The sequence below is a fragment of the Onychostoma macrolepis genome, chromosome 19, assembly GCF_012432095.1.
Source record: "Onychostoma macrolepis isolate SWU-2019 chromosome 19, ASM1243209v1, whole genome shotgun sequence".
NCBI classification, from domain to species: Eukaryota; Metazoa; Chordata; class Actinopteri; order Cypriniformes; family Cyprinidae; genus Onychostoma; species Onychostoma macrolepis.
The window spans coordinates 10,305,739-10,425,658 of NC_081173.1; the positions used below are offsets into that span (position 1 = coordinate 10,305,739).

At 37.9% G+C, this 119,920-nt stretch overlaps 3 protein-coding genes across 11 annotated transcripts; 1 reads left to right on the forward strand and 2 right to left on the reverse strand.

Annotated features, from left to right (window-relative positions):
- The first annotated feature begins 361 nt into the window (after positions 1-361).
- fam49al (family with sequence similarity 49 member A, like) lies at positions 362-26,432 on the forward strand. 6 transcript variants are annotated; one of them, XM_058753984.1, is made up of 13 exons: positions 362-703; positions 802-10,677; positions 11,230-11,322; positions 14,721-14,801; positions 19,002-19,123; positions 20,620-20,725; positions 22,412-22,548; positions 22,863-22,940; positions 23,439-23,555; positions 24,001-24,080; positions 24,181-24,307; positions 26,031-26,101; positions 26,195-26,432. In XM_058753984.1, the coding sequence occupies exons 4-13, from the start codon at positions 14,732-14,734 to the stop codon at positions 26,256-26,258; spliced, it is 972 nt and encodes a 323-aa protein (XP_058609967.1). In that variant the 5' UTR covers positions 362-703; positions 802-10,677; positions 11,230-11,322; positions 14,721-14,731; the 3' UTR covers positions 26,259-26,432. The 6 variants fall into 6 exon arrangements, with proteins under 6 accessions (XP_058609967.1, XP_058609966.1, XP_058609968.1 ...); XM_058753983.1 differs by having other exon boundaries at positions 802-11,322; XM_058753985.1 differs by lacking the exon at positions 802-10,677.
- Positions 26,433-49,036: 22,604 nt separating this feature from the next.
- On the reverse strand, positions 49,037-102,232 carry trit1 (tRNA isopentenyltransferase 1). 4 transcript variants are annotated; one of them, XM_058753317.1, is made up of 13 exons: positions 102,014-102,151; positions 99,388-99,529; positions 78,233-78,376; positions 75,442-75,537; positions 74,222-74,382; positions 72,917-73,059; positions 72,718-72,829; positions 65,438-65,550; positions 62,619-62,696; positions 53,147-53,256; positions 52,028-52,145; positions 51,831-51,939; positions 50,567-51,748 (listed from the first exon to the last, which is right to left on the reverse strand). In XM_058753317.1, exons 3-13 carry the CDS (start codon positions 78,305-78,307, stop codon positions 51,685-51,687), a joined length of 1,179 nt encoding a protein of 392 aa, XP_058609300.1. In that variant the 5' UTR covers positions 78,308-78,376; positions 99,388-99,529; positions 102,014-102,151; the 3' UTR covers positions 50,567-51,684. The 4 variants fall into 4 exon arrangements, with proteins under 4 accessions (XP_058609299.1, XP_058609298.1, XP_058609301.1 ...); XM_058753315.1 differs by lacking the exon at positions 99,388-99,529 and having other exon boundaries at positions 50,500-51,748; positions 74,222-74,379; positions 102,014-102,232; XM_058753318.1 differs by lacking the exon at positions 99,388-99,529 and having other exon boundaries at positions 50,566-51,748; positions 102,014-102,169.
- A 2,417-nt stretch (positions 102,233-104,649) lies between these two features.
- Positions 104,650-109,234, reverse strand: myclb (MYCL proto-oncogene, bHLH transcription factor b). The gene is made up of 3 exons (XM_058753319.1): positions 108,900-109,234; positions 107,763-108,346; positions 104,650-106,848 (listed from the first exon to the last, which is right to left on the reverse strand). The coding sequence occupies exons 2-3, from the start codon at positions 108,319-108,321 to the stop codon at positions 106,202-106,204; spliced, it is 1,206 nt and encodes a 401-aa protein (XP_058609302.1). The 5' UTR covers positions 108,322-108,346; positions 108,900-109,234; the 3' UTR covers positions 104,650-106,201.
- Between the last annotated feature and the right edge of the window lie 10,686 nt (positions 109,235-119,920).

The following is a 119,920-nucleotide window of genomic DNA, read 5'->3' on the forward strand; positions in this document are numbered from 1 at the left end:
ATGAATCGTGTGACAACCACAAACAATAGCTATCCTGACCACTTAGACATGCCTCATTTCACCTTCCCCATCGCCACCGCGACTCATCGCCTTTTCAGAGGGGCCACGTCCATGTCACCCACCAACACAAACACACACACACCTGCTGTTGCAGCCTGAAGGAGAAGGGTTAAATCCCCCCACCCTAATTCGCACAAACAAACACAACGCTCGTGCAAACGGTCCGCTCGCATACTCGCACACTCCCGCCCCCCCAACCCCAGTCCTACACCAACAGTCAGTTGTTAGTTAGGGGGAGGGGGTGTGAAGGGGAGAGGCTAGCGGAGGTCTTTGTGAGAGCGAGAAAGAGAGAGAGGAACAGAGCGTTCTATTTCTCATAGATGAGCAGCTGCTAGGCAGGACTGTCTTGAAAGCAGAGAGACAGTGAGAGAGACCATTTGGTGACTGAATGTGAGCGAGTGAGCGAGGGAGAGAGAGAGAGAGACGCACACACTCAGCGTGAGCTTGTGGTTTAAGCAGACACTAGCCGTGCGTTTAGGGAAACCCACAGTCTCAGCTCCCTGGGATAAAGGAGTGTTGTTTCTGGCCCTGCTCTTTTCCCCCTTTTATTCTGTTTTGTTTTATTCCCTCCATCCTTTCTCTTCTTCCTTTTGCCTGCGGAAAGAGCTGGACCGCTGTTACATCCCTGAAACACGCCGAGCCGGTAAGCGGGCACGCTAACTATTTCTGTTTCCTGCTTTTTTTGTGTGTCAGCCTTGTTGTATCTCATTTCTGCTTCATTCATTCTAATTGCTTGGGTAGAGAGAGAGGCTAGCGCGATACCTAGGTGATGCTGTACCGGCATCCGTTGCAGCCGGCTGGGTGCGGAAGAAGAAAAAGCGAGGGATTGGAGGAGAGAGGGAAAGGGGTGTTCTACTTTCTCAACCCCACGATCGGTCAACTGGGGCTCGTCCTCTTTCACTGCAGCACATGGCAGCCTATACACACACACACTGACACGCAAACACACAATACTCCAGTAGCATTACACGTCCTGTAAAACTAACCGTCTGCTTTAGTGAAGCTAATTAACGCACCTATTAGCCTAATCAATACACATCCTCTCACATTAACTGAGGCCAGTGGTGCATAAGGAGGCGTTATGGGCAAATAGTCAGGGGCGCTTTTATAGGCGCACTGTATGAGTGTTTTCTTTCCCTTTAAGCGAAGTGACAGCTTGATCTTCATAGAAATTATATTTTATTCCCCGGTGACATTTGCACAGGCATTCAGTGCAAACCAGAAACCACACAGGGCTAATTAGGTTGCATGCGGTTGTATGTGTGCATGCTTGTGCATTGTTGTAGCTAAAAACATGTAGCATGTGAAGGGCTGAGAGAAATGAATGAAACCATGAATGGAGAGACGAACCACTCCTTTTTTCGATCCTCGCTCGCTCTCGTGTACTTGGGAGAGGAAATTCACACCTGAGGGGGAGAGATGTGGATGTATGAATGAAGCCCTAAAATATGGAGTCTGGTCATACATGTCAGGATATGAATGCTTTTGGTTGCCAGACCCCTGACACGTCGGGAAAAAATCTGCCTAGGTGGCTACAAAATCGGACATTTACTACTAATGAATTTGCGAGGGTGGTGAGCTTTCGTTTTTAGTCATTATATAAAATCACTGTTCCTGGCACAAGTACACAAGACTCTAAGCGTATATTAAAAAGAACTTGAATCACACCAAATCTGATGTGTAACCTACTCAAAATTAATGCAAATAAATGCAGCTGACAGTAAATATATGAATATATATATATTTTATTACTACTAGAAATTTTTAAACAAAAAAGTTTTGAATTTGACCATCAAATTATTATATACCTCATTAGTTGGTGTCAGTACCAAATACTCATCAGTTTATCACAAATATATGCTTTACCTTTATATATAATCAATCTGAGGCTGAAAATGTATTTACTTGTCTGTTGCTAGGACACTCCCTTTGAACATTTTATACGAGGCCTCTGATTGGCTGCAGCCAATGATGCAAGTTTCTCACCCCAAATCTTTCCCCTTCGCCCATGGAAACATGCCTGTCTGCATTTCTTCCTTTCCATCTCTCTACCTCCATGTCACAGACTGTCTGAACCTCGTCTCCATCATGCATCTCTCTATCTCTTCTTTGTTACAATCAGATTAGATGGATAGCGCCGACCGGTTTCTCTTTGTCATCTTCCTATTTCAGATGAATTGTATAAAAAAATCTACTGGCAGTAAGAAAGAAAAACCAATAAAGCTTAATACAGTAGCTGTTCATTCTCAGCGTTCTGCTCTCTGCTGATTTGTGATTTCTGGTTCTGTGCTGGTGGCAGTGACTCTGACCCCCACCTTCCACATGAGCATTATATATGTGCTGTACTGTAAGTGGGTCAGGGTAGAGAGGGTGGCATGTCATGTGTGTCTCAGGGAAGTGGCCTGAAGCTGGACAGTCATAGAGCGTGGGAATCAGGAGAGGAGAGGGCTGAAATGTCTTTGCTAACCTTGGGACAAGCTTTCACCATCACTGCTGCAGCTTGACCCATACGTGCATTATAATACATATGCATCAAGCTCGAGGGCTGAATAATGTGCAGAACACCAAGAACTTTCTTTTGTGGTACTTAAAGGGGCAGTTCACCCAAAAATTAAAATTCTGATGTCATTTATATAGTTTACCCTCATGTCACTCCCAGGGGCGTTTCTAGCGTTTCATCAGTACTGTGGCATAGGCCCCCATATTTTTGGATACAAATGGATATAAATTGTCTATACCTGCAGTACAGAGTCATTCACAAACTGCACGCGCAATAAAGAGCTGCTTCGTCAAACAATACATTTGCGAGTTTTGCTTTCTACAATGGAAAACAAAAAAAATATTTGAGTAAATGAATGAATTAAAATGAATCACAAACAATTTCAGACCTTTTTGCAAACTTGCTTGACCAATTTGATCAACAGAGTGAATCATTTGCGAATCTGGCATTACTAGTTCTGATTCTAAATCGCTAAACACTATTATAATATCATAAGAAAAATTATTCTCAGGTCAGTATACAATAATCTTCATTGACATGTAAAGATTTATTAATATTTTACAGCAGTACTTTAAAAGGGTGTAGTGATGCCCCAAGTTGCTTCAAATTTTCATAACATTTTATCTTCTGCAAAACACAAGAGAAGATATTTTCAAAAACGTTGGAGCTCAGACAACCATTGACATTCATTTTATGGACGAAAACACATTTTTCTAAATATTTTCTTTGTGTATATGAAATAAATGGCTTAAAAGGAACACCTTGCTGTGCGATCTTCAGCTTGGTGCCGTTTATCTCCACGAGACTGCTGACATCTTTTATAAGAGGCGTAATGGATTAAATTTGAAACCTCAGTAAAACGCAAGGCTAATTTTAAACGACCTGATAATACAAATTAATCAAATCTAACCAAATCCAGTCAACTGATAACCTGTGTGCTATGAAATTGCTGGATTAATGTCTACACCACTAACTTAAGTTCAAAAGACATTGCAAATCAAAAGATGAGGGATTACAGAGCCATTGTAAAGTGTAAAGACACACATACTACTTTTAATAGCATGTCTGATCCCCTCTTAAAATCCCACTATGCTTTCACTTTAATGACTTACAGGAATAATATCACAAATTTTGCCAATGGATCTTATGGCATATTAATGAAGTTTCAAAAGGAAGCTTAAAAATTTGTCTCGCTAAACGAGGTCAGGCTTTTTATCAAACTTTTTTTTAACGTGTATAATTAATTGAACGAATTTGCAACTTCATTTACCCTCAATGTGTTTAACTGTAAGGAACGTAATTGTGATTGATTTTGCCATTTTCACGATCAGTGTCTCGCTTCAAGTGCGTTTTAGCACTGATCCTTCAAATAAATTAAACTCCATTTTCTTACGTACATACAAGAAGTAGCTACACAATATGTACATCGCTCAAAACGGCTGTCACAGGAAATGGTTACAGATACTTAGGTCACGGTGACCTGTGTCCACATTTTGATTTCCTACAGGCCTGAGGCGAGAGCAACGGCTGAGACAGCGCTATGTGAGACGGTATGCCTATCTGCATCCATAGCATGTAGAGGCCAGACACTTTACACTGCTGCAGACTCACAGATCTCTTTCAGAAGGGCATGATGTGTCTAGATGACAGTGGATAGTCTCTGAGACCATTTTATGCTTTTGCATGCATTTTATGATCAGTGTATCACCACATTCGGAAATATGAGAGAATTGCAGAGGTACTGTATGTCCAAAACCGTCAAAATGTCCTTTGCCCGAAGAATTGAAAGTGGAACAATCTGAAATAATTCATCTTCAACTATGTAGCTTCAGAATGGCAAAAATGACTGTTTTCAGACAGGTTTTCCCAAAAGGTTCTATTGGGACATTGAGAACCAGACCAGTAGGATAAAAACAAGACTGAGACTTTTTATTTGGCAGACAGGCTCTGTGGAGCAGAGGGAAAGTGAGTGATGGTGGAGCTGATACCCAGGTTCTCATCTCCTCTTATCTGTCTATTTGCCCTGCAAAATCAGACCAGCGAGAGCAGGAAAGTTGCTGCCAAACTTCCAATCAGAAGCTTGAGGAGCAAGTTAACACAAATACAAATATCCTCGCTCCAAAGACACAAGTTTTTAAACTGGGTCATGTTGAAATTTCCATTAGTTATGGGTATCAAAAGCCTCCTCGTGATTGAGCTGTGCATCCAACCACACTCTTTTTTGGTGTCAATTTTTCTGTCACTTAGTAAAAGGCAAATAAAACATGCACAGAGTACATCGCATGCCCTCACTTTTGAAAAAACATGAACAAAACTACCCAAGATCAAAAGTATATGACCTAGATGGCATTAAGGTTCACTTGGAATCAGGAAAAATATTTCTTTTGTGCAATAAATTTGGCTTAATAAAAATCACTTAATTAATACAAGGAATAGGCAACATATTAACAATAAATATCAATGCTTGACTTTAAGTACATTTTTGTATAGTGTTACATTATTAAAAAAAATTTTGGCAAGGCAATTTTATTTACATAGCAAATTTCGGTAATACTTTTGTTAATTACACTATAGTTTACATGAACTAACAATGAAAAATACTTATAACGCATTTATTAATCTTACCTGTAGTTAATATTTATTTCAACATTTACGAATACATGATTAAAATCAAAAGTTATGTCTGCAGATATAAACATAGTTATATTGTTATATTATTTAATCGGCCTGAGCTATATTTTTAACTTACATTAATAAAGATTAGTAAACACTGCAACAAATGTATTGCTCGTGGTTATTGTTAATTACCGCATTAACCATTAATGTTAATTAATGGGGTCTTATTGTAAAAAAAAAAACATTACCCAAATTTTGTACACAGTGGTGTATGAAAATTATGAATAAATAAAATAACTCACTAATTAATATAATAATAATAATTATGATCATAATGTGAAGAGTGCATCTGCAAGCAAAGTCATCTGAGAATCACTACTTTAGGATTCGTATTTATTCTGTTTTGAATATTGCAAAAACCTTTTGATGAGATGATATAATCCTGATATAAGGACCCACATAGCTGGTAACTATCATATGTTTTTTGGATGCTGGTCCTCAGGACGAGATGCTAGTGTGCTGATATCCCAGCAAGACTTCTTCAGTCCACCAGTTAGACCGACCAGCATAACAGCTTGGAGCACTGGAAATTCATGTTGGTCTTTCCAGAACAAGACATCAGACAAACATGTGTGATTTGAGCATTATTCCAAGGAGATTGCAAGTGTTCTTGCTATATTTAGCACCTGGTTTTGCTCCCTGACCTTGAGCAGGTGTGTTCCACACGGGGAGTGAGAAAGCCAGAGAAATGGGTGAAACAGACACAAACTGGCAGGTAGACCTTAGTGCAATATGGTTTGCTTGATGACCTTTCAGAATGGCTCATTCACACCAATGGCTGTAGCGTCTTTTGTTTTCCCATCAGAAAGGGGGGAAGACGGCAATACCACAATACATGGGGCACATGCCTTTATGCAAATGGTCACTCTCTTAATGATGCTTTTTGTGTTTTGCTGACAAAACTGCTACTAAACACATCATATACTCTCAGGGGATGCTTTGGTTTTTAAAAACAAGAGATAAAAATGAGCCTGAGGGTAGAATTTGGCTATTATGGATCTGGATATTGCTGTTGTATTTCTATTAAGGAGATAATGAAGCAAAACAGTGGAATCAAAAATCCATTTATCCATTCCTGACAGTTCGTTTGATGTTTGCTCATTGTTTTGCATTGTGTTTTGCTAATAAGGTCCTTAAAATATAATTCATTGGAAAAATCCAAAATCTAAAGCTTCATTTTGTGCTACAATTAATTCCACTCATGAGCAAAACAATAAGAGATTCTCTGCGATCAAGACTTTTGTCTCCTGTCAGCCCTTGAGCAAAGGCACACAATGCTAATTTGCAATTGCCCTGCGCGCTATTCTCTGGTCTCAGCCTTTTTTCTTCCAGCGCCGTGGATGGAGAGAGCATGGGGGAGGGGTGGCGGTGGAGAATTGTTCCCTTCTTTCTCTCTCCTCTTCCTGCGCTAGCATGTTTTGCTATTCTCTGGTATTGGTGTAGGTGACAAGGGGCCAATGATGGCTGAGCGTCTCAACCCTGTCAGCTGTAGCATTGGATTTCCATTCATTCGCTTCATCCGCCGCTGACGCTGCCATCTCCCATCAAGCCCAGAGGCGAGCCCACTGTCAATACCCATTTCTCTTTGAGGACCTGCCATGCTAGGCTAATGCTATCTCCACACACTGTAGAAGCTATAATGATGCTCATTAAAAAAGTTGGACATGTCACAGACAGGAAGCGAGAGGGATAGGGGGAGTGAAAAAGAAAGGAGAAATCATCACAATTATTGTTCCATGACTTCCCTTGCGAAATAGAGGTACACTTAAGCATGCAACGCATTTAATAGGATGCTTTTGGACACTTACTTGTATGTTTACTGTAATTAAATGAACATTTCAGTAACACTTTAGTATAGGGACCAATTCTCACTATTAATTGCTTAGCATGCCTGTTATTAACATATTGGCTGTATATTAGTAAAGCACATATTCTGCATAACCATATTCTACATCCCTAATCCTACCTTACTAACTATTAATAAGCAGCAAATTAGTAGTTTACTGAGGCTGAAGTCATAGTTAATGGTTTCTTAATGGTGAGAACTGGACCTTAAAATAAAGTGTGTCCAAAATTTCTTACCGTTTAAATGCAAATTATATTAAATGCAATTAGCCTTAGAATGTTTTTCTCACCCACTCTAGGAGGACTGAAGTACATGTTTATATGTAATTTCATAATTGTACCGTATTTAAAATATGTTAATGTTTACTGTTGAATGTACTGACAAGGATTTATGGTAAACTAAAATATACTTAATTGCCATTTCTATTGAAACTTGTATATTGTTTATTTAAATATATTTTTAATTACACATTTGAAATGATTAAGTTGCAATTAAGTACATTTTAATATATTAACTTTAAATTGTAATATTGACTAGCAGCGATATAATCAAATAGTTAACATGGGCTTTAGTATGTTAGTCAACAAATCAAATTAAATGTAGTAATGTACTTCACAATGTACATCAAAGTAACACTTTTAAATTGACTTTATTACAAAAGTCTACCCCTTTTTCACAAGGGTTTCTCTGCCTGAGAATAAAGAGTTTAAGAAAACTTGACAATAAAACTGAAAAAGCTTTTTGCTCTTTGTTCATTTCTTTCCACTATCCATATACACTTTCATTATTCTTATAAATATAAAAGTGCTTTCAAAACATGTTTGTATGTTTTAAGTATATTAAGGAGCCATTTTTTTTGATAAACACCATACCCATATAATACCTTTATGAATTAAAATCATAAATAAAAGACGCCTCCTTCTAAAGGCACATTCCGATCAAACGGGTGCCTCATTCAATGTTAATAATGTGTTGGCTTGGAGGCTTTTACTGTAGTTTGACTCTAATTTGCAAACAGTATTTTCACATACTTAAAACCTATTCACATTAAGCCTGAATGTTCCTTGTGATAATATTTTGAATAGAAAAATTGGACCTATTCATCAATTTACATTTATTCATTTGGTAGATGCTTTTATTCAAAGAGACTTAAAAATGTGGAACATCAGAAGCAATTTATAGAGCCTACAATATTTGCAGAACACAATGCTCGACCAATGTGCTTTTTATGTACAATTTATGTGCATAAATTGCATCTTTTTGTATACAACAGCTTGTCACTGCAGCAGTACCCTTAAAGGGGCAATGTTGTGTCTTATTTAATCCTCATAGTAGTTCCTCAAGATTACATCTTACCCTTAAGTACTAAAATGCACATTTAAAGTGTAGATAAGGTACAAAGTTGTACTACCCCAGTGGCTCAGTTTGTTTAAAACTCAACAATAAATGAGATTTCAGTTTTTCTGGTCATGTTTCATGAGCTGCTCTGTTGGTGACTCTAAAACAGAGGTGTATTTTCTTTAAAAAAGTGCTCTTTTAAACAGCATAGAATCTATTCTCACTAATTTCGGCGTTAGTGCAAATTGAACTATAAACGGGCTTTAAACGGGCCTTCTTTAAAGGGTGAATGCGGAAGAGAACATCTGTTCTAGTTTCTCGGAGAGCTCTTTATTGTAATGCAAGTCCTTTAGATAAAGTCCTTTTGAAGTGACTGTGTCCTGCCTCAGCATTGTTAGGATGTTGCTGCCAAAGGTCAAAGTTCATTAAGAAATGCTCGACTTTGTGTTTTGTTCACTGTGACATGAACATCAGTCAGAACTATATTGTACAAATCATTACATCTTTATCCTTTGACATTTAAACACTCTTTTTCTTCTGGGGGTGGACGGGCTTGATCTATGCACTAGGTATGCTCTCAAAGACATTTCTTGGTCCCTGGTGACCCTGTCCTCTGCACAGTCAATAAGTCTGAAGTCTCTTAACGCTGCAGTGAACTCAATTGCAGGTCATATTCTGCTGGACTATACTGAAACTCCACAGCATGCATCAACACTTTAAATATTGCTAGTGACCTTTGAAGAAAAACATATTGTTATATTCTACCATTCAGGGGTGTAGTTTCGTGTTACATGTCCCCAATGTATTCGACGCTCATGCGTACCATTTACAGACTAATAATAACTACTGGTTATAGACTAATGGTTATACTGTATCAGCATTAAATTAATTCAAATTGACAGTAAAGACAATTTTAAGGTTACAAAAAAATATATTTCAAATAAATGTCGTTCTTCTGATTCACTCTTTTTAATCCTGGTTTACACAAAAACATGAAGCAGCACAACTGTTTTCAACACTGATAATAATAAGAAATGTCAGTAAATCAGTATATTTGAATGATATCTGAAGGATCATGTGACACTGAAGACTGCAGTAATGATGCTGAAAATTCAGCTTTGCCATTCACAGGAATAAATTACAATGTAAAATATATACTGAAAAAACAAACAAAACAGTTATGGTATGATTGAGAAACTATAACTGTTTTTATTAATATTGTGAATCAGTTTTTAATTTTAGATTTTAGTCAATTTTTTAAATAATTTTTGTTGTGTGTTTTTGTCATTTTTAGTTTAGAGACTATAGAGAGTTTTTATTATTATTATTCATTATTAATTTCAGTTTTAGTGCATCAAGTTAAGCTAAATTAAAATGTTAAAATATAAAGTTTTTAATATTCTATTTTAAGTAACATTTTTATTTTTATTGTTTTAATTTTAGTTACTACCTTAGCATATTACAGAATATTACTGTTTTTACTATATTTTTGATCAAATAAATGCAGCCTTGGTGAGCATAAGAGACTTCTTTCAGAAAGTATTACCGACCCAAACATTTGAACGGTAGTGTAAACATTTTCATAATCAGTGTATCTAATTATTTTATTTTAAGTAAGTTTTAAGTAATTTCATTGGTAAATGCAATTACATATACATTGTGTTTACATTTTTTATGTGAAATGAACCTAAATTGTATCCTTATTTGTCTCTGCACAGGCTGTGCATTTTAACATCTAAAATGGACACACTTCAGTGGAACTACAGTAAAACTGATCCTGAGCCAGTTTACATCATGTTAGTGTGGTAAAAGATAACCAGATGTTATTCTAGGTCTTCTTCTTCTTAGCGTTTGCATTGTGTGCTCAGCCACAGAACAACATTTTGTTCAGCCAGGTGTAGAGGCTCGAGTCCGCCGTTGAAATGAGTCAGCGGACACTCGCTGACAATGGTTTCTGGTTCCCCACAGCTGCAGTTCGGATTGGTGGCTTGATATTCTAGATGAAGAAGGATCATATCAGTCATAAAGTCACTGCAGTGAGCAGATCGCTTTGTGTGCTGCATGATGCTGCACACTGCCTCAGATTTATGAGGGACATTGCCGCATAATGCATTGAGCTAACTGTTAACATGCCTCCTTATTTTGAGGGTGATACTGGGTGTGTGTGTGTGATGATAGATTGGTGGCTGGCCGTGCCACTCAAGAAATGAATCAGATTGTGACCTGCCGAATGTATCCCATGAATCCCTCCCCAGAGGTTTGTCACTATATTGTCTGCCTGACTGACTGCTTTAAAACAAGCCACTGTATGTAAGCACATCCATAACCCAATATTAAGATTTGTGATCAAATGAACAAAGACTCATGTTTTGCTTAAAGAAAATAAGTACTGCTAGCTTATAGAACCATTCTATATATTTTATTCATTCTGACAAATTTTTTTCAAATTACTTTAGTCCTATTATTCTCAGTTTTTAATGAGAATTTTAAAATAGGTGCTTCAGAGTTTGTATGATATGTATTTTTGCATTAATGAGTTGCACTAATCTTGTTCTCAGAAATAATAATAAAATTTGTTTGTGCTTTTTTTTAATTACAGTTATGAGGATTTGATGAGGTTTGCATAGTGGTCATGAAAATAATGTCATTAATAGAAAGAAAAAAAAATCCTAAAAGGCTTATTTATCTCTTTTTCAAAACATGGAGAGATTTTGGCAGGAAAAATGCGATGCCATGTTTTTCGTATTCTGAGCTTTTTTCTGAAATATGTTAATCTGACCATCTCTTTATTTCTCGTTCTTTCTTTCAGGTAGTGGAGGCTGATGCTGTGATACTGCAGGGGAAACATACAGGCTCTCATTTGATGCAGTGAAGTGCTCCGTGAGGAAAATCGCAAGCAAAGGTATGGACCAAAAACAATGCGTCCCTATTCATCAAGCCATATGGCGCCATGTGTGAGAAAAAGATGTGAAAATACAAGGCAAAAAAAGTGTCTGAAAGCAACTGCATTCTGTCTGCCCACTTTGTGATAGCGCAGATTTTCTCATCGGTTTCAGCACAAACAGCAGAGTCACAACTCCAATCAAAAATAGCCTATGAACAGATGCCATGCAGAAACATTTATAGATATTAGTTTCCATCTTTGAAGCCGTGCTTATTAAGTGCAGTCTGCCATTCATCTCTTTATGCAGTAATGAAACCAACAGATATTTGAGACAAAAGCTTTAGTGTTAAAGTTATGCAACATCCTGGATGCGGCATTACAATAAATATGCATTTCCTTGGTCAGGTCTGGACTAGTCTGTGCGAATCAGAAAGGGACAGTGTGATATTGCTGTGTAAGCACAAATTTTTGCTCTAGTTTCTGTCTCAGGCAGTTGCGATCCGTTTTTGGTCGGCCCAACAAGCTGTCACCAGGGTCACTTCCTTATAACTAAGTACACTGGGACTCTGTTCTCAGTATTTAGTTCTACAAAGTCTGCTTTAATGAATTTCCTTTTTTTTCACTTTATCCCAAACAAAAAAAAATATATCACAGATCATTTTAAACTAGAAAATAGCAAAAACTACAAAAGATTAGGTACTTTCTTTTACTACAGAGCACAAATCGATGACTCTGTTCATCTAAATTCAGCAGAGGATATGTTTTGTACACAGGAAACTGCAGCTAGAGAGCTCAAGCTATCGGTAAACCCCTGCACTAGTATAAGCCAGCAGTTCTCTAACCTCTTACCCTATCTAAACCAAGCATACATATATAGTGGTACCACGGAGAAATGGTTTCACCAAGCTCTTTTAAATTAAGCCCTGCCTTTAAATAGCTGTCAGAAAAAGAGAAGTGTGAAAAGAGCAGAGCGATGTTGAACGCAGAGCTGCAGAGGGGACCGTTGGTAAGGCTGAGAGGGTTCCTGTGGGGCTGTACGGCACCAGCCGCATTAAGACGGACTCTTCACAGCTGGGTTCAGGAGTGGAAAAAGGACTAGCACAGTGAGGCTTTATTAAAGGAAGTTGGAAGAAGGAAGGCAAACATTTGTTGGCTGGTAAGTAAAGTACAGTCATATGTGTCAAGCTGTATGCTTTTTATTGATGTGACAGATATGGAAGATTAATTATTGGATGACAGTTTCAGTTTTTCAGTGAGATCTTTGGGGGAGACAAAAGATTGATGGATCTGCGGTTTACGTGAGAGCTTCTGTTGGAATGAGGCACAAGGGATAATGTTTGTTAGATAGATAGATAGATAGATAGATAGATAGATAGATAGATAGATAGATAGATAGATAGATAGATAGATAGATAGACAGACAGACAGACAGACAGATAGACAGATAGATAGATAGATAGATAGATAGATAGATAGATAGATAGATAGCAATAGAGATGGCAATATTGTATTTTTTTTTAGTCATGCCAATAAAGCAATTTTGAATCGAATTGAATAGATAGAGACAGACAGACAGACAGACAGACAGACAGACAGACAGAGATAGATAGATAGATAGATAGATAGATAGATAGATAGACAGACAGACAGACAGACAGACAGACAGACAAATCAGACAGACAGACAGAGTCAGACAGACAGACAGATAGATAGACAGACAAATCAGACAGACAGACAGACAGATTCAGTCAGACAGACAAATAGAGACAGACAAACAGACAGACATATAGACACACAGAAAGACTATTATACTTTAGACTAGGATTTGGCTGGTAGATGATGAAAGCCTCAGATAGAGAGAGAGTACAGGCGGGAGAGGCAATGTGGTCCAGCCATGGAAACAGGGCTCTACTGGTGGTTGCCAGGAGACAGGCAGAGGAGGATATATTGCCTCTTAAGTGATAAACAGGCTGAGAGGAGCCATCTTTGCGTTGTTTGCCATAAGCGAAGGATATGGCTTGATATGAAAGATTTAAAAGCCTAGATATGAAACAGCCAGATTCTTATTTCGCACACTGCCAATATGCGCATTTGTGTCTCTTGGGAAATGCCATGATGGGTTTTGTGTTATCATCAGTGCCACGATAATCCAGCTATTTTATTTCATGAATGTTTCTATATACTAGTCTGTCCATAATTATTCCTCTAATGCAAGCTTTTACTTGCACCATTTGGTGTCCATTGCCAACTGCAGTTGATATTTGAAGAGTTCAGATGCCTCTAAGTGCCATCTGAAATTTTCATCTAAAATGAGCATTTTTATCAGGCTGCTATGTTTAGGTTCAGTTATTTTACTCTAATGGCAATGTATAGGTCCTTTTCTATGCAATTAAAGTGAAATAACTGAACATAAATATAGGAGCCTGATAAAAATGCTCATTTTAGAAGAAAATTTCAGATGGCATTTAGAGGCTTTTGCATCTGAACTCTTCATTTAGTGCATGCAAACTGATTTAACAAACAAAACGGTTATGTTGACGGTATAACATTATATTCTGACCAAATGCAATGCCAAAAAGCAACAAGCAGCAAAGACATTTATTCGAAGCAAATCAGAGTTTTTGTCAATCATTTAGTTCTATTTATGTTATGTTGAGCTGGTTAGCCCTGCCCATGATGAAATCTCATTGGTCCAAAATCCCACTTTGCATAAGTGATTATCTATAAATGTGTCACGTCACATAGCATTTTCGCTTTCAGTATGGACAGTCAGATTTGCTATAAACGTTGAGTCACAGCTGGTTAGGACAGGCAGACCTCAGCTATGTGCTACTACACAGTGTTAATGTGAGTTCATTTAATATTACCATGCCATTATATTACCATTATATGTTACTGTATATCTCAAGTCACACAATGCTAGATCACCACAAAAAGGTGATTGTTCCTGCTTGTGCGGTTATTTCTGCTGTTTTCCTGTATTATATTCAAATACTGCATTGCAACAAACAGCATAGTGGAGGAAAAAGACTAACATAATATTCACATCTTTAAAGGCATGCATTAATTTTAGCACACTGCCGTAATGAAGAAAAGGAAAATTGATTTTAAAAAATAACTTTTTTTCTGTCCCCACAACAAACACTGTATCACAGCAGTGTTACAGCACTTTGTCAGAAGGATTATTTCGTTGAATCATTTCAGACACAAACAGCCTTTTTAGTACAGTCTACCCTATGAAAAACTAGCAGCTTTTTCCAGCTTTATGCAATGCACAGTCCGTCTCTTACCACAGCATATGACAACATCCAGTGTTTTCGCAGTAAAAATACACACTGACAGTCTAGGAGTCTTGCTAATGAGTGTCATCTACGTTGTATTTCTTTGTACTGTATGTATTTGTCTTCCTTGCCCAGGTTTGCCGGCCATGGGGAACCTCATTAAGGTCCTTGGCAAGGATTTAGAGAACTGTCCTCATTTTTTCCTGGATTTTGAAAGTAAGTTTTTCGCTGGTGTACGGTGTGTGTACGTGTGCTCGGAAGTTTGTATGTGTGTGTGATTGGAGATGGAGGTATCAGGGTTGGAGCAGGTGTAGACACATCCTCTAGGTGGATTATTTTTTTGTTTTTGGAAACTGTTGCTTTTTGCTCTATTCACGATTGTGTTCACTCATTTCCATTCATGTATAGAAAGAGAGCAGAAAGAGGGAGTTTCAGTGTGACCATATCAACATCACCCGAGAATCTCGACACCTAAAGTCCATCCCACACCCTATGCGCCCCGACCCCCATCCCAGACTCCACGCACATTCACACGAACACACACCCAACACCAGACACACGTCTGCCACATCTCCCATGACCCACACGCTTCTCCCTTCTCTCTGTTCCAGGGGGATCATGGGAAATCTCCTGAAACTGCTGGCTTGCACCGAACTTGAGCATGGCCCAATAGTTTTCCTTGACTTTGAACGTGAGACCATCAGCTTCTTATGTTTTGAGTTTGCTTTTATTTCCCATTTGATCATGGTTCCTCCTCATTCGCTGTCCTCTACATTTTCACTTCCTTTTCTCCGCCATCCCTCTGTTTGTGCATCAATGCCTGGCATTCAAGGGTTTTTCGGTGGCCTCGATTTGTGACGTGACTTTTTTTGCACTCCTCTCCAGGTCAGCTGTGATCCGCTGAATTAAAGTTCGTCGTACGAATGCCATGCTTTTTTTTAGCAGTTAGAGTGGGATGGAAAGCATAATCACATAACATTTAACTTATCTCCTCTTTTTCGCCCAAACCTTTGCAGACTTGTAAAGTGTGTTGGCTCCATAATCTGTTCCTGTGTGTCCCATGCATCTGGATGTGTGTGAGTGTGTGTGCGTGTGAGAATGCATTATTAACCAGTCTGAGGATTTAAGGAAGTGGGAATGGAAGCTGCCTATTGAAAGGGGAGCCTCAATTTCCTTTTTCTCTGATGTCGTGTTCCCTTTTAACCCTTACCTAAGCACTTCTCTCCCTCCTGAGTTATCCTTCCTTTTATGACACCTCTAACAGCTACATGCCTAACATCTCCTTTTTTATGGAGGAAATAAAACTCCTGTCCCTCAAGTGTGAGAACCCGGAAGACTTAGAGTGGTTGTTGTCCAGTCTGTAACATAGGTTGTCCTTCCTCTAATAATATTTCAATTGTTTGGAGACGTTCTTGAAGTGACGCAAGACATACAGTGTAATGCATTTGTCTGTAATACATTATAGGGTCAATGACTCAATTTCTAAATGTTTTTTTATATAAACAATGTCTCTAAAAAGTATAATAATAATAATCTTTAATTATTTCTTAAAAAGCAATAAGCAATAATTATTAATAAAATATATTATAATTGGTGTAAACAACATATTGCCATACAACAAGAACAAAAACAAGAAATATCATCACAGCGAAGACCCCATGTAGACTTGCATAACATTTAAGTTTCTTAAAAATATCAGATAATTTGACATTTTAAAGGCAGAAAGTTTGGTTGTCAAGTCAAACTGCTAAAACTTAATTGTATTCAAGAAACACTTAAAAAATAAATGTTATATAAAAATATCTTTTACTTTCAAAAAAAGGTTGAAAATGATAATTATTACTCACATGCATTTAAGGTGTAAGGTGTAATTATGTAAAAGTACTTTTCTTGTTGGTTATACCACATATATGATGGTAATACCACACATTTTCTTATGGTAATATTTTTAAGAAAACGGTATAACTGCTATATATATATATATATATATATATATATATATATATATATATAGATAGATAGATAGATAGATAGATAGATAACCTGGCATGTGTGTGTTTTTAAAATGTCGTTTTGACAATTCTTGTCTTTGACCCTATAGCTATAGCAGAATTTGCATAATATAAAGAATGTTGAATACAACAAGCAAAAACAAAAATTGGACAACAGCCGCTCTCCCGATCTTTACTTTGTGATTTTGTGACAGCGAAACAATGATCACCTGCATTACACCACACTGGTTTACATTTCCTCAGTTCTGAAATGGGGTTAGTGTGCCACTAATGGCATTCATAAAAATAAAAAAAATAAAAAATAAAACACAATGGCATAGAAACAGGCTTTGAGGCTCTGATAAATGTGATTAACCAAAAGGTTTGTGTGGTGCACAATAAAAGTGTGCAAAAGGGAAAGCAAACATTACATTGCTACTGTAGCATTGACGCCTGTCTTCAGACTCTGTTCTTTGAAGATCACAGGCAGGATGAGCAAACGGACCCGGAGGTGACATAACTGGGAGGAGCCATTGGCAATTACACTGAAGTGTAGAGTGTGTGTGTTTGTTTGTACTGAAGTATGTTTGCTCAGCTGATAGCACAAACAGCTATGTGTGTATTCAGTCAAACACTGACAGAGAAAATGCATCAAGGACCTCTGATAGGGTTAACTGCTTCTATATACATTACAGCCCGTCTGTTTGGATGCAGGATACAGAAGTGTGCTTGTAAATCAGGCTGAGATGCCCTGCTTCACATATCACTTACCGTACAGAGGCTTGAGAAATCTGATCTAGCAATTAACAGCATTTCACAAAATTCCTCCTGCTGCAATTTTTACACTGTGTACACCACACACAGTGTAAAAACAGAGGTTATTTATTGGCATCTATGGCTCCATGAAGAACCTTTGACACACATGGAACCCTTCCATTCCACAAAAGGTTCTTTAAAGTGGGAAAAGATTTTTTAAAACATTCTTCACACAAAATGAGTGGTCAAATTAGCGAAAATTCAGTGAAACTGTGTGTGAAAAAAACATTCCTTTGTCCAATTTGTGTGTCCAACTTGATTATGAACAATATCTGTTTAGGAAGCCTTTTCGCCTTTAGATGAAATTCACAATCAAATAGATTCCAATTGAAATGGCTAGATTTCACCCACAAAATTGTGTAAGCACACCTTAAAGGAACAGCTCACCTAAAAAGTTCAAATTTGCTGAAAATTTACTCAGAACATCCTAGATAGATGAGTTTGTTTCTTCATAAGAACAGATTTGGAGAAATGTAGCATTCCATCAAATGCTCATCAATAAGTAAATGGGTGCCGTCAGAATGAGAGTCCAAACAGCTGATAAAAACATTACAATAATCCACAAGTAAGCCACACCGCTCCAGTCCATCAATTAACATTTTGCAGCATTTGTAAGACACAAATCCATCATTAAGATGTTTAATAATCCACATAACCTTCCTTCAGTGAAAAAGCCTACATCAAAATCCACTGACATATTTGTTTAGTACTCTTATGGACTGCTAACATTTGTAAACAGTGTCTGATATTTCTCTCCTGATTCTGATGAGATGACTTTTTTTTTTTTTTTTTTTACAGGAGACAGCAATATTATAAATAAAATCCATCTTAATGATGGATTTATTCTTACAAACACACAGCTTTTCACTTCATAAGAAGTTCATTGATGGACTGGAGTTTACTTGTGGATTATTTTTATATTTTTAGCTGTTTGGACTCAAGTTTTGGATGTATTGCATATCATGTGGTTAAAAACTAAAAGCTAAATAAAGATGTCCACCAGAAGATGATATTCTGTTTGCTTTCCTGCCTGCTATCATCAGCTTATTAATCAAATGCCTGATGCTTGCTGTGTTGGAAGCTGACACAACTCTTTAAACCCATCTCAGCCTTGCCAGCAACTCCATATGGAGCTGCTTCATTGGCCATGGCCTTTCATCGACATTTCCCACCAGAGCTGTTAATATCAGCGCTAACAAATCCTGACACACCGACACAACCCAAATCCTCCTCATGTACTTCCGACTCTCAATAACACCATCATCATTACCAGATTAATCCATATGGGTTTATGGTTCCTATCTTTCAAAGCTCGTTGGAAAGCGCTTTCCCCCTCTGGGTGCCAAAAGATGATGATAATCCAATGTTAGCACCAAATTAACTCACACCATGAAGCTTTCTTGTAATTATTGGTCCACTGGTTGAACGCAATCCAATTTATCCGAAACAAAACCCATCAGGACAAGAAGAAATGATATCAGTGTGATAGTGTGACAAAGGTGATCTATTACTAAGGTTGGCCGAGGAATTGAAAGAGGACTGTGTATATTTTGAGCATTTATGTATATCTGTCACATTCTGACCGACTCGATCTGACTTCTGCCCACAGATGCTCAGCCCACAGAGGCCGAAACAGCCGTGTGGAACCAGGTTAGTGCCGTGCTGGAAGAGGCCCATGGGATACTGGCGGAGTTACAATCTTACAATGGAGCAGGACAAGAAATAAGAGAGGTGGGGCTATTTTTGCATTTATTAGTTGTGCTTACCTTTGCAAAACCTGCTGCTACAATGCTAGATTGCTCTGGAGATTTAGAAGAAACAGAATACGTCTTATCTAAAAAGTGCATGTTTGAGATATGCATGTACAGTACAATTGTTGTGGGCAATGCCAATCACTAATGAAAAATTTTATAAATAGACAAAAACTTATAATTTGTGTGTCTTTTGTTCACAAAGGCTGAATTTCAAAAATCAAAAACACAGTAAAAACAGTAATATCAATATCAATATGAAATAACTGTTTTCTATTTTAATATACACTATCATTCAAGAGGGTTTAAAATGTGTGATCCAAGTATGATCCAAAATACAGCAAAAACATTAATATTGTGAAATATTTTTACAGTTTAAAACACCTATTTTCTGTTTGAATATATTTTAAAATGTAATTTATTGCTGTGATGCAAAGCTACATTTTCAGCATCATTACTCCAGTCTTCAGTCTCACATGATCCTTCAGAAGTCATTCTAATATGATGATTTGTTGCTAAAACATTTATTATCACTTTTGAAAACAGTTGTGCTCCTTTATATTTCTGTGGAAACTGTGATATATTTTTTCAAGACTTTTTCAATCAATATGAAGATAAAAAATAAGTACAGCATTTATTTGAGATAGAAATCATTTGTAACGTTATAGACTAAATTTCTTTTTTTTCACCTTTGACCAACTTATAATGCATCCTCACTGAATAAAAGTATTAATTTCTTTAATTAAAAGAAATTCATTTCTTTAAAACTGCATTAACACTGAATATAAAATGTCTCTCTGTAATACTTAATACGTGATCATATATTTTTGTATAATGACAGTTAAATTGGATATTTCACCATTATACATGACGATACACTGATGCTATGCATGGTGAGCATAAAATCTTTGATAGATGACTAGAAGCTCAAAAATATCCAGTTAAAGCAAGAAAACGGAACACTGCAGCTAATCTAATCGACAATATTATAATATATATATATACACACATACATATACACACATATATGTCTTTACTTTCACCTTTGACCAATTTAATGCATTCTTGCTGAATAAAAGTATTAATTTCTTTCAAATATGTATGTAACAGTAGTGTTTTTCACCCCTTTTTTTCAATTTAGTGAAACAACAGTTTTTTGGGTTATTAGTACAAACCCCTAACTTCAGTAATAGTGTTGCTTACCATAGAAAGATCCACTGATATTTATTCATCCTGAGCCAGGAGTCAATTCACCTGTTATAAAGCACCTAGGCATTATAAAGCAAAAGGTTTGAGCAGTTTTCAATCATTCTGGTCCATAAACAGCAAATGTGCAGTAGTTATTCAGGTGTTAATGTTTCGCATTGCTGAATAAATTGCACAATGTAACTTCATTTAAAGTCTACAGATGACCTTGAGTTTATAGTCAGTGTAAATGAAGGTTGTGGTTTCAGTTGTTCTCGTCCTTCCCTCCAGGCGATCCAGAACCCCAATGACCTCCAGCTGCAGGAGAAAGCCTGGAATGCAGTCTGCCCCCTAGTGGCCAAGCTCAAGAGATTCTACGAATTTTCTCTCAGGCTAGGTAAGTGGGTGGCCATTGTTTTCCAGTTGTCTTTTTTTATAGTCATGTAATGAGCCTTGCGTGCACGAGTCGTCCAATGCGCTGACCGTGCGTACAACGAGTGCTGCAAGCATCCGTTTCTGTCCTCCTCTGCAACTGACCTCGTAAAGAGTTGGCATGGCAACCGCGGCAGCAGAGCGTAGAGGAGGCTGTGTTTCTGCCTCCCATGCACGCTGAGAATTCAGTATACCGTTTGCAATAGTCGATCAGCTGCCTCTTTTTTCACAGCAGTGCTGACTAGTGAGAAACGCAGATCTCTGGCCAGACAGATAACATGCAGATAAGCCTTTCACTGCCAAGGTATGGCATCGCAGTGACTCATGAGAAAAAGAGGCCCCACCCTCCTCAACACATCCTGCTATCTGCAATATCTGGTCCCTGGCTGATAGAGTCAGGTTTCTCGGTAGGCCTCCAGATAAAACATATCAGCTTCTTATTTATAGTAGGGCTGCTGCATATTTGATGAGAGGAAAGGATAGCTCCTCTGGAGACATGCTTAGGCATACTAATGACATTCAGACATGGCTGAGCTCTGGCGGTGAAGCTGTACATCTATAGTCGCCAAACAGGAAACAGCTTTAAACAGTTACAGCACAGACCTGCAGCATAAATTCACAGTGCACAATGCAGTGATAATATTGATGAAACTGCATTAGCACTGCTTATGAAATGTCTCTCTGGAATACCTGATTCAATAATGCCATCGAATGGTCATATATATTTTGTATAATGATGATTACACTGGATATTTCACTGTCATACATGACAATATCCTGATGCTGCTTTCATAGCTGGCATGTATTGTAATATGGCCTAGGAGAATTTCAATATGTATTCCAATCTTTGATAGATGACTAGAATCTCAGAAACATCCAGTTAAAGCAAGAAAACTAAACCATAGAAAAAGTAACTTGGCTGTATTTACAATACAATAGATATATAAGAATAATAAAAAGAAAGAATACATTGTTTAATTATTTATTATTGCAAAATTGAATTTTCTATAACAACAACAATAATCACAATATAGTGGGTTTTAAAGAGATAATTTCAACTTAAATCAATATTTCACAATCATATTTCTAAATTTGGTAAGCCACCATATAATAACTGGGATAACGTACAGCCAGCAGGTCATTTTATTCCCTATTAATACATTGGTTTGGAGTTTGGTTATTAAATGAGTTTTAAAAGCAGCCAGAAACATGCATTAATGATCACGGTCATATACTGCAGTTGGAAGTCAGTAATGCTTGCATCAGCTGCGGCTTCCAACGTTCTCCAGTATCCAGGCAACACTGATGGGATCACAGGTTCTTACGATAAATTGCAGCAATTACAAAAATACAAAACAGAGGCGTTAGAGGTAAATACAATGGTAACTGTTGTGCTGGTAACCATGGAAATCAAATACACATATTGCAGTGCTGCGCTTTTGATACATTATGCAGGTATGCCGTGTGGATTACAAATCAGATTAAAGGCCAGAAGTGTGGGGGGAAAAAACTGATGATAAAAGGCTTCGGAAATCTTGATGGACGACAACAGCATTCATTGCGAATGAATTTAAAAAGACAAATTGCTACAGAGAAATGACTGTATCATCTGTAAAGGACAATTAAATCTGTAATCAATCTGTGTTTGCAGAGAACGCCCTGCGCAGTCTTTTGGAGGCCCTCACTAGCCCACCTTACGCTCCCATGCAGCATCTGGAGAGAGAGCAGGCCCTCGCCAAACAGTTCGCAGAGATCCTGCACTTCACTCTCAGCTTTGATGAGCTCAAGGTGAGCGTTTCTCACACGTTACTCACTTTGATTTCATGTGGCATGAGCTCAGCTAAAATATTTAGATCTGCACTCAGTCAAGCCTCTCACACCTAAGTTCTTTGAGAGTCACGTCGAGTAAAATGTCTAAATGGCAACACTGTTAGCTGGTCTGTCTCTAAAGTGCACCCTTGAGAATGGACATCTAGGAAATAAATCTTCACAGTGAGAGGTGTGATTTGCCTCGACATTTCTCTCATCACTTGAAGTCGGTAGTCTCCATAATAATCTATACTGAAGGGGCTTTTGACATTTCTAAATCCTGTCTTTACTAGATGACAAATCCAGCCATACAGAACGACTTTAGTTATTATAGGAGGACCATCAGCAGGAATCGGCTGAACAACCAGCAGGTAAGTTCACAATCTGCTGAAATTTTAATAATACTACACTGAAAATAATTTGGTGTAGAAACCATTTTTTACTCAGAAAATGCCAGCAAATTTCACACAGTACAAAGAAATGATGGCGAGTTAACATACTGAATTAAACATGAAGTAGAAAAACTGAAATAGTAGGCTATTTCTTGTTTAGGAGCATTCACTGATAAAAAAAAAAAATAGAAGTCATTCATTTTTAATTAAAGTTGGTGACTTCGTTTGAATGAAAAGCTTGTTAAGAATGTGACAAAGTTCAAATGCAGACAGTGAAGCTCATGTGATCTGCCTCATGACAAAGTTTTATAGTGTAATGCACGTATTAGCAACCAACAGTTTGAGCTAATCATTGTTAGTGTGCATGCCCCTAAAAGTAAACGTGTAAAAGTAATTGACTGAGCAGAGAGTGCATTTGTATGGGAAGGTTAATGTGTTACTAATCATCTGACGCAACATTTTACATTTACATTACAGTTAGAAGCTGAGAATGAAGTGAATAATGAAATGGCCAATCGGATGTCGCTCTTCTACGCTGAAGCCACACCCATGCTCAAAACTCTGAGCAATGCCACGACTAAGTTTGTGTCCGAGGTAATTCATGATTTCACTGAATCTTCTGCAAATGTGGGATAGTTCAAAAATACTTATGTTGTTCCAAACCTGTTGAGTTTATTTCTTCTGTTGAACACAAAAGAAGATATTTTAAAGAAAATTGGTAACCAAACAGTTGATGGTAGCCATCGACTTCCATAGTATTTTTTTTTTCCATACTAAGAGAAATGACGACAGAATTTTCATTTTTGGGTGAACTATCCCTTTAATGAAGAGTAGCCTACATATAACCAAACATGTCAATGTCAGGGGAATACAGAAAGAAAAAGGGGAAAAAAATAGTTTGTATTGGTTTCAAGTTTTTACTTTTAGATATTATATCCAAATACATATTTCCAACCAATTGACTTCCTACCAAATGGAGAAAACAGAAATTTCGCCCTCTAGAGGCTCTCACCAGTGTTAATTTCTATGCATGTTGCAGAACAAGACTTTGCCAATTGAAGACACCACAGATTGCCTGAGTACTATGGCCTGCGTGTGCCGTGTCATGTTGGAGACTCCGTAAGTTCATCCGATTCAACGTCTTTTCAATAAAACAATGTGATTATTATCCAGAATACATTACATTTTGCTTAAAGTGATCACTATTTTCTGTCCAAAGGGAGTACCGGTGCCGTTTTACTAACACAGACACCATGCTGTTCTGCATGCGTGTGATGGTGGGCGTCATCATCCTTTATGACCATGTTCATCCAGTGGGTGCCTTTGCCAAGACCTCCAAGATTGATGTAAGAACACTTTATTAGTTTCAGGTACACTGGACCCCAAAAATTATTTGGACACTTCAGCCACACCTAAAATTTATGAATGTCATTGGATTATAACAAAATATCAAATTCAGTGTTATTTATTTTTAGCAAAATATTTCACATTATATAGTCACACTGTACTGTTTAAAAAAGATATCTAGACACTTTCTGGATGTCAGATGTTAGTGGATCACATTTGTAGTTAATGTGATGAACTGGGAGAATTTGGAAGAAATTATGTCATATATTCACTTCACCATGAGACTAATTGGTTTACAGTCAAACTGCAAAACTGGTTTGTAAAAGTGATGCCTAGTATAATTAGTTTGCACATGCTTTTTAATTGATACTGTCTAATGCAGTGAAATTAATACATCTAAATGTGGCTAAATTGTCTACAGGCAAATGTTTTTGTGAATATTGTGAATATAACTGAACTGCTTTCTTAAATGCACAGTTCAGCCTGAAATAATTTAATCACCCTTATGTTGCTCCAAACCTGTATGACTATTTATTGCAGAAATAAATGTTAGACAGATTATCCACTCTTTTCCATATAATGAAAGTGAATTGGGACTGCTTAAAATATGTTCACCTTTACCAAAAATGATTCTGAAGAATGGCCATAGTTGTATTATAGCTTTTGTGTAATATAGGCTAGTAAAAAAAGTTTAGAATAAATAAGATTTAAAAAAAAAAAAAATGTTTTTGAAATAAGTCTCTTATGCTCACCAAGACTGCATATATTTGCTCATTTGCTGATTACTGTAATATTATGTAATAACAGTAAAAAACAACAACAAAAAAAAAAACAGTAATTGTGAAAATATTAGATTTTTATTCATGTAATGGTAAAGCTGAATTTTCAGTATCATTATTCCAATCTTCAGTGTTACATGATCCTTCAGAAATCATTCTAATATGCTGATTTGCTGCTCTATTATCGGGGCTCAATTATTAATAATGGTTCTTATTTTCAATGTTGAACAGTATTATTTGCAATGTAAGTCTTTTGTAACATTATCAATGTCTTTACATAAAAGTAGTGTCTTGTGGTTTCCACAACAATATTAATCAGCATAACTGTTTTCAACATTGAAAATAAGAACCATTATTATTAGAGCATAAAAGACATGTATCTTGAGCAGCAAATCAACACATTATGATGATTTCTGAAGGAATATGTAACACTGAAGAAATTATGCTGAAAATTCAGCTTTACCATCACAGGAATAAATTACAATTGAACATATATTAAAATAGAAAACAGTTGCTTTATATTGTATTAATATTTCACAATAGTACTAGTAAATAAATGCAGCATTGGTGAGTAGAAGAGACTTTAAACATTTTTAAAAACTTCATTTTAAATGACTTGGATTTCACACAGTTCCTCACACAAAAGCTGTTGTGTGACTTATAGCACACAGGTCATGTGGCCTACTTTTATGGTGTTTATTTGTCATATGGGGCCTATTTTTTCTTTTATAGAATAGAGAATCCTGTGTGATTCTACCACATTCTCCACACATTGTAGTACATCTAAATCTAGAGCAGCGCTAGAGGGGTTTGTGGTTGTTCACGTATGCTTTTTTGGGTGTGTGAGTGGGCGTCCATGATCACAGTCAGGGGTGAGGGACAGAAAGGGGTGACCTTTCTTTTAAAGCTGTGTTTTTGCATGCGTGTGTGTGTGCGTTTGCAGATGAAGGGCTGCATCAAGGTGTTGAAAGAACAGCCTTCAAACAGCGTAGAGGGACTGTTGAATGCACTGAGGTGAGTGTGCAGTACAATACCTCCCAACTGTACATGGATAAAACAAAATTTTAAAAAATGTGCAGAACCTAAAAGCTTCTTTCTTTCATCCAGGTATACAACAAGACATTTAAATGATGACAGCACCTCTAAACAAATCAGGGCCCTGCTTCAATGAGAGCAAGAAAGAGTGACCGCAGAGAAAGAGACTGACTGTCAGAGAACAAACGACGGTGGCTGGCAAACCTCTGAAACCTGTTTGTTTACAAGAGCAAAATGCAACTTGATCTCAAATTAAATAAGATATTCTAGAAAAGAGAAAGGAATATGAAAATAAATATATATATATATAGATTGTTGATGGTTCATCATCGTGTGTCATTTTATAAAAGTGGGAAAAATAGAGATATATATATGTATATTAAAATTCAAAAAGCAAACAAAACTACCCGACACAAATATAAAGGTCTTACAAAAACATATTAAACTTTTAGGAACTGAATTAATACACGATAGTTAAAACCACCAACAAAATGGTTCATCTTCCAAGTTACGTCTGAGAGTATTTTTGCACACTTGAAAAGGAATCCCACTTCACAGGAAAGACTTTAACGTGGCTTGAAACCGTGTATAGTTCAGATCCATTCTCATGCGTTTAGACTCGATTTGATTTGTAATGCCTTTGCCTCATTATCCTCGATATGCTCCATCCAATGCATTCTGGGAGTCGTGGGTTTCCTGATAAAACTGCAGTCCATGGCATTTCCTCTTTGGCACAAAGTCTGTTACAGAACAAATGTAAAGATCACATACTTGAGACGCATCTCAAATGCATACTATAACCATCTAGCTGTATATATTCGGAAAGCACAGGATAGTTTTGTAAAGAAATGAAGCGTTTTGTTAGACTTCTTCACTAGTGTTGTACAGCAATACTCTACCAAGGTGACAACTGCGAACACGATCATTTGAAATGCCTCCATACCAATGTAAGAGACGTCGGATAATGCTAACAGCTCGTCTGTGGAGGTTAAAGGCCAGTTGTATATATCATGAGATGAACAATCCTTTAAATAGCTTGATTTTTTTTGCTCTTGTAAAGTTTGGATGCTAAACGGAGCGAGTAAGCCATGAAACTGTAATTCAGACGCAAACACACATTCTGCCCTGTGCCATAGCTGCTTCCCGTACCACATATTACAAACACCATCTGTAGAAAGCGAGGAACAAATAAACCAAACCACACCATTGTGAACGACAACACAGCGATGTGGATTTGCTTTCCTCTGTATCCAAAAGCAAATCATTGCCAAATGAGACTGCGACATTGCCTTTTAGATAAATAGAAGTGATGCGCTGTGTGACGTCCGAGTGATTCGTTTTGTCATGAACACAATCTAAACCTTGAGAAACATTATATAAACTCAGAAAACGACAGACTTGAAGCTGCAAAACACTTGGTGTAAATAAGAGGAGTTTTCTTGTGGAATCTTACGAGGCCTAAACAAATGTTCAGTAGAGATTCTTTCTGTTAGAATTACAGAATTAAAAAAAAAAAAAGAAAAAAAGATGTGGGTTGAAAAACAAAAGAATGAATCAAAAAGATTACCGCGACAAACGCAGTGCTGTATTTTGAGTGTCTCTCGCCATTAGTCGAACTTGATTTGATCTTCTAATACGTTTTCTATATGGAGTTCTGTTGCAAAACAAAAGCTCTGTATGAATATATAGATGGCATGCTGTAAAAGTTCAGACAAGACTGTAAATACGGTGTTTTTATTCATTTTTAATTGTTCGGTGAATCTGAATTGGGTATGTGTTGTCTCTAAGAAAACCATGCGTTTTGGTTTGGACCATCGGACTTGCCGTAGACATTTGTTCCAGATCTTCAACTTCATATCAGCGGGGAGTTCAAACAGGGCAGGGAGGAGGGTGGGTGGGTGGGGGTCCATTTGCTTGTTATTTTGTACATTTTGTGCAAGAAATAAACTTGTCATTTACTACATTCAACATGGCGTTTTGTCTTTGACTTGAGCTGCTCTCTCAGACTGTTCTTCTCATAAAAGGTTATTCTTCTGGATAATGAAGCTTTGAATGAGTTGCTGTCCATGGTGCTGCTTTCTGAGCGCACTACCCTAAAGCGAATCACTGCAAAGACAGTCTATTTCATTACCAGTTCAGAGAATTAATGCAAGCCAAAATTATCAATACAATCATGTCATGCATGTCTAACAAAACACTTATACAAGCATTATATATTCATGCAGGGTCAGATACATATTATTAAATCATTACCCATTACATTTTGTGAAAATACATGACCATTCAAATGTTTGGCGTCAGAAAGATTTTTTTTTTTTTAAATGAAATTAATACTTTTATTTAGCAAGGATGCTTTAAACTTTAAACAGTAAAGACATTTTGTTATATAATGTTACATAACATTACAAATGATTTCTCTCTCTGAAATCAATGCTGTTTTTTTTTTTTGAAGAATACTGAGAACAGTATCATAGTTTTCACAAAATTATTAAGCAGCACAACTGTTTTCAACCTTCATAATATGAAAAAAAATAATTAAGCATAAATGCACTCCTAAGAGACTTATTTCAAAAACATGAAAAACATTACTGTTCCCAGTAGTAGCGTATACTGAAAAGTTTCAAAATACAGCCATTATATATTTTCACTCACAAACAAAAAAATATTACAAGAAAATGAATAAGAATTATTTTAGGACCTAGATGATCACACAGATTTGTGGAATTCACACTATTTTTGGTGTAAGCAAAAAGGACAAACCAAACACTGATGCAATCTGAAATTTATACTATTTTTTTATGCTAACAATAATGTATGCAGGTAACACTTTAGACTAGGGAACACTAACCAGTTGGCTGTTTATTAGCCTACTTATAAAGCACATATTACACATATATATGGGGCAGTTGTGGCCTAACAGCTAGAGAGTCGGACTTGTAACCTGAAGGTTTCAGGTTTGAGTCTCGAATACTCGAATACCCTCAATACCACGACTGATGTGAGACCCTTGCGCAAGGCACCGAACCCCCATCTGCTCCCCGGGTGCCGCAGCAATATGGCTGCCCACTGCTCTGGGTGTGTGTGCTTTTGGATGGGTTAAATGCAGAGCACAAATTCTGAGTATGGGTCACCATGCTTGGCCACACGTCACTTCACTGATCACTGATCTTAATGCCTTATTCTGCATGACCATATTTTAGATGCCATAACATTACCCCATACCTAAACACAACCACTACAACAACTACCTTACTATAGTATAAGCAGCAAATTAGGAGATTACTGAGGGAAAACTGCAATGTGCAAGCTTTTCTCTACACGAAAAAAGCTTCATGTATTGTTCTCCTCTTGGACTAACACTAGTATGTTGGTATTTTGGCAGTAGCAAGTATTTAATCTGTTATGCTATTTCCAAAAACATGGCTTTTTAATGCAGCACTAAATCTCAGCAGTATTTTCACAAACAGTGTTTTTAAGTTTTACATCCAACCGCAAGGGGGCAGCAACGTACTAAAATTGAGCCGTATTGTCTATATTCACAGCGTATATCCTACAAGGGGCCCTAAAATTTTTATAGCTTCATTTCAGCTCTTATTAAAACATTTACACCCACATATTTCAGGTGTACATAAATGTTACCAAATCTTTAGAGAAGCCCCAGTGAGCCTGAGGAAAGTCTGGCTGATATTAGTGCAGAGAAAGCTTTAGTAATCTGGGACAAAAGAACAGGAGATGAGAGACAATGTGCGCGCAGTTATTATTGGAAAGCTGTGAAAAGAGCTAAGACAAAATGGACACGATTCATACACAGGCCTTTGTAAAAATTCAGAAGAAAAAAAATGTTTTTCATACTGAAAATGCACCAAGTAACAGGCTGTGCTCATATTTGTGTTGTTGTGACACGTTAACCTAGTAAAGTAATGACACACACAGCTGTCTAATGATTTAACCACTTGGTTCTTGAACGTACCCTTAATGTAATTACAATTGAACAAACTAAAGCTCACTAGTCATCGGCACTGCATTATTTATAGGTTGATTAAATGTTTATTGCAGCCCTCGGTACCTTTGTACATACAAGACTCTCATCCATCTGAAAATAAATATTTGATCAGTGACTGATTATCCTGTCATAAACCGAGCTGACATGTCTAGACGTCCAGTGCTGACCCAGTACAGATGCAGGCAGTCCATCATCTCACATCTGTCCATTGAGACTCTGAGAAAGCTATATCACCCTTCCTGCAGATGATGCATGTTGGACTGGGATCTGCCTTTGGCTGTAATTTTGAGACATTTCCAGGTAAATTCAGGATTAACTAGTCCGTTGACAGGTGAACAAACAGGCCCAACATGAACCAGGCCATTCCACTCCCGACATCAAGGGAAAAACAAGGAAGAGAGGGAAGTAAAGTGCGAGATTTTCTATCTGGAGGGCATGAACAGTGTGACAGTTACCGGCTGTGTTTTATGACGGGTCCTTAAGGGTTGATGGAAGCGTGCGTCTGTGTCATTTAACTGCGTTTGATTAGCCTGCTTTATCAGTACACTCCCATAACTCCCAGTCTAGGTAGCTAACAATGTAGTTGTTGTGCATATCCTTTTTCTATTGTTCGAGGAAAATCTTGGCACAGGACTATAATGAAGTGCGGTTATATTCCCCAACTGTCATCACCTCCACCTGCCCTGTCCACACCCACACCAACTGAAACAACAGAGCGGTTACACAGCGTATCAGAGCCAAAACATTAACATGTACGCTTGCTCGAGTCTATAAGGAAAGAAAGTATAAGTAATTTTAAATATTTAAAAAATATTAAGTATTTAACCCTTGTGCATCAATTTTAAAAAGTTACACATAGGTCCATAGTGGACAAAAACGTCCATGTCACAAAACGGTCATAAAAATGTACGTTTGAGTTACGTTTGGTCTCATTTTAAAGAAGACCCATGGCAGATTATTGTTGAAGTAAAAAAAGTTTAAAAAGTGAAGCCAAAAAAATGTTATAGACGTTTAAGTTTATGAAAATGCTTTATGAACAATATTTTAGATAAAATATATATTTTTTGAAACGTGTTGAACTCTAAAACATGCTAGAAAATCAAAGCCATAAATCCAAACAAGTTGTGTTCCAAATTTGAGGTTGATATCTCAAAAAATGAGCTTTCAGTAAAATTTTGTTTGGGCGCAGTACCAAATTTTCCCCATTAGATGCCAGCAAAACTCAGTGTGCACAGTGGTTGGATTTGTGATTTGCAATAGAGTTTTTCCTCGCTCAAATATTACAAGCACACACAAACCACACTCAAACATCCATACCAACACACCCACATAATTATAGCTGCATTATTTATCCAATTGGCTCTATTATATGCAGAAGCAGAAAACAGGAATAAAGCAGATATTTGCTTTATAGGCCAAACCTGAAATAATGCCACCATCTGGTAAAAAAATAGTAAAAAATTTAATTTTGAAGCCTTGCCAACAGAATGAAAGCCTATTAACAAAAATTGCATCATTTTGCAGTTAAACGGCACTGCGATGAAAAATAGCAGTTTTAATGGGTTTCAATGTGGATATTTTTGTCCAAAAGGCGCTGAGAGGAAGTATTTTTTGTACCTAGTGTAAAATAGATTTATTAAAAGAAATGAGGGTGGAATATTAAAGTTCCAATAAAAATACACACCTGAGCCAAAATTTATGCAGTCAGCATTAACAGGCAAAAAACAAAACTAAAATGGACAAAAATGTCCATAAAGTTGCACAAGGGTTAAAAATGACTGAGTAAAAACACACAGTAGACTAATATATATTATTATATATATATATATATACACACATACACACACACACATATACACATACATACATACACACATCATATTTGTATACATACTGTAATTTAATATTTATATATAATACTTAATTACAATGGAAACATTTACAGTTATACAAAATGTAATGTATAAGGCATACATTTTAAACAATTAAAACTTACACATTCATACCAAATTTATTATAATTATTTTTGTATAAACGTAAATGTTTCAATTCTAATTAAAATTAAATTTGTTTTTACGTTTCATTTTTTTACAATTTAAAATGAATATTTAAACCTTTACATAATTTCTACAAAATATTTGTAATTTTTATTCTAATATTTTTTTAAGTAAATATACAGTAAAATACTTATAATATATACCGTAATAGAAGTTATTATAATATATAAACTTTGATGAAATCATTAATTTGATGTACGCATAATTTTTAGCATTAAAACAATTACAAAGATTTTTTAAACTGCATTGCTGATAAGCCTTGTTTCATACACTTCAGACAAAAAAAAAATCATGTATGTGTATATACATACATTAGTGCTGTCAATTGTGCTGATTAATCGCATCCTAAATAAAAGTTTTTGTTTACATAATATATGTATGTGTTCTGTGTGTGTATATGTATATATAAATATATTTAATATATAAACAACATTTTACATTTAACTATTTACATGCATGTGTTTGTATTTCTATATACATAAATATACACAGTATAGCCTACACACACATATGTAAACAAAAACTTATTTTGGATGCGATTAATCGTTTGACACTTATATAATATATATATATATATATATATATATATATACACACACACACACACACACGATTTATTTATTGTTGTACTGTTGCATTCCCAACTTGCATTCATTATTTATGGAAAAAAGCAGTCTGTACATTCTTCAGCAAATTATTTTGCATTCTATGAAAAGCAAGTTACATGAAAACGTTCCTCTAATTCCTGTGCATTTGTGACTGTTCAGATCTCATTCTAGTGTTAAAGCACAGGAACTCATACTGCAAACAGAAAAGACGAGGCTCTCCCTGAGGTAACGCTGCAAAACTTTGAGAAGTCTACAACAAAGACGATCTCTCTCAGGGCCAACACAAAACATTCACACAACCTTAACTTCAGAAATCTATTTAAGAGTAACGGAAAGATCATTGAGATCAAAACCCAGCGGACAAACTTACAACTACTTAAAACCTTAAGAACTCTGCATGCAATTTTCCTGCACTAATGTGCAATAAAGACCATAACACCCTTTCACATGTAAGCCCAGAATTAAGAATACATTTCCAGACATGGTAAAGTCAGTAGCCTCATACCTAAGTTCTTTGTTACTTATATTAGAAGTTCACAGACACATGCTGTGAGAGCTAGTGTTTCATAAGTTACATAACATGGACCATAAGGCGAGACAGTGTGCTTATATAAGTCATCTTTATGAGCTGAGGGGTTACGTAGGCTTCGTTCCAGCACTGAAAGAGTTAACGTGCCGCAAACAGCCAAATGCCCCTCCCACCCGGCCTTATTTACATATGAGGCATTTGGCGGGAAATCCTCCTCTCTGCGCTCTGTCTTTGTGCCAAAGCCCCTCCCTCATGGCGGGATCTGATGGCGGGAAAGCGAGCGCGCTAAACTGCAGCTAGAGTGCAGCAGACCGGCTCTGGCCACGCCCATCCGTCTCCCGCGGCAACCGGTGGCAAACGGCCCCGCTGTACCCAGGCAACCACAGAAAACATTCAGCCTTGATCTAGAAACACACAGGCACTAACATACACGGCTTGAGGAAGGAGATAGTGTTGAACAAACACACCCATATAAAGACTCGTACAGTAGACAGCGATTGCACACATATCGGAAACACACACACACAGCGTTGTAGGGGTTAAAGGGAAATGTTTAACGTACACATTGTTCTGTCCCTGATTTTGGCGCGAAATAGGGTGCAAAATAAAAGGTTATTTTAAAAGAGAGGAGAATACGGGACACAAAAGAGACTGCAGAGTTGTTATTTAAGACGGACGCTACACACACACACACACACACACAAAGTGCCTTTTACTGCATATCGACCCATATATATTGACAAAACTAAACATAGACTGTGAGGGAAAAACTGTTCAGGTAAACAAAGACACAGAACAAACTGTGATATTTTCAATCTCAAGGCTGTGAAAAACTGCTTTTCTCTCAACTATTTCTGCAATACACCGTGTATCTGCACAGCTGAGACCTTTTTGGCGGGATTTTTGCCGGCTCAAGGCTGTGCGCGCGCATAGTCTTTCATAAACTAGTCATTCCAGTTATGCAGTGCCGTTTGAGCTGTGTAACTTATTAAAAATGTGGATGTGTTGTAATTTAAGGAAGTCCTTCTATAAAATGGCACTTTCAGAAATACGATCTTGAGTTTTTAATTACATCCTATTTACACAACAGCATGGAACGGAGTTGATTGGTGGAGATTCTCTGCAGAATAACTGCTGTTAAACATGATTGTTTAAAAAATGGGTTAATAATGCGGGCTGATAGGTTTCAACGATTGAATATATCAATGGTTAAAACCTTATAGTCAGTCTGTGTTTAAAGGTTTTTAAATCATTGTTAAAATCAATTCACCTACCTAAAAATAAAGGGATTTTAACTTGCATTAAAAATTACATAAAGTTAAAAAATATAGAAGTATTTTAAATAATGAGAAAACCGGACATATAAAATATTTAAATATAATAATAATAGAAATTATTTATAACTACATTAGTTATGCAAAATATGTCATGTAGTCTAGTAATGTATTTTATTAGGCCACTTAACTTTTACACATACTAAAATAATTACAATTATTTTTATAAATGTGTAAAATGTTTCAATTGTAATTAACTTTTTTTATATGTTTTTACATATAATTTATTTTAATGAATGAATATTTAAACCCTTTAATGATATTTAATACATCATTGGTTACTACCTTGTAGCTCACAGTAAGCCTGTGTTTAAAGGTTTATAAATTATCATTCAAATTAATTCACCTATTGATAAAAGATTAGAATTTTTACTTCCAGAACCTGACTGTTGAACTGATGTTTGTGCTGTGATGTAACTTCCTGGTGGATGATGACATGATGTAGTCCTTGGCTTTTGTTAACAGGATGCAAAATGATATTAAGAACACAGGAATTACATTAAAAGAAAGAAAGACACCCTGGTGTTATCAAAGGGATTATTCACCCTAAATGAAATTTCTGTCATTATTTTATGTCCATTCACACCAAGCATGATAAATAAAATGCATAAGATCTGCCTTTAGTGTTGCATACCACTATAACACGAAGAGAAAAGATTTCATTGTAATCACTTTCTATACGAAACCATGATCCGCACTTGCAAAAACTCATCTTTTTACTCACTTATAATCACTTTCAAAATGATTTTTATTTATTTTATTTTTTTTCAGGCTAATGAACAATAAAAACATTGATAGCAGATCAGAATTCATCCTGCTTCAAAGAAGCATTAGACATACAGTTTGTGCATATTATAAGTGTTGGTGTGGAAACTAATACAGTTATAGTTATCTTCATAGCCATCATTCTTGATGTGAACCAGGCTTTATTCTAATGTTATTACAAACCTTTTCAGCAGAACACAAATGACGCTTTGACGAATAAAAGTGGATGGTGACTAAAAACAAAAACACTACAAACGTATTATAAAAGTCATCCATATAAAATCATGACATTCTTGATTTGATTCTTGATCACGAGTCTCCTGGTGACGATATTCAGAACAGAGAAATTTAAACCGTTGTTGACAAAATCCTCTTTGATAGGCACTCTCACCATTTATTTATGCTATATGGAAAATAAAACCTTGGAAATTTCTCTTTGTGTTTAACAGAAAAAAAAAAGACAACGTAAAACTGGTGTGGACCAGCTTTTTTATTAACTGCATAACACCTGCGGTACATGGAAACATTCAAACCAAAGTGCTACAATTAAACCAATGAGATGAAAGAAAACTAATATACTTTTCATTTAGTAGACTATAAAAATACATATACGATTGGGAACTGCAAACAAACTGCATAGCAGGAATGACTTGCCTTAGTGTTGTGGTATGAAGTGAATATGACTGGGCATAGAGGATACCTGCCATTCCTTCAGCTCTCTTTCCCACACTTTCTAGCCTCAGGGCCAACAATCACAACCTTACCTCACCTAGTCCACATTCAACACACACACACACACACACACTTCAGCTCTGTCCTATTAAATGTTTATACACTCTATAAAGTTCCAAAAGGGGTTTTTGCAGTGATGCCAAAGAAGCACCATTTTTGTCTCCTGAAAGAGCCACTCAAGTCAACAGTTCTTAAAAGAACCATTTTTTTTCTTAGTATGAAGAAGATTTCAATCTATAAAGAGCCTTTTGCAGAATGGAAAGGTTCCACTGATGTTAAAGGTTCTTCATGGAACCATAAATTCCAATAAAGAACCTTTATTTTTAAAGGTGATGCTATCGACCAAATGTGACCATGGACCACAAAACCAGTCATAAGGGTCAATTTTTTGAAATTGATGATGTATAAATATAAATTTCCATTGATGTATGGTTTGTTAGGACAGGACAATATTTGGCCGAGATGCAACTACTTGAAAATCTGGAATCTGAGTGTGCAAAAATTCAAAATATTGAGAAAAATCGCCTTTAAAGTTATCCAAAAGAAGTTCTTAGCAATGCATATTACTGATCAAAAATTAAGTTTTGATATATTTACAGTAAGAAATTTACAAAATATCTTCATGGAACATGATCTTTACTTAATATCCTAATGACTTTTGGCATAAAAGAAAAATTTATCATTTTGACCCATTCGATGTATTTTTGGCTATTGCTACAAATATACCTGTGGCTACTTAAGACTGGTTTTGTGGTCCAGCGTCACAAAAATCTTACACTGATAATAAAATGCATGCTTAATTTAAAAGCCTGGATAGGAGGACACTGTGTAACCCTAAATATGAGGAATAACAATAGTGATGCTCGCCTTCACACTACATCACAAAAAAGACAAGAACAGAATACAAAGCACAAGGCATATTCCGGTTATGATATCCTAAGTGTTTATGATGCAAATGATTTTTAATATGTGCAGCAAGGCCGAGTAATACTACGGGGAATTGGGGGAAAACCAGCTCTCTGTGAGTCACAGTGGGCGTATCTTCCAGCTGAGCGCCTCTCATCCTGTCTCTGGGAAAGGGTTCAGTGGGCCACTGAGAAAACAGGAAGTTCTGGAAGAGAGGAGTTGCACTGCTTAAGGAAGGGAAAAAAAGTGCAGGAAAAACCCACTGCCCTCGGATTACATAACATAGCAGGAAATCTGCAGAGCTGTAACAGTCTACGCCAAAGTCACACGAAACCCAGCATCTGGATGCACACGCACGCTCTTACACGACATTAATATGCAAATCGGCTTCCAAAAACAGTTTGGGTTCATACTGTTCCCCACCGAGGCATTTTTTAAAGTGTGCAAACACAAGGTAATTAAGCTCACTCAGAAAGGCGTACACTTAGTAAATGCATCTAAACTGCACTCTTTGCCCTCAGTTTCCTCCTAATAGCAGCAGCAGCATTCACACAAGGACAGACACGCACACATAAAACAGACAGCAGAACCTCAGATGTCTCCCTGCAGGCCTCTCACATCAGATCAGCGGCATGCGTCCTCTCTGACCTAGCTGGAGAATGAAGTATTCCACTTCGCATTGCCAACACGTGTCTGCTTCACCCAATCAGAGAGCGGAATGCTCTGACACCTCCAGAAAGCACTTGCATTCATTTACACGTGACTTATTAAAGCAGGTCTCTGCACACCTCTGAGCTACTAAAAGCCATTACACCACCACAATGATCAAAATTGCAACAACATGCACCAAAGTTTTAAAAGAGCTGCATAAATGTCTCTGGGATGCTTGATTCTGATTGGTCAATCATAGCACTCTCTCAAACTGCTTTATGTAATGACTACATGCAAAAATCACTACATGCTTGATTATTAAATTACTTAAGTATATATTTACATTTAGTCATTTAGCAAATGCTTTTATCCTTTTATATAGTGTAGTACTACACTAAAATGACGGTATCCTTTGATTGTAAATTTAAAAAAATGCATAAACATCCATGCACAACTTAAACTTGTTTTATATAGCTAAAATCAGAATGAAGGTATTCATTAAAAAAAATTAAAAAATAAAATAAAATATTTATACACTACTGTTAATGCTTATTCTCATGAAATGAGAAATATCTTAAAATCATCCTTTAGCCAGTGCAACTTCCTTCCTGCATAATTAACAGCAAAAACACAACAGAAAATGTGAAGCACATTGACGTAAGAGAGTTATGTGAGAATGCAACTTGCTTGCGAGGGCGAAAATGATGAAAATCTGTGATGGAGGAGTGTTTTTTTTTCTTCTTTTATTGTGAGAAAGAGAGACAGTAAGTGTGCGAGTGGGAGCTTGGGAAGAACAGAAGTGAAGACGCAGATTCAGTCTAGCAAAGAAAAGAGCTAAGACGTTATTGAAACATCCAAGGCCGAGTTCAGTCTAACATGGGCTTATATACTCCCACCGCTGCTGAACAGACTCGTCCTCCAGTTCTCTGAAGGAAGGAAGGAAGGAAGTGAGGTTTATCCTCCTCAGTAACAGAGGCAGCAAGAGAGCGATATGTTGGGGAAAAAAGAGAGATAAAAAGGACATAGTCAAGTGCATCTTCAGTGTGAGAGTTGAGAATCTCTAATGTAGCCAGCTGGCAGTAAGTATGGATGAGAACATATGCGTGTGGTGCATTCTGTCAAACAAAACCTGAGTGAGTCAGCAGCGTGTTTAACAGGTGGCTGCTTCCCGTAAACCTGAGAGGGCTTCTGACAACAAACACAAGCCCAGAGATATCCTGCATTAGACCAGCAGGCTTCCTCAACCACATTAGCTGACCAAAGGACACAAACAGTGGCCAGAAAAAGGAACAAGTATGGAAGTTGTGGGAGAGTGGCTGCGCTCGTAAAAAAGATTTTAACAGAGTACAGTTACATAAACCAGCTTCTTGTTATTCTACTCCTGCCAAGGACTCAAAAAAAAAAGAAATGTGTTCAGACAAAGCTACTGTTCATCATTACTTAGTCACAGCTGCATGTAACCTAGTCCAGGGGTTTTCAAACATTTCATGACACAGACACCAAACATGATCCTTCTGAGAAGGAATCCGTTCTTAAAACATGAAGGCAGCTACATATTTTCATGTATAAAGACGCTAAAATTAGTGGAAAATTAATGAATACATACATAAATAATAATAGAAAAAACAAGATGCAGAAATGTTATATAAAATTCATAATAGAATAATATATCTGAAGTATTTATTTATTATGAAGCAGTCTTTATGAAGCAGAACGAAATGGAATAGAACAGATGAATAAATGAATGAATAATTAAATAAATAAAAAGACACTGTAAATTTGTATCGAAATAACATGATGTTCGTATGTTTTTTTCAAGATTGTGTGCGTGCATACACACATATACATATATATATACACACACACACACACACACACACACGTGGTCAGAATTGTTGGTACCCTTGGTAAATATGATCAAAGGCGGCTGTGAAAATTAATCTGCATTGTTAATCCGTTTGATCTTTCATTTTAAAAGTTGACAAAAATCTAACCTTTCATTTGGAGAATAAAAATTTAAAATGGGGGGAAATATCATTATGAAATAAATGTTTTTCTCTAATTCACATTGGCCACAATTAACAACACCCTTTTATTCAATACTTTTGAAACCTCCATTTGCCAGTTTAACAGCTCTATATTTTCTCCTATAATGCCCGATGAGGTTAGAGAACACCTGACAAGAGATCAGAGACCATTCCTTCATCCAGAATCACTCCAGACCCTTTAGATTCCCAGCTCCATGTTGGAGCTTCTTCTCTTCAGTTCACCCACTCGTTTTCTATAGGGTTCAGGTCAGAGGACTGGAATGGCCAGCAGAAGCTTGGTTTTGTGTTCAGTGACCCATTTTTGTGTTGTTTTTGAGGTTTGTGTTTGGATTATTGCACGGTTGGAAGATCCAAACATGGGTCATTATAAACAGAGTCAGTCACTTATTGATTTTTTATCTGTTGGTATTTGATAGAATCCATGATGCCATATGTCTAAACAAGATGTCCAGGACCTCCAGCAGAAATATAGGCGCACAACATCAAAAATACAGCAGTATATTTCATAGTACACATGGGGTACTTTTTAATCCCTGTGTTCGCCAAACCCATCTTGAGTGTTTGCTGCTAAAAAGCAATTTTTTAAGTTTCATCTGACCATAGAAGGCAGTCCCATTTGAAGATCCAGTCGTGTCTGATAACTGAATATGCTAGAGACTGTTTTTGGATGAGCTTGGAGAATTTTATTTGAAACCCTCCCAAACAACGTGGTGATGTTTGACAATTTTTTTTAAAGGTTTTCTGACCTCGAAACTCAACTATTTTCTGCAATTCTCCAGCTGTGGTCCTTGGAGAGTCTTTAGCCACTCAAACTCTCCTTCTCACCGTGCATTAGGACGATATAGACACACGTCTTCCAGGCAGATTCATAACATTTTATGTTGATTGGAAATTCTTAATTATTGCCCTGATGGTGGAAATGGGAATTTTCACTGCTCTAGCTCTCATCTTAAAGCCACTTCACTAATTTGTGAAGCTCAATTATCTTTTGCTGTACATCAGAAATATATTCTTTGGTTTTTCTCATTGTGATGGATGATTAAGGGAATTTGGGCTTCATTTTCCCTCCCATTTATATTTCTGTGAAACAGGAAGCCGTGGCTGGATAATTTCATGTTCATAATCACCCTGGAGTGCTCAAAATTGTGAATATGAATGGGAATATACTTCAGAGATATTTTACTCATAAGAATTTCTAGGGGTGCCAATAATTGTGTACAACGTGTATTTGAGAAAAACATTTCATAATGAGATTCTCCTATTTTCAATTGTTTTAGTTCAATGAAAGGTTAGATTTTTGTGAATTTTTTTAAATAAAAGATCAAAAGGATTAATAATGCAGGTTTATTTTCAGAGACTACTTTGATCATGTTTACCAAGGGTACCAACAATACGTGTGTATACACACATATATACACACACGTATATATATATATATATATATATATATATATATATATATATATATATATATATATATATATATATATATATATATATATATATATATATAAATAAATAAATAAAAGGGGTGTCAACATTAACGCATGCGATTAATCTAAAAATTAACGTGTTAATATTTTAACGCAAATGAATTGATTGATAAGGTTTGACCCCAACTTCTTCCCGTCATCGCAGCGCAGAAGGTTATCTATTGGCGTTTTTCCACTGCATGGTACGGCACGGTACGGTTCAGTACGGCTCACTTTTGGGGGGTTTTCCACTGGGTACAGTCAGGGCCGTACCCACCATTGAGGTCCCCGAGGTCCGGACCTCTGTATTTTTCCAATAACAGAAGTTGTAAAACAATTACCTTATATTAATAATGCTTTGGTGCAGCAAGGATAAAAAGCCAAGGTAACAGATCATCTGAGAAGCCTCAGCGGTAGGGGTGTGCGATATATATAGTCTGCGATATCGTAATTGTTGTTGTCGATGTGCAATTGGACATGATCGAGTATTTTGCAAAAACCATTTAAAACACCCCTACAGAGTGCACGCACGAAGTCTAAACAGTGAATGTGCGCATTTAGAGTGCGTTCATTCACTGCATGATTCAGTCTATTAAAATGCATTTAGAATGATCACAAATTCACGACATGGGGGCAGAAAATGTATACATTTATACCACGTCCTATAGTTAATCAATTTCACACGAAGAGTGCCATTTTTCTCCAAAAATTACCATGATTACAAATGTGATATTGATTTTTTTTTTACAACAGCTCAATAAACAAAGTTAATTAAGAGACCTACGTTTTAGACACTATATTGCCTGTTTTTGCTCTATTTCACCAACAAAAATAATTCCAAACACAGCCACAGCGCTGTTTTGCGTCTCTGAGTAATGACAGCGTTTCGTTCCTGAATGAATCAACCGTTTAATGATTCGGTTCAATCTCCATGACTCACTTATTAACAGTGATTTCCTGCCACCTATCGGCAGTTTTAATTTCACAATTCATGTTTCATTTCATGATTTTTTTCATGTTTTAAATCATTTCAAATATCAGTATTTAACGTTTTATTTTTAATATCTCAAAACTTTATTTATGCATTTGTAATTTCAGTTAAATGCATTCATGTCTTGCATTAAACATGCAAGTCAGAAAAATCTAAATTTCCTCGGGGGAGCATGCCCCCGAACCCCCCTACCTATCTCCATTTTGGGACCTCGGTACTTATATAATCCTGCCCTGGGTACAGTACCTGGTACTTTTTTTAAGACCACCTTGGCCGAGGTTCCAAGCGAACCGTACCATTACCAAAACGTGACGTGTAAACTCTGCTGATCACTGATTGGCCGGAGAAAATAGTCACTGCCTGCGTCATTGAACTTGCGGCACGAGACACAACAGACCCGCTAGATTTAAATCAGCACAGCCAGCGAAGGATCGAACGCAACTGTTTTGAATGAGTGCACCTTTCTTTTAACAACCAAAAAATGGTTTCGTTGTCAGTTGAGTAAGTACAGACTCTCGTTGATAGCCGAGGAGCGGATGGAGCGGAATTAAAATGTTTTTCAGGAGTCACGGCAGTAGAGGCGGCGCGACTATAACGACATGCGAATAATCCCTCCCACTCTAAAGCGGTACTAAACTGCAGTGGAAACGCAAACCGAGCCGAATTGAGCCGTGCCGTTCTGAACCATGCCGAGCCGAGTCGTGCCACGCAGTGGAAAAGCGCCATAACATTGTGTGATGAGGGTACAACAAACCAGTGTTGCCAGGGCAGCGGCACAAGTGGGCTATTTTGAAAATACAGTCGCGGGAAAAATTACAGAGCCGTGGGTTGCGTTTTTTTGAGCTACTTTTATAAATGTACCACGGCCGCCCAAGGTGTATATAGACTAATAAAAATTAAAGGAAGTTAATTACAAACACTCGATGGTGGTTTGAAGTGAGTTCTGAGTAAAAGTGTAGTATTAATCTCATAAATTGTCTTATGAAGCATGATGCTAATATTAGCTCTAATGCAGCTGCAGAACAGGTCCAATTCTTCTTCATAATGCATTTTGTCATAATACTTCATGTAAGGTCGCAAGAATGTTTTGTTGTATTTATTTAGAAATACTTTTGATAATAGTTGGGTAAATGTATACTGGGATTGAAGCGATGTGGCTTGGTAAACATTTTATTGCCAGGTAAAGGCTGATAATGGCTGAAAAACAAAAGAATAATGATAAAAGAATAAGGATTATGTCTCATACCTGGCGGAAGTGTGCAAGGTTCTGTTTCTTTAAACTAGTTTGTCATGCATTTCTTTATTTCAACACATTTACAGGTAAATCCTAGTATTTTAAATTTGTGATTAATCATGATCCAATCACAGTCCATGACCGTAATCACAGTCAACACGATTACATTTTTTAAATCGATTGACAGCACTAATATATATATATACACACACACATATACATTTATATATTTATTTATATATCTCATAATTGATACGAAATACATTTATAATTTATTATTTTACAAAAGATTAAACTAGTTTGCTGTCCTTTTGAACTTGCTCCTATCCAATCTTGGAGGAAAAAAAACTAACAAAAAAAACAATTGCCATTGCTTACACAAAAATATTAGGCAGCACAACATTTTATATCATTCATAAGAATTATAACCTAAAACTCAACTTAAAACTTAAGTTGTTTTTAAATTGTAATAATTTCACAATATTAGTTTTTACTGTTTTTTTGATCAACTAAATACTCAGTGAACGTAAAAGACTTCACAAACAAAACAATACAAACAAAAAATAATAAAATATAATAAACCGATGGTTATTTTATGTTTTAACCTGTGGAAGGGTCACTGCATAACACTTTTCTTGTCTTGGTGGGCACTTCTGGGCCAAAATAAGCTCCAATGTAGATCAAGCCATCTCAAAAGTCTAGCTGCATGCACTTTTACCATTTATCTCTTCTCATCTCATCTCAGCAGATTATCTCAAACGTTTACAGGGTGTGTTCATTCCTGGGAAGTCAGTTAACTGTTGTTACTTTATGGTTGTAATGATGTACATGCAAATCTGAGGCCTCCTGACGTCTAGGGGAGTTTCACCAGGTTCAACGAACCACACACTGCAGCCATAGAAACAAGACTGTAACGGTTTATGCTGAGGAAGTGCTGATGGAGGGAAAAACCACCCCAGACAAGAGACCGAGAGGAGACAGAGAAAAACCACTAGGTGTTTAGAAGGGAACATGCTGCTCCAAAACGATGGTCAAGACTGTTCCCTGCGGTGCTGCTGGTAAAGGCTGTTATTGCGAACTGATGGTCTCTTATCGAACAGACCACGTTAGGCCACACCAGTGTGTCCAATCCAGTGTTATTGAGACATTACCAGGCAAGGTCCTTCCCTCACCACAGGAATGAGCTGCGAGATTCATAAATATGAGTCTTTCTGCTTATTTTGCATGACATTCACGCTGAGAGATGTGTGGAATTCAAGTTCAGATAACAATACCCTGAGGCTTTCTGATAAAGATACTACGGGTTGGAAAACAGGATCCATAGAGCGTTTAGGGAATTGTAGAGCAAGAGCGTTGCAGACGTAAATGTATTGTTAAGTGGCAGGACACCTATGGATCGAGGTCAAATGGGGGCACAAAGTAGCAGACAGGCCGGCAGCCAACTCAAACAAGGAAACGGGTCATCCCAACCACCCTGCCAGCATCTGACCACCACATATGCACAAAGAGGAAGTGAACAATGGTTTAAATGTACGCTTAACTGAGTTAAGTTACACAGTCCAGACAATACTGTTGGGTTTCCCTCATTTCCGTCCAAACTGAACTCCAGACTCATTCGGCTGAGGAGCAACAACGTGATAAACATTCAAACCAGACTAAATAGCCATCAGGAATCCAGCTGAGAAAAATGTGAAGAAATGCCACAAATTACAACCTTGAGAGCATGAATGTGAAAAGATAGCAAACCCAGCCTTCACTAAAGTGTGGCATTAGTCCCGTGTGTTTGGGTTAGGGCTAAATCTGAGAGATATCTCCTAGTTCTCTAATGAAGATAAACAATGTCTTCTGCCAGGAAATAATGTGTTTTGCAGTTGACAGCACTGTTACAGTGTTAAAAACAAGTGCTAGTCATGCTGAAGTCATGGATATTTTGAATGTCAACACGGTCCCGTATTACGGGCTCTCAAATGAGTTTATGGTGAAAACGAGCGATTACAAACCGCAATGTTTGTGTCAAAACCTTGCCACAACTTTACTGCTACCCTTACTCTAATTTCTGGTAAATATTATTCACACTTTCACGCTATTGTGGGCAAAAACAAGGACTGATCCACTCTTCAGGATTCATTATGAGGGTTTATAGTCTGCGCTCACTATTAAACATTGCAGTCACATCAAGTCAGTGAACAGGAATTAAGTAGATGAAAAACTTTTCACAAATGCTCACACGTCTGTCTGTAGTAGTTGTGTTGGTTGCGTGTTAAGTTACTATCAGCGTCTGTGCCTGACTGGCTTTGGCGTGTATATTAGGTGCATTTGTCAGGCTAGCTCCAGATGGTCTGGTGTTTTGTCTAAGGGGATTAGGATTATCTTGTAGACTCGCAAGACGAGTTTAAGAGCGATCATACTGCCTCTGACTACGCAGATCTAATCCAAACTACTCAGACAAAGAGGGAGATTTAAAGAAGACTAGACCACAATTCAGGCAAAACTACAAAACTGCTCTGCTCCCTACATAGACAGCAGCCTTCAAAAGCCCAAAGTATACTTGGGTTTTTACTAGGGGTATAAAAGGTATTCATATCAAAATTTTCGGTTCGGTATGCATGTGTACAGAATAAATACAGCAATGTTTTAAATACTGCACGAGTTGAACTCAATTGGAAATTTCAGGATTTATATATTGTTACTTTTGATAAAAAAACTAAAGTCTCATCTTTCAAATTATGGTAATTTTTTCAGGAAATTCAAAACAAATGCTGTTTTGCCGCTCTTTGATGTGGTGCGACAGATCGCTGTATAAACACTTCAGTTCAAACTGCAGCGCAGAGCGTGATCCTACCTTCCTCTTCACTTCTAGTTTTAATGCAAAATAAACATGAATGAACATCTCATGTCTCGTGTAATCACTCAATCAGTGTTTTCGACTGTGGAAAGACGTCAAAACAAAATGTCACATAGCATTTCATTTACCTCAGGTAAGTCTAGAGAAGAGCATTTCACAAAATATAAGACTATATACTCTATTATTATACTATATTACATTTTACTTTACCTGTTAGTGATGTGCTATTTAATGTATGTTTAAATAAATCTGTTATGAAACAAGTTATGACAGCCACTGTGTAAATGAATATAATTCAACAACAAATAGCAATTTTATTATTTTGGAAGTTAATTTAAAATCTGTATTACGTGCAATTTACATATCTTCATACATGTTGAATGTTGATTATTATATTTAAAAATAAATTGTAATTATATTTAAGTTTGGGCTCTGTTGTTAATTGTTTAGAACATTAGGTCGATTTTTATCCCCAAGAAAATGTTAATTATAATTGAATTTATTTATTTTTTAAGAAAGAGGAATTTGTTCAGTAAACCACTGTTTAATTAAAAAAAAAAAGAAGCAATTTTATGTTTATTTTTTCCCCCCTGCTGTACCGAAACTATATTGAAGCCGTGATGTCAAAACCGAGACAAGTACCGAACCATCATGCTTGTGTTCCGTTACACCACTATTTTTTTTATTTTAAGATATTTTTTAGGGGCTTTTATGGATTTTTTTTATAGATAGAACAGTAGAGAGAGATGACAGGAAAGCACTGGGAGGAGAGAGGGAGCGGGATCAGCAAACTAGTTTTAGAATAGGATTAGGACACACCACTAGTTTTTACACACATGCTAGGGTATGCAAACAGTGGTTGTGATGGAAATTTTGGTAACACTTTATTTTAGGGTCTCTTAACTAGTTGCTTATTAGCATGCATATTACTAGAATATTAGCCATTTACTAGTAGTAATTAAGCACATATTAACGCCTTATTCTACATGACCTTATTCTATATCCCTAATCCAATACCTAAACTTAACAACTACCTTACAAACTATTAATGAGCAGCAAATTAGGAGTTTATTGAGGGAATAGTAGTAGTTAATAGTGAATAATTGTTACCGAAATTTCATCATTAGCATAATACACACAGCCAAGTTTTTCTAAAGGCAAGTTATACTACATTTTCCACATTGCGCTTGGAACAGATATTGACCAAATCATATCAGAAAACAGCACATGTTCACAGACTAATTAAAATGAATTTTGGATTGAACAAATCATTCAGATGTCATACCATGGTATTCTTGCATAAATAAAGCAATAAATCCAATAAAAGCTATACACACACCTGTCATTAATAACTTCTTAGTTATAGTAGAGATTGACAAACACAAACACTCTTGACAATGCCCACGCCTCTGAATGCAGACAGGCATGGTTCACTGTCAGGCCACAGTACAGCAGGTTAAAAGGCATGTTATCAGCGTTCCTTTTTATGCAATGCAATATATACACCTTAACTGACACTAATTCTTCACAGTGAGGGCAGCCAGCGAGATTGAAGTGCAGTCTGCCGCATGGCTATTACTAACTCCATCACAAAGCTGACCTCTGGTAAGGACTTGGTGTACAGACTGTTCCACTGCACTACAGGACAACATGATTCATTCTCTATGCTATCATTACTGCAAGAGAGAAAATGAGAGACAGAGACAGATAGTGGAGGGAGAACGAGAAAAGCTGAGAGAGAAGAGAGAACATGAAGACGTGACCTCCCCATTTAAGCTGATATTCAGGTAATGGAGGAGAAAGGTAAGAGGAGAGGAGACAGGAGAGGGGGACTATCAGAGAAAGTGAAGGAGAGAGGGAGATAAGACAATGAAAGGAAACCGAATCATGCATGTCGGTTGGGTTTCGGAGGTTACCGGACCTTGATGGGGGCCAGTGGAGGCAATGGACTGTGTCTAACCATGACCCTCATTCACTCCACACAGATACAGGTCCTGATAAGTCCCCCAACAATGCACAAACACACAGGCTGAATCCCAATTCTCACACTTACACCAAGTACAAACACATACTATCATTCAAAAGTTCGAGATCGGTAAGGTTTGTTTTCTTTTTTTAAATAAATTTATATTTTTATTCAGCAAGGATGCATTAAATTGACCTAAAGCAAAAGTAAATACATTTATAATGTTACAAATTATTTTTATTTTAAATTAATGCTTCTGAACTTTAAATTCAAAGAATCCTGGGTAAAAATGTTTTTTAAACATGGAAAATAATGAGTGTTTCTTGAGCAGCAAGTCAGCATATTAGAATGATTTCTGAAGCATCATGTGACACTGAATACTGGAGTAATGACGCTGAAAATTCATTAAAAAAAAAAGTTATTTTAAACTGTAGTTATATTTTACTGTATTTTTAACCAAATAAATCCAGCCTCTGTGAGCATAAGAGATTTCTTTCAAAAAAATCTTACCGACCAAAATCTTTGAAAAAGGGTTGGCGAAACCAAACTAACATGGGGGGGTTCGATTCTTGCGCCGGCAGGAATTGAAGGTGGGGATTGTGAATGAACAGCACTCTCTCCACCTTCGATACCATGACTAAGGTGCCCTTGAGCAAGGCACCGAACCCCTAATTGCTCCCCGGGTGCTCCATCTGTGTGTGTGTGTGTGTGTGTGTGTGTGTGTGTGTGTGTGTGTGTGTGTGTGTGTGCACTTGGATGGGTTAAATTTCGAGTATGGGTCACCATACTTGACAATACGTCACGACTTAAAGTATGCACTCAAATATGAAGCACTGAAACATAGTTCACGGTCATGCACATTGTGTACCAATATAGCACCAAAAAAAAAAAAAAAAAAAAAAATAATAATAATGTTGCACACTGTAAGGGGTTGTGAAATAAAATTCCAAATCGATACACCATTGTGCCACATGCAATGTGTTATCATTTGGGTCAAACTAAACCCTAATCTAACAGATACGGCTTTGCTGATATGGGCTTTTCATTGGTCTATATAGATACAGATATACTGAGATCAAAAGTAGCTGTAAATATTCCTACAATGTAATAACCAACATTAAACGAAAATTAAATCTATTACATAATATTTGCCATCAGGCATATAGATGCAGTAATCCAAAAATGGGCAGATATTATATATTGTAATAATATGAATACGCAATTTGGGATTGAGCCTTATGATTAAGCACACTTTCACAGTTCTTTTATAATAATGACTTTCTACGGGCTCTAGACACGACTGAACATAACAGGATAATTAAGCAAACAAACTTGACCCAATTCTCCGGTTCTCAGCGTGGCTTAACTTGTGCTATTTAAGTATTACATCAGCTGGTTTTCTTTTATTCAAGGAATGAATCAGCAGTTGGAAGGGAGGAAAGGGGGAAGAAACAGAATCAATCAATCTAACTGCGGTACTAAACTGGTTAATCATCCCAGTGTGAGGTAAATAAATGTTCTTGCATAACAAACAAACTGCATATTAAATAAAACAAAAGCAAGCTGAGCGTTCAACAAAGGGTGAAAGCATTGTAGGGAAGTTGTACTCAACTGTATCTTTAAAACAGTTCACTCAAAATCTACTGTTTCATGTTGTTTTTTTAACCCATATGTCTTGAGATAAATTCTGACTTTGGTAGTCACTTTACAGGCAATTACACGAGTTTTGGACACAAAGCGATTGTAGCACAATCTTTTTTGGAGTTTTTGTATCCTTGATTGAAGATTAGTTCAAATTTATCATCACTGCATGGAAATGAGCGACCAGTGCATTCTTCAAAATTTCTCCTGTTGCATTGCACAGAAGAAAATCAAATGGGTTTGGAACAAAAAAAGGATGAGTAAATAATGCAAAATGTTCTTAAAAGCAGTGGTCAAACTACTAAAACAGTGTTAAAACCTACCATAAACACAGGTCTTCAAAAACACAGTCAGACAACACGCTAGGTCAACAAATGCCAGCTGACTGCTGTTTGCTTTTGTTTTTTTCCATTCACTTTCATCCTTGAGAACTCCCTGATCTAAATGAGCCGCTACCCGTCAAGAGGAAGCTCAGCTGACCCACTAAGACTTTCCCGCCAAGCCTTGGACTCTCGCGGAGCTAAAATAAAACTCACAATCTCACACACACACACACACACACACACGAATGAGAAGCTGCCTGTCACTCCCTTATCACCGGAATCACCAGCACCCGCACAGCTCAAATCAGTGACCCACATCAGTGCAAACGTGGGACAGCCACTTTCAGGCACTATGTACACACTCTCCCTTCCAGCTATTGTATGTGTGATGTATATTTAGCCTGGACAGGGAGGCTAATGAGTTATGCTGTGAACTTGCTGAATTTCCACGCTGGAGCACATACATCGACGTGGAGCAGGGATCAAAAGAGAGGGAGAAAGAAAAATGAGGTAGCTTGTGGCTCTCAGCCAAGGATTACGAAGTTGTGAGCCGGTATGAGAAGGTATTGGTGGCTCATCGCCCAAGCAACCCTGATGACTTCATGCTAAAAGATTTTCTGACTCATTTGATTAGATAATAAACACAGATCTATTCAGATAAGTCATTATAAAAATGATAAAAAATTCTTTAATTACATTTACATAATGTATGCAGTGATAGACAGATCATTCTGTAGAAGTCAAGCAAATGCATCTGAGTCTTAAAATGTGAAGGATTAAGTCAAATTGATTCAGGCTTATGCGGTTACAAAAGAAGGTATTTTGAGGAATGTTCATGCTGCTCTTTTCCATGCAAGCTCCAATGGGACAAAAACCCCGTAAAGTAGCCTATAAGATTTGTGTGTCAAGTCTTCTAATGCCATATTGAGCAGCGTGGACATTCTTCAAAATGTTCCGCGAAAGAATGAATGGTTTTGGAATGGCATGAGAGAGAATAAGTTTTTGGTTGGACGTCATCACAGAAAAAGGCACTGGGAATCCTGAGGAAAGAATGTCCACATCTGCTTGAAGTCATCGTTATATTCTGACCCAAACTGATCAGACGATTACATCTTCCAAATAAAGTCCGGCATCAGATTTAATAAATAAAAAAAATAACCTTCCGTTCTTGATCAGCAGAGAAAAATGTAATCCAACATCAGCATTGATGTATTTTGAGCTCAGTCAGAGCAGCCAAAGAGGTTAGCACAGCTCACCGCAGTGTGGTTTAAAAGAGCAGTAGATGCGGTTAGATGTGGTTAAAAAGTGCACCGCTTAGACAAAACAGCAGCGGGGAAGACATCTGTCCAGCGCAAGAATCCAAATCCAGACATTAGCCATACCCCTTGGTCTGTGGCAGATGGGAAAAACCATCAAATTCGGGTGTCCAGGCATCACAGACCCTGAAGTGCATTCTGCTACTCCACAGGGAGAGTTGAGGTATCGCTGCTGCCCACTGCAAACCAATCAATCTCAAAGTACCTAAAAAATACATTATGGGCACTTCATTTCTTTGGTCCATCTGTGAGTTCGACCCCAACAGAGCTATAGTACAGGTACCTGCCTGTCACTGACATTTTGACGTTTGGTAGGGTTTGGGTCCTTATCTGAGGCTTGCTCAGCTTTTCTCCTCTTGCGGACTTGATAGAGATGGTTTTTGGATTTCTGGTGTGCTGGAGGACAGGATAGTTCAAATATTAAAGTCTGTCTTCTTAAAACAACATATGAAAATGCATTGGTTTGACTAGAGCAAAGACTCACCTGTCCATTCCAAGTCGCCAATGATCACCTTATCGCACAGGTTGCACATGTGGTGACTCCTCTTGTTGCGAAGCTCCACCCCCTCTGCTCTGACTGGCTGTGCAGACGGCTGCTCTCCCTGAAATGGTTTTAAAAGAAGAGGCGCTATGAGAGGGGTTGGGGATAAGTTATTGACATGAAAAAAAATCATAAGAAATTATGATGGCTGAATACTATTAAAATACATAATAAAACCCGGTTATGTGTAAATGACTTGTTACTAATGGTCCACCGATATATCGGCCGATACGTTTTTCTGTTTGGCTGATGTGTTCAAGACAGGACTTTTATTTTGATGGCTCTCAGAACTGCAGCGCCTGAGAATGCAACATTCACATTCTCCCTCTTGATTGTGTCACCGTTTAACAGTTCTGTCTAATATGGATACAAGTCTAATAATCGGATAAAACAAAAGGAATTAAAAGGTATACAAAAAAATATTATGACGTATACTTTTATATTATTAGTAACAAAGGCAAACATTATAATACTTTCTCATTTAGGAGTCAGCAAGCAGCAAATACGCAGTTATATCATTTAAACAAATCTTTGAATGTCTAATAAACATTTAATTTCCCAAAACTTGCAGACTTAGTCGAATCTAGCTGTGAGATTGTGTGAAGTGTGCATGATCGTGTGACAGTTGAACATGGACAGGATTTAATTGTCATCTAAAATGTATATTTGTATATTTCAAATGATTTCAAATTTCTTGAATATTAATTCAAATAAAAATGGTCATATATAAAAATGTTAAACATGCATAATTTTATATCGGCCACCCTACTCTCTAAGAAATCGGTATCGGGTGTCTAAAAACCAATATCGGTCAACCACTACTTGTTAATTTTAAAATGTTATTTAAAACAGTACTTTTGTTGGTCACCTCTCTTAAAAAAGAAAGGAAAAAAAATACCCCTAACTCTATAAGAAAATGCCACCAAAAATCACTGACAGGAAACTAGCAACACAAACTATTATGCAGAACCGCCATGGTTGGGTTCACAAGACAAATGATGATCAGTGGGGTGTAAAGGAGACATTATTTGCCAACAAAACAAGAAAGAAAACAAGTCAAACCTTTTGGAGGCAGCCCAGGATCTCTAAAGCAGGAGTAAGCACAGTAGTCTCCCAACTGGTCACATCTGTCACATCCAGACCGTAAACTGGTGGCACATTGCTAGCAGGTCCTGAAAATTCAGAAGACAAATTGACAAAAGACGACACTGATGAAATAGCATCTTGATTAAACTTGCAGAATAATCATGGTGCGATCTAATGGTGTGAACACCGTGTACCCAGCTGATGGTCTTGACTAAATCTAATTGAGAAAAGTTAATGTTAAATCTTAGGCTAATGAATAAATTGCTTTCCTTAACTTCCAGCTTGAGTGCATTGGGGAAAACAATGACCATGAATTGCTGGTTATAGTGGGAAAAGCTAACACACAAGGACGTAAAGTCAAAAAACTATCATAGGATCTTTAAACTTGTTAATCTAACAATTTAAAATGTTCTGTAAAGGTACAGAATATGTCTGGTGGTATGGTGTGGTGCAGTGAATCAGTATTGAGAAGCGGGGAGGGCCTGCAGCAGCCTGAACCTGCTGAATCACTGCCGCTCGATAACCTCAAACAGCATTCTGACACTGTCAGCAAAGACCTCACTCTACCTCGCTCAACGCTATTGATCCACGCATAATACAGCAGATGTGCACAGATAATGAGAGGCCCATACGTTAAACACGCAGAAGAAAGAAAAAAACTCACACACACATAAAACAGAAAAGATTCAGTTTATAAGGGTGTTCTGGGTCCATGTCTCTATGTTATTCTGGTCCCTAGATGATATTTGGGATCTAGACAAAAGATTTTAATCCCACTGTAACAACCACCCAACCCAGTGCTTGGCTCAATAAATAACACAATAGCCGCTTTTCCACTGTTGGGCCAGTGTGGGCCAGCGCGGGCCAGCGCGGGCCAGCGCTTTAAATGGGCCGGGTGGGGCTAATAGCCTCGGACCTGTAGCACCGAGCCCAAAATCACAAAACGTTTCCATTGTCGGGCCAGAAGCTCCGCAGCGCTTTACTAAATCCCACCCTTCACACGCCTCTCTGGAACAACGTCACACAACCCCATCATGTCACCAACAAAGAGAAGTTATCAGAAATAAGTCACTGGAACTAGCAAGACTACAAAACGAACATGATAGAAGCAGTCGTTTGTTTGCATGTTTTGTTAAAGTTTTAAATCCAAAAGCAAAGTTTTACAATAATAAGTGATACATTGATCATAATGAATTAATTTATCAGGATTTTTTTCCATCAAAAATACGACCCGAGTAGCAGAGGGAACTCCCGAACAAAAACCATTATATTTTTATGACATATGCGGAGCTAAAGTCTCGAAACGAGACTTATGACAGATAAAATGTTACACGATTGTGATGGAGAATGAGAAGCTGACGTCTGATTTCTTCAAGCGGTCGTATTTACCATGTTTACTATGGTAACGTTAATGACTAGCGTGCATAGTCTTTCCATCGCTTAAATATTTCTGCCTTACATAATTCACATCAGATCTCAAACAGAAGTTATTTCAAACACTAGCTGTTGTCTGAAAGTGAGTTTTGAGCTAAAATTATTTTAAAAGTCTTTAATGCTGGTGTTCTAGCTGTTAACTATATGAAGTGATCCACGGCGCTAATGCTCTCCAGATGCGGAGAAACTCTGCCTTTGTTCATAACCACTCCTCTAGGCCCAGTTGGCCTGCTTTGGCCCAAGGTTTTTGTCGGGCCAAAAAGCCCAGGCCGTTGGCCCCGAGAAAGCACCGACGAGGCACGATCAAGCCCTGGAAGTGGCAGTGGAAAAGCGACTGGCCCTGGCGCGCACTAGCACGCCCGCTTTTGGCCCGACAGTGGAAACGCGGCTATTGTGCTCAGAACTTGTTACAAAAACACCGAACAGGCATTCTGAAATGTTGAGAAATCTTAAAATACTTTTATCACATGCCTTTGAGATACAGTCATACATTGCAAGTGGTAAAAATCTAAATTGCTGTCTGGAACACAGAAACAAAATTGTCAATTTAAAAATCCATCTAGGGTTAAAACTCATCTTTTTCTTCAAATGAGAGGTCAAGACCTTCTGAAAAGTAGCTAGCTACACTTCATTACAAAACTGAGGGGGCAGATTATATTATGACAGTTCATAATTGTAAAATGGACATTTGATAGTGCAATAAAACAGGAAAATTAATCAGTTTAAAAAGGGCTATTATTCACCTCCTGTATGTGCTTTAAGTCTTCAACGTAGACCGCATTTTAATCTTTGTTTTTTATAAATAACAGTTCATGTGAAATACATGTATAAAAAGCTAGTGAAATCCTCTCTTCTCTGATATTTGCTGTCTGGTGCTGCACTAAACTCTTCCATATCATACCATAAGTGTGAACATATAATTTAAGCTAACATTAGAGACTGTTGATCTGTTTGGGCAGATAATTAAATGTAATATGACATCTTCTACATGCAGTACTGTGATGGCACCATGTTTAAAATGATAACAGGTAGTAATGCCAGAGTAAAAAGAACTCGCATTCACATTATCACATTCATGGAAAGTGGTTTTACATGGTCTGCCATGGCACAGGTCCTAAAACATAGTATTTTATGGTAAAACTGGCACTGCCATGGTGCTGTTGTTTGAATTATAAAAATTAAAAAAGGCAAGAACAAAAAAAGTAATTGTCAAAGTATTACTGTATCAGCTAAAGTGTAAATTTCTAGCATTTCTAGCCTTTTAAGTGGAGAAAACCACTTGCTCAGCAATTAACTAATGCAATTTGATTTGATCCAAGAAAGCTAACTTTGGTCATTGAAGTGTCACTATGACCAATTGCAATGGCTTGGCTCAGGGAGGCTTAATTACGTCCTGATGAAGACATAAGCAGTTAAAATATTCCTGCTGTGATAACCAGTTTCAAAGCAGCATCTGTCTGCAGTGATATTTTTAGAGCTGCTATTTTCAAACGCAGTCTATTTGAACTGTCAAACTACTTGAAATGACATCCTGTAGTTACAAATGTTTGTTTTTCTTTGAGGAAATGTTAGTAAAGCTGACAAACGCACACCAAATATGGAAGAGCTCTCAAGATGTGTAGCCTGTTTATTAATTCTTATTACTGAATTGCACAATGGTGCGTTTGCACATCCAAGAAGAGTGAGGGGTAGACATTGCTTCATATTTGATTTTTTTTTTTTATTATTACAAAACTGCTGTACAGTAACTATATCCTGAAACCCTCTTAAGAGATTAAAAGGAGTTCAGCTCAAAAGAACAATGACAGAAGTAAAGGAGAATTTAGAGGAGCCACCAAATCTTCAAAGATACTGCTGATAATATCATCCAGCTTTCACACCTGTTTGCCTGAGGTGAATGTTGCACAAGTCCAGCACTGTCACAAAGAGAAACATGCTTAAACACTTCTTAAAAATGCAAGGCGGCTCTTATTTAAATAATTACTACGCAAAAATTTGCATAAAAATTTGCATAAAATGCAAAGTACACAAATGCTGAAGATCGTTTGTAACCGTAGTTTAAATGCTTATCACAGAAAATCTAATTCTTTGTCAAACAGTTCCTCAACGTCTGGCAAAAAGGAACAAACAGTTTCTAATTTGACCCTTGGCCAACCACTGGACTGACTCCAAATGGAGTTTACTTCCTTATCACCCTGTGTTTGTTTACAATTAGAGCAGACCCAGATGACACCAATAAGTATTACATAATCCTGAAACACAACAATAACAGCATCCATAATATTAAACAAGACACAATAAAATAATTATAGAGAATTATAAACCTGGATGACAACCAAATAATAAAATGTGGGCATAACATACCATGAAATGCAATAAAATGATGATTTAAAAATACCTCAAACACCTGCTGTATGTATGTATGTATGTATGCATGCATGTATGCATGTATATATATATATATATATATATATATATATATAGATAAAAAATAATATATTTTTTTAACTGCACTATTAAATAGGCATAGTGGATTAAACCCACCAATTTTGGAAAAAAAAAAATATTTGAAAAATATAAATCCACTATCTCCCAGCAAAAACTGAAAGTATGGATAATAAAGATGTTTCATGCTCCAAATGAGATACAAACAGCTTTATAGAACTAAATCCTTTTAATTTGCCTGTACATGCATTAGCATCAAACAGACAGGTGTTCCTTCACACAAGCGACCCAGCGTTCCACTTAGCTGACGTAAAGCATCTCTTTAGCCCAAACTAAACCTTGTTGCTTCTTGCTTACAGTCGCTCCTAATCAAAGAATGTTCTGCAGCCTTTATGTCTGCTATTGTGCTTGTCAGAAAAGAGCGGCAGCAGGTGGGCCTGCACAGAGACACCTGGCCTACCTGAGCCATGTGGGGAGTGGAGGACTTTCTTTTTTTGTACCTTTTTTTTGTACCTCTTTAAACCCCTCTCTCGGGGGTATAGAAATTAGAGGGAACAGGGCAACGATGGCCATCTGGGGGTAAACAGATGCTGAACGGGGGTCTCTACCTCCCGCCCAAAATTAAAATCTCAGTGAAATCCAAGTCATGTAATCTTTCCGGACCTGAATGGTGGAAAAGACGAGAGAACAAGGGTCTCTCACCACAGAGATCTCAAATATCTGTCTCAATGAGGCGGCGCCTCTCCATCGCACCCACGGCAGACAGCCGCACGGCTGCCGTCTTTTAAAATGTGAAAAGACCCCTCGCTCACCAACTGGCAGATCCTCTAGAGTCTCCGAAGACATGGGCATCAGAAAACACACTGAGCAGTCGCACCTGCTGCTGTTTGTGTGATAAGAGAGCCTAGGGCAGGAAAAGGACGATGGAGTAGATATGGATTTCAGAACAGGACACCTGTTGAACAGCTGTAGGACTTTGTCCGTCAATTTTGGACATTCCGAACAGGAAGTGAGGACTAAGAGATTGAGTGGCCGACAGCTGTAACCATAAAGACTTCCAGCTGTAGGTTGCAACCACCAGTTCAACTGTGTTTTTGCGTCTAGCATCCTTTAATCTCATTTACTTATACATTACGTGGCCATCATCGGTATTTCTCTGTACGTCCTCTCACAAGCTCAACACACGTTTAATGCACACAAAGGCCCGTATGCAAGCGGCTGGCAGCAGTCTTCCAGCGGGAATGTATTTTGGGAGTGTGGGGCGTGTCCCAAGGTGTGCGGAGTGTAAGGGGACACTTTTCTATGTCGCACCTGTCGTGCATCCCACTCAGGTTTCCCCTATCGTTGACAAAAGGCAAGAGACTGTTATTTAACGCTCACGTTGCCTCCCAGAGCCATCAACTGAGCCGTTGTCACAGTTACCCCCCAAGCCGCCCGCCCAATTTCCCTGGGGAAGCACAGACGGAAACTGCGCTCAGGTTCACCCTAATCCCAAATTCAGCTGTTATACTGTCAACAGTAGGGTTCAAACGGGCACAGCTCTACAAGGAAGCGTGCTGACTATTTGAGCTGGCAACTGGCTGCAAATCAATTGATTTTATTAAGGGTAGCATATCACAAGAATTACTTTTCCAAAGAGTTTTTGACTGCTCCGAGAGTGATGTTCCCTTCTTGGGCCAACAAGAGGAACATAGCAAACTGGCCTATACATATCAGCTTAGAGCTTAATTCACAAATAACCAACAAAAGAAATGAAAAAGGAAAGAGGAATTGTTGATCGCCTCGTAGAGGCCAGGAGGACAATGAACCCAAGTTTGCCCTCAATGACCCCACAGTCCTTATCCCCAAGAGGCCACACCACAGACTCCAACCTCCTGCCACCAATCTGAATTCCTAGCAGTACACTAATGCCTGCAGGATTAGACCGGTCAGCTGAGGGCCCCATGAGGCCCTGGGATGCGTGGGGTGCGGAGGGAGGGATCAGTTAGGCCACTGACAGGCAGCCACAGGAGCTTAACCAGACCAAAAGCAGGTCAAAGTCCAGCAAAAAGGGTGGGAGAGTGGTGGGGATGGATGCAAGGGGTTCAACGAGGACGAAACAACCTTGAGTTGCAATGACTTGAGGCCCACTGGCCTGGTGAACTGGCCTTGTTAAGTAAGGCAACAGTACAAGTTGACCCAAGAGTTTAGCTGCTTCTTAGGAATCTAATTGCAGTGTTGTAGCACTCTCACTCCAGACAAGACCAGACGCAGACTCAAATCTGTCTCAAGACCATATTTTCAGGAGCATTTGGACCTGGCAATGACAGAAAAAATGGTCTTGAACTTTAAATGGACTGGCTAACAAAGCTGTTAAAAGAGTAAATATAGAGAGAAATTGTGTTTGCTACTTATGTAATTATTTTTTCATGTAATTAGGATGGCAAAATGATTGGTAAACTGCATAGATGGAGCAGAAATGTACCGCACTACCAGACTGATCACTGATCAAAGCACCAGACCATCTGGTGAAGATGAGGCTGCTCCTCATATAACTCAAGGGATGAAGAGAGGCCGTAGAGGAAGAACACATCCACAGATCTCTCACCTAAAGCCAGCTGCCCTTGTGTTTAGGGACTGCCGCAGATGGCGGGACACAAAACTACTCTTAATGAGGGCTAGCCACTGTCTCTGCCTAATCTCATTAGGGCTAACAGGATTGCTGGTAGCCTCTGTAGGGATGGGGAGCAAGGGGTAATCCAGTCCAGGATCCTCAGAAACAGGGGTCAGAGTCCAAAGGGAATGCCCGTATAATGTTGTGAAGATGTCAAAGACTTGTTTAGTGGAAATCCAAGGTAAATCGAAGACATTGGTTTGGTCAATGCTGAAGGGCTTACAGGAAGCAGAGTAATAGAGTTGGGTACTTGGACTCAGACTGCAATTGTGAATGAACTTGGACGGACTCGAACTTGGATATTTTGGACGCAGAAATTTTTCAGAGTACAGACGAATGCATGTCATGTGTAATATAAAATTTTTAAAAAGTAACAAAAAATTAAAGGGGTGGTTGATTGCGATTTTACTTTTCTTAACTTTAGTTAGTGTGTAATGTTGCTGTTTGAGCATAAACAAAGCTGAAAGTTCAATGCAAACAGAGATATCGTGTTTTAAAATTCTGGCAGTTTAATGCCTACAAAAACGGCTTGTAGGGACTACAACGAGTTAATTCCCGGGTCCGTTACGTCACAAACCCAGATCTCGGGAACATGTAACAAAGGGGGCGAGGCCATGTTGTGCTGCTTTAGAGAAGAGGAAGAGAAAACTAGGGGTGCACGTAAAAATCTATTCATATATGAATCGCGATTATATCTTCTAACGATTCTAATGGATTCACAAGTTTCAAAATCATATGTTCTAAAGTAGCGGTTCTTAATACTGTTCCTCGCGTCCCCTGCTCTGCACAAGCTCTGCATCTCTCTGTCTCTCTCTCTCTCTCTCTCATTCAGATAGTCAGATCAGCTCCAACAAACTGTTCCAATTATATACTTTTCTTCACATAGCAATGAGAAGCTTTATACATGTATGCGTGTGTGGTTGCTGTGCTGTATTAAAGCTTTAATCAGCATAAAACCGTATATTAAAAGCTAACAGAAGCACTTACAAATAACAGCATATCTAAAAGTATGAACCAACAACAAAAAAGAAAAAAAAGAAAAAAAACAACATACCATTAAGAGCCATGCTTGCACAGGTTCTGTGCAATCTTCTTCACTAATATTCTCTGGGTCCCAATCAGGCTCAAATTGATAAGCAATATTGACGACGTCATTGTTTACAATACAACCTGAGCAAATGCCGCTGAGCTGAGGGGTGGGACATTCAGATGCGCACTAGAGACGGTTTAGCCAATCACAACACACTGGACCAGCTAACCAATCTGAGCACATCGCGTATTTCTGAAGGAGGGGCTTCATAAAACCAGGAAATAATCAGGGCGTTTATCAGAGAAGGGACAGAGCGGTGTAGAATAAAGGTAAATTCTGTGAAAAATAACGTGTTTTTTAAAAAATGAAGCATGAACATGTTTGACTGCACCCCATAAACATAATCAAGCCTAGGAAAGGAAAAAAAAAAAAAAAAAAAAAAAAAGGACTCGACAAGGTGGACTCGGACTTAACATTGCAGAGTAAGGAACCCAAGCTCTACTTGGTGTGTTCACCAGAGTACATCAGAGATGTATCTATCCAATTTATGAACAAATCATTCTTTTAAGTCAAATCTTGTCAATGAATTGGTTGGACCAATAAAAAAAAAAAAAAAAAGGTCTGAACAACTCTTTCAAAAATTGGAATGTACAATTCTCAAGTTAAAGCCAAGAAGATTTGGAACAATGTGACAAAATTATTTTGGGGTAAATTATTTCTTTAAAGCTTGTATACACAGAATAAGCTATTGCACTCCGTGTTATTTTTGACATTTCTCATCTATGTATATATGCATCAGACAGACCACTGTGCCACGTCTTAATGTTTTTTCAGCATCTCTCTCTCGGAGCATAAAGTTAAAATTAGTTTATCTTTAAACATCCCACTCTTGGGAACCTAACCCTAGCTGTTTCTGCATACAGCATACAGCTGTGTGAGCATCCCCTGTGCCACATGAATTCACAACCTCCTTTTAACTTTACAGTTTTTATTACGTGAACGACTAACAGTGCTTCACTTGCACATTCTTCATTCTATAAAGCGTCCTTCACTTCCTTTCTCTAGATAAACTTCACACCCTGACATCACCAGCACACACATACACACACAGCTGTTCATCCATTTGAAGGGTTCGCTGATTCAGGCTGTTGTCTGTTAGGAAGTCAAAGTACAAACCGTTCAGACTGACCGTGTCTTGAAACACCCAAGCTTTACAAGCGTTTGATCTTTTATCAACCCAAGGCCGGTAAATACTGAACCCTGAGCCTTGGAATTTTGAGGCTGTCTGTAAGGGAGGGGTAGCCTTCAAACACAAACACAGTATTTCTACACAACCGTTTGTGTGTTTAATGGTCTGTGTGAAGTCCATCTCGTTAAAAACGGCTGTGATTACCTGACCATTGGACCGTACTGAATGAAAACAAAAAGAGACACACATACACAGCTCCAGTAACCTCTGAGGGTGAATGAAGCCAATATACAATAGACAAGCCACAAGTGAAGCCAACATATAATGCGCACCAATGAATTCAGAACTGAAATGAGTGAACTGCGGCTACAATTCCCTTGAGAGTAAGTGTGATCCAAATTAAAGCCAGTGGCTACGATGCACTCTGAACTAGCACAGCTGTGGTGTAACTTAGCATCCAGCACCAGAGACCGTACCTCACAGACCATTAAACTCTCAAACACAAGCAACAGGGTGGAAAGGGGAAGAGAACTCACATTAAAGGTTTCATGCATGAATTTATTCCAGGGATATTATGGCTGGAATAGCCTGCAGTTTGGTATCTTGTGGGGATCAAATAAGCTGCCTTCTGAACTTGACCATTACAATCACACCAGCACCCAAACTAACAAAAGAGTGTGTACTCGGTGAGACTTACTCTTGAGGAATCGGTTGCGGACCCATTTGTTCTGTTTTCGGGCGTAGCGGCGGGTCACCTGCTTAAGAGACTCGATCCCTGTGAGAGGGGTAGGAAAATCACAAGATCATTATATGATGGTCACACCAAATACTATGCGAGATGTTTGTGGGAGAAATCAAGTAAAAAAAAGTCTTGCACAATGGGTTTACAATTTTAAGTGCTTAATAGCAAAACCTAGAGGACGAGGGGAAGAGGAAGATGCAGTTCCATTAAAACCCTCAGCCGCCGCCTCTCTCAATCCACTTCCCCTTCAGTATATCCTCTTACCACTGGTGCCAGAGCACATTGGACTGCGTCTGTGTGCTAAGACTACACAATATGGTCAAATTTATGATTTTCAACAAATATTGGGATTTGAACTCTCACATTTAAAAGGACACGTCAACCAAAAATAGTCGCTCATCATTTCTGTCCTTTGAAAATCCATGCCAACAAAACTTTCATGCATCAAAAACAACAAAAAAGACCTTTTTGAATCAAGTGGTTTAATTCCAAGTCTTCTGAAGAGACTATTTGCTTTATTTGATGAACAGATTTATTTAATTCACATATAAACACTGATCACCGCACATACATGGAGCAGATTTGAGCTTCAGATACTTCTGAGCTTTAGATACTTTTGAGCTTTTTGTACTTTTTGATGCATGAAAGATTTTGTTGAATTGCCATGAGGGTGAGTAAACGATCCGTTTTTTGTGTGAACTATCCTTTTAACATCTTGCACTGCTAGTGCAAAAGTTACTACCAGAGTATTATCATGCAATATTAATATATTTGTATTAATTTCTTTTAAAAACAGCATTGCTGGTCCAGATAAACCCTAAAGCTATTATTTATTTTGACAGACATCAGCACTTGTGTACAGTTTTCTTATTGAGCTCCTCATAACAAATTAAATATCCACCTCTGTCTACACAAATACGGTATCATCATGATATGTTAAATTTTACAGTAACCTGTGGCACCAAAAGCTCTGAAATGATTGCATCACGAGCCCCTCGTGTGTTTGAAGTATGTGCAGTAGACAACAGAACAGAGCACCACCCCTTCAGTTTGAGGCACAGAGAAAATGCAGACTACATTAACAGTTTTCTATTTTAAAATATTGTAAAAAAGTCATTTATTCCTGTGATGACAAAGCTAAAATTTCAGAATCATTACTCCAGTCTTCAGTTTCAGATAATCCTTCAGAAATCATTCTAATATGCGACCCTGGACCACAAAACCAGTCATAAGTAGCACGGGTATATTTCTAGCAACAGCCAAAAATACATTGTATGGGTCAAAATTATTGATTTTTCTTTTACACCAAAAATCATTAGGATATTAAAGTAAAGATAATGTTCCATGAAGATATTTTGTAAATTTCCTAATGGAAATATCAAAACTTAATTTTTGATTAGTAATATGCATTGCTAAGGACTTCATTTGGGCAACTTTAAAGGCGATTTTCTCGATATTTTGATTTTTTTGCACCCTCAGATTCCAGATTTTCAAATAGCAGTATCACGGCCAAATATCGTCCTATCCTAACAAACCATACATCAATGGAAAGCTTATTTATACAGCTTTCAGATGATGCATAAATCTCAATTTCAAAATATTGACCCTTACATATGCTAATTTGCTTCAAGAAACATTTCTGATTTTTGTCAATGTTGAAAACAGTTGCTGCTTAATATTTTTGTGAAAAAATATTAAGCAGAAATATTAACCACCACCCCCACAGAATCCAAATGCAGGTCCAAACGCTTTATCAGATCCCAAAGCAAACAACAAACAGTGCTAATATACACTAACTGTGTACTGTAGTACTATCAAATAATCATAATTCTAACCTTTATCTCCACACCGAAATCTTATTTGGCCAGACAGGGGTTTACCTTGAATCTAAACTCTTAAAATACTGGTGTCTGGGTTCACAGACAGCAGCATCCCTACAAAACATTAATGCAATTCATCATATAAACATCAGAGCAAACTAACCAATCCAAGAGCAGTATTGCTGACTTTATGGCCTATTGACAAGTCAGTAATGCTCAGCACTCAACGCAAGCAATCTGCACTTACGAGCTCTCAGCAGACATGAGCACCGTTATGAGTGCTGCAACTTTCATGCTTAGCATGCCAGTAATTGATCCTGACACCAATCCAACTGACTGACAGAAAGAGAGAGAGAGAGACATCTCCCTCTCTCTACAGCCCCTCAGCAGCTGTTAACAAAGACTGAGAACGTTCTGTCTTAAACACTGAATGTTTTAGACATCTGATCAGACTCCAACACCAGTGCAGCTGTCAATCCCCTACTGAAAATCAGAAGACAATCCCTGTTTGCTAAATAACAGGACTGTCAATCTGTTACCAGTTTTACGTGAATTAGTTATGCTGGTTAATCAAATAATTCACATATTGTTATTTAAAGAAAAATATTTCAAAATGAAGATAAGTCAAAGACTTTGTGTCCCCTCTGTACTATTTTAATAGGTTTGTTTACACATGCATCAAACATGTTAACATAATCATAAGTAATCATTACTGTAATGAGAGCATAAAAATGCTTTCAGAATGAGCGTCTGAGTTTGTCTTTGCACTCTTTTGTGTGAAGTCAAAGGTTTCATAACTGTTCTCATGCAAAAAAAAAAAAAAATTCAAGAACATCAACATTCTCACTCTGTGTTCATTCTCAAGGCCTGAACTGACAGCTGTTTACAGTTTAACAACAAAAGACTGAAGACATTCAAGCTCAAGCTCAATCAATGAGATGAATGAATCCTTACCTTTAATCTTCAGTTTATCGCGTTCTTCCTGACTGATGTTCTCACTTGCTGTCAGGTACTCGTGAAACTCTTTAAAGCCAATAGACTGGAATATGCCATGCTGATAGTCCTGACTGCAAACACAGAGGAGAAAACTAAATTCCTTATGTACACCAAATTACCATTATTCATGCACAAAACTGAACAACAATACTAGATTTTTGCTAAAGTCAATAAAAGTGATTTTTGTCCACAACAGCACCACAATGCTAGAATGCTCAGGGTTTTTGCCAGGGTGTTGCTAAGCGGTTGCTAGGGTAATATACTGGTCAAAAGTGCCATATTTAAGAATTATTATTTTGAACGACATTTTATTTTTATTTTTAAAGTCATTAAAAAAAAATTAAAAAGAAGACGTTTACACTACCATTCACAGGTTTTGGCTCATTAGGATTTTTTTTATTATTATTGTTGTTTGCAAGAAGTCTCTTATGCTGAACAAGGCTGCATTTATTTGATCAAAAATACAGTAAAAAAGCAATATTGTAAAGTTATTACAATTTAAAATAACCATTTTCTATTTGAATATATTTTAAAGTGCACTTTACTCCTGTGATGACAAAGCTGAATTTTCAGCATTATTACTCCAGTCTTCAGTGTCACATGATCCTTTAAAAAGCATTCTAATATGCTGATTTGCTTCTCAAGAAACATTTCTTAGTTTCAATTTTGAAAACAGCTGTACTGCTTAATAAAAACCAAATCTTTAAAAAACTGAAATCATCTCTTGCAATGTAAAAATCATTACCGTCACTTTTGATCAATTTAACATCCTTGCACAAGTATTTTTTTAACAAAAATAAATCAATAAATTACTGGCCCAAAACCTTTGATCAGTAGTGTAATGTAATGCCATACAATGTGTGCACAAAAAGAAATAAATAGAAAATCAATAAAAATAAAAATTCTGCCCACAGTTTAAGCAGCAGGGCAGTCAAAAAATTTAATGAAATAAAAATAATTCAAAAATAAGATAAGAAAACATGCAAAAACAGTATAACAAATAATTACCCACTGTTGTGCTCCGTCTGGTTGACGTTCAATTATGTCTATTAAGTTTAACAGCAACTCACATTTACAAGATTTTTTGTGAAATAGAAATGCTCTCAAGAGCTTGAATTTGAAACACTTCACAGCTGCAAATATATACAGTATCTCACAGAAGTGAGTACACCCCTCACATTTTTGTAAATATTTTATTACATCTTTTCATGTGATAACACTGAAGAAATGACACTTTGCTACAATGTAAAGTAGTGAATGTACGGCTTGTATAACAGTGTAAATTTGCTGTCCCCTCAAAATAACTCAACACAGCCATTAATGTCTAAACCGCTGGCCACAAAAGTGAGTACACTCCTAAGTGAAAATGTCCAAATTGGGCCCAATTAGCCATTTTCTCTCCCCGGTGTCATGTGACTCGTTAGTCTTACAAGGTCTCAGGTGTGAATGGGGAGCAGGTGTGTTAAATTTGGTGTCATTGCTCTCACTCTCTCATACTGGTCACTGGACGTTCAACATGGCACCTCATGGCAAAGAACTCTCTGAGGATCTCTGAAGTCTCTGGGGGGGTCAGCCTGACCATACGCCGCACACTGCATCTAATTGGTCTGCATGGCTGTCGTCCCAGAAGGAAGCCTCTTCTAAAGATGATGCACAAGAAAGCCCAAAAACAGTTTGCTGAAGACAAGCAGACTAAGGACATGGATTACTGGAACCATGTTCTGTGGTCTGATGAGACCAAGATAAACTTATTTGGTTCAGAAGGTGTCAAGCGTGTGTCGCGGCAACCAGGTGAGGAGTACAAAGACAAGTGCGTCTTGCCTACAATCAAGCATGGTGGTGGGAGTGTCATGGTCTGTGGCTGCATGAGTGCTGCCGGCACCGGGGAGCTACAGTTCATTGAGGGAACCATGAATGCCAACATGTACTGTGACATACTGAAGCAGAGCATGATCCCCTCCCTTCGGAAACTGGGCCAGAGGGCAGTATTCCAACATGCTTTGCTAAAGAAGCTGAGGGTAAAGGTGATGGACTGGCCAAGCATGTCTCCAGACCTAAACCCTATTGAGCATCTGTGGGGCATCCTCAAACAGAAGGTGGAGGAGCGCAAGGTGATGTTGTCATGGAGGAGTGGAAGAGGACTCCGGTGGCAACCTGTGAAGCTCTGGTGAACTCCATGCTCAAGAGGGTTAAGGCAGTACTGGAAAATAATGGTGGCCACACAAAATATTGACACTTTGGGCCCAATTTGGACATTTTCACTTAGGGGTTTACTCACTTTTGTGGCCAGCGGTTTAGACATAATAGCTGTGTGTGGAGTTATTTTGAGGGGACAGCAAATTTAAACTTATACAAGCTGTACAACTCACTACTTTACATTGTAGCAAAGTGTCATTTATTCAGTGTGGTCACATGAAAAGATATAATAAAATATTTACAAAAATGTGAGGGGTGTACTCACTTCTGTGAGATACTGTATATCTAGGGCTGGGTAAAAATAGATATCCATTTTAATCGATTCTCATTTTTACGAAACAATATCGAAATCCCAAGAATCGATTAGTCTAGCCTGTTTTCAGGTTAATGGACACAACATTGAAGAGCACCTCCCATCCAATATATCATAATAAGCATTTTGCTTTGGTACTTTTAATATGAAAGTCTCAGATTTCAAATTATGTCCACTGTATTGCAGTATTCAAACAATAAATGCCGTTTTGGCGCTGTTTAATGTGGAGTGACAGATCGCTATAGTGCCTCAGTTCAAGAGACACGCTAGTGCATAGCGCACGTGAACTGATCATCTCCTCAACATTAATACCAGTTTCAGCACAAAATAAACATGACTAAACATCCGATGGTAAGTTAAAAGGAGGAGTACAACTTTACAATCTGCATCCTGTCTCATGTAATTGCTCAATCAATGTTTCAGCCACGCAGACGTCAATATAACGGCTTGTAAACAATGTCACGTAACGTCACATTTACCTCAGAAAAAAAGCATTCGGTGACCATAAACTCAGTCAGCTAGAAAAATAAACTGCAGAGAGGGTCATTTTGCTAAATATATGCACCATATAATACTGTATTGACCCGAATATAAGACGATGTTTTTTTCTTGGAAATAGATCTGAAAAAACGCAGTCGTCTTATATTCGGGGTCTAGACTTTGACACGTCAGTAATACACCCACAACAATAGGTGGCGCCAAACACGCATAAAACGAGCGTGCCATGAAATATGTAATGTATGTGAGTTTTAAAGATCGCGAGAGAAAAAGAAAAGCTTACAGGGGCACGAGTCGTGACTGTCATGTTAGCCTGATGGGAACAAACTTCCTCTGTAAGTGATTTTAAAACATAAGACAGTACCCAGATTTGAAGACTACAATAAGATTTCACTTCTACTGTTAATAAAATGTTGGTAGGCTACTATGAGATGGATAGCCTAAATGTTATATAATTCAAATGGGCTACCTGTTAGTTTTATGGTATATCAAAAAGTGTATATTTTTCAGTGTCATTGCTGGTACATTTTACCAGTATTTACCATACTTTCAAAACAAAAATTAAAATAGGAAAAATATGCAATTTGAAAATAATTTAAGAAAAAATGTTTTACAGAGAGAGAAAAAAAAAAAAAAAAAAGATTTGGTTTTCAAAAAGCCTTTTTCCAAAAGGTAGATCTGGAAAAAGGGGGGTCGTCTTATAATCAGGGTCGTCTTATATTCGGGACAATACGGTACATTCATTATAATTTTTACTGTTTTTCAATGTTTCATTTATATTTTTTTGACAGCCACTATTTAAATGTTTATATAAAATAAAAAACGAATTAAAGTAGAAATATTATGTAACGGTAACTTTTATAATAAAAACTTCATTAAGTGTAAGTTGTATAGTCTAAAAAAAAGTGCATTATTATAGTAATGTAGTACCATCTGACTCATGTTTATTTTACAGCATTACTTGAGAATTATTTTCCTTGATAAAATTTGGAATGTGTACCTGATATCTCTCTAAAATAATCCATATTGAATCGAATTGGGAATCGAATCGCTAGCTTGTGAATGAGAATCGAATCATGAAATTTGTGTCAAAACCCAGCCCTATATATATACATATCTCATATAAAACTTATGCACTGGGAAAAATATTCTGAGAGCACAAGCAATCTGTCAAAGCATCAACCAGCTCAGATGAAACTACATACTTTGAAGAGTTCTTTAAATAGTTTAAAGTGCTCCCATGTTTTCAGTGACAGATTGTGTACTTTTTCCACAACAGCTAACATTTTTCAAATGCATTTCATCATACAAATATACCTAATGCTACTGTAATTAAACTGTGACTAAACAAAGCTATTTCTTTTTGAATATTTTCTTATCCATGTTATTGATTAGTTACAGAATAATTTAAAAGAACAATATTATAAGCATTATGCCTTCTGAGCGAAATCAAGGGTGAAATCACATCCAATGTTTAATGGGACCCAATTTTAGATGGAGACGCGGTCACTGGGTGCATCAGAACACCAGCCCCTGGGGTAAAAATGAGTCGTCATACAGCTCACAAAACAGAGATCAGCCGGTCACAGGGACACAGACAGTGCAGACGGGCCGAGGGGGAGGGGGTCTATTGACAGGACAGAGCGAGATAGACCGAGAGGGAATGGAAAGGAGAGACAGGCATAGTCTGACCTTGCTGCCTTGTGACTGCTCCCTGTTGTAAGGTGAGAGGGCTGGCGGAAGGGCGGCAGATGCAGACAAAAAGAAGAGAAAAAGGGGGAGGAAGAGAGTGGGATGACGTGAGGAAAGAGGAGAAAAGCGCTTGGGTGGCAAGATTGCCAACGAAGACGTCTGAGAGGGAGGTGGGATGCGATCGGCTGGACGGAGCGCCATTTGGCCATCAATCAGAAGAAGCCACACCCAAGACACTGCTGTGTCATCAACATCCACACACACACAGACACACCGCAGTGCAGTCCATCCGCCAATATCCCTGCACAACAGAGCATGTGACAGCACTAACAATCAATAATTAATCACCTTTTCTAACAAATATTTTTAGTGCATCAGTAAATACAGGCGAAAGCACAGGACACAGCATCATGGGCTTCACTGATTTTTCTGATCGCTCCAAGACCCAAAGATTACAGCGTGATCTGCTGTTTCATATATCTATAGCCTGATTGGCAAATGCACTGACAGGCACTGCACCACGATGCTTGTCTTTGCAAAAATCACTGCTTCTATCCTACAGTGTCATTGGTGGATGCTGGGGCAATTCTATGTGGTTACTAGGGTGTGTTGGGTGGTTGCTGGGGCATTTTTATGTGACTCCTACGCTGTTATGAAGGGTTGCCAGGGCATTTCCATGTGATTGTTAGGGTGTTATGAGTGGTTGCATGAGCATTTCCATGTCATTCCTAGGCTGTTATGAGTGGTTGCCAGGGCATTTTCATGTGATTGTTAAGGTCCGGGACACACCAATCTGACTTCAAAGAACAAGTGGCGACGAAAACCGACAGTGTTGTCACCTCGCGACGGCAGCGTCTGGACCAAAACACACCGCACAAACTACAGCCAACTAAACACGTGCGTTCTGCGCCTGTGTGAGAGGAATTAACGGTCTATATTAGCAGCTATCAATAGTATATTTTCGTTATTCAAAAGGAGACACCGAAGCAAAGATATACAAGATAAACGAAATATACGAATCGTAAACAAACCAGCACTTGCTTACCATTTAGAACATCAGTAATGTTGATAACTTTCAGCATGTTAAGGATCTCATGTTGTTATGAAAACATCTGCACATTAGAACAGCCTTGTGTTTACTGCTTTCATTTACTTACTAGTTTTCATCACTTTCGCTTTAATTCTCCTGCAGGGATTCGTTCGCTAAACTGAACATCCAATCAGAGTTCTCACTCGCACCGACGGTCCCGAAGCCGATTCAATATGTTGAATCGGGCAAACTGCTGCCGATGTGAGCCTGATGGGAGCCGACGTGTGGAACACACCAAACAAACAATATGCCTGACAGATGCTCGCCAATGGCCGACCGTCAGCTTGGTGTGTCCCGGCCTTTAGGCTGTTATGAGTGGTTTCCAAGGTGTTTCTATGCAATTGTTTGGGTGTCACGAGCACATACCAGGGTTTCATGCACTTATTCTCAACTTCTATCTTGTCTGAACCTCAAAAGATGTGGGATAAGTTATGTCTCAAAATTTAGGGTTGTATAATCCTAACATAAGCAAAAGCAACAGTAATGGCGATGCTTGGCTTTGAGAAGCATACTAAAAAGATAAGCTGTAATGGCCTTGACTGTCCTTGAGAAAGTATTAAATTCATAGTATCCATAGTTAGAGTCTTCGTAAATATGGGACATTCAATGAAATGTAAAAATCAATTTATTAGATAATAGGCCCTGAATCACAGTCTAATGCTAATGTCACGGTCACATCAAAAGTTATGCACCAGTACCAACACATTTCCCTGTGAATTCCAAGTCATGCACGTGTTAATGTAACCTCTCATAACTCCATGTACTCTGACATTACTAAAAACACATCCGAGTCATTCGGCTGGCTCAGTCACTTTGCCAAAATCAACTGACATCTATGTCAGTTATTGAAAACATTTCACTTGTCAAAGCTCTGGATTCCAACCATGACTAAAGACAAGAAGCCCCCTCCCGACAAGAACAGCAGGTGATAAACTTGCTAGAACTTGTTAACTGAAAGGGTCTGATCTGCAGAACAGGTTCAGCTGGTGAAACTTCGCTTTCTTGTATTTCTTTGACAGTTGAAGAAAAGAAAAGACAGCTGTGCAGCTTTTGTGTCAGGTAGCTTGTGTGAGAAGTTTCACAAGGTTCATTCAGAGGTAATACAAGGATTATGAATACAAAATCTGACCTAGTTCCAAAACTAAATAGAGGATCTCAAAAACAGAGGTGCACAACCGTTTGTTTACTGATATTTTTCACCAGTTACTAGTAAAATTAAGTTATTATAGATACTGATGAATGCATACAGCCAAAAACAAATTACGACAGCCTATTTTTAAATTGCTTATTTGTTATGGTGCATTTGTGTCAGTGTTTTGTTCTGTGAAGTGCATGCAGGACAATATTCAAGTTAGCAGGTTGTGTGTTGTCAGGAAATGAAGTGTTCAGTTCCATAAATTCATTGTGAATTTTTCTAAAAATGTTCTGATTCACAACAGTGAAATCTACCTGTTCTCTTTGACCTTCTTCTCATTAAAGCGTTGGTGAAAATCTTTGAGCTCATCAATCAGCCCAAGTGACAACATCTGATCCACACGCTTGTCCAACCTCTCATCTAGAGCTACAGAAGAGGATGAATGAGGAAATTAAATAAAGATACTGCAGACATGTTACAGTACCTATAATGAAGTATCTGCAATGAAGCTACCATTCGTTTTGCAGTGCAGCCAGAAGATGCAAGGGTCCTGGAAACGCAAGGGACCCCCAAGACAATCTCCTCCATCCTGTCCTCGCTGCTCCTCCAAAAGCTGACTGTGTGGAACTCCAGTGTCCATAAAAATCTGCAGACTTCTGTAAATCAATCAAATGACCATCAGCTTATAGTCAAAATACCATATAACTTCAGTTAAATTAGCAATGCATTTCTTAAATACATTTGAAAGATGCCATTCAGCATGCCAAATAATCTCTCAACTGAACATATTATTTGGAAAGGACACACCACATACTAAACAGGAACTTGATGAACTACTGACAAACAACAAAGGATGAACCAAGAAGTTTAAGGTTCGTCACACTGCAGAGGTGCATGGGATTTCGTCAAGCTTGTCAGTTCCTCAAAAGAAGCTGATATCAGGAGGAGACATCAGCACTGTGAACTGTGGGAGAGGAGCTCTTCCACCACAGCAACACTGCAGACACAGTGGCACACAGGCTGGCATCAATTAAGTGAGCACATAGTGCTCAGAAGAGGTGCTAATCGGCCCCTTGATACCAATCAAATACCAGTTGAGGCATGTGAAAACACGTGTGTAACACGCTTGGAAGCCACAGCCATCAGCAGTTCTCCCACACAAGTGAAAAAAATAGATGCAAAAACAGATGCCCAACAAATGCCAAAATTTACCATGGCAAGACAATACGATAAGGTTTCTACCCAAGTTCATGTCAACGCTGCTCCTTTTCTAACAATGTATCAGGGGGGAAAAACAACAAGTATAACAAAAAACAGCATTCACTGAAAGAAGAATAAATGGTAAAGATGCAGTAAACAGGGTGACTGGTATCTGAAAAGCCCAATAAACTAATCACCATTGTGCATTTAAGGAACTTAACGTGATAGCTTGAATTTTAATGCCCCAGAATAGGTACAAATTAAGAAAATGGGTATGTTTATGTATACATAGCTGGAGTTAAGACTAGATGTCTCATGACAAAGACCACTGCCAGGCCCCCTAAGACCAAGATTCAAAACGCAGATGCAGAAAATGGACCCAAATTGTCCATTTTAATGAACTTAAACCCTGAATTTATTGCAGCATTACTTTCTAACACTGGACTACTTTGTATACTATTTTCAGAGACATTGAATTCTAGCAAACACTTTTAAATTACACTATGCTGATCTGTGGTAAAGTAGAAACAATCACTCAGTGGAAATACACTGTAGTTTTTCCTGTGACTGGTAATTAAGCTTTGTCTCAATGTTTTGTGCTATGACTGAAGTTATTACCTTGCAATCTTGCGTGCATCATGGGGGTGCAATATGGCTGCCATGTCAGGATCCACCTCCTTCAACCGTCTGTGAAGCTCAGGACCACCCAGTTTCTCAAGCTCCGCTTTTGATTCGCTTTTAGAAGCCACACCATTTTCTGACTCTGTGTCACTCCCCTGCTGTAAGTCAGAGGAGGACTCGATTAGAATAGATCTGCCAATAGATGCACAGAAAGCCTTTTAATATTACTCAGACTTACTAGCTCCGTTTCAAACTGTAGTGAGCTGCCACGTTGCCTACAGCCTTTTAAGGCAACATTCAAAACATCACAGAATGTCATAAAAGACCAGTTTAGAAAGCTCGACATAGGCATCAACACTGTGTGCCACACAAATAGTGAGACTTACAATTTGTTTGAATTGTTTTCAATTAGCATGTTGCTAAACTAACAGAATTGATATTTTAATAAAGAGTGCTCACAAAACTTTTTGATCAATGCCATAAAAATGCATTCTGGGATTGTCTTCTCTTGTAAGTTATCTCAAAAGGCAAAATAATTAGGATTCCTACCTTATGGAACAGGCTTCCTGATAAAGGCATGCATATGGCATGAAACAGAAATTTACCTTTTCTATTTAAATGAATGTTATTGATCTTATTGTGAATGATTCAATAGTTGAATATGTAATTTTTAATCAAAATCAAATCAAAATTTGGTATTCTGGTGACATATGTCGAACTTCTCTAATCAGTTTAGTAGCCCCTCACTGCAGAACACAAGATCCAGGGGGCGTGGTTGGATCTACATCTAGGGGGTGGAGACAGGTAGGTTTATGGGTGGAGATGGGTGGGTTTAGGCATCAGGGGGTGGAGACAGGTAGGTCTAGGTAAATGTAAGCTGGGAGGAGTTGGATCTGGATCCAACCAAGCCTCCTGGATCTTGTGTTCTACAGTGAGGACAATCTCAATCAGTTCGTTAAAATCCCATCCTTTTTTACATTTGACTTCAAGTTCAAGTCTATGTCTGCCTCCATGCAATCAACCAATACACAGTTCCCACACATCTTTTGTTTCTTTTTTTGATAATGCATCTCACTTGTATGTCACAATAAAGAAGAAAAGATCTGTCACTACTTTCGGTACATTGTCACTTCAAAATGCTGCCCACGTAGGCTGCTCACTATATTTTGGAACAGAGCAATTGTTTATATTCATAAAACATTAAAATTCACATTTACCCTAGTGTCCATGAGCACTTTCCATAAAATGGACTCAATGTAGTAGTTTGTGCCACCAACAATGATGGGCAGCTTTCTCTGACGATGCATATCCTCTATGTATAATATTAAGGAAGTCAAACTCCCAGACAAGGAATTAATTTTTACAATTAATGACAGTAGAGTTACAAGCAATACATAAATTATGCACAATGATCATACAACATGTGAAACCACATTGGGTAAGACTGCAAAGTGCTCCACTGCTACAGTGCTTGACTGAAATGCAATATCATATTCCTAGATCTATAGCCGCTCTAGCAATAATGCATGTAATGTCCAGGCCTGGTGCCGTGAGAGGGCAGCCGGTTCAACATGACTGCTGGGATTCTGCTAAAGATTGTAATAAAATGGCATCAAAGGCTGCCTCCATGGAGCAATTCGATAACTGCTTCAATAAGAGAAGGCGCATCAGCACTCCCCCTCAATCAAGACGGACAAACACACACTAATGGACACACTTCCAGGTCACATGCATCAAAATCAAAGCAGCCTTGGCCGCACGCTGTCCACCCCATCCGCATCAGCATCAGCCTGTGATCCCTCGGGAGGGAGGTGGAGAAAACGAAAGAGAGGAGGAGACAAGAGCAAGAAGCAGGAAAGGGGTGGGGACGAGATTGCGCGAGAGTATTTAAGCATTTCTGAATGGTTATGAGAAAAACAACTAGATTAACAACAACATTATTTCTCTTAATATCCTATCTTGATTATTAATTTTGTAAGAGAAATTACACAGCGTGCTTTCTAGTAGTTATCACTGCTCTTCAATGTGGAAGCGAGCCTAGAAAGCTCATCACCCGCCACTCCTCATTTCTTGTGTGAGGTGTCTGCGGCAGCGCTCCTCCAGACACCGCGAGAGCCGCCCCACCTCCTCACAGCATCTCCCTCAGCTATTAATATCCTCCTCATCTCTCAGCAAACATCTGCAGCAGGCGGGCGGGGAAAACGAGGACAGCGACGCTCTCCGTCTCTGGTACACGCATTTCCAGTTATGCCCTTGCATTTAATGAAAGAGCATGCCGAGGGAGTACAACCCAGCGCCCACTCATAAAATGCCACAGCCATTCATGTGGCTCGCTGGGAAATGCCACATTCCACAAAAGACAAGAAATTAAAAGATTGGGATTTGCATTCAAACAAGGCACAGTCTCACAAAAGCAGTGTCACTGATGTCAACGAGGCGATGACATTTTAAAAGAACAATTACTCAGAACGATCATTAAGAAGTTTGCAGATGATATCTTAAAAGGCTGAGTAATGGCCCATTAATTTCATCTGCAGAGACAAAATATAAAGCATTTATATTTAGAAGGGCCTGTCAACTAAACTTCAACTAAATGAATCTCTGCAGAGAGTATAGATTGGGCAAAAGGGGCCGACTAGTCACCCAGTTAACTAGTCACAAGGTTCCAGTCTAAAAAGGAGACTAAGGAGCAATTGGCTCCTCAAATACCAGAATAATCATAAAATTACTCACTGTTCAGTAAGGGAGTCGATTGTAAACTCAGTAACAGCCCTGAATGCTTCACTGACCATGATTCAAATTGCTTGAGAATTATAACTATCACAATAACTATATAGTAGGGGTTGGCGATATACCGGTAGACACGATTAACCAAGATTTTTTTGGACTATCTTCTCTATAGCGGTTACATGCTCATGTGACGTTGCTATGCTACGTGGTCATGAAAACTGGGGGGTTGTTTAGGCTAGCATTAGATTTCGTGATATTGATACTAGGGTTGTTCCGATTCCAATACTAGTATCGGAAATTCCACCGATACCACAAAAAGGTGCCGCTCACCTATTATCCTCCCTGGTTTGATTTCAGCAAATCCGAACGCAGCGAACGCAGACAAAGTGATTAATATTCATTAATCCAGCAGCTCGTTAATCCTTAGTGTGTTTTATATTGTTCTTAGTAGAATTCATAGTATGATTATTATCTTATCAGTATTATTGATAGTTTCCCCCCCATTTTTTACAGAAACACTGAATGACCAAAAAAGCACCACCACCAGTTCAGTTATAATGACTGTATTCATATATGGTTACCAAGTTTTAATTCTAATTGCTAAAGTTATATCATTAAATAATACTCGATTATCATAATACATTTATAATGCTTGACTGACTGATGTTAAGAGTGTACTTTTAGATATTTAAATAGATGTGCCATTTTCCAAACATTATATATTATATTTTTTTTGTTTACTCGCCAGACTATCTATATATCTCTATCTCTATCTATCTATGGTGAAGCACACCATAAAATAATTGTATCAATTCATACAGGTCTAGTAGTACATACAGCTGTATAACAAGATACACACCAAGGTATCGGATCAGTACTCTGTATCGGCCGATACCCTGAGCCTAGGTATCGGAATCGGTATCGGGAAGGGAAAAAGGGTATTGGAACATCTCTAATTCATACTGGTGGCAAGAATTGTAAAATTTCCATGGTATCAAAAATTTATATCAAAGGCCTTATTTAAAGCAAAAATATCAAGTTAATTAGTTATATATAATAACTAGATAAAAGTTACCATCCTTAGAGTGAACAAACCTTCTGTCACAAGCAACGTCTGAAAAAGCTGTGTAAATCTTGTGACCGACTCATTAAAAAGCGGTTTATAAGAGTCACTTGCTCATGAATCAAGCACCGGCATGGAAAAATGCCTTAAATAATTAAATTCGACCTGGAGTAGTCTGGAATTTCACTACGAAGGGTAGGCCATTTCAGAAAGGATATGAGAGACAGAGCCTTGTTCCTGAAGTCCACCACAGTGTATCCACTAACCAATGGATCCACAAAGCTGATCATGTGATGGCGACACTGGGCTTGCTCCTCCTCTGTAACCTTATTGGTGATGATGTCCAGCCCTTTGTAAACCTGCAGTGAGAAACCAACGAGATCATTTAAGCAATGGAGCAGCAAGAAGAAATTTATGTACAGTAAAATATGAAGGAAGGTAGTAAATGTTGCATGCTTCATACACCACATTACAGTTTTCGCTTGGTTCATCGTGACGTGATAACTACATGAATCCTTAAAGAGAATCCTTTCAAAAACTGTCCAGTGAGACAGAGGCAAAACAGGTCACAAGCACTTTTTCGCTCTGTCCTACATAACTATTGTCATGATTCTTCATGAGGATTGCAGTGTTTGTGTGACTACTGTGTGGCAGCAGAAAGACATCTGTGTGCACCTCAACAGAAAGATCCATTATCTTTGATGAACCTCGATGAAAACATTGGATTCCTGTATATGAATGAACAAGAACCAGTTCTGAATTTTCAACCCTAGTTATGTAGCATCAGTCTATAAGTAGACACCATAAAGCATTGTGGTCATTCAAGGAACTTGTCAGGGGTGTCAACAGAGTTTTAAGATCAAGGGCATGCGTGCACCGCCGTGGCTAAATTCAGAACAGCTTACCGTAACTCCTCTGCCCTTGCGTGCCGATTTCGGCAAGTTAGGAAGAAATGCTACTGAATTATTGAGATCTTTTCCCCTGTGCTCTCCACAGGACATCCCTGCCAGTGAAATCTTGGTGAGGTGAATGGGGAGAACAACATATGAGGACAGACAGGAATTCAGCTCATTCTCTCCAGAGCAGAATGGTAAACACTAATAAAGGGGCACGATTAAAACATGCAGAATGTCTTAATCGCCTCAGAACTTGGCATGGTATTGCCATTCTGTTTTTTACTGCCCAAGTAAAACGCCTGCTTTTTAGAGCCAGCCCTCTTGAACGCAATATTTCGAATTTACAGGCCTCTAACTCTGTGAAAACTTGGAATCAATAACAGCTGTTTTTCGATCTTGAAATAAAACTAAAACACAGAGTTGGGTCACTAAGCTTGTTAAGATAGACTAACAAAGCAGGGAGTTTACCAACAACCACATAAACTTTCATAAATGCAGAGCCTGAGCACAAAACACAACATTTTTGGTCACTGTAACACTGTTGCCAAAAACAATGTGGTGAAACTAAAGTTCATCAGGTCAGGACAAGTTGTTGAATACGTTTATATGTAAATGTGAGTGTTCATTTGCTAATTTGCCTTGCTATTTTCCATAAACCGCCTGAATGGACAATCATTCACATCAAATCCTCATGAGCTACCTATGAAAAGAGCATTTTAAGACCACTAGAAAAACGACAACTGAATGTTGAGACTGCAGATCCTCAGCTAATACAATTGCATTATGAGGGATCGATACAGCAAAGCACATGGCCTGAGAGACCAGCATGCTGGGAACTCCACATATCTGTAGCGAGGCCATTTCAGGTCAGGTGACAGACAAACAAATGAGGGTGGTGACAAGTTCCACAGATAGTGGAAACAGTGCCTGATATGGTGGGTGGATCTTTAAAATAATATTTAAAAAAAAGACAAAAGAACGATTATTGTGCTACTGACACAGAAGAAAAGTAATTGTTGAATAAAGTCATTATTTTTGTTTTCTTGTGCACAAAAAATATTCTCGTAGCTTGATTGAACTGATGCCATATGGACTATTTTAACGATGCCCCTACAACGTTTCTGGGCCTTGAATTTATCAGTTGCATTGCTGTCTATGGAGGATCAGAAAGCTCTCAGATTGCATCCAAAATATCTTAAAGCTGCCATAGAATGGAAAACTCTATTTACCTTGGCATAGCTTAATAATAAGAGGTCTGTACATGGAAATGACATACCGTGAGCCTCAAACACCATTGTTTCCTCCTTATGTAAATCTCGTGAATGCAAAAGACCACTGAAAAATAGACGAATCAGAACATAACACCAACTGTGATGTTACAGTCGAGATCACTAATAGTTACGCCCCCAACATTTGCATATACCCACCCATTTTCTGGGCCAGCCGCCAGCCGAACCATCAGAAGTTCTGCAGGTATTGTGAAGAAACAAGTGAGGACAACAGCGAAAATGGCAGATCATGGAAATAAATGTTATGTTCCAGGCTGTGCAGGGATGGGTTGGTGTCTGTATTCAGAAAGGCACGGAAAGCAAATAACGCGTTCTAATAAAAATGCGAGCCACTAAAGGGACATGGTTAGCTCCTTGCTAGCGGTAGCCTGTTACATTACAGTACATAAGATTTCACTTACAACATAAACAGAGTAAAGAGAGATGACTGAGGATGATGGCGAATGATTTACAGATCCTGAGCACCACTGACAAGCATCTGATCTTGTAAAACGTGTGGTAAGTACTGCCGCTCCCTAGTATAAACAGAGTAAGTGCGATCACGAATCTCGAAAGTGAAACTAAAAAGCGATCATGCATTTGAAAGCAGTTTAAAGGCCCAGCATATTAATAGTGGCTCCCTGATGCCCGCATTTTATTTGCAGTATAATTACCCAACGATATAACTGCACGAGAAAGCATTGAAATATATATTTTCCCAGTGTTTCCTTCCTGTGAGCTACTGAAATGAGCCACACTGTGAAACAGCCAATTAGAGCAGAGCTCAACATTGAGCCGCACTGTGAAACAGCCAATCAGAGCAGAGCTCAACATTATTATTCATGACCCTTCCAAATAACGTAATAACAAACCATTTCATTCTAGGGAGAAATCCTGGGGTTGTAAATGGACATGTAAAACAGTTTCTGGAGAATGTTTGCCCTTACCTAAGCGTTATACCTTCTATGTAGATATCAGAGAACAATTTAAAATATAGCATCAATGAATTCTATGGCACCTTTCATTTGTGTTCTGAAGATGAACGAAGATCTTACAGGTTTGGAACGACATGAGGGCAAGTAATTAATGACTGAATTTTCGTTTTTGGGTGAATTATCCCTTTTATGTAAAGCATCAACAGAGATGAGATATACAGGTGCTGGTCATATAATTAGAATATCATCAAAAAGTTGATTTCACTAATTCCATTCAAAAAGTGAAACTTGTATATTATATTCATTCATTATACACACAGACTGATATATTTCAAATGTTTATTTCTTTTAATTTTGATGATTATAACTGACAACTAAGGAAAATCCCAAATTCAGTATCTCAGAAAATTAGAATATTGTGAAAAAGTTCAATATTGAAGACACCTGGTGCCACACTCTAATCAGCTAATTAACTCAAAACACCTGCAAAGGCTTTTAAATAGTCTCTCAGTCTAGTTCTGTAGGCTTCACAATCATGGGGAAGACTGCTGACTTGACAGTTGTCCAAAAGACAACCATTGACACGTTGCACAAGGAGGGCAAGACACAAAAGGTCATTGCAAAAGAGGCTGGCTGTTCACAGAGCTCTGTGTCCAAGCACATTAATAGAGAGGCGAAGGGAAGGAAAAGATGTGGTAGAAAAAAGTGTGCAAGCAATAGGGATAACCGCACCCTGGAGAGGATTGTGAAACAAAAGCCATTCAAAAATGTGGGGGAGATTCACAAAGAGTGGACTGCAGCTGGGGTCAGTGCTTCAAGAACCACTACGCACAGACGTATGCAAGACATGGGTTTCAGCTGTCGCATTCCTTGTGTCAAGCCACTCTTGAACAACAGACAGCATCAGAAGCGTCTCGCCTGGGCTAAATACAAAAAGGACTGGACTGCTGCTGAGTGGTCCAAAGTTATGTTCTCTGATGAAAGTAAATTTTGCATTTCCTTTGGAAATCAGGGTCCCAGAGTCTGGAGGAAGAGAGGAAAGGAACACAATCCACGTTGCTTGAGGTCCAGTGTAAAGTTTCCACAGTCAGTGATGGTTTGGGGTGCCATGTCATCTGCTGGTGTTGGTCCACTGTGTTTTCTGAGGTCCAAGGTCAACGCAGCCATATACCAGGAAGTCTTAGAGCACTTCTTGCTTCCTGCTGCTGACCAACTTTATGGAGATGCAGATTTCTGCCTACCTGTAGATGAAAATCTACCCCAAAGTGACATTTTAACAGTAGGTAGACCGAGTTGGGATCTCTTAACAGATATCTTCTTGCTTTCAGCAAAATGTCAAATGTTTAGCATTAATATGCACCAAATTATAAAGTTTCAGAATGAAATTAACAGTATTGAAATTGCAGTTAACACAAGGGTGAAACTGTAGGAAACTTTTTCCTCGAAGCAGAGACCAGGAGACGTTGGGATCTTTCATACAGAAGTTACTCTTTATTGAGAACTCGCTGTGCATTGCTGCAGTCATCCAAGTCTAACTAAGGCAGTGATACATTGTCTCCATTCCTAAGCACTGCCCCCTAAATGTATATAAACTACAAAGCACCTGGGAGACGACCTTAAACAAAGCATGCAAATGAAGTATTCAGGTATAGCAACCTGCCCCATTTAACCACTCCTAATCCAATCAGCATAACTACCCAAGGACTGGGGCAGGGACGCCAAGAGCCATTACAAACAAAAGGTGAGAGTCTCCATCATCTGGCTCATTTGACTTACAATAAGAGAACAGGAACTGGCAGGAACCTTTTGCTACAAACTTTGTTTAACAGAATCGTTCACCTGATGTCATCATCTTGGCCATAAATGGGGGGGGGGGGGGGGGGGTTGTTGGCATATAGGCTACATACAGGATGCAACACGTTCCATCGAGGTTAGATCTGAGAGAAAAACATTAAGTTTGACCACTAAAACGCCACATAACCAAAAACCAAGAAACACTGCAACTACCACAGAAAAAAAAAAAAATTTGCATGTGCTCTTCTGTTCTTCCGAGAGGTTGTATAGGGCCCCTAGCATGTATGAGCTACCCTCCAGGATAAGACTAAAATGACAGAGACACAACAAGAAAAAGGGGGTGGGGGGTGCATGTGTGTGGCAAAGTATGACAGAAGGCCCTGTGAATGCAGTGCCTGGTCATGTGGCTCTCATTTGGGGCCACGTTTCTTAAGTGCTGCAGGCATTAGTGGGTTTTGCTCCCTACACCCGTTTGTTACCCTCTTTCATTAGGCTCCGTACCAGCCTCTCACTGATACAGAGCCCACCCTGTGCTCCAGGCTTCAAATGACCAGTGCCCCCTTCCCCAGAGTTTACTTAATTTTTATTCACTCTAGTAGTTTAATAGAAGGCACAATCCTTCTATTAATCTGACACAAATGCAGTCATGCCTGTGAGGGACGGAAGTTCGATGTGTCATGCTGGTGTATAACATGTTGTCAATCATTTTACAGATGAAGCTGGAATATTTTGTCCACTGAATTTGTGGATAGTCATTTTAAATGCCATAAAGTACAACATATAAAAGGCTGTTTTATGGGGAAACATCTGTAACTGGCTATCGTTTAATGAAAATCGTCATAACCTTGCTTGTTTGGAAATTGATGGCAAGTTTCTTGCGAAAAACAAATCTCATTCTGAACCAGAATTTCACCTACTAAATGTTTCCCAAAAAATGTCCAATGTTTCATGCAACATTTTTGTTTGTGACAAATTTTAATGGAAGGACAGTTCGTTCGATGTGTTGTTTTGTTGTGTACCTTGGTTTCAATCATTTTACAGAAGGAAAACTGGAACATACTGTTCACAAAATATGTGGAGAAGCACTTCAATATATAGAAGATTGTTCTGTAAGAAGCATATAAAAATTACAAAATAAAATTGCCAACATTTAACAAACACTGGCACAAACTTGCTTTGACAAAATTTCTCACAAATAAACAGATTTCAAAGTGGATGAGAGATCTGGGGAAAGATTTAAAGTTTCACTGTACAACAGTGAACAAATTATACTTCTGTTCCTGGCTCATTTTTGTTTGCATCAAATGTTAACTATCTAGTTTCCTGACTTTCATCTCACAGATTAATTTGACTGATTAAGCCATTGAAGATTATTTTTATGATTAGCCTTTCTTGCGTTTGCCTCGTTTTGTCTGGTTGACGTCGCAGTGCTGAAGTCCTGCTGTTTGGTCTCATGCCCTTCCATGACTTGAATGGCAGGCATCTAATCCCATGCAGCTGCCTATGTGTGTGTGTGTGTGTGTGTGTGTGGACATGTTCTAGAGAGGCAGAGTGTCTAATTGAAACTCATTATTAATGAGGACAACTGGTCCACAGAAGGGGGGGGATTGAAAGAGAGGAGTGGAAACAGGAACGGAACAAATGTGGACTCCTTATTCCACATCCACAATTTCACATTTTCCAATTGTAAAAAAGACAATAACAGCATTTATGAGGTAGTAACAGTTGCGGCAGGGTGAGAGAATCCAAGCGCTCAGCATACACAAGAACCGAGCAAGACACGGCGACACAGTCATCACAAGTCTGTGTGTCGACCACAGCCCAACGGGGTGGGGACAGTTTTTCTTTGTGTGAGACTGTGTGAATGAGAGTGTATATATATATGAAACCCAAAGAAAGAGAAAGACAGAAAGCAAAGGGAAAAGGGGGTGAATGAGCAAAAAGGGAGTAGTGAATCCAGTGACCCAAACCGCAAACACTCAGACGAGTCCCCAGACAATGGCTTTAGTGTTGAGCTATTAGAGCCGGCCGCGGCTGATCCACAGCACACAGCACCTCAGGCCACGCACGAGACAGCTGCTCCCCCACTATTCATACAGGGGGAGGGCCATCGAGTGGGAGGAATGGAGAGAAGTGACAGCACAACCAACAGCAAGACTGACGCAAGTCATGACAATTGACTAAGTATCAAACAACATTTTTGATGATGATAAAAGCTGGAATCCAGAATTGCATACTGTCTAAGTACTACATTTGATGAACCTACTTTGTGAACATTAAAAAAATCAAAAGTAAGGCAGATCACAATATGGACTAGTGTCTGTGAGTATTTAAGTACAAAAAGACTTATTTATTTAAATAAAGTAGTCTACTTGTTCTGCATGTCTCTGGATGCGAACTTCATCTCCAGAGCTGCTCTGAGTGTAACTTCATTTCATCTGATACAAAATTGACATCCTATACTCACGAAAACAAAAACTTTTGTAAATTATTATACTGCAAAACTTTATAAATTCAATTGATAAGACATGTTTTTCCATTATTAAAACTGAATTGAACCATTAAAATCTAGATAAATTCAAACAGAATTTGGGGAAAATAAAATGAAATTTGGGAAAAAAACATTTTATAGGACCTTGAGTGTAATAAATTGTTACATTTTTAACGTTTCATGATTTCGATTAATTAGACATGCTTTTACTTTACTTAAATTTAACCTTTAAAATGGAATTGAGCAAAATTTTAAAAACACAAATTTTGGGGGGGGAAATTGAATTTGGGACGTACTACATTAGTCATGTCGTAATTGTCATGTGGCGTACAGAGCCATTTGTGTCATTTCACTTGCCATTCACAAATCCTCTCTCATGGCATCATGGGATTGTTAAGTGTCCTTTGGATGCGCACTTCATCTGAAGTAGTATGGCATCCAAGTACTTCTTTCATTTTCTAAATAGTATGAATTTGGACATTTGGACTACTCTTTTCACATACTGTTTTTTTGCCAACTAGGGCTGGGCGATATGAGCAAAAATTCAACTCTCTGTATTTTTTGGCTGATTTGCGGTATACGGTATATATCTCGGTTTTTCTACGCTTTTGTAGCCATGTAACGTAAATGTAACCATAGGCATATATTATGTTAAAAAGGGTTAGAATCACATTACATTTTAACATTGTAACATTGCAATCTAAAAACAAAGTTAAATTTACTAAACTAAAAATGAAAATAATTTAAAAAAACACAGACTAATTGAGTAAAAAGGCTGTTTTGATTACCCCATTACACCCCATTTGGTCACTTTACAGTTAGTGCTATCATACAAATACACTTACCTGTAGGTTTAAAGTTCTACATGTCACGAGTATATATCTTATATATCTTATACTATATCTTACGAGCTTTTTTTAAAGCCCTTCATATAAAGTTTGTCACATGTTTAGAAACAATTGTATTATGCACTTTATCCGCAACAGCTCAGTCTGTGTCCTCTGCTATATTTTTCAGATGTGCTCATTTCAAACTGTAATGTTATATCGATATAAACGGTATTGCCTTATATCGTATCGCTTATAAAGAATATATCGATATATCGTACAAACTCGATATACCACCCAGCCCTATTGCCAACTATATGATATTCAGATGAAACAAAAGAAATCCATGTTGAACTTAGGGCTGGGCGATATATTCCCAGTGTTAATTTTGTCAACGAAGACGATGACGAAAAATATTCGTTAACGAACCTTTTTTCTTAGCCTGGTAATACCAAACTCTGCTACTTCGCTTTGCTTCGTAGACAGAGTCTGGAAGGGCATAATTGACAAGCGTTTACTTTCTCGTGGGCGGGCGCTTGTCTGAAGTTTAAAATCATTGGTGTACCCGTAAGCCAATCACATAACGGTTGGTTATGACGCATGTTATTCGCCGGCTCAGCCGCCTCGAACTTCCGCTGTAAACACAGGTATGCGGTGAAAACAAAACCATTGAGCAAAATACCGGAGTGAAGATGGCTGTGAACGACTTTTGCAGATTATGTGAAGTAAATCTACGCATCCACAATTATCGCCTTGCCGAACTTTGGCCTCCCCAGTTTCTCGCTGACGATCGGTAACAGTTGATCAATAAAACTTTTCCCAAAACCTGTCGGGAGTAGGGCCACAACATCACCTCCATTCAAAATGTGAACCAAACACTCTTGTTCGGGCTTCAGTTGGCAAATGCCGGGAATATTCTCCACAACAGAGCGAACGGCATCCCTGCGGAGCCTGAGATAAACTGAAAGATGGTTTGCTATATCAGACTGAGTACAGAAGCGAAATGAAATTGAGCGGAAGTACAAAGTCTGACGTAGTCAGGCTATGTTTTTCTGTGACTAAGACAAGACGTTGACGAGCTAAAACTAATATCTGATGATAAAAACTATGACGAAATTTATGCCACGTCTTCGTTAACAAGACAGTACTAGAATGTTATTTGAAGACTACCGGACATTCAAAATACATCCTATAGGCCAAGTTAACTGTCTTGTCTTTCAAAATGTGCGTCCCTGTCATTGGATTACAATCGGATGAGGGGTGTTCGCATATCTAGTCTCAGTATGGCAGCCGCAGTGGACAGATAGGCTACCAAAACGCCAACTAGCGATCTGAAACAATGGACTCAGCACCTGAAGGGTTAGAGATAGTGTGACCAAACGTCCCGTTTTTCCTGGGAGTCACAATTCGTTGTCGTTTAACTTAAAGTTAGTGAAGGCGCAATAGGCCGAATCGCGCTGATAGAAGTGCTCTCTTTCGCACACTTCGCTTCTTCAGTTTTCATACAGCGCGCAATCAGTTCTCAGTGCTCAAATACACACACAGCAGTCCAAATGTCTATCGTGTAGAGTATCTCACGTAAAAACAGTCGGTTATGGCTTAAGTGACCATAAACAGGTGGGTGAAAACTGAATGTGTGTCAGTAAGTATTACATGCATCCGTCTTAAAGGAACACTCCACTTTTTTTGGAAATAGGCTCATTCTCCAACTCCCCCAGAGTTAATAAGTTGAGTTTTACCGTTTTTGAATCCATTCAGCTGATCTCTGGATCTGGCGATAGCACTTTAGCATAACAGCATAGATCATTGAATCCGATTAGACCAGTAGCATCGCGTTCAAAAATGACCAAAGAGTTTTGATATTTGTCCTATTTAAAACTTGACTCTTCTGTAGCTATATCGTGTACTAAGACCGGCAGAAAATGAAAAGTTGCGATTTTCTAGGCCGATTTGGCTAGGAACTATACTTTCATTCCGGCGTAATAATCAGGGTACTTTGCTGCCGTACCATGGCGCAGTGATATTACGTAGCGCCTGAAAGTAGTCCCCAGCTATATTATAACCAGGTACCTGGCTGGGGACTACTTTCAGGTGCTGCGTAATATCACTGCACCTGCTGCGACCGTAGTGCGGCAGCAAAGTTCCTTGATTATTACGCCGGAATGAGAGTATAGTTCTTAATCATATCAGCCTAGAAAATCGCAACTTTTCATTTTCCGCCGGTCTTAGTACACGATATAACTACAGAAGAGTCAAGTTTTAAATAGGACAAATATCGAAAATCTTTGGTCATTTTTGAACGCGACGCTACTGGTCTAATCGGATTCAATGATCTATGATTAGCTATGCTAAAAGTGCTATCGCCAGATCCAGAGATCAGCTGAATGGATTCAAAAACGGTAAAACTCAACTCTGGGAGAATGAGAACGAGCATGGAGAATGAGCCTATTTCCAAAAAAAGTGGAGTGTTCCTTTAAAGGGACAGCATTCCTAATTAAATACCTATCTGTGTCAATGTTAACCAACAAAAGATGTTAAATAAATGTATACTTTAGTAAACCTACTGTATCTGAAAAATGAGTTTAACTTGCATCTCTACCAAAAAATGAAAATTTACTCCAGTTTTTCCAAATTCAATCCTCGATTCAAATTTCTCATAAGCTTAATTGATTTGGTCTAAAGAGAGAACAATTAATGACTATTTTTGTTTGAAGACTACATATAAAATAGCTACCAAAATAAATGCTGGTAACTGCAGTTTGACTAAAAGAAATGACTAAAAGAAATGACTAAAAGTTGACAAAAATGCAATGACTTTTCGTCGACTAAAACTATGAAAGACTCAAATGACTAAAATGTGACTAAGACTATTAAGCATTTTCATCTCAAGATAAAGACTATATCAAAAATGCCTGCTAAAATTAACACTGATCATGGGCATCTCGTCAGTAAAGCCGGTTCCGTGATTAGCAGTAAATCTCCATCACCTGCTTTCAAATGGAGCGGCATTTAATACACAGAGCCGTAGTTCTGACAAGCTACGCAATATCGCGTTCATTATCGAATGCGATATTGCGTAGCTTGTCAGTGAACCGGCTTTACTGACGAGATTCGCATGATCATCACGTTCGATATATCGCCCAGCCCTAGTTGAACTGAACTTGCATAAAAGCCCTAGAGGTAGTGATTTTACCTAAATAAACAAAGAATGAGAAATCTACATCCTTGGTTATATAGTATCATATATTCTGTAACATCTTCTTTATAAGACTAGTAAACAAAGTCTGGGATGTACCATGTTTCACCTGGTTTATCTTCTAGGTGAAAACTGTAAGCTCAAGCATTTAGGAAAGTAATAGCACACCTCTCCTCAACAAGAGGCTTTTAATTTGTACAAATCTATGACACATTGATGGCAATGAAAATAAATGAGAAGCCTGCTTCTGTATCAGAGGTGGAAACTGCAAACTGAGTTTCTCCAACACTGTACCTCCCACTACACATCTTTAACGCCCCAATCGTGCAATCATTCACGCTGCCCCACTCTCCTGCATCTTTCCAAACCGTTCCCCCTCTCCTCCAGGAATGGCTCAGTGAAGCCAAGCTAATAAATCATTCACGATGTCGCTCTTTCCCCTCGCTTTAGCGCTATCGTGCAGTCACCATTTGTGGAGGCTTTCTGAATCGCGCCGCACTCAACACCCCACCCACAACTAACCCATTTCCGCACCTCCTTTTAGGCTTTTCTAGGAGGACAGAACAGGGCGCCAGAGGAGATGAGCAATGGAGAATAAATGAGAGATCGCTTCTATTTCTCGCTTCAGTCTGCACCGAGAGACCAGCGCAGGAGTTTGACTGGATATCAGGCTGATCTTCTCTCAGCGGAAGCGTTCAGCCTCCTCGTGTGAAGACCGACGAGGGTAAAGACCATCGACTTTTCCTGCGCGACTTTAACCGAGCAACGACACCGAGCGACACACTTAAGTATCTTTTCTTTTTTTCCCCCTTCCCTTACACACTCTCCGTTTCCATCCTCTTTCCTGCCACCTCTATCATGTGTTTCCAAACTATTCCGGTTCTCTCTCAACCACGCTCTAACGTCCCACGCAGACGGCAACGTAATCCTGCTAACCTGCGCCTTATCTCTACCTCCTTCACTACACCTCTTTCCTTCTCTGTGGGTCTCTGGAATTGTCAGTCAGCTGTCAACAAAGCTGACTTCATTTCTGCTTTTCTTTAAAATCCACGCTCAGCATCTTGGGCTTGACTGAGACCTGGATTCGTCCAGAAGACTCAGCAACCCCAGCTGCTCTCTACTAATCTCTCTTTCTCTCACACCCCGGCAAGTTGGCGGGGTGGAGGCACTGGTCTGCTCATTTCTAACAATTGGAAATACTCAACCCGCTCTTCCCTATGCAATTACAACTCATTTGAATCTCATGCCATTACTGTATCAGCTCCGATAAAACTCCAGATCGTGGTCATTTACCGTCCCCTAGCCAAATTCTAGCCACCTTCCTAGAGGAGCTGGACGGGCTGCTGTCCTCTTCGTGGAGGATGGCACTCCACTCCTAGTCTTTGGTGATTTCAACATTCACCTAGACAAGCCTTATGCTACAGACTTCCATGCACTCCTAGCTTCGCTTGATCTCAAACGCCTTACCACTACTAGCACGCACAAATCAGGCAACCAACTTGACTTAATTTACACACGCAATTGTACTGCAGATAACATTCTGGTACAACCGCTACATACTTCGGACCATTTCTTCATTACATTTACATTACACTTTGCTTCTCCTGTGCCACCAACCCCTACCAGTTACTTTTAGACGAAACCTGCGCTCCCTTTCTCCTTCCCATCTTTCCTCTGTGGTATCCTCCTCTCTTCCTTCACCCACCCATTTCTCATCTCTGGATGTAAACGCAGCTACTGAGACTTTATGCTCTACCTTAACCTCTTGTCTAGACGACATTTGTCCTCTCTCCTCTAGGCCCGCACGGGCTGCTCCTTCCAACCCCTGGTTATCCGAGGTTCTTCGTGAACATCGGACTACACTCAGAGCGGCAGAGAGAAAATGGCGCAAATCAAACGATCTGTCGGACCTCAGTAGGTACCAGTCTATGCTCACATCCTTCTCTGCTAAAGTCCACACTGCCAAATCCTCACATTTCCGCAACAAGATCGACAGCGCTCCAGACATGCGTAATCTCTTCAGAACATTTAATTCCTCCTCTGTCCCCTCCACCTCCTCCCTCCACCTCTATTACAGCTGATGACTTTGCCACTTTCTTTACAGACAAAACTAGATCAATCAGTGGTCAGTTTTCACCTCCACGCACACAGGACCCTCACCCTACCACATCCACTGCTAAAACTCCCATCTTTTCTTTCTGTCCACTCACTGAAGCTGAAGTATCCAAGCTTCTCCTCCAACCATCCTACAACATGTCCTCTTGACCCAATCCCCTCACACCTTCTCCAAGCAATCTCACCCACACTCTTACCTGCACTCACACACATCATCAACACATCCCTACTCACAGGTAACTTCCCCATTGCGTTCAAGCAGGCTCGGGTAACCCCACTGCTCAAAAAACCTACATTAAACACTTCTCTTATAGAAAACTACAGACCTGTCTCTCTCCTTCCGCTCATAGCGAAAACACTTGAACGAGTTGTCTTCAACCAAGTCTCACTGTTTCTTTCACAGAACGACAAACTGGATGCTAAACAGTCAGGTTTCAGGAGGGGCCATTCAACTGAGACTGCGCTTCTCTCGGTCACTGAAGCCCTGCGAATTGCAAAAGCCCATTCCAAATCATCAGTCCTCATTCTGCTGGACCTATCTGCCGCTTTTGACACTGTCAATCATCAGATACTCCTGTCCACCCTCTCATCACTGGGCATCTCTGGCATTCCACTTCGCTGGTTTGAATCCTATCTCACTGGTAGGTCTTTCAGGGTGGCCTGGGAGGTGAGGTATCCAAAGCACATACACTGGTCACTGGGGTTCCTCAGGGATCAGTTCTTGGACCCTCCTCTTCTCCACATACACTACATCACTGGGTCCCATCATACAGGCACATGGATTCTCATACCATTGCTACGCTGATGACACACAGCTCTACCTCTCTTTTCAACCAGATGATCCAACGGTAACTGCAAGGATCTCAGGTTGCCTGGCGGACATCTCGGCATGGATGAAAGAACATCACCTGCAGCTCAACCTGGCAAAGACTGAGCTTCTTGTCCTCCCTGCCACTCCGACTCTACAGCATGACTTCACGATCCAGTTAGGTTCATCAACAATAACCCCATCAACTTCGGTCAGAAATCTTGGTGTAATCTTTGATGATCAGCTGACCTTCAAAGACCACATTACAAAACTGCTCGATCTTGCAGGTTTGCACTATATAACATCAGAAAGATCAGGCCCTTTCTGACAGAGCATGCTGCACAACTTCTTGTCCAGGCCCTTGTCATTTCTAGGCTGGACTATTGCAATGCTCTTCTGGCTGGACTTCCGTCTAATACAGTCAAACCTCTACAAATGATTCAGAATGCAGCGGCACGACTGGTCTTCAACGAGCCCAAAAGAGCCCATGTTACACCTCTCTTTATCTCCTGCACTGGCTACCAATCACGGCTCGCATCAAGTTCAAGACACTGATGCTTGCATATAGAACAACCACTGGCTCAGCACCCGTTTACTTGCACTCTATTAACAAACTACATCCCTCCAGAAATCTGAGATCTGCTAGTGAGCGACGCCTCGTGATACCATCACAGAGAGGCGCAAAATCACTCTAGATCATTCTCATTCACCATTCCTGGCTGGTGGAACGATCTTCCCACCTCTATCCGGAATGCTGGATCCCTGTCAATCTTCAAGCAACAACTGAAAACTCATCTCTTTCGACAGCACTTGACTTCATCCTAAACTTAAAAAAAAAAAAAAAAAAAATTATCTTTACTTATTCCTTCCTTTGGTAGTTTGTATTTATTTGAACAATGTCTGAGACTTGGTGTTGCAAGCACTTCGTATGTCTGATTGCCTCTTCAAGATTAATCGCCGATGTATTCCCCAATTGTAAGTCGCTTTGGATAAAAGCGTCTGCTAAATGACTAAATGTAAATGTAAATGTAATGTAAATGATCTTGAGCTCTGTCGAGGTTTCTCAGACGCCGGGATGAATGCAGACGTCACAGCGGGCATGTGCTGTGCCGCCAGTCCTAGGCAGCCAGACAGACTGACACAATTGGATTTTCATTCATTCAGCTCAAATTGAATTTAGCTGCTGGTGTGTTTGGCAAAAGGGGGGAAATGGTTCCTTCCAAAAGCATTTAGCGCCTGAGCAAACGCAGACAAACTGACTCGGCCCTTCAAAGCAAAAAAGGCCACATTAACCCTTCCCTTGTCATCTACATCCTTAAATTAGGTTAAAAATAATTTGACATGTTTACAGTAATAGTTCTGCCAAAAATGACAATTTTTATATATTCATATTTATATATTCATGTTTTTTCAAACCTGAATGCTGTTGTTTTGGCTGTGGAACCCATAATTCTTTTGTAAAGAATCAAGAATTTTTTGTAATTATTTACTATTTGACGTCATACTTTTATGGTAAACCTGGTCACTAAGGACTTAAGTTGAATGGAAAAGAGCTGCACGATCAGAAGAAATAAAAAGCCTACAAATATATGGCAGCTACAAGAGCCAATAGAGAAACTAAACTTTAGTATTTTGCCTAAATTATTCAAAAATGAAATAGTAAAAATCTAAATTAAAAATAGCTCAAAGAAATCTGAATAAAATAAAATACAAATATTAAATGAAAACCTTAATTTATCAAAAAAAATTTAAACTAAAAATGTTTAAGTACTAAAATTGAAATAAATATAGAAGTATAAAAGAATAAAAATAAATAAACATGAAATAAGCAAATAAAATTACTAAAATGAAAACTACATTGAAAATACTGAATTTCAATAAGCACTAATACCATACAAATATACTACTAAAAATAACTCTGGTAACAATATATAGGCTAATTCATTCTCACATATATAGTTTTAGATTGGGTACAAGGAAAATACATTTAAATAAGAATTATAATGACTGGGTGAATTATTATATTAAAAATAATCTCATTTTAATGCAAAATTAGAATCCATTAATCAATTGACAGATGAGGCACATTGTGGCAACTGTAAGACTAAACCTCTGGGAATGGATTAATTTGCAAAGCAGCCTGATTGCAATAATTCCTGGGTACATTTACATGGCAAGGCCCCTGTAGGTTTCCAGTGCTGTCCATGCAGCTTTCAGACAGCAGGTTCTGTCTGCTTTGAGGTCTGATTCATTAATCCAGCATGCAGGGTGATGTTAGTGCGAACAAGTGCTCAAACAGGTGCAACGCCTTATCAAAGAGCTCAGAAAAAAGGAGCAGAAATTAGACAAATGCTTTAAAGGACTGCGTCCAGCAGAGTATTCAAATCAGGTTGATAAATGATTCTCTTTGAATTACGGTTATCCCGTGAAACAGGAGAGCACAGATGAGTCAAGGCCTGTCATTTGTCATGTGGGGAAAGTTAGTGGAAGAGAGAGGCAGAAAATCCTTTGAGTCCATTGGTCTTTGAAAGAGTATTCACATCATGTCATAATGTTAAATAAAGTTCAGGTAAATAGTCATTGAGTATGTGAATGGACATTCAAGTGATAAGTGAATGAGCTCTTGTGCTCAGCTGAGAGTCCGTTGAAACTGGCCACCAGAGAAGAATGGAGATAAAGAGAAAGGAAACGCTTCAGAGTCAAGCTGCATTTACTAAAGGGCAAATGTTTGCTGGATTCTACTGATAATGAAACGTTTACAAAAGAGATAAAGAATTTTTCAAAAATGAAAAATCTAATTAAAAGGCAAAAATCAGGGTTAAAAACTCTTTCAGTGCATCTCAATGTCAGTCTATTCCAGTTTACAAGTCATGAGAAATTACTCACACATTACCTGGGGTCAAGGGCCAAAGTTTTTGGGACATTATGCTGAGAGCAAAGGTCCAATTATTAGAAGTGCTAAAGTTCTTGAGAACCAGCCTGAGAAACGTGATACTGTGCCTATGAACCTTGAATGTCTTAAGTGACTCCCCCACATTTTAGCAGATGCTTAAACACAGAGGTGTCCAAAAGTTGGCCTATGATAACCTTTAATTTTGCCCGCATGCCATATCACAAGAGAAAAAAAGGGAAAACATGCCACTGAAGCGCATCTTCATTTCTAATTTTTTCGCAGCAATACGACGGACCCACAATTCAGTTTGGCAACGCTTGACGTGACTCCATTCAAAGTAAACGAGAGGCATTGACGCCGATGCCCAGTGTGAATGTACTGTTAAAGAGTACATTTATTGATATATATAGTTTATTATAATTGATTGACATATTGATATATAATTAATTTCAACATTCTTACTGCATATATTTTTGTTTCTCTAAAAATCTTCCCATTACTGTGTTAAAAATCAGAGTGAAACAAAAGCCCAAACATAGCCAAACATCTTGCAAAACATTTGTTTGGTACTCTCGGTAAGATGCTGAATTTATGCTGTCATTTGACTTAAGAATGAGAGTTTTGCATTGTACCAATATATAATCTCCCTATTATTAACTATAACATTACCGCTTTATGGAGACCCAATGACTACCCCGTGTTATTAGTTACCATTCATTGTAACTGGGCTACTGTCATTTAGCAGGTCATTGTATCTCCAACATGACGGTGTGGGTGTTTGTACAGGTTTTTCCGGGATATCTCGTTTTTCTGTAATCCATGTTACCATGATACCCTTAACCCCTTAGGATTGCTTTTACACCGATCAAAATCTGACACCAGCAAAGAGTAGCACGTATCGGTTCAACATCAGTGAACCCATACACCCACTAACGTCCATTAATAACCGTTTGCGTTAAGGTCTCTTGGTCCTTCACGCTTGTGAATGGCCTATGAAAAAGGCTGCTGGGATCTTGAAGACCTCTTCTGAAAAGCAGGATGCCCCAAGCATCTAAAATCCCTTCTTATTTTTCTCTGGTTACAGCCTTAGTGACCTCAGCTGGGGTTCCCATGAGCGGTTGGTCGACCCGAGGTCCATTGAACCCTGCCCTCTTTGACCTTTCATGTCACTGCTTGCGCCAACAGCAAGAATTTGGTTACCAGACTTCAACAAACCATTATTCAAATATTCAATCCTAACCTGACCACAAGAACAATCGGTCACTCTCTCGGCTTAGTCCCATTCTAACCCTCCGTACAGTACTGCCATTCAAAATGTAAATAGTGTCTTGTGTAAGCCGCATGGCCGTTGAATGTCCAATGAAAGCTACTGTGCATAATAGGCATGGAGGCACCAATTCAGCACGTCAATAGCAGCTTCCCAGTAGCCTGCCTGGAACAGAACTCAACGAAAAAATAAATAAATAAATAAAAACATCTCACTCTTGCACAAACATGCATTTACTATCTATGAACAAATGCAATACTTTTCAATATACTCTACAGATACACCAAGCACACATTTACTGCTGCGGGGTCAATCCAAAGCTCTCATTGTGTCTCTCTCATAGAGCATTACATCAGCGAGGGGTCTTGGAGGAGCCAGCTTGCAGCTCAGTGTGTGAGCAGTGGATGGGACTGCAGTGCAGCACAAGGGAAGGAATTTTATTAGCGTAACCCAATTAACTGCACCAGGTGACAGCCATGCCACTCTCAAAAGAGCAATACATCCTCAAGGAGGCCGCATAAGGGAAGGACAACTAAAGGTTAAAATTTTCTATGGAAAATGAGTGATGCTTGTATTTGCTAAAGTTGCCAAGGGGCGACTCAAAATAAGTGTGATTATCAAATAAAGGCTGAAATGTAATTAAATATATGTGCTGTATGTTTTAGAGTGAAGCACAGCACTGTGTTTGTTATCCGTTCATGATCCAGTGTTTGCAGTATCTCAGAATGGCTCAGTTCACAGTTACTCATCGCTGCATGTGGTTTTTAAGTTCTTTATAATGTGTATGAGCACAAATCATCTTCCTAAACTTGGAATTAGAAATGCTTATAAAGTCAATGAAGTAAATAAAAGATGAATTTTAGATGCTCTCTGTAGTATTCATCAAATTGAAAGTTTTTAAGAATTATAAGAATTTATTAGAATTGTAATTTGAAAGTTGTGCTGTAAAAAATTATCATTATTTTTGTTATATAATTTAAATACAATTGCTTTATTTTACAGTAAATTTCAATAGTAAAGTTTCCAATCCTGTCTTTTATTTTTATTTAGTAATTAATAATAATAATAATAATAATAATAAGTCATATTGACATATAATCACACAACTTTGGGCCATATTGTGCAGCCCTACAAATAAGCACAGCAAAACTAGACAGAGAAAACTGAATTTTTTTCCCCCAAATCTTGGAGCCTTGTCCAAATCTCTATGATATTCTTGTATCTAGATATGGCTTATGTCTCTCCCTGAAATATAAGATTATTTAGCATCCAACCAGGCAAAAGTCATAAGTCAAATCACATCTCTCTTCAACAAGCCACACAATTTGAGGTATCATTTATGTCCATAGCCCAAACGTGCAGGACACACGCAGAAATGTAATATTAAGGATTAGGGAGTGTGCAATAACAGTAAAGATGCTTGACTTGGCAAACAACTAATAAAGCAGTTATGGAATAGCCAAAATAAAAAGGCTAGACACTTATAAAAATATTTCTAAGGATAGACATCAAATTTCTAAGAAAAGTTACATAATAGAGCAATCGACATAATAATACTTTGCCAATGATGTAATCTTTGTGGCTGGATTTATAGAGATTATGTAATTAGCTGAGAAAATTATCATAATTTTATATTATTATTAGTTCTTAATTGCATTTCCTGACACATTTTCAAGCCATAAAATACATGAACTACACCCAGTTCAGCTTTGGGAATGGGCCAAATTTCGACATCCTGAATGAGGCTTTAAATGTACGATTAAACTAACCCAAATTCAACAACAGAAAAGTCCCTTTCTACAGAGAATAATAGACAAGCCTATATGCAAATGCAGGACCAAACCTTCACTAAGCCCACCCCCTGAGTTCCCAGGCCTTGCTTCCCGGGGCCCTGAGAGCACAAAAGGGGTCCATGCAGCCAAAGCCTTTTCATCTGTTACTGACACAGACTTGGTAGAGAATGCAGCCGCTCAGCTATTTCACCTGATCATAGCTGCAAAGAGCTGAATGATCTGGTATTAAAACTAAAGTTGACAAACTGCCAGAGTAAAGCCTCGTTCCAATTCTCAATACTCGCAAGAACAATACAGAACTCGAGGCAACCAGACAGGTCTAATTAAACCAAAATGTATTTGCATACACAAAGTAAAGCTACAGTGTGCAAGTAGTGCATGTCCAACACATTCAAAATCATCGTCATCGGCAGTGACCAATGAGCTTTTACTCACACTGAGGAACTAACAAGCCACTGATTCAAACCTCATATTTCACATACTACAAATGTAGATTGTTATCATACACTAGTACACCGCAACTGTATGCAGTTTTGTATATTTTTGTTCATTTTTTGAGATCCTTACAGTTAAATGAGAGGAATTCACTGTTGTAATTACAGTGGACAGCTGCACACAGGCATTTATTGTTAAAGTGAATTTTGCACCCTCTCACCAAACATACATACTCCCAGAATGGACGTTTGGGGGAGGAACATGGAAAAATCATCAGAATGATTCTCTGGCACAGACCAAAAATTAAGCTTTTTTTTTTTTAATGGCATTTAAGCATAAGAAACAACATTTATGGGGCAGTTCCTGTCAGATTTGTTCAGATTTCCTCATTCAAGTAGACAGCACTTGGTCTTGCATGCGGGAAATAACTTCCCAAAGGCATTGCAAATATGGCCACCGAGTGAACAGACTTTACTTGAAAGAGATTCAATTCAATAATTTCTGTACCTGAATACTAAACCTACCTGAAAAACTGTGGGTGTGCCCGAAGTGTGAATCCGTATTCGGAAAGGCATGAAAAATGAACAACGCATTCAACGGTGCCACTAAAGTGACATGGTTAGCTGCTTACAGTACATAAAATTTCACTTACCACGTAAAGAGAGTAAGGACAGATGACTGAGGACGATGGCGAATGATTTGTAGATCCTGAGCACCACTGACAAACATCTAATCTTGAAAAATGTGTGGCAAGTACAGTCGCTCCTTAGTATAGAGTATGTGTGATCACAAGTCTAGAAAGTGAAATTAAAAAGAGAGCGTGCATTCAAAAGCAATTTTAATGCCCCGCATATTAATAGCGGCTCCCTGATGCCCACAATTTATATACAGTAGTATAATTATCCAACAATATAATTGTAAGGGAAAGTATTGAAATATATGTTTTTCCTCCCATCTCGTATTTATTCCCTTTAGGGGTTCCGTATAGGGCTGCATGATTAATGGAATGCGATTATCATGCACATCTTGTCAGTAAAGCCGGTTCTGTGATTAGTAGTAAATCTCCATCACCTGCTTTCAGATGGAGCAGCATTTACTACACAGAGCTGTAGTTCTCTCACAAGCTACGCAAAAAAAAAAAAATTAATTAATTTGCAGACGATATAATCGTACAATTATGAAATTGAAGAAATCATTTGCGATAATGACAGCTGTTTGCGTAGCTTCTCAGTGAACTATGGCTCTGTGAAGTAAATGCTGCTCCGTCTCAAACCACGTTTAATAACGTTTTTATTCAAAACTCACTTCATAACGTAAGTCGAGTGTTTGAAATAAATTCTTCCGTGAAATGATGTGGCTTCTTACACAGAATAAGGCAGGCCTCATATTTCATAGTATTCCAAGTAGTGATAAAGGCTATGTCGATTAGCATTGCATTATAGATATACTTTATTATAATGAAAATTATAATAAGAACTCAGATAAACCATATATTGCCGCTGTCGTGTGTTTATTAGTCACGTTGAATCAATGAAATCTGTTTATTGTGGGGTGTATTTGGAGTTTCCGAGCAAGAGTGCCCTCTGGCCTTCAGATGAAGTTTTACTACTGATCACAGAACCGTGCTTCACTAAAAGATACGCATGACAATCGCAGCTTCTGTCTCACTGCGATTTCGATTTCATTTAGATTTATCGTGCAGCCCTAGTTCCGTATACACGTCATTTCCTTTCCGAATACGGTATTGGGATGCGATGGACGACGGCATTGTTTATCGGCCCAACCCTATTACATAGGCCTAATCAAATAAAAAAAATTAAGTATTTATTCCTTTACTTGAAATTAGATTATATTACAATCTCAATACACCTCAATATGGCAGACTATAATCCCAAATTGGGAACGAGTTAGGTCAAAAGTAATCAAGAAGTAGTCAAAATACGTTACTTAAAATGAATAATCCAATAGATTGTTACCAACTACGTGCAATTTGTGTAATAATTTTCACTGTGTAATTTGTAATCAGTACCAGACAATTTGCAAGCAATCCACCCAGCACTGAGTAACATCACAGATTTTCTGCAAAAGTCTGAAAATTACCACCACACAAATCAATAAAAAATTGTTAATTCCTGGTGGGACTAAAAAGCATGTTCTCTCCACAGATTATCACTCAAAAACATCTGTGTAATCTGATGGATTTTTGCATGCAACATTTAAGCACATATTTCACTATATTGCTACTAACATATGACTTCTGGTCTTTTTTTTGTGGGCTCTAAAAATAACAAAAGATATTTTGCCTATATGCTGCCTTTGAGTTCACAGTGAATTGCTCAATACAACCTGGCAGCAGCACTGAGTGCACATGCAACCAAAAAAAGATGGCAGACTTTCTAATAGTGTACTTCTCTAGGTATCTGCGCCAGTTGTTGCCAGTAAATGTCACTGGGATTCACAGGAATGCTAATGGATAGCTTTCTCCAAATATTTTATAGACTTTGATATAAAGTTGGCACCAGATGTTGGACAGGAATTTTATAAAACACCATTCGTACTGTTATGCAACATGCCCTATTGTGCTCATGCTCAGGATATCTCCAGCTATGCTCAGAAATATTCATAACCAAACAAATACTTAAGACTTACAAGCTAACTACTGCACATAGTGACTTCTATCTATTTAATAAAACCCATCAAAATTAATCAAGTCAGAAAACAGAGCAATGATCATCTTTAGGTTATCTTTGCATGCAAGGCTATTACCAAATCAACTAAAATATGAAACCAGTTATTACACGCTGCTTGTCATAAACCTGGTGTTAGTGGCAGAGGTCCGTAGACACGACTTTAATTTTGGCTTTATGTCAAATTTATGAATTATGATCGCGTGGAGCATTGTCAAAAATGGCGACCAGTGGTGGACACGAGGAAATAAAATAACTCTAAAACCTCAAACGTATACGATGCGCTATGCAAAACGTTTAAACAACGTTTGCTCCAAACTATTTTCGGGGCAAAAACGAATTACTAGTCATATTTTGGAGTCCAAATACTTTTGGCCTACTGATGTTCTAGTTTAATGCGATATAAAACTTGCTGCATTTAATTCCACACCAAAACAAAGCTTCCTGCCAAATCATCCTGTTATAGTATAAAGCATTAAATATTTAGTTTTACAACTCTGCTGTCTTAAAATGACCTGTCATTTAGTAATCCCAATGCCCTTTCACGTGTTTCCCTGTTTGACAGATGATGCAGCAGATCGCTCAACTCACCTGCATGGAATCGGCGCTTAGAATTTCCCCATTAAACCTTTTCCCGATCTCGATAGCCAGTTTGGATTTGCCAGTTCCTGTAGCTCCTAAAATCACCACTAAAGACGGGCTGATAGCTGTCTGGAGCACACGTGTGGCGGCCGCCATGACAGCAACCTCTCAGGGCTGTAGAATGATCTGAGCATGCGCTGTGATTTCGCAATGGAGGCGGGAACTGTTTCCCAGCAACTAAAACTGTTTCCATAGGAACGGGATTAAAAGATTCAGTTTAAACAGGTACGGCGAGGCAAGGGTGTTTCGTTCAGAAATAGGACAAAAGTTCAACAATCGAACAAAAAGTGCTTGGAAAACAGGAATTGTAATATATATGGACAACAAAATGGAACTGCTTGTAGCAAACATGGAAGAATCTAGTAAATATGTTTAAAAATGTTCAGATTTTCATCACTAATGCATTCATACAAAATCCTGTTAGCTCTAATAACATTGTGCCAGCAGTGCTGGGTAGTAAATTGATTTATTCATTCATTCATTCATTTACTTGTAATTTGATTATATTACATTTTAAAATGTTCATAATCAGGTTACAGTTACTTTATATGGCTTACATAACTACATATTATCCATACAGTGGCATTAAATTATTCCCAATTGATTGATTCTCCCTAATTACTCTTTTTTTCCTCTACCTTCTTTCTTTTTTTATATGTCAATATGGTACATAATAATCCCAAATTGGGTTTAAGATAAATGAGTTATCAAAAAGTAGTCTAAAAACATTATATAAAACGAATAATCCAATAGATTATGTTACTAACTATAATCTTCATTGTGTGATTTGTAATCAGTAACAGACTACAATTTGCAAGTAGTCTGCCCAGCACTGAGTGCTAGTTACAATATGGTGAAACTGTAGCCTATCTGTAACCTTAAATGCAATAGTGAGAGCTTTGAGATTCACTCACACATCTGATGAGTTGGCCCACAGAGCTGGGTAGTAATTGATTACATGTAATCTGATTTACGTAATCAGATTCTAAAAATCAAGTACTCATAATTAGAGTATATTACATTTTATAATGCTCATACTCAGATTACAGCTACTTTTTATGGATTACATGACTATTATTCACACAATGCCAGTAAATCATTCAAAATGTATTGATTGACCCCTGATTCTTCTTTTTTCTCTTTTAAATTTTCCTCTCTAAAAATCATACCATTTAGCTTTCACTACATTCACAATATAAAATGGTTGTGTAAATGTAAATAAATTTGCAAACCATGCTTCTAAATTTGGGTGAAAAAAGCAAACTCCTTTGACATGACATATTTAGACTTGAAATATATCCGAGGAAGTTAATATTTCAATAATTTAACAAAACATTTGCATGTGTACAGTTCGATGTCGCTAAATGGTCACATCGAATGCAGGTAAACAAATTAAATTTTCTATTTTTAGTGTTCAAAGGTTTAAATAATTTATTTTACATTTTTATGATTTAATTAATTATTAGCTTTTTATCAACTCACAAAACCACTGCAGTTTTTCAGTTAAACCCAGTTTGGGAAATCCTGGTTTAATGAATTTAATAATGTTGATATTAAAAAAAGAGTTATATTTTGCCTTTTTATATCAATATGGTATGTTTAATAGTAAGTTTAAAACAGTTTAAAAGTAATCTAAAAATTACTCAGAATACCTTACCTAAACTAACTACAGTTTTCATAATGTAATCTGTAATGGACTACAATTTGTAAGTAATCTACACAGCTCTGTTTGACAATACTGTTGACTTTAGCAGGTCGACTTTTGCACCTTCCGGAAGAACACGGGTATGAATAGCTCTCTTCCGTCTCCATGGCAACTGAGCGTTCTGCGCCAAGGAAAAGAGAGATGATCGTTGCCATGGCAAAGAAGGCCACTACGACGTGTCAACTAAAAGTGGCTCTCGCTAATGAAACGATCAAATCGAGTTCACACACACTTGTACAGGTGTTGATGGAGTGAAATAGCTCTTATGCCACGCATAGTAAAGCCTTGCCCTATTTTCTGGCATAACTAAGCCAGGATAATACCGTTTAAACAGTTATGGTACATTTCATAACCAGTCATTGCCCCTCTAATCCAGATATTACTTAAGAACTGTCAAAAATCTTAAAGGGACAGTTCACCCAAATGTGATGTCATTATTTTCTAAAAGCAGATCAATAAAGCATGACCTCGTAGCTGAAATAAAATAACAAAAATGTAACACTTTTTTACATTTTAGATGTATTAATATTTGTTATGTGTTGAATTTAAGTTTTTAAAAAGATGCTGCAGAGCTTGAGATCATATCACGAGACAGTGCAAGAAGAAAATTCGCAAGCTCAAAGACTAGTGTGACCATGGCTTCAGTCACCATTCACTTTCATTGCATCTTTTTTATACAAAGATGTTGAATGGTGACTGAAGCATCTCCTGTTATGTTCCACAGAAGTCAATCATACTTGTTTGGAACAACATGAGGGTGAGTAAATGATGTTACTTAAAATAATTATCTTTTGTTCTGTTAAAACATTTAATTTTCATGGCTTCATGTGCATGTGCAAATAAATGCGGATCAAAAAAAGAAAAGACAAGCATGCTGACATGATCTGAACTGAATTTATTTTATTGTTTACCCAATTTTGAGTTTATGTATATAGGCTTATGAGGTACAGAACACAAAGTGCTTTGACAATGCTGCTGCCATTCTCCTCCCATTATGACACCTGACGACAAGGGACAAAAATGAAAGAAAAAAACAACAACAACGGGTTACTGATGGCTTATGCATGTTTTACCCTTTTGGCCAATTTCAAAGCTGAACGTACAAACAAGTCACCTCAATCGTTGAATCAAATCAGTGATTGCTGTGAGCATGTGGTCTTTTTTTTATATATATATATATATATATATATTTTTTTTTTTTACAAATAATTGCATTACAAATGACCATGTGCATAAACTTCAAATTACCATGGTCATATTTGAAGATAAGTAAGCATAAGCCACCAGTACAACTTTATATTTAAATAGAAATCAAACAATGATACAATTAATTCTGTAAGAAAATATAATTAGTACAAAATCCTTTCAACAATTGTTTTCTGCCACAAAAGCAATAAGCCAAAGAAATTTCCGAACACAAGGAAATAGGCAGTGAAAACAGCATAAAGTGGCTAGTGATGAAAATGAAACATTGATGGTGTTGTTTTATTTAACTTTTTGAAATTTTTTGAACTTTTCTTAACAAAAATAGAAACTTTGAGATACTCTTAGGGAAGGCAGGTGGGCCAACCAAGTTTTAGGACAAATGACAGAAAAATAGAAAATAAAGTCTATTAACAGTGCTGATTTTCATATTCAAAACAAGCATATTTGTTTACATAATGTCCTGTACACCACTACAATTATATACATATGTCCAAAGAATATGCCACAGTTTATATACACTGCAAAACTGTGCTGGACACGGTCCTGAATGTTCAAGATAACAATAATATACAATAACTGAAAAATAAAAAAAAATAAAAATAAAAAATTGGAACACAATGTAACAAAGGAACAGTGATGCAACTTCCTGTCTGTTAAACTTACACGGTCATCGTGTGGCAATGGGGGCACACAGCTCTCCTTAAATTTGAGTTAATTTAGATAAAGCACTATTAACGGAGAAGTCCCATTGATCAAAGACCCTTAAATATATTTACCCAGATAGATTCAAGATTCCGTCACAAAAAAGGGCTTGTTGATTTAGAAGATCAATTACACATGCATATAAATTGCTACATTTCAAATAATGCCTAATTTGGCATGCTAATTCAGTGAAATAATACTTCCCCGCACAAATACTATAGCTTTCACGAAAGAATTTAAGATAACACACATTCATGTTTTAAATCTTCAAATTTCAAATCAAAACCAGAAATAATGACCCTCTTTGGAAAATGTTTGAACCACAGCTTCCACAAGTACATCTCCCCCTGTTACGAAGGCAAGTGTGCAAAGAACAAAAACTGAAGAACTAATCTCAAAATATAGAGTCCGTTCCATTAAATATCCCACTTTTGGAAGAAGAAAAAAAAAAAAGACAAAAAAAGAGACAAAAAACGCGCAGTTCTACACAGTTCCTATTGAAAATATGGCTGGACTATGAAGGTTTATGCACGTTTCAGTTCAGTGAGTCTCCGCAGTAACTGCTGTTGCCTGTTTTTCAGCTGCTTCTTCTCCTGGGCCTTCTGTTTGTCTCTGACATGAAGCGTACGCAGATATTCTGTGGCCTTGGTTAAGATCACAACTTTAGGTGTCTTTGGACAGTCAACCAGGCCTGGGATCTCATCCCGTAGGGCCAGAAATCGGGAGCGTAGGTCATTGCGTCTTTTCCGCTCCAAGAAGTTGTGTGTCTTACGCTTGTCTGTGTCTTCACAGTCCGAACTCTGAGGGCTGGATGGTTGGGATTTGAGGTGGTAGGATGTGTGTGTTGGAGAAGTGGAGACAGTCTGAGATGGGGTAGGGACTGAGGGGGATGGTAAGGGGTTTTTTCTTTCTGGGGTTTGGGGTGTGGAGCACAATCGTGGCTGCAAGGTCTCTTGCCTGATCTTCTTGCGAGGTGGCTCCTCTTCAGGATAGCTGTCGGGAGAGCGGGCAGCGTAGTTGTGCTGTTGCTGGTGAATGGAGATGTGGAAACGCTTCATGCAAGGGTCATAGGGGTCTGCACGAACCGTGATGGTCACCGGTTTGCGGGCGTTCACAAAGCGTGACTTGTTCTGCTTATGTTCCACCGTCACAACATCAATCTCTTCATCATCTGAAAGAACAACAGAAAGAAATGTAGATTGACTCATGTGTAACATCACTTCCAACACCATTCCATTCACCCATCCTAGCATGTTAGAAACTCCATTCAGAATGTAAAATCTAATTAGATTGGTCCCAAAAACAACAAAATGAACCTTAGGTTTCTATTAGTTCCCTATTCTCAACAAGAGGAAAGTAAATGAGGCTTTGAACCGCAATAATGAACTTGGAGTCACCTCTGATGTGCATTTTGATAAGAGAAGCATCTGATCCAAGTTCCCTCTACTCTGATTTCACCATGCAATTACTTTGATCACAGAGACAATGCACAATTTGTCACAAAACCAGAAATTCACTATTAAGCGTAATATTTAAGCCAATATGATCTACTGTTGTTTTCATCTCTAAAAAAACAGGTTTGGAATGACATAAACAAATGATACAGAATTTTCATTTTGGGTAAAAGTTGCAAGTGCCCTTACAATGCCAATGCTAGTGGCAGCTTGACAATTCGTGGACAATTGAGTGGCCCTGAACACTTTAGGATTCAAGCATCCTTATTATTGGTTTCTGCTGCTGGCAGCCTGGCACCACCCACAAGTAAAACAATTCCTCCTTTTCTTTCACTTGAGGAATGTTGAAGCTCAGCACACTATTACATTCCACACATATTAAGCAGAAATCTAGATGAAATGCCAACCTAAATGCCATGGCACCAATGCAACTTTTCTATTCAGGCATGCCAGGTTTTGGCTTAGTTCTACTTAACGCACAAATGAATGGTAACTACTGCACTGCATGATCCTAGACACTGAAATCCGTCAGGTGTCAAAAGGAGGCGTCAACACAGATTGCAATGCACGGTTAAGCAAATAAGTGAGTTTTAGCGCTCCTTCCGTTCAAAGTCAACGGGCTCGTGCTTACCAGAGGAGTCGGTGCGAGATTCTGACCCGGACGACACCTGTTTCTTGCAGCTGCTGCTCAGGGGGAAGGTAAGGACAGCTGCTGGATCCACGCAATCTGTCGCCAAGCTGTTGTCCGCAGGGACGCACTGCGCCTTGCTGGAGAGTTTGGACTGCGCCGAGCACGACAAGCGATCGCTGACAACTTTCTCCTGCTGCTGACCGGCGGAGAAACCGCTCCACATACAGTCCTGAATAATGATGGAGCTCAAGTTCTCCAGAGTCTCCTCCGCATTCAGTTTGCACTGTCCCTCCTGCTCGTCGTCCTGCCCCAAGAACTGGGACATCCACTCTAGTCTGTCCCCTGGAGATGGAGCGGTCCCTTCCAGTGTCCTGACAGGCGACATGGGCGGGGTTGGCACGAGCTCGAATTTCTTCCAAATGTCCTCACTTGGTGCGGTCGATTTGAAAAAGAAGTCCTCGTCCAAGTTGAGGTCGTCGTAGAAATAGTGCTGATATTGGTCGTATTCCTCCATCTCCCACTTCTTATTTCGCGATGCGTTTGCACTGATTCCTGGCATTGGTGGCTTCCTCAGAGATCAAGATCTGAAAACCACAAATGATCCGCTTTTAAAAACAATCCGATCTTATGGTGCTCTCCGAGAGATAATGAACTTAAAGCACTTCTTTTTAATTTTCAACGAGCTTGGGGTATATTTTATATATATATATATATATATATATATATATATATATATATATATATATATATATATATATATATATATCTCATTACAGTTTTTTATTTATTTGTTACAATTGCAAGTATTTTAATAAATAAAATATCAATATTAAATTATTATTACTAAATAAAATAAATGATGAATTAAGATATGCATGCGAATATATTATTAAAGACGCCTAACAGATAACGCGATACTACAGAGTCTGCATGCACTTCCACTATACAGTACAAAACTTGAAGTTTCGCAACATACTTATATTACATAACACAACATGCTTCATATAAGTGCATATACTACTACGAGTGAACACTGTCTCAAATAATTGCTCTAGTCGTCGTACAATGCCTTACATCCCCCCAAAAAACGATTAAGATAAACCAAATAAATTAGGCGCTCATTGCTAAAACACTTACCGTACTACATGCATGTCATTTGAGACGCGAAAATAAGGTGTTGTGGTTCACCGGTGAACTCCAGCTAAATGTTTTGCACAAAAAGCTTTCATGTCAACAAGTTAAGAACGCGTCATCAGCTGCGTGTTGAATAATCCTGTCTTGTGTTGGGTTTCTCAAGTGTGGTTTTGTATTATCCGGCTGTTGTTTATAAGTTGAGTTGCGAGAATGTTTGCTAATTTGCAGTCCGCTTCTTCACGAGAACTTCGCTTCTCTCTGCGTGCTTTACAGCGCCTGTGCGATGCCTTCTCAAACCGCGGCTCGCGCTCATATGGACACCTGAAACGAGTACCGCACTATATTACCCAGCCAAAGTAGTGGGAGGATTTGCATAGTAGGCGGGTCGTAGTGCGCTGACCACGCCTACACTTAAAGCGACAGGGTCTGCTGCAGAGGTTCATTTGAGGTTTGAGTGTCTAGATGAATTCGGATGATGATTGAGAGAATATGTTGTATATACTTTGCTGTTTCAGAGTGGGAAACACTTTTAAGATGATATACTCTTTATTAGCTCAACAATCAATTGAAATACGCAAGAATTAAATATGAAAGTGCATTTTCTATTATACCATTGTCAGAAAATAACTGGGCTCATTCAAACATGCCACATAAATTGACATAAATGTTCCAGATATTTAAAATATCAGTTATTTAAAACTTAGATTGCTGTTTTATAATATCCTGCTCATTATTTGATGAGCAATATATATATATATATATATATATATATAGGCCTGCTGTATATATCAAATTATCATTATAAAATATAATTTAAATATATTATTAAATATATATTGGTATTTATTTGTAGTATAAGAAAAATTATTTGTGAATGTGTGTAGTTTTGAAGTAAATTTCAAGTAAATTCATCTTGTTTTAGGGATATTTAGATGTTTGTATAGATATATTTATATTCAAAAAGTTTTTAAGTTTTAGTTTTTAAATAATAATTTCACAAATAATGTTTTTCTTATACTACAAACAAATACCAAAGTATATTTAATAATATATTTAAATTATATTTTATAATGATAATTTGATATTTATTTATAAATATAAAAAGCTGTTTACCAATAATGCTGTAATAAATAAAATAATAATATAAAAATATCTTGTTTTAAGAATGTTTATGAATGAATGTATGAATGAATGAATGAATGAATGAATGAATGAATGAATGAATGAATGAATGAATGAATGAATGAATGGGAATTAGTTTTTGACTTTTTGGTTGGAAAAATTGTTTTATAAAAATAAAAATGCCAAGAAACCTAATTCCAGGGTCTAATAATAAAATTTGAATAATAATAACATCTTACAATGCAAAATGCTAGCAAATCATTGTGCATTTGATCTGAGAAAAGTGAATCATTAGCCAAGATCTTGTTTTGTTTTTGTCTCACACACAACAGAAAACCTGTAATTTGGATTTACATACACTATATTCATGTTGAACTAAACGTTGCTGTATTATTATTGTGAGTGAAAGAGTCATAAGTCATATCCAGCCTATACATCTTGCCTGTGTTAATTTAGCTCAAGATAATAGTGCCAGACAGCTTAATGAATTGCTGGCAGTGCACAAGCTGTACTTGTGACAATACTGTTTCTTATGGCTATACCACGTGTCCTCTTTTCCAACAATGTCCCATATGGCAAATCTGTGCATTAGGAAGTAAGTAATCGCTGGCTAGTGTCTCAATTCAGTGTCTATCCTCTCCTTTCTTTTCATCTTAATTTAAGACCTTGACCTTACGCAGAACAAAGGCTCTTCCCACAGTGATTGACGACTGAGTGATTGGCTTTATGGTCTTTTTATAAATTTGCTTTGCTTTTTGACCCAGCCTTTTTATCCAATTGTCCCATACAAATGTTCAAGAGTTTGTAGGAGGCAGTGACACCCGGCTGAGTGAGTTTGATTGGTTTACTTTGACAAGTGGTTTGCATTGATGAATCCCTCTCAACTCAGTTACTATATATACATATAAGTATAAAATTAGAAATAAAAAGTTTTTGTAGCACTCATTTTGTACACATTTTTGCACTCATTCTGGCAGACATAAAATGCAGTGTACACTGAATGAGAGACCCAGGCCATTTCTTGGTCTTTTGACTTGGCCATGCATATTGGTGCATGTTTACATGAACATGTACCAATATGCTTTCTGAAACAAATGTTCAGAAATGGAAAGGTTTCTCTGACAGGGCAACATATGTTTCATCAGAACAGTTTAACCAGTTAAGTTATACAAGATTCAGCAAGACAAGAACTTATTAAATGAGTTTAAAAGTCTTGTACAGCTAGTTTATACTTTCAAATTTAAAGCAGCAACTGTACCTTTGTTTTTAAGTTATTTGAGGTTTATTTTTTTTATAAGCCTAGTGTAATTGCTTTTTCTTATAAGCTTTTTCTTTTTTTCTCACAGCTGCTGTAGTGTTAGATGTGATGACGTAAAGCAGAATATAGATCATCGACAGATGTCTTTGGTGTGAATGATGTGAGAATTCTTGTTTCCATGACAGCGCTTTTGTTTTTTCAGGTTATGAAGGTTTATTGACATAAAAACTGAACTGAGAAGTCGAATAACAAATACTGCTGTGGAGAGCAAACTGTGAGAAATGTGCTGGGTTATCAGAAAAAGGGTTTAATATGTTACAAATGATGAGATAAATACACAAAAATGCAATCTTCCAACATTCTCTGGATATCTAAACTCTGTATGTTGCTCAATGCATCTGTCAAAGACTGGTATCATGAATTCCCAGTAGCCTGACCCTTGAGTGAATAGGTTGACTGAGCAGGTTGAATAACACCTGATATCTTTCTAATCAGATGAGGAAGGGAGCATCTATCTCTCAACGTCTAATGAAAGGTCAAGGTCCTGTGATCTTCTTGACCACGATGCACAAAACAGGGTGGAGACCTGTCCCTTTGATCTATTAGCATCTTGCACGCTTTGCTCCACCCATAATACTCTAAATAAATCTGAACAACTGGCAGCAACAGACAAGCCAGCAAAAAAAAAAAAAAAAATGCACTCGACAATAAAAATGTATAGGCATATGACATATGCAAAGACACAAAATACATAATATACAGAAATGTGAGGGACTTCTGAGGATAAGCTTTCAGCATAAATTTTAGGTTTCATGTAATATAATTAGTATAAAATTAAACATATAATTCATATTTTTTCCTTACTAAAAATATAATTCTAACAATATTTTAAAGTATTAAAATATTTTTAAATATTGTATATTTTAAAATGAATGTTATAAATATTGTAAAATTATTGTATAATTTTATAATAAAAAGCTTGAATAAATTAAAAAGTATTTTTATATGTAATATAATTTTTCATTTGTATATAATAAGGTATACTGTGTTTTCAAATAATTAAAGACTCAATATACACAAATGTTTCAATGTAAACTTTAAGTTAATTCATGTTTTTTTATTTTTACTTTTTTAAATAATTTTTAATAGTTTTCAACATTTTAAAATATTTTAAATACATTTAATATTGTAAAACATTTTACAATAAAGTTTACATAAAGTTTTTTTTACTTTAAAATAAAATCTATATTTTAAAATATTTAAATTACATTCAATATTGTACAATTATTATAAAAAGAGTAGGTAAACTTTTTAAAGTTATTAATTTTAAATATACTGTGTTTTCAAAAAATATACAGACAAAAGACTCAATATACACAAATATAAGGTGTAAACAGGGGCTTTTAGAATGCATATTTCGACGTTCATTTTGATTCAGATTTTTTACTTATTTTTACTGAAAGTATTGTAAAATGATGAAGTATTTTAAATGTATTATCATTTTCTTTTTATTTGAGCACTTTTACATTCTTTTTACACTAAAAAAATTTGTTTTGTTTTTTAAGCACTGATTGAAGGAACCTTGTGCATGAGATAGAATTGCATTAAAAGATGTCATTACATTGGCCTACGCCTAAATCCCTCCTCCAGGAGGGGCCCATGAGGGAGTGTGTGAATTAGAGTTTGGGGTCAAATAGATCTCCTGGTGACTCTTTGTTGTTTCCCATTGGTTGGATTTTAAAAGATGCACAAGCCAATCCCAGCCCATCCATCGCCTGCTGGGTTCATATGCCAATGAGATGCTCGTGGGTGGGTTGACATCACTTTGAAATGTATGTGAGATTGATGTCAGAGCACAAGTGAGAGCCAAGACCAAGCAGATTTCTCTGCTTGAAAGCAGATTCTGGTAGTAAACAGGTATATGATTTAATATTATTTATCTGTACAATATGCACATAAGTAGTTATAATGAAAATGTTCTAGTCTTTATACATTATACATTCCACTGGAATTTTAAGTAGCCTATAATAAAGTTTAAATAAATGAAGCTATATTTTTCCTACCCTGCGTTTGTGATAGATAGCTCTTATAATTTAATAGGTGCTAGTTCACATTAGCATGATTCAGAGGGTGATACATGAAGATGAATGTGTGAGATACATATGGAAAAGATTGTTAGATTGCGTGGGCTTTTGAATTGCTTAACGCTTTACAGCAAATGCACAGATGTTTATGGACATGTGCTTGCATGAATGAAAGCATACTTGCAGAAGAAACATTAAAGGAATAGTTCACCCAAAAAAGAACATTTACTCACACTCAGGCCATCAAAGACGTAAATGAGTTTGCTTCTTCATCAGAACAGATTTGGTTGCTCACCAATGGATCCTCTGCAGTGAATGAGTGCCGTCAGAATGAGAGATCAAACAGCTTCTAAAAGCATCACAATAATCCACACAACATCAGTTAACTTCTTGTGAAGTGAAAAGCTGCATGTTTGTAAGAAACAAATCCATCATTAAACCACTGACGGACTGAAGTTGTGTGAAACTTATGGATGTTTTAATCAGCTGTATGGACTCTCATTCTGACGGCACCCATTCACTGCAGAGGATGCATTGGTGAGCAAGTGATGTAATGCTAATTTCTCCAAATCTTTTTAAATTAAGAAACAAACTCATCTGCATCTTGGATGGCCTGAGGATAAGTACATTTTCATTTTTTGGGTGAACTATTCTTTTAAAGTGATCAGTGACTTCAGAAATAGTCACTTCTGACTCTTAACCAGCATCTGTGAAGAAAATCATCACTGATAGTGCAGGAACATTTTGTGTCGTTCATGTAGCATCTGTATGTAAATCACAAATGTACCACCATTCCTTTTGCAACCTTTCTTTTGTATTATAATATGTCCAGCAGCAGCTATTGACCAGCAGGGATGAATGTGAGTGGGAGGGTCACGTGGCCCCTTTGATTGATAGATGCTCATTAATTGGAAAGGGTGTGGGATTTTTTACTGCATTCTTCCGAGACTCAGCCCTGAGAGAAGCCGGCTGTCAGCTCAGTTCTGGGTACGGCGTGTACTTGTTGCAAACTGCACCTTGGCAGCAGAAATCGAGTGAGAGAGAGACTGAAAAAGAGCCGGATAGAGAGAGAGAAAGAGAGAGAGGATAGATGGCGATGGAGAGAGAGAGGTGCTGCATTTCACAACAACAGCCACAGAGTGAAAAGATTTCATAACCACTATCTGGCAGTGAAAAAAATGCAAACGCTTCTAAATAAACAAAGTGAGCAGCAGTTATTTGACCGTTCATTGCAGTTTCGCGTGTTGTTCCACTGAAATACGTATTTGCATATGAGCAGATGCAGAGATACTTAAAAAAGTTGCACTGCATCTCTCTGCTAGACTTTTACAGTCTAGAAAAGTTGATGCTAGTTGCCAAAAGTCTGAGCCAGTCTGCTAATTTGAGTTGACAGATTTCATAGAAAATCACGTAGTGTATGATGGTCACAGACTATGATTCCATCCAGTCAGAGGATATCAAACATATTGTTTTCATTTGTCACCCGTCTCCTAATTCGGAACAACTTGGAAGTCTGGTAATGTGTGATCTTCAGTCATTCAGTGTATTCAGTGTTCAGATTTTAAAACTAGTGTAGTGTATTCCAGGCTTAAAAAATAATATTGTTTCTATGTATAATTGACTGTGCATGTGTGTCTATGAAACAGTATACAGTACGGCATGATTCCAAAGCCATTTCCTCCATATCGTGGTTCAGGCTGGTCTTCAGGCTGATCCCCACCCACTCATCTCTTCTGCTGGCTCTGCAATCTTGGTCTTTGCAGTGTGCCAGACAGTTACCCACCCACCTTGCTTACACATACGGATTTACATGTACAAATTAAGCACTTGAACATAGTCACAGCTTATTAGAGGCATACCATATAATTTGACTGTGAAATCACTGTTTTGATTCGAAAGGGTCAGTTCAGCCAAAAATGAATGTTTTGTCAGTGTTTACTCGCCCTCATGTCATTCCAGGTCTGTGCTGTCATTTATATTTGTGGAAAACAAACGTAGAAAATGTGGAAAACAAAACAAAACAACTGATTAAAAGAGTGAATAAAAAAGTATTACATTTCCACATAAAATTATGACATTAAAGGGATAGTTCACCCAAAAATGAAAATTCTGTCATCGTTTACTCACCCTCAAGTTGTTCCAAACTTGTATGAATGTCTTTGTTCTGCTGAACACAAAGGAAGATATTCTGGAGAATGTGGGAAACAGAGCAGTTCTGGGGCACCATTGACTTCCATAGTATTTTTTTTCCTACTATGGAAGTCAATGGAGCCCCAAAACAGCCTGGTTACAAACTTTCTTCAAAATATCTTCCTTTGTGTTCAGCAGAACAAAGATATTCATACAGGTTTGGAACATACTTGAGGGTGAGTAAATGATGACAGAATTTACATTTTTGGGTGAACTATCCCTTTAATATCGCTGTATCTAATCATGTCTGAGCTGTAATTTAAATGTGCAAATTGTCTTTCAAAACAGACTTATAGTACTATATACTGGATAAGATATAACACATTATTAAAAATGCATATTATTTCATTTATTTCTTTTGTCTGTGTGTATGTGTGTGTGTGTGTGTGTGTGTGTGTGTGTATATATATATATATATATATATATATATATATTTATTTATAGTAAATATTACATGTTTTCTGAAGAGTTTATAATTTATTTTTGTTTATGGTTCGTTTATGAGGTTCGTCCAATTGTAATTTTCCTCAGACCCAATCTTGATTGCAACTTAAGTTTGTCATATACTGTATATTCTGTATCATATATTAGTCAAATATATCTGATATATGATATATATATATATATATATATATATATATATATCTATATGTGTGTGTAGACTACATTATATGTGTTTGATAAGCCTCTAAATGTAAAAACAAAAACAAAGCAAAAAGAAACAAAAAAAAGGACAGGCAGGAATTTGAGCCAGAGATTGGATTAAATGACGTCCCTTGGTGCATCTACATGATAGAAATCTCTCTCCTCCTGATCACCTCTTCAGCATTCCTGGAAATCCATGCAGAAGCCAAAAAGAATAATCACATCATTGATTTGACGCCATCTTCGTTTGATCACACAGACCGCTGTTCATTTACAAATGGATTGCAGACATCCTCATGTGATCTGACAAAATTAATCAAACTGCCAGCAGAAGAGCCACAAAACCACAAAGGTCAGAATAACTTTCATTAACAACCCAGATTCTGCATCCAGAAATCTTACACTGGTAATATGAGTGAAGGTCATGGGTATGATTATAAAATTGCAAACCGGTGCCCAGAGCCTCACAATTTAATCTGTAAACACATTAATGACTCATACAGGCTTCAAAATCCCAGAAAAAAACAAGATGTATAACCATATAATGGAGCTTAGTTATCTTAAAATGAATATTGTCATCATTTACTTGCCCCCTATTTACATTTACTCATTAAACACTTGAGGAATATCCAAATGAGGAATATCACAAGCAGTTTATCACACAAGAAGCCAACAATATTTGTAAACCTCTTATTTCCCATTTACTCACTGCCTGGGTAATCTCATGTGATCTCTTTTTACAGCTGACTGGATAAATAGCTTCCATTCCAGCAGAATGGTCTTTCAGCAGTGGCATACTGGAATGCAGCGGGTGTTAACAGAGAAGCTCCACATCCTGGCCTGCAATCTGCTCAAAATCAAGACTAGCAGGCCTTCACAAAGAACAGCGTTGAGCCGGGATGTTCCAAATGACCCAACATGACCTGTAGACAGAGATGCCCTCATCAAAGAGCAGGACCCTTGTATATCAACACTGAGCACAAAGGCAGAAAAATCTGGCACCTGAATGACATAAAGAGTTTCAGCAGCGTCCACAAACATCAGCTCTATGTCAGTTTGTAACAAAGCACTACCTGAGAAACGTTAACATCCTATAAAGAAGTGGATTCATGCCGTTGTTACAGCTTTTTTTAATTGCTTTGGCACAATTTTCACAAGCAATTGGTACATTTTCAAAACTCTTAGTACTAATATCACAACAGATCATCAAAAGTGCACTTTTTTCAAACAGTAGGGTAGGTTTAGGAGTAGGGTTAGTGTAGGGGGAGACAGTATAAAACCCATTACTTCTATGGAATGTCACTATAATGATAGGAAAACCTGTGTGTGTGTGTGTGTGTGTGTGTGTGTGCGTACCTACTTAAGTTACAGTTAACAATTTTTGGGGACAAGTTGGTACCCAGAAGTAAGCAAAACTTGACAAAATCACCTAAAATCTTCCTTTGAGGACGTCCTCATTTGTAAAACCGCCTGTTTTGCTATTTGTGAACATACAGCAGGACACAAGGGAGAGGAACTGATCAGAGATGTATCAGAAGAAGGGAGACAGATGGCATCAAATACAGCATTTTACATTACATTGTGCCATGTGATACTGTATATTGAAGCATTACCGTGGTAAAGACAGCACATTACTATAACTCACCCTTCATCTGAAAAATTCAGCTAGAATATATAGTCATATGGCACAGTGAGGACATTTACTGCATTGACAGTAAACTCTGTTCTAGCACAAAACGTTATGGCCATTTCATACCTTCGTCACACCTTTTGATAACACACTAGATAAATACTTTTACACAATATTATTGATTTTATGTGAGATATGCAAGTTAGGTAATTTAAGTGTATTTTCTAACATGACAATTATTGCCTTTATTACTGTAGTTATTTCAGCAACAAAGGAGATTTGAGACATGAATCTTGCATTGTTTGCTCTTGAATGAACTGATTGATAAAAGTACTAAATTGAAAGAAGATCATACTGTTGTGTTTTGGTGATTAATTCAAATGTTCTCAATACATATCACAATAATCTTGTGTTTTAAAACAATGATTATGTGGAATGAAAAAATGCGCAACTACAATGAAATCATGAGATCAGGTTTTGAAAGAATGACTAGTGGAGTTAAAAGTGTGATCAGTTTAAAGTTTTGTTCTAAGAGTTTTGAAAATGTACACCTTACTTTTGAAAATAGTACCAAACCAATAAAAAAAAAAAACTGTAACTTACACCTCTCAACATAAGGATGTCCTGCTGGAAAGCGCTTTAATCCAGTTTAAGCCCAGCGTTTTTCTCATGTCCCAGCAGTTGTGCATACGTCACCAAACTGATGTAATGTGGCGAGGTTTCATTAAAATAACTAGAATGACTTGTATAAACTAATGACTAAGAATAAATTAAAAATGGATTGAAAATTATAAACAAATCAATTATACTTTGCGCTATTCTTGTAATTTACAAGCATGATAAATTATTTGTAGTAAACCAGGTCCACCAGTACTGAGTATTATTCACACAGCTGAATTTTATATTTATATCTTGAGCATTGTGTTTTTCCAGACAGTCTCTCTTCCTTCGGCTTTCTCCCTTTTTTGTCAGCACAACTGATTTGGCTCATGTTTTACGCCGGATGCCCTTCCTGCCGCAACCCAGCCCTGAGAGTGCATTAACTCGTGCAACCACAGTGCTGGGACACACTCAACCACTCATTCACACACAGCCAATTTACGTTGTCCAATTCACCTATACTGCATGTTTTTGGATTGTGGGGGAAACCGGAGCACCCAGAGGAAACCCATGCAACCACAGGGAAAACATGCAAACTCTACACAGAACAACATCCTGGCTCAGCCGGGACTTGAACCAGGGACCTTCTTGTTGTGAGGCAACAGTGCTACCCACTGAGCCACTATGCACCATTACTTTTTTTACTCAAAAAAAATAAATATATTACTTACGAATATCTTACGAATGTTTATACTGTTCTAAATGCTGTTATTGATTACTTGTGTGTATTACATGTGTGTATTAATTTCCAATTAAAATACCTGTTTTTACAACAACAACAAAGAAAAGCCTGTTTCGTGAAATATGATTAGTAAGAGTTAATTTATGGAATTAATATTAGCTGTTTAATGCTTTAAAATAATAAAAAAAAATTATGAGTGGGAAATTTTTTTTTCCCACTTTTTCGAGGCTATGATTAGGTAAATGCCAAACAAATGTAAGAGCAGACAAAAGCATTGATACTTTAAATACTGACGTTATATAAGGAAGATCGATCTTCACAAAAAATGTTAATTTAGGGATTCTGTGTGTGAATATTTATGAAAATTTTAATATTAGGTGTGGTTTATTACAGAATCATTGCTGACTGATTTCACCAATTTTCTCAGTAGCCCCTCACTGCAGAACAAAGGTCCAGGGGTCGGGGTTGGATTCACATCTAGGGGGTGGAGAAGGTAGGTTTAGGGGTGGAGATGGGTGGGTTTAGGGATCAGGGGGTGGAGACGGGTAGGTTTAGGTAAATGTAAGGTGGGAGGTGTCAGGGTTCGGCACATGGCTTTGTTTTTGTCGGCCATGTGCTTCTCTAGCTCCTCCTCCTTGTTTCATCTTTACCACACCTTCTTGTTAGCCCTTGTTGAGTCCTTATTAGTGTATTGCTTTCACCTGTTCCTCGTGTGTTTTCCTCCCTATTTATAGGGCCCCTTGCCCTATTGTC

What these genes read in the sequence shown, in the direction of transcription:
- fam49al (XM_058753981.1), top strand. Translation starts at nt 15,204, where the DNA reads ATGGGAAATCTCCTGAAACTGCTGGCTTGCACCGAACTTGAGCATGGC. An exon ending in TCAGCTTTGATGAGCTCAAG is followed by an intron (nt 22,549 to 22,862) that starts GTGAGCGTTTCT and finishes TGTCTTTACTAG; the next exon opens with ATGACAAATCCAGCCATACA. An exon ending in GGACTGTTGAATGCACTGAG is followed by an intron (nt 26,102 to 26,194) that starts GTGAGTGTGCAG and finishes TCTTTCATCCAG; the next exon opens with GTATACAACAAGACATTTAA.
- myclb (XM_058753319.1), bottom strand. Translation starts at nt 108,321, where the DNA reads ATGCCAGGAATCAGTGCAAACGCATCGCGAAATAAGAAGTGGGAGATG. An exon ending in ATCTCGCACCGACTCCTCTG is followed by an intron (nt 106,849 to 107,762) that starts GTAAGCACGAGC and finishes TTGTTCTTTCAG; the next exon opens with ATGATGAAGAGATTGATGTT.
- trit1 (XM_058753318.1), bottom strand. Translation starts at nt 102,160, where the DNA reads ATGGCGGCCGCCACACGTGTGCTCCAGACAGCTATCAGCCCGTCTTTA. An exon ending in GATGCACGCAAGATTGCAAG is followed by an intron (nt 73,060 to 74,221) that starts GTAATAACTTCA and finishes ATTGATTTACAG; the next exon opens with AAGTCTGCAGATTTTTATGG. An exon ending in AAGAAGGTCAAAGAGAACAG is followed by an intron (nt 65,551 to 72,717) that starts GTAGATTTCACT and finishes CTGTGTTTGCAG; the next exon opens with TCAGGACTATCAGCATGGCA.